The following is a 140,592-nucleotide window of genomic DNA, read 5'->3' as shown; positions in this document are numbered from 1 at the left end:
AGCCTAATTGTACTGCAAGTTCTCTTAACTTGGCACTTAAGTAAGATCAGCATCGGGGCTCAGCATTTCTTGGAAGGAAGAGCAATAGAGACAAACATGGAATTTTCCTTTATGATTTCTGACATATTGAATAGTTGTACAGTTGGCATTAGACATTTAAAAGCTCCACATCTAACACCAGGGCAGACACATGCTTGATAAACCACTGTTGGTGGAACTGCTCATATTTCTGAAATGCCACCTCAGTCACATTAAGAAAAAAAAAATGAAATATTAATTAAAAGCTTTCTTGATTTTGAGGAGAAACAGATTGTGTTTAACCCACAAGATGAGAAGCTGCATGTGCAAAGGCAGGATGATAAGAGAGCAAGGTGCTCTAGGTGTCCAGACTACATGTATTTTCATTTGAAATACCACAAAGAAATGTGTGTGTTATGATAAATATCCCAAAATTTAATTTGCTTCTCTTTCACCTTCAATGTTGTATTCACAGGCTTAAATTTGTCTTGAGCCTGTGTATCTGATCTGTTTAAATAAGCAATTATATATTAAAACATAATTTTGGAAATACAATGAATACTTGGTATGGATAAACACTCATGCTTGCTATTGACTACTGAGAAAAATGAATGGAAACTACCCCAGGAGATGGCATAGTAATGCAGCTGAGCAGCTCAGCTCCCAAAAACCTCCTTGCTTAAGTCTATGAATGACAGGGATGTACTAAAATCACTTTTTACTATATAAAAGATCAGTGTACAAGAAAAAAGGTGCCTGGTGGAGTTAATGCTTTAACAAGAATACTACCAAAGAGTGTTGTTTACCATTATTTAACTTAAGCAGCATAACAGGGCAAACAATCTGACTGGAAATCTTTACACATCTCGCTTGCGATGTTCAGCAAGCGCATTAACAGGGTGGTGTGGTCATTTTACAGAGTGGTACAAACTTTTGCTACCAACACATCCCCTCTGGGAGGCTTTCAAATTGAACTATTTTTGTCATTGCCATCTTTACTAAATATGGGTAGCATTTTATAGATGAAAGGAAGCTAGTCTCAAAGTGTTTGATACTTCACAGTTAAAGGAAATATATGAAGTGTGGTGAAAAGCACTGGAATTAACTAACAGATCATTGCAGTAAAAAAAATCATTGATGGCAGTATAGAAATAATTTGAAACTCTAATGCATTTTTAAAATACTAAGAAAAAATCCTTGAGCAGTTACTTTGAATGGAGTTTTCACTGAAAAGAGCCTGGGTCACCAAGTGACACAGACAATAAATATATATTGTTAAATAAATATATATTGTTTGACATTCTGTCTGTATTTTGTAACTCTCCATAAGTAGAATCACTGCAACTTCTGAATGAGTTTTTGGGAGGCAGAGGTAGTAGAGTGTGACAGGACAGGCCAGAGATGTTTAGGACAGGAGACAGGCAGCAGTGGAGGAGTTAGAGCTTATATGTAGGTAGGAAAGGAAGGCTGGAAAGGGAAATCTGTGGGAATTTCTGAGGGGCAGAGACAAAAGTGGGAGTTTTTAGTATTCACTCTTCACAGTCCACATTTTTATGTAACATCTTCATCCATCTCAAGAGACAGAGACAGGTACCCAGCTCACCTCATTTGGGTTTAAAGGAACGTTCCTTCCTGGCCCCTGTGAATTTTTGTGTTGCACTTGTTCCCTTCTTCACATTTTCCCCTACAAACCTGGTTAAATTTTTTTAGTGCAGCCCATTGATTTTCATTTCTGCTCATGTTTTGAGCTGGCAGTCAGAAATACTCTCTTTTTTTCTCCTGTCATTTTGTTACAGTTTAATTAGAAAACTATTTTTGATAATCAGTTTCTGTTTGAAGAAATAGCACAGTTCCAGTTTTGATTTCTTTGCCTCCTTGCTCTTAGGCTACCCTGACTAAGTAATTGTGGCATACACAGTCCACCATGTTTGCAAATGCAAACTGTACAAATGCAAACTACACCTCTGAATGTGGGAGGGTTTTTTTTAGAATATAGTATAAGATTGTACTCCCTTATGCAAGTATCTACAAAAGCACTAAAAATCATTGCTTACATGGGAAATAGATGTATGCTTCTCCCAGGCTCTGAGAAAAGGTGTGAATCAAGCTGAATGAGGTGGAATCTGCACTGAGAGAAAAAGGAATAGCATGTGTGGGAGCCTTCAACGTTTTTGCCATCCTCTTCAAGAATGCAGGGTCATTAGCTACCAAGTCATCTGGGCTGTCCTTACAGCACTTGATGGAAACAACACATTTCTCAGAGTGATTGACATGAACTGTGTCCTCTGTTACCAATACAAGACATTCTTTTAACATTTGTTCTGCTTTTTCTGCCCATGCTTACACAACAATACTCATTCTCTTTTGAGTTTCATTCATACCAATTTTTCTATTTCAAGTCTCTGTTGCTGGGATCTGCACACACTCCTCTTCTCCAATGTGGAAATTGAAATTCCATTTGTTTGAATGAGGGAAGTGTCCTTGAAAAGAAAAGAAAAAGTGGAGTGTTCATTTAAAAAGAAAATATATTTACTTCCATTATAATGCTGGGTTTGCCACTCGTCTCTGGAGCAGAGTAGAGAGCAGGTGTTGGTTTTAATTGCACTACAGATTTGCAAATAAAACCCAAATTGTTTCTACATCACCAGTATCATCTCTAATGTCTTTACCAGACACTGTTTTCTTCTGCACTGCTTGATGACTGTGCCTTGAGTGAAACTCGGTGATTAATGTGCCTGACTAGACAGACAACTGAGTGGAAATGGTAAATAATGACTTGTTTTTATACATGTAAGAAACAGTTCCTACTCAAGCTGGAAATCCTTGCTTTTGGAAGGGCATTCTTCCACTTGCTTCCTGCTAACCTAAGGTCACGTAAGGAGTGACTGTTTTTAGTGCTGTTGACTGCAGTGATGTAAAGGTCTCTGGCCCAGACACTGCAGTGAACAAGACTTTCCACTCAGGAATATGGTTAAGCTGAAGGCCGCAACTTTTATGAACTACATTGCCTAATAAAACAGAAAAGAACCACTGGCCAGCTGTTCCCCACAAACTACCCAGTAAAACAGGGCCAGTGAGGTTCACCAAGCACAGGACTGTGGAGGCCAAGCTAAATGTTTAAGAGAAAGCTGACCACATCCTCCCTCTGGCAATAGTGACCATGGCATGTGGTCCCACTGGAACTATCTCCTCCTACATTGACTCTGCTGGGGAGGGGAGAGAAATGTCAGCAGTAGCTTTTTAATTTGTGTAAGGCACTACCTTTTTCCCTGTATTGTGGAAAGGTAAATAACTCACTGACACCTGGCTAGTATTTAAGACATGAGCAGTAATTCTAGCCATAGTTAACATGAAAAACCCACATTGGAAACCTGCTCTCCAGTTGTGTGAATGGACAAACAAGTTCTCTTGTCTTTCCACTAGCTGAATTTACTAATAAAGCCACACCACATTTTCATTGTGGTAAACACTTTTTCTCACTTAAGTACTCTGTGTAACTCAGAGTATGAAGTCCAGCAACAGCCAGGCTAATAACAACAGTTACAGAAAGAGAAGGTCTTTTTTGACCTACAGAAAGAGAACTAATTTATAAATTAAGTACTTCTACTGAGACAGTCATGCAAATCTGGATTTTCCCACATGAACACAGAGGATCACTGGGAACTCCTGTTTCTTGACCCCAAACCACAATGCTTGTTGCAAAAATGGAGAAAGCTGTCTTCCTCACAGTCTTGACCTGTTACCAGTCCAAAAAAAAAAGCTTTTCTTCTTTTCTTTTTATAACACCATGGAAAAATCTAGAATTATTTTCTAGCCTGTAGTGCAGCTTTGGAAGGACCCACCTGAATCACTGGTGTTGAATTGGAAGGCCATTTTCCCTCACTACTCTTTTTGGAAGTTTGTTCTGAGGCCTGGTGGTTTCATTCCATATTATGGGTTTACCCTTCCAGCTCTGCTGATGGTGGAGTGTGCAAGCAGCTGCATGGGGCTTGGTTGCCAGCTGGGGTAAGCCACGATATCCCAGCTGACAGAGAAGCTTCCACCCAATCTCTTGGTCCCTCTCCCTCAGCAGGAGCAGGGTGAGAATCAGAAGGACAAAAGCAAGAGATGAAGGTTGAGATAATTACAGTTTAATAAGTGAAACAAAGCTACGCACACAAGCAAAATTTTTTTAAAGGTAATTAATTCTCTACTTCCCATCAGCAGGCAGATGTATAGATGCTTCCTGGAGAGCAGAGCCTCAGCATGCCTATTTGGGAAGACAAGTGCAATAATCTCAAATGTCCCCTTTCCTCCCCCTTTCCCCCAGCTTTTTTTACTGTGCACAATAATTGCATTTGCTTTTTTCACACAGAAATCACATTTCCAATAGATCTAGTAGCCATCTCATTCTTCTCTTAGACTATTAGCTATTAAATCTCATCTTCTCCTGAATATTAAATTACTAGTTTCCAGGTGTTTGACTTTGCAGTCTATATGGCTGAATCTTATCCCACATCAATGGTTTTGGGCCACAGTTATCCAGTTCTCTTGGCCCAGTATCTTGAGCCTCTGCTGTAGCCTCCCAAAATCCTCTTAACCAGTTAATCAACCTGATCCTGCTTTTTGTAGGCAGCTCTTTAAGAAATGCATTATACAATGTTGCACCTGAAACTTATTGCTCAGGTGGCCCATCCCCTGCAACCTGATACTTATTTCAGTAACATCCATCATAATTTTCTCTTTATCTAATTCTCCCATCTTCACCTTATCTAGTGATTTCCATTTTTCTGCCTTAATGTGTAGCTACTCCCACACAGAGAAATGAACCCAAAACTTAAAATACCTTTCTGTCACCCCTGCCTTTTTCCCAGGCTCATCTTCACTCCCTGATTCTCCAGCTCCTGCCCTCGAGGGGTGCAGGAGGATAAGGAGTAGGGGCTGTGGTCAGTTCATCACACATAGCCTCTCCCTCTCCTTCTTCTGCAGGGGCACACTCTTTCCCTGCTTCCCCATGGGTTTCCCAAGGGTCACAGCCTCTTTCAGGGATCTGCCTGTTCCAGCATGGGGGCCTGCAGGGGCTGGTGGTGGATCTCTGCTCCACCATGGAGCTCAACAGAGCCCCTGCCTCTCCGAGGTCTGCACTACAGGCTGCAGGGGGATAAATAATCTCTGCTCCCATGCCTGAAGCACCTCCTTCACCTTTTTCTCCACTGACCTTGGTGTCTGCACGTTTGTTCTTCTCACATATTCTCACTTCTCTGTTCAGATGCACTTATGCAGGTTTCCCCCCCTCTCCTTAACTCCTAGAGGTGCTGCCACTGTTGCTGTTGGCATGACCTTGGCTGGTGACAGGTCCAGCTTGGAGCCAGCTGGTATTGGCTCATGTTGGACATGATGGAAACTTCTGGCAGCTTTTCACAGAAGCCACCCCCATCCCCTGCTATCAAAACGAGGACACACAAACCCAATACATTATCATGTCTAAATTGCCCATGTCTAAAAAATCTTTCAGCAAATCAACTGTCACGTTAATATGACAGGTAAAGTAAACCTGTGTTGCAATGTATCCTGTTTTTCACTTGCCTACAGGTCCTTATTAACATTCTTTTTCATTCTGAACTACATGTCAAAAGAAATCCCTTGGAAATACATCAATTAAATCTTTTATATAATCTATCAGTCTGTGAAGACTGTGTGAACAATACAGAAGACAAACTCGATTTTCTGAAAAAATTATTAATTGCAAATCATATTTAATAACATTTGACATAAATATGATAGTGAATATATCCCTTGAAGCACTTTTATGATCATCTTTCACAGCAATAATTATTAACTATTGATCTTCATCCAAGGAATTGCACATACACGAGTTGAATGAATCTTGACATTGGAAACCCTCTGCAATCCCCTTTCTTCCAAGTCTAGACAATCTGCTCGAAGTCATATATGTTACTAGCCTCAAAGGGAAGAAAAGAGCTCCAGATTTCCAACTTTGAGCTCTCCAAATATACATTTATCTGCAACATTAAACTGCAGATGTCATAGTCATGACAGTGCAGCTCTGTGTTCACTGCAGTACATGCCAACCATGCTTTCAGAGTGCTCAAAGCTAATTAATTCCCCAGACTCCTAGACTTTATTATCCTCGTTGCTGTAGAGCCTTTACTCCTCTGCTCCTTCACTGTGCAACCTCATCTATAAGTACTTGGCAGCTGGAAGGTACTGATGTCCAGTATAGTTGTCTGTCATTTTGTGTAAAATTGTCTCATTGTTCTTTGATTGTCCCCCATGACTGTGGAAACTTTTTTTTTCTTTTTCCCTAGATTGCAATTTGCAGTTTTTAGGGAACAAATATGATCTATTGGCTATACCTGTGTACATCACCTAGAGAACTGAGATCCTCATGTCTGACTACAGATTTTAGCTGCTGTGAATATTCAAGCAATGCAGTCATGTGTATAGCTCAGTCTGGAGTTATTGGATGCACACTTTCCTGTGAAACTTTCATGGGAGAGGTAAGTTTGCACTGACTGCAGACACCCAAGACTGATTTTCTTGAGCAAACAACTATTTCAGTCCAAAATTAATTTGAAGTATCTATGGAGTGTCATTTAGTATCCTCCAACTCAGCTGTGTCCTGTTGTTATAGTCTATATAAGATACAGTACTCCAGAGGATGGGCATTTCCTCCACAGACCCACCAGCCAGCCATCAGCTGTGCCATCTCATTGCCACATCAGCAAATGAAGGCAAAGCACTAACTTATCCAGAAAATGGTCACCATCTGAATAGCTTAATGTAATATCTCAATCAGCTTTGAAATGTATTCTATGCCCAATAGGTGTGTGTGTCACTACCCACCATGACAGAGAGCTCTGACTGTGTTCAGGAGCCAACAGCTGCAGCAGTTCAGGATGTCACATCCACAATTTCTTCATGGTTTGCTACCACCACTGACAGCAATTAAGGTGCACCCACACCTCACCCACACCACAGCCTCACCTGAGCAACCTAAGCCATGATATGAGCAATCAGGCTGGGCACAAGTCCCTCCAGCTGCTGCAGCTGCTGTAACACCCAGCAAACTGGAGAGCTGACATCCTGGCTGGGAGCTGGCCTCCCATAGGTCTAATGAACATGCTTTCTTAGACATTATTTGTGTAATTTAGCACAATAAAGTTCACAGCTCAATGTCAATGCGTCTCAGCTGGAATGACAACTCATATTTCTGATAGTTTTTCTGTTCATCTTTCTTATTGCACATGAAATCAGAACTGTCCCCCGGTTTTCCATAAGGGACTATGACCAGCAGAATTACGTCTCTTGGATAACTGGTTTTCAAACCCCTACTTTGTATCAATTTTCTTCTGATGTGGTATCAAAAGTTGTGACTCACTCAAAGTGTTTTTCCTCAACGCTAGCTTATGTGCTTCCAAACTAATTTCTTCCCAGGAAATTCTACATCTTGAGGGCAATTTTATTATTGCTGCCAAAACTGTAGGTGTTTCTGATGGAGATGAAGTGCTTTATGGCATGATTATCTCAGATCTAAGTCAAGCCAAACCATAGAGGTGTATTAGCAACGTGGTAAATATAGAAAATACTAAGGAAGAGAGAGTTAGGAGAAGCATCCCAGCAAAAGCTGGAAGAAAACTGTGACAGAATTTGCATATCTAGTACTCTACTCAAGTAGACCAAGAAGAAATGGTGCAATTAAGGTTTTGAGAACATGCAATAATTACTAAAGAAAATTAGGTATTATTTTCTATTTCCAGAGAATTCCACCATCTACACTTTTAGCATCTTATAATGCATCAGTTGTTTTTATCTTACTTTACTTTGGTAAAATTCTCACCAGTTAATAACACACTCAAATTCATATTCAATTTGACAATATATTCAATTAATTGAGAGCTTACTCAGCTTATTGCATAGACTTAACAGAATACTATAAAAATATCTAGACTACTATGAGAATTGAGATTCTGACTTAAAATGAGATGTGGTGTGTCTTTAATCCTTCTCATCATTTGACACAATTTGAAACATTTGGAGTGATTTTCTATTCTTACTTATAAGTAGAATGCCTGTTTTTTAAAAGGAAATATGATATTTGAGTTGCTAGTGTTCCTTTTAAATGGACAAATGTACACCCACAGACACAGACAGTATGTATCTGTGACTGCTGGAGCACATCAAGTGAAGTTGCTGGATTTTAGATTCCTGCTGGCAAACACAAACATGTTGGATGCTGTGCAATTCTGTCACTTCACTTTGGTTCTTCAATGGCAGTTGTAATCTTCTGAAAAAAAATTGGTCTCATAAATTTCTGAGCTCTTTGGCTGAGTTCCTGCAATCCTTTGCCTATGCAAAACTGCCTTCTACTCAAGCTTTGTTATCCAGTAAAATATTACGAAAGTTCTCCACTGATCTCACTCTGTCATGCAAGAACTTTTCCAAGACATTGCCTGCTAGATTTCAGCTTTAACTGGTAGGCGTTATTATGTTTTCATTTTCCTCAATCAGGCAATGTCTGTCTCAAGAGCAAAACAAGGATCCTTAAGCCAGACTCTTGCACTGCACATGCAAAGAAATTTTTTTGAGATCAAAGGGGAAAGTCTGGCTGGTCTGAAGGGTGATATGACTGCTAATCCTGTTTCATTTTCTGCCTAGTGAGAATGAAGAGCAGAAAACTTTATATTGTATACACTGTAAACATAACAGAGGGCATGAGCCTGTCAGCCTATCATTGACACGAGACATGCAGACCTGGATACTGACAAGGATATTTTGTGAGCAAAGGCAATAATGAGGTTTTGAAAAGCACACATTTAAGAGTAATGGATGCTTTAGAGCTGTGCTCCTACAAGTTGTGATTTAAAAGGCTGGAGGCTTCAATTTCAACCACTAAAATTCAAAATGACAGAAACTTACAAAATTTTATTGCTCTGCATTTAATAAAATTTACATTTACAAGCTGTCAATTTGAAATGCTGAATAGCTCATAGTTTAGAACACTGAAAACCAGTTTGAATTACTCTTGCAGTCCATTGCTGCCTACTCACAGTCTTTCTCAGATATCCAGAATAATCCATTCATCACACACTTTTCCTATCTGTCTTAATTCATCTTTGGCCCCAAAAATATATTGGCTTTGAAGGAAGGTCAGGGAAAGAAATGCATCTTGCTGCCATTAAAAAACCAAAAAAAAAAAAAAAAAAGCCACCACCAAACCAAAACACATAAGCATAATGACTGAAAAGCTCCCTTTCTGCTTGCCTAATGTGCTAATATAAGAGCATTAAGGCCAATGTGCCATCTACAGCTTGGTTGCTCTGGCTGTCTGGATTTTTTTGTTAATTTACAGACTCAATTATGTAGACTCTTAAATTCACAGCATTAGTGGGTGGGAAGGTAGATGGTTAATGAAAAAAAACAGAGTAGGAAACTTCTGTTTTATATGTATCTTGGGTAACATTTTTAGAAGAACAAGGATCAAAGATTGTAATTTAAAGAAACTCTCAAGACAGGAATAAATGTACATGACTTTAAGGCACCCCTAAAAATTATGGGATGGCTAATATCCCCATGCTTCTGTGGTCTGTTTTAAAACAAAAATATTAAGCCAAATGTTTGGCTCTATATAATAAAAACAGATTATCTAATGGTTTCCAGTGGGAAATATGAGAAAGAGCATTCATAAAGACTCTGTAATAGTTATGAATTATAAAGACTTCCTCATTTTCAGTATGAACTGAGACCCCAATAGAAACTGTTAGATATTTATTCACATGCCCTCAAAGGGACTGTGCATGGACATTTTTAATTAACATTATTTGCAACACCCTACTCAAGTTGTTCATTATGAATTTGACATGTTTTGAAGTCCTGACCAGAAAGTTTTCATCACTTACTCTAATCACACCATTCTTACATGATTTTAATACTTTTAAAGAGTTACAGTGATTTGCAATCTATACTTATGTTAATGAAGAAAGAAAACAATGTTTAAGTAATCAAGATCATAACATTAAAAAAGGAAGTCAGGAAACATAAAATAAACTTTGGCATGCCATTAGGCCTTCTCTGTAAGAAAAAAACAAGTAAAAAATAAAGGTACAATTTGACAGCACTTTTGTGTTTCCAGAGACACCCATTTTGTTGCCATTTCACTCTTCTCTTTTCAGCTGCCCAAAATGTTTTGACATTTATTACTGGGTATACTAACTTCTCCTCCATCTGTCCTCACTGGCCTGATGTCTCTGCCTATCAGTTCAAATTATTAAGATGGGGTAAAATGTCTTTGTCTTGCCTCATTTGAATGATTTTCCTTAGCTTTTCTCTTTCATGCAGTTTTAGCTACTGAAGCCAAAGGTGCATGGTGATTCTGCACAGATTTGTCTTAGGTTACAGCACTGGTAGTGAAGGCAGAAAATATGCAGTAAAATATTGACATGACCTTCAGGTTTGTGTCTGTGCAGGACAAATAAATTGTACTACTTTCTTCCTAGAGAATGGTAAACATAACTAGAAGAAAAGTGGCACTGGAGAGAGCTGAGAGTACCTGAGAGCTGTATCATGACAGAGACAGAGATACGTGCTCATCTTCTTGAAGGTCTCACAGGCTCAAATATGTTTAAACTTTGCTCTTTAGCTAGGAGCTAAAATGTTGAAATATAGCCTTTTAAATAAAACGGGCACTTGGCATATCCCTTTGAGAGCATGTGTTTAACTCTCTCGGCTACACCTTTTATGTTCGTAGCTACACGTTTTCGTTGAAATTGGTTTCGTAAATAACAGCTGGAGCTGTAGAACACAAGATGGCAGTGTCAGACGCCACGTACAGCAGGGGACTGTGGGACGGTCCAGAGGGATCTCCTGAGAGAGGAGACAAGCAAGAAGTGCTGAGATCTTCGTCCTTTCTTTAATACCGCTGTGGAACAATTGCTAGGAAGCTGGGAGACATTTCCGTTCTAACAATACCTAGAAAATACTCTGCAGAAGGAATGAAGGTAAAGTATGCTCTGCAGAATAGGTTTTGCTCCACACGATTCACTGAGATCTCCAGGTCTAAGGTGGTGTGTTAAGACATTTACAGTAGTATGTATCTTACAAAGTTATCACAGAAAAGGGACCTCCTGTCTCTGAAACATTCCTTTTCTTTCCTTATCCTAGCAGAGAATGAACATATGAGTTCTTCTTTTCCCTCTCTTCCTTCCCCCCCATCCCCAAATTTATATATCACTGGTCTTTACATCGATACATATAGTAAGAGGATAATCTTTGTCAAAAACATATAGGAAAATTTATTTACTAGTTCTTGAATGCCATGGTGTTTTTCCTGATTTTAGGAAGCTCCCTATAATCGATGAGGGTGTGCATGTGAAGGTCAGGGTGGAGAGGGTGTGAATGTGATCTAAACCGTGGCAAAAGCGCCACACCGAACCTGCCCGAAATGGAGCCAGCTGAGTCCAGACGCCTGCCAGAAAATTTAGGGGGAAATAATTTTAAAGACCCTTTAATCAAACCTGTATGTCCAAAGCGAGGAAAGGTCATTAGTAATTACTGTTCTTCTGAATTCGAGGGATTCTTACTGGGGTGTCCTTCATGACTTCCTTGGCACTACCGAGCACCTGAGCCCCAGTCCCTCTCCCACGGAGGAACGTGGGTCTATTCCTTTGCGTGCTGGAGGTGGGACCCTCAGTCCCGGAACTCCGGGATCCCCCGGCGATGTGTTTGGAAGGGCCGTTTCAGCCCAGCCTGCTTTGCCCAGGCGAGCAGCCCCGCTCCCGGCACTCAGGCGGTTCCTGCTGATGTGCAGTTGCTCTTTTTTTTTTAGTATATACTGGGCTGGTGTTTTGGTTTGTTTTTTTTTTTTTTTTCCCTATCATCTTTTCCTCAAATTCGAGAGCTGAGAAAGTATTTTGTTTAATTCTTGGGGAAAGTGCAATAACACCTCAGACATCCTTGGAAATTTAACTAGAAACAAACTAGTTTAACTAGAAATCCTTATCAAAATACCTTCTCGGGAGCCGAGAAACCTCAGACAGACAATCCCTCTAGTCTTTATTTTAAAGTGTATGGACGGCTAAATCCTTGCACTTGCTCGCTTAAACAGGCTGTGAGACCCCATTTCCTCAGCTGTCCAAAACGGGGGTCGGTGTGTTCGCCCTTTGCGGGGACGTTTTGCTGCCGTGGAAGGTGCAGCAGGGCCGGGGCGGTGCGGTGCCAGGCCGGATTCAGCACTTTCCCGGCGATGACAGTTCCCGCTGGCCGCACCGAGCCGGCCTCGGCGGCCGCGGCCCTGCGGTGCCCCCCGTCCGCATGCCCGCCTCGCCCGCCGGGCCTCTCGCCCCAGCGGAGAAACGAGTTCATGAGTGGGTTTTGTAGAAGCACTCGCGGGGAACAGCCTGGGGACTCATCTCACCGCGGGAGCTGCGAAGGGCCGGCTAATGCCCCGACATGCTCCGATGTGTGATCTTCACCACGGTAATCGCCAGCCCCACTGGAAACACGCGTGGCTGCGTGGTCCTGTCTGTGTTTTTGTGTCACTCTGACTATCATCGGGCTGCGTCGGGGAGCACTGCAATGCGGGGCAGAGCAGCACAACATCAGGACCTGACTTTGCTCCCTCTCTGCCCGTCCTTGCAGCTGTGACCGGGGTATCCGCAGTCAGTTATTCCTGACAAAGGAAATGTTTCATGTGACTCTTCAAACGTTAATGCAGCAGAAATACCCAGGGTTTAAAAAGCAGACGATGCCTGCCGCTCTGTAGAAACGTGGAGTTTCTGCCTTGAAGCACTTGGGCAGGAATGTTGTGCCATCGACGTTGAGGTCGATGCGCATTGCGCTTCCGTCGTGCGGGGATTAAAGTCAAACGACGGTGGCTTCATTCGTTTATGAACGATAAAAAAACCAAAACCAAACACAACTAAACAAACAAACAAAAAACAAATAAAACCAAACAACCCCGAAGAAATCACGCAGGGTGAATCCTCACACTTTCTTTTCGCCAAACGAGACCCAGTACTGGCGTGAATCTGTCCGCAGAGCGTGTGGGTGCCCCGACGGCCGGGCCGGGCCACGGGGCTGGGGCTGGGACGGAGGCGCGGAGCTGCCGATTCTGCTTCCATTGGCTGCACCGGCTCCCACAGAGACACCTCAGATCGTGTGCACCTAACTCTAGGGGAACTGCGGAGGTAAATACCCCAGGAAACGTGATGGAAGCCCTGCAAAGGCACCGCGTGCCCTGTTTGCAGCCGAGCCTCCCCGTCACTCTTTGCTGTCTCTCCCACAGAGGACAGTTCAAGGCCGTGGGCCGTGGAGGGCCGAAGCACAAATACGTGCGGGTTTCCCTGGCCGCGATGGGGATAAGAGCGGCGGGAAGGGAAGAGCCCGCGGGGACGGCTCTGGCTCGCGGATCGAGCCGCTTTCCGTCTGGGATTCCTCTGAGATGTGTAAGGGCCTCGGGGAGAGGAGAGGAGAGGAGAGGAGAGGAGAGGAGAGGAGAGGAGAGGAGAGGAGAGGAGAGGAGAGGAGAGGAGAGGAGAGGAGAGGAGAGGAGAGGAGAGGAGAGGAGAGGAGAGGAGAGGAGAGGAGAGGAGAGGAGAGGAGAGGAGAGGAGAGGAGAGGAGAGGAGAGGAGAGGAGAGGAGAGGAGAGGAGAGGAGAGGAGAGGAGAGGAGAGGAGAGGAGAGGAGAGGAGAGGAGAGGAGAGGAGAGGAGAGGAGAGGAGAGGAGAGGAGAGGAGAGGAGAGGAGAGGAGAGGAGAGGAGAGGAGAGGAGAGGAGAGGAGAGGAGAGGAGAGGAGAGGAGAGGAGAGGAGAGGAGAGGAGAGGAGAGGAGAGGAGAGGAGAGGAGAGGAGAGGAGAGGAGAGGAGAGGAGAGGAGAGGAGAGGAGAGGAGAGGAGAGGAGAGGAGAGGAGAGGAGAGGAGAGGAGAGGAGAGGAGAGGAGAGGAGAGGAGAGGAGAGGAGAGGAGAGGAGAGGAGAGGAGAGGAGAGGAGAGGAGAGGAGAGGAGAGGAGGCCCGGCTGCTCCGCGTGGGACTGGCTACGGGCCCTGCCGGCCGCCTCACGCACACCCACGGCCGCGGGGCCGCAGTCCGGGGCTGGCCATGGCGAGCAGCCGGGCTCTGGCGGCCTGGGAAAGGGCCGGGGGTGCCGGGGGGTGGGTGGCATCCCAGGTGCCCCGCTCGGAGGAGAGGGGCTCGCTGCAAATGTCATCAGGACCTCGCCGCCGAGCCCGGCGCATTTCAGCCACATATGGTGGGTGGATTTAGGTGTCAAAAGCCGGCGAATTAGAAATGGTAATTGTCCGTCATTATGGGTGAAACGCGATCTATCACAACAACTGGAACATGTCTGGGCGCTAGCAAAAATAATTTGAATGATTAGCGATCATTATGGATGTCAAGCCGCGTCCATTAAGTTGTATGAAGAAATTATCCTTGACGTGCGAAATCAAACTACAAATACACAGGCCTGGCATTGAGAAGACCCTCCCTGCCGGGCCGCGGGAGGCCGGGAGCAGCCCCGCGGGGCGCTGGCAGGGCCCGGGAGAGGCGCTGGGACCGCTGCGCTGCCGGGGCCGGGCCGCCGGGAGCTCCCGCCCCGCTGTCTGCCACGGCCGGGGACGAGAGCCCTGCCGTGAGCTTGCATGGCCCTGCCCATGGCCAGGGGACAGGGGACAGGCGCTCAGTCAGCCGGAGAAGGTTTTGCAGGGAGTGGGAGGCAAGAAGCAGAGAGCCGGGCGGGATGCGGCAGCGATGGGAGGTTGTGCCGAGCAGCCAGCAGACACCTCCCGGAGGTGCAGGAGAGAAAAGATGGGGAGAGCCTCTGGGATATGTCTTCTGCCAGACACACGCTGCATCCCGCGTAGCTGCTCCTGTCCTTGGTATGCGAGGATGTCCGGGGACCCCTGCCCCGGTCCCGCGGGTGCAGCGACCCCGGCCCCTCCGCGCTCTCCAGCCCTCGGCCGCCGCCCCCCGCTCAGCCCCGCCGTGCCTGCCTGGCCGAGGGCTTTGCCACCCCTCTGAAAACAACATTCTTCCCGAGGCGACACCGGTTTACGAGTAGTTTCCATATTGCAAATCTTGCATTTATTATTTTCCAAGATAAAAATGTCGGGGTTTTCCTTTTAAAGTTCCCCCTATAAAAGGGGCTTGCGATAGATTTTTTTTTTCTTGCAGTTTCTTTTCTGTTCCTTTTTAGTGAAATAATTTGTTCGCAAAAACGAAGTGGTTATTTCAATATCTTTTGGAGGCATTTTGGGTAAAACTATGTTATTGTGTTCCCATGAGCCATGACCTGACAAGGACACCTAAACACAACTTCCCAGTGACCGCGAATCCGCGCAGCAAAAAGCAAAAGATCTTCTCGAAGACCGGGGAAACCCGTCTGCTTCTTGAAGACATTTTTTTTTACCCAGGAAGTTAGTAAAATTTCAGACAAATTAAAGGAACCTTCGCAGTTGCTTGACAAAAGAGTGGGGTTTATAAACCAGCAAATGAGCACGTGTTCTTTTCTTCTTCTGGGAAAATGTATTACGTCCATAGAAGTTCCCCCTTTGTCACAATTTTTCATTCTTAACTGGATAAAGATAACCTCAAATCGTCTATTATTATTATTAATAATAATGATAATAATATTAATAACCCAAGTAAAGACTATTTGGCTTATGTGGTCATTTTGAAGTACTGTACCACCGTGCAGAACAGAGTGGCAATGCCGCCGCCTCGGTAAATCCGCGCACGACACGAAGGGAAACGTCCCCGTGGCTTTTCGGCGGTACCTTCAGGGCTCCCCCCGCCGCCACCCCCCTGCCGCCGCCCAAGGCAAGTCCCAAACACGACCTGTCCCTTGCTTTCGCTCCCTGAACAGAGGAGCCCGGCACAAACCCCGCCACCGAGTTCTGGCTCTGCCGACAGCCGGCAGGACCACAGTCCCTCCCTCCCCTTCCAGCCTACCCAGCTTTATTCGTACAGTTTGCAAATCTGTATTATTCCCGCACAAGCCAAAAATAATATTAGTCCTCTCCACGCGCATTTCATCCCTAATTATCACTCGAGTCCTTTGCGACACAAAGCGTTTCTCTGGCCAGTTTAAGCGCGGCGCAGATCCGTGTGCAAAGTGATTTACCCCGAGCCGGGAGACCAGCAGCGGGGGTTTCGCTGTCGGACGGCTCTAGCGGGGAGCGGATCGCCGCTGCTGCGCGGGGTCCTCAGAGCGCCGGAGCCGACAGGCAGGGTCGGGCTCTGAAGCAGCGGGCAGAGGTGCTTTTCAGAGCCGTCACAGCCTGCAGGATTTGCTTTCCCCACAGATCAATTTAGGGAACATCGCCGAACCCGCGCCCCCGCCCCGAGCAGCGGCTCCTGTCCCGTGAGCGCTCCCCCAGCGCCGGCCCCGGCCTGGCCGCCCCTCTGCCCGGCCGCCGGCGCCCCTCGCAAGCTGATACCCTCCAGACCCGGAGAGCTGAAAATCAGACCCGTCTTTTCCTTTTCACTCGTTGTATGGTTTTCTGCCCTTCTTGTTCGGTGTGGAAGCACTGTTTTACTTGTCAATCGGCCGTGCACAAAAAGGTTGCGTGTGGCCTTCCTAGCTCCCATGATTCTTTTCTTTTTTCCTTCCATTTTTTTTAATAAAGAAAGAAATGTTAAAAAACCGATGAGCATTTAAACTTTATTATTATTATTATTATTATTACTACTACTACTATCTGTGTCGCTACTCTGGCGGGAAGGACACTGTTCACCATATCTGGTGGCTATTTGCACCCCTCTGTAGACCTCAGGTAGTCCTTGCGGGTCGCCTTCTGATCCCCTTTCTGTCTCTCCCAGCGCCGAGCCACTGCTGCGGGAGAGATTTCCCTGGCTAGTTTCTGTTTCAGCGGAGGATGGGTTGCTGGCTGCCATCCGTGTCCTTCGGGAGCCCAAGCCGTGGCCTCTTTACTACCGAGTCAGACTTTAGGCAAGAAGCCATAGGCGCACCTGAGAACCACAAAATGGCTTAACCTGCAGCTCTGCAGCCACCACTCCCCACTCTAATTTTTTTCGAGGATCACGCTGACTATCGCCAGCATCACTTGGGATGCCAAACGCCTCTGTCGGCTCCTCAATGGGGCACCAGTCTGGGGAAACACCGGAGAAAGAGCCGGGGATGGTTCTTCGGTCACCCCAAGGGCCTCGGACCGAGGAGCCAAACCCCTCATCCTCTGCCAGGGTTTTCCTCTGTGGGCCGTAGGACCTGCCTAGGAGGGAGCCAGGGAGGTGTCTGCGGCTGAGGGTGGAGGAGGGCAGCCCTCGTCCCTGGCCTGCCCCAGTCACCGCCACAGCTCCTCCCGGGCCGGCCCGGCCGTGAACTCGCCCTCTCTCTCGGCTCCGTCCCTCCCTTAAAAAAAACAACGAACAAAACCCCAAACAAAACAAAAATCCCACACCACAAATATTAAACGTGTTCTAGGAAAATGGGAAGCCCCACCTGCGGGTAAGAGTCCGCCCTGTCCCATTGTCCCTCGGCAAGGAGCGGGCCAGCCCCGGTGCGGGGCAGCGCGGCTGCCCGGGCGCGGAGCGGAGCGGGTCCCTCAGGCGGCAGCCCCAGCGGGGCCGGGAGCCCCCGGGCAGAGCCTGCCGGCCCACCGGAGCCTCTGCTGGCCCCCGGAGGAGGGTGTGCCGCCTGTCCCGGAGCGGTGCGGTGTCCTGGCACTGACCGCCGCGACACTCGCTTGGGAAACGCGTCATTTGCTCCCTGGTTCACCTTGCTCCCCGGTTAATCACGCTGTTTCCCGCAGCAGCGGACAACGCGAAGGAAAAGTCACTTTCTTGAGGCTTTCAGAAAGTTGGGAGAGGTAATATCCTTAATTATGTGGCCGGGATAAAAAGACCTGCCCTTTATTTTTCCCATCACCTCGGGAATAGCCAGGCTGCTCGATGGAGACACTAGTGGCAGCGCCCTGGATCTCCAGAGTCCGCGGGATGTGGCTTTCCAGCACCCCTGTCTTTGTCTTCGGAGCCTTTCCAGAGGGGCGGCTGCCCCGGTGGTTTGGTGCTGCAGACCCGGGGGAGCCGCTGGAAAGGCGGCCGGGATTCCCCGCGGCCCGGCCCGGGGCCGCCTCGGGGCTCGTCGCCGTCCCACTGACAGGAGCAGCGGAGCGGAAAAAAGCCTGCCAAGGCCTGCCGGGGAGAGGCCCTTAACCTCGGGCCACCTTTGGCCCCTGCTCCCGGGAGCCCCTGGGAGGCTGGGCAGGTGCTGCACTGCCGGGGGGGCTGCCTGTGCCCCGGGATCTTCTGCTGCTTCTCCTCCTCCCGGGAAAGTGTCGCTGATTTCTACCTGAATGTGTGTGTGTGTGTGTGTGTGCAGAGAGGGGGGCAAATCAACGTGGTTTCCTGTTTTATTACCCTGCGAGCGAGCGGGAGGTAGCTAAATATAGGCAGCCTCCCGGCTGCAGAGCTGGACTCTGCGCCTGTGCGACTGTTTAATACACAAACACAAGCGCCAATGGAGACATATGCAAAGATATACACAATTTACATTACATTTCAACAATCGAATTTCTTGGAGCTGCGGTATTTCCCCCCTCTCCCCCTTGTCTTTGCAAGAATTTTTTTTTTTAAGACTACAGCTTGCCCACGGTCTGATGGAAAATGATTCCCACGGCCCCTGTACGGTTCGGGGTTTGTGAGAGAGACCGAAATTGGGACACATCGTTAGGGAGATTATTTTACGTAGCAGCCGTGTATGTGCTGATGAGCTGAATGTGTGTCTGAGGGTGTGTGAAGAGAGCATGTTAGAGCCCAGGTTCTGCTGATAATTTAAGAGCCGAAAATACGGAGTAATTCCTTTGGCCTCATTACAGTTACATGCGTGTTACTGGAGATTTTGCCATTAAGAAAATATAAAGGACGCAGAGAGTTTGCTTTATATTTCAAAAATCAAAATTATTAAGAAAAAACAGGAGTAGAAATGCCACAAATTCCAGAAAAATTCCATTAAATTATCGATTAAATTTTCCCAGTATCACATACTGACGTTTCTCAACTATTGGATTTTGACAACATCAAAAAAGGACACTGTTGATGCATAAATGTTCCGTATTAAACACCAATACTAAAATTCCGGGCAACTTTATTCGGATCAGCTTTTCCAGCAACTTCTATCTCGAGTAAAATGCATGTTAGTTTTACCTGGTTCATAGGAAATTAGTTTGACACTTTCTTCTGAGTCTGTTACCCAGTGTTACAACCCAAGGAATCTCTAATAACAGTCACTTCCCTTTTATATCAGGAGATTCCCTGGAGCACTACATTTGTTAGTAAGCACAAATCAAAATAATACAACACAATGACCAAAGGGGGAAAAAAAATAGGCTTAGAGATAGTCCGCTCCCTCGATCAGAGGGCTCAATAGAACCTTGCTGGAAGCCACCCCCGCCGGGGACAAAACCTCCGCTGGTCTGAGCTGTACCTTTCAGTTTGCATCATTGTGCTATATTTCACACGAAATTATCCAAAGCAAGTCAAAACTAATCAACTTCCCTTTATCTGCAGCACTAAAACCTAAAGATGCATCAACTCAGACACGTCAGGTAACATCCTCTGCTGTGTAAAACCTACCTCCCCGCAAAGGCTGTGATGAGGAGGCTCTGCAGTCCCCAGACCTCTGCTTTTCTGTTTAGCAGAACCAGACATCCCACACTGTCTGCAGTGGGACAAATAGAGGAGGGATCAAGCTTGGCTGTACCATCGAACCTGAGATGGGAGTCAGCAGCTCGGTGCCTTGTACGGGGCTGCAGGCAGAGAAACGTCCCCAGGGGCCAGGAAAAAGCAAACCGCGGGGCAGCAGTGGCACCTTTTTACCTCCCTAAGTGCACGGGGGTCCAGATTCTGCTGTCCAAAAGTTTCGTTTTTTACAGGAAGGAAAGTGTTGGGAATGTCGGAGGGAAACAGTTACAAAAAAAAAAAAAAAAAAAAAAAAAGAAAGAAGAAGAAAGAGACGGGAGCTTCGGATCGGGCCAAATAAATGTCAGTCCTCCGTATCTGCCAAGGGACTGCTGCATCTGGAGCACTCCTTTCGGCAGCAGGACCGCCGACACGCCCGGCAGAGCAAAACCAAACCCAAAGCATTTCCTCCGGTGTCACGACGGCTGTCGGCTTTGTGAACAGAGAGCTCGTCCCCAGCCCGTGCTGGGGAGTACTGCTGGAGGTGCCAGCGCGGGGACATCTCACCTGCGGGGTGCCCGAGCCCGGGCAAAGCGAAATGACAGCAAGGGAGGGCCGGAGCGAGGGGCTGGCAGGGAAACAGCCCGGCTGCATCTTGGGGCGGCTTGCAGGCACAGCGGCCGATGGAGCAGCAGGGGCTTCCTGCGAGCCACTCCGTGCCCAGGAGCCGCAGCGAAAGCCCGTGCGAACCAGCGGGAAAGGAAAGAAGCCGGCGGTGATGAAGAATCAGCGGCGCCCAGGCAATGCGGCCGCCTGTGAGCCTGGTCCGGGCTGGGCTCCTGCGGCGCTGAGAAACAGCTGCAGCCATCACCGGGTCCGGTGCCTCGGAGCGCCACTGCCCGGCCCCGGCCCCCGGGGGAAGCTGCCCACCCCAGGTGAGCCTGCCCTCCCCTTCGGCCAGCGCTGGCCTCGGGGAGACGCCCAAGGACAGCAGCCGACGGCGGGGAAGAGCCGCCGGCACCGCGCCGAGGGCCCGGGCTCTCGAAGGAGGCTTGGAGGAGATTCAGTCCAAGGCGGGAGGCTGCCCCAAGTGGCTATCGCGGCAGTGTCGGGATACAGACGGCCTGGGCAGTTTCGCCGAAGCCCCCTCTTGCAGCCCAATCCTGAGCCTGCGCCCCCGGTGTCTCTGCCAGGCTCCGGCAGGGAGAAAACAACCCACCGAGCCACGCACTCGCCCCAGGATCCGCCAGGGTTTCACCGCGGTAGAGGGGCCGCAGCCTGCACGGTGAGGCTGCCACCGACAGGGAAAAGCAGCTCGAGTGGCCCCTCCGGCTGCACCGCGTCCTCACCGCTACCAGCACCCGTAAATTCAGCCACTGATCCCAGCTCTCCGGCAGATGGGGGATCGCTCCATCTGGGACAGGCGTTACCAAAGAAGTGATTAAGGCGCCCGGCCAGAGCTCCTGAGTCCCCTCTGCCTCCCGTAGAGGGAACGGGCATCAGTGCTGACCGGTGCAGCCGGGAAAGGTGGCCCAGATCTCCGCCAGGCCCTACAGTCCTCACCGTGCGAGTGGGAAAAGGAGGGATGTGGTCAGAGCTACGGCCTGAGGTCTGCTGCGGGGGAAAAAAATCACTGGGGAAATCCGTGTCTGCTCTCAGGAACGACAGAAGAAGCAGAAATAAGTGTTAAACTAAAGTTTATAAATTAAAAAAAAAAAAACCCAAACAAACAACAAAACAAGTACAGCGGGTAGCTTACAAACATTCACAATTCATTTGAAGTAAATAATCTAGTTGAGTGCACAGTGCCATTAAAAGGGAAATGGAGGGGGAAAAAAAAGAAGGGGAAAAAAAGCAACGAGTTACTTTGGAAGAAAGAGACTGTAATTACATTGCTGAGAAGATCAGAAACCCCCACCCCTGGAGGAGAGCTCTGCTGAAGAATTGTAAAAGGCACTGATGGTATTAAAGTTTCTTGTTACATCGATTTCTTAAAAAGCCTGACTAGAAATATTCACATTGAATATAAAAATAACAACAACTTTAATACATCTGGAAAGTGCGAAAAAACTGTAACTCCTCCCTCCCCGAACACGGAAAGATCTTAGGAAATAAAGGAAAACAAGAAGTCAGAGTTTCAATGTAAGTCTCACCCTTTTGTGACATATTTATCCTTTGCCAGGGATCATGGAGTACAGGAATAACATGGGCAACAAGAGCAGGGGGACCTGAAAGAGGCTTCCATACATTCAGCACCATACAAGGCACACTCAGTTTGCAACAAGTTGGAAGACCAAGGACTCAGACGACAAAAATAATCTTCCTTACAATCCACTGAGGGAGTCCTTGATCTCCTCTTTTGAGCTGCATTTGGTTTTGCGGGTTGTACTTTTTTTTTCCTCTCCTTTGTTTTCTCTCTCTTTTTCTCCACACAAGATCGAGTCTCTACCCATCCGAAGCAAAACAAAACAAACAAAAAGTCTACACCAAATACACTGACAACATGGATACCATGAACAAGTTGTGCCGAATCGCAAGAGTCCTCGGCTGGCGGGATGGGGACAGGGTGAGGGTCAGGGTGGGGGTGGCCAAGAAGTCCTATGTTGAAAGAGGAGAGGGTGAGGAACCATCCAAAAATATTAATAATAAAAATAACAATAAAATAATAATAAATACTGTCCGAGGCACTGAGAGCTGCAGCTGGGGCTCTGGACTTGAGAAGCTGAACGGACGGATTGATGGATGGGGGGGTGGCAGAGGGAAGATGTGTTTCCTGGCTGCCAGTGTATATGCTGGGGGTGTCGGGGCCGGGGGGCTGTGTATGTGTGCCTCTCACTGGGTGCCGGCAGCTGCGGCGCAGGTGGACAGAGCCCACCCGGGAAGGCAGTAGTAGGGGTAGTAGTAGGATGGCTGGAGAGAGAGCAGCGAGGGCGGCCGCAGCACCTCGCCAGGGTGGTACTGTCTCTGGTCGTCGCGCACCAGCACCTTGACGGCCACCTTCTTGGCGGCGGGGGCGGCGGCCAGGAGGTCGGCGGCCATCTGCCGCCGCTTGGTCTTGTAGCGCCGGTTCTGAAACCAGATCTTCACCTGCGTCTCGGTGAGCTTCAGCGAGGCGGCCAGGTCGGCCCGCTCGGGCCCCGACAAGTAGCGCTGGTGATTGAAGCGCCGCTCCAGCTCGAAGACCTGCGCGTGGGAAAAGGCTGCGCGGGAGCGCTTCTTCCGCGGCTTCGGAGCCGCCGCCGCCTCCTCCTCCCCCGGCAGCAGATTCCCGCACTTGCCCGCTCCGTCCTCTTCCTCCGGAGGGCTGCGATCTGCGGGCAGGGCGAGAGCACGGCGGTCAGGGCAGGCAGGCACCGGGACAGCGGCATCCGCGCACAGGCGGCCAGGCGCGCTCCCTGCGGCCGGTCCGCAGCGACGGGGCGAGCGGAGAGCCCGCCGAGCCGGTGCCCGCCCCGTCGCCGGGACAGCCGCCGGCAGCGGCCGGGCTTCTCGCTCTCGTTTAAGCGCCGGGCGCCCTGGCGAGCTGCGGGCTCCGCCGGGCCAAAGGCCCTCCCCGATCCGCCCTCCCTCGCCCCGCGGGACGCCTTTCGGGTTTTCTCTCCCCCCCGGCACAACCGAGCCTGTCGCACAACTCCGGGGAGCCCGCGAGAGTCGCGGTCATCTCCCGTTCCCAGCCCTCCGGGACCCTCCCGCCCTCCTCGCGCGGGTGCGGAGGAGCCGCCACCGGGGCCGCCCCTACCTGAGACGGCGGCCGACATCTCGCTGTCGCTGAGGCCGGTGGTGTCCCGCTCCGCCGCCTCCGGGGGCTGCGCCTCCTCCTCCGCCGGCCGCCCCCCGCCCGTGGCTTCTGCGGGGCGGGCGCTGCCACCGGCGCCCTCCTCCTCGGAGCGCCGCTCGCCCTCGGGGTCCTCGCTGAGCGCGGAGTCCGAGTCCCAGCCCGCCGGCGTCCGCGGGGCCGGGGCGCGGGCGGCGGGCGCAGGCAGCGGCGGGTCCTCGGCGGCGCCGCACAGCCGCCAGCCGCCGGCCGCCCCCGGGAGCGGCGGCCGCCCCGCCGCGTGGCGGGCGCGCTCCTCCTTCTTGTTGAGGATGGCTTGGATGGAAAAAGGCGTCAGGGCGTTGCCGCCGCGGACGGACATGGCCCGGCGACGGGCAAGCCCCGCGGACGAGCAGCGGACCGTGCCGCGCCTTCAGCTGGGCGACCGCATCGCCGGCCGCCGCCGCGCCGGTGCCGGGCCCTGTTCTGCCGCCGGGAGGGCGGGCGCCAGCGGGAGCAGCCTCTCTGCGCCACTGCCGGCCCGCCCGCCCATAGGGCCGGGGCCACCGGGGCCACCGCGCTGCGCCGGGCGCCGCCGCGGGTCCCTGGCGGCACGGGCGCTGCCTCCGCCCCGCTCTGTCCCGCCCCCGCCCGCCCTCCGCTTTTTCTGCCGGCGGCGCTGCCATCCCTCACGGCCGCCCGACAGCGCCGGCCCCGCGCCTTCCCATTGGGCAGCCCCCGCGCGCCCCGCCCGCCCATTGGCTCCCGCCGCGGGCCGATGCGGCTCCGCGGGGCGCGCGCCGGGGCGCGCCGTCCCTTTAACCCCTTGCGGCCCGCGGGGCGCCCCCGCCTCCCCCGGCCGAGGAGACCCTCGAAGGGACAGTCCCTCTCCGTGGCAGAAAGCGGCGGCTTCCACCTGGAGAGCGCGGGATCGTAGTGCAGAGATGTTTTCCCCCTCGCCGCGGCTCAACAGAGCGCCGTAGCCTGGCGCCGGGGAAAGATTCGGTCCCGACGGGAGAAGTGGCGGGGACGGGACCAACGCCGTGATTTTTTTTTTTTTTTTTTGCGTTCCGCTGGGGAAAGGCGTCGGAACTCGCCTGTTCCGAGTCTGCCTGGGGCCGACACGCCGTGCCGGTGCGGGGCTGTACGAGCGGCGGGATGAGCGCCCAAGCCCCCGGCCGCCCGCGCTGTCGGGGTGAACGCAAATCAGCCTCGGCCGGTTTTGAAAAATGCGCTTTTCACTATTGCGTTTGTTTAAAAACATGGTCGGGTTTATGTTAAGTACGGTCTTCTGTCCATGGGGCTTATAAAGCCCGTATTAGGAAAGCAATTTCTTGCAGATTAAACTCTTTTCCCTAAACGATGCTTTCCCTAAAAGAAAACGGCCCTACACAGGAAGACTTTGGAAACTATTACACGCACGTGAATTGTATATCTGCGACTCGTTGCCAAAACAACAATCTGCCCCCAAGCACCATGCTTTTCTCTTTTTCAAATATTATTTGCTTTCTCGGAGCTAATAAAAATACCGGCAAGGATATCAAGCAGGTACACGAGAAATGAAACGCCTGCGCTTCACGAACATGGGTGTTTGGTGCTGGGTGAACGCGGCAACATGAGATAAAGCATAGAAAAAAGATACCCGCAAACCCGCTTTGCTCCATGAACTAAATTCTCAGGGTGTCACCGGGCTTCTCCACAGGCGTGTGGCCACGCCAACACCTCCCTGCTTGATCTCACCGAGATGAACGTCGGTTTGCAGTAGACTACGAAGCGACAATAATTGATTTTCAACGACTCTGGCACGAATTAAATGTTTTCAATCATAATTTTTACATCAAAAATAAATCACTAAAATAAATAATCCTACTTTCGTACACAGCGCAAAGCTGGAGAGCACCTCTGCATGACTAAGCGGGAACTGTCTCTATCATTCTGAACAAACTCAGACCTTTTTAATAACCCTGCTTGGACTCACCTTTTACCTAATTTTTCCCAGGAAAGCCATCGCTTTGCCACCAAAGACTTCGGTATCACGAGACACTAAAGAAATATCTAAAGGGGAATATTTTTTAAGAGCTGGAGGTAAACGAGAAGCATCTAGGGAAGCTGCGAGAAATCTACTTACGAGAATATACGTAGGGGGACACGTAGGGCGCTAGGAAGGGTGTCCTGCACGAGTGTTTTAAAGGCTCCTTAACAGCCAAGAGATGAAGTTTGGGATGTCAGAAGAGATGAGCGGCCTCAGACGCGGGGACAGAGGAAGGGCTGGAGGTGCGGGTCGTGGGAGATGTGGTTTGGGTTGACGGCCAGAAGGGGGTTCGGGGCACGGCGGAGACGGGGAGCTCCGGCCAGGGTGTCTCTTTTGTCGGGCTCTGCTCAGGTGCGGCAGAGCGCCCGGAGAGAGGCAAAGCGGGTGGCTGCTGGGGGCCGGCGAGCGGCGGGGAGGAGAGCGAGCCTCTCCCGGTGCAGCCTCTCGCCGTGCTCCGGCACACGGAGCTCCAGCCCAGGAAGACCCTGATTTACAGAGTTTCGTGCCCAAGCTGCTAAAATACCTGCATATGGTTTACAGTGGCTGCAATTCTTTGCTAATTTGCTCAGCTCTTCCTTCCCCCCCACCTTCTTTTCTCTTTTTCTTTCTTAATTTTTTTTCCTCCTCCGCCTACTCTGCACCCTCTTTCTGTTCGGCAAACCTCTGTTTGGGGGAGGAAATGCCTGGGGAAGAGGCCGGGAGGAGAGCGGGGTAAGGCGCAGAGGAGCAGCGGAGGGAGGCCGGGCAGGGCCGGCGTGCCGGGGCCGGGGGCCAGCTGGGTGGTCCCGGCCCGCCCGGCCCCCAGCCCCGCCGGAGAGACGGGCAGCGGGAGGGAGGGAGAGAGGGAGGGATGGACGGATGGATGGATGGAGGGATGGGGGAGAGCGGAGGCCCGGCTGTGCCCCGCGCTGGCCGCCCTGGCGTGGGGCTGGCCCCGCTCCCGCCGCTCTCCGCCGGGGCAGCACCGGAGGGCTCGGGCTGCCCGTTCACGGCGTGCGGGGGCACAGGGCCCCCTCCGACGGAGAAACCGGGAGCAAACTCTCCTGGCTGGGAAAGGCTCGGAGTGAACATGACGGACGCAGTGGAGAGGCAGGGGATGTCTGAGGGGGGCACGATTCCCACCTTGCCTCCACCCTTGACAGAGCTCCGCACCTCCTATTCCCGCCGTCTGGGAGCGGCCACAATCCTTAATACACACACCGTGATATACCATAACCCATAACACACTGATCCGCCGTTTCTCAGTCTTGTATTACATTTAAACGGGGAAAGACCAAATCCGCCGTGCTCACAGCTGCCTCTCCCCGCTCCCACCGGAGATCCCCGGCTGGCTGTCCCGGGCCCGGCTGGCTGTCCCGGGGCCCGGCTGGCTGTCCCGGGGCCCGGCTCGCTGTCCCGGGGCCCGGCTGGCTGTCCCGGGGCCCGGCTGGCTGTCCCGGGGCCCGGCTCGATGTCCCGGGCCCGGCTCGCTGTCCTGGGACCCAGCTCGCTGTCCCGGGGCCCGGCTGGCTGTCCCGGGCCCGGCTCGCTGTCCCGGGTCCCGGCTCGGTGTCCCGGGTCCCGGCTCGCTCCGCTGTTCCTCCGCTGTCCCGGGGCCGTGTCGGTGCCGCCGGTGGCCGGGCTGCCCCACCTAGAGGCGGCCAGGCCGCACTGCCCGGCCCGGGCTGCCCTCGGGGCCGCGCTCGGCGGGGACAGCGGGGCTGGGCCGAACACCCGGGTGCCAAGGCACGGCCCCGCTGCCCGGTGTGCAGTGACAAACCACCACGGGAGCGGGACAGCGGAGGGGAGCCTGCCTGGCTGCCGTGTGAGGCGGCTTTTCCCAGCCACCTGAGCCGTTCTGAGCCAGGTGAGAGGCAGCGCTCTCACAGAAACACTGCATATGACATGTGGGGTGATGAAATGGGGAAAGATATGTTCTGCTTATAAAAGCCTTTTTAGCACATGTGAAAACACAAGGAAAGGTGGCTGCAAAACCTTAAAAAAGCCTTTGTAAAGAGCACAGATTTCTCCATAATATATAACGTTGTATAAAAAGACCCAGATGATCCCTGGCTGGGAGTACAGTGCACTGGGAAAAGGAAACGTTAGAGCTTTTCCTTCAGGGTAGGATTTGCCCAGTATGGGAAAATAATTAGTGGTGTAATCTCCATGTGCCAGTTTTGGGGCAGAGCCAAGCTAGCACAGCACCACTTCTGCCTTCCAAGCTCTTCTCAGCTCTGAGGCCGGCCAAGGAGCTTCATGGCCAGGGGCTACCACACACTGCAGCCCTCTTGTAGCACCTCCCAGAGCCTGCATGGTGGTATGGTGGTAGCTATTACTTTTGCCATACCTTATTAGAGGTTATTTTTTTCTGGACACAAGCTGTCTCCCAAACTAGTTTTCCTCCCAATATACTCAGGGCAATGCAAATCCTTGCTGAGTCTCCTGCTGGGTCTTTCAGGGACTTAGATGGAAGATGGCAGTGGTGCAAACAGTGCTTCCTTCTGTAAGGAATTTGAATCCCTTGTTGGTAATGGGGAAGATTTCTTTCATGGCTTTTACCTCAGCTGTGCTGCTCTCTGACTGTGCAACAAAGACACGCAAACATATCCTGGACAATTTGCTGGTTTTGCAGGAAAATCTTATGTCATCTGCTTTTGAACAGGCTTTGACTCTATTTCTTGAATCATAACAATTTATTTCCAACAAATGTAAATGTAACTACACAGTAGGTGACAGCTGTACATCTCTAAACCACTCTCCTGTCAAGGTTTCTCCATGTATTTCATGAGGGATCTCATATAAGTGACTGCTGCAACACTCAGTCTTCAAATTGCTTTGTGCAGTTGACATCAGGATCCTGTGTTGTTGCTGAGATGTCAACTGTAGGATGCTCCAGACTTGAGTGAGAGAAGGATTTACCTTCCACAATTAAGAAAAAAATGTGAATGATTTTTATAATTCATCTGAATTTGTGCAAATATAATGCTGACAATGAGAACTTTATTCTCACTAATGTGACAACCTTTTAACAAATTAGCTCAGTAGGTTTTAATAGCTGCTTTACAATCCCTTTCATTCCTTATATGGGGAAAAGCCCATGTCCTTTAGGGCTGGGAGGCTCAAACAAAAACACTTCTACAAGAGTTTACAACAAAGCTGAAAAGAATGCTTGAATTTTGCTGGTTGCATATATACAGGGACACAATTTCTCCCAGTTTTATTGCTCAGAGATGCTCTTTCTGGGAAAACCAACCCAAATCTCCCTCTTGTTGCTTCACCTTTACACTAACAAGTGAAGCCTTGGCATGCAGAGTACCAAGCATGAAAATAAACCCACCAACATTTCATTTCACTGGGTGGCAGTTTCTCCTGAATTATTCCTCCTTGCAAGACCTTGAAAAGGAAAACACATGCAGGCTGTCTAACCACATCATGCTCTCAGGAAGGAGTGCAGCTGCATGGTTGTGTCTGATGCTTAGAGCCAGGAGACAACAAGTTCTGTACACACTGAGAGCCCTGTCCCACAACAGCCTCCAGGCACCACCAGCTTTTGAAATATTTTTGAATTCTCTTTGACTGTCTCCTTATTTCTATGCTAGGTTTCCTCCTAAAGACATAAATGGCTATATATTCCTTATTTTCTGATGTACTTACCTGTAGGATAGCAATACAACCTGGATAAGATTAGCTTGCTTTACTAACAAAAACCAAATCAGCATATGCAAATGGCCAGGTTCTTCTCACTATCATTAAATAAAGCTTTTGCAGACCCTGTATTTAGCTTTTAATCTGTTTTACTTGCAGTCCCTGATAGAAAAATTGAAGTAGAAATGTCATGTATGAGTCAGTCTTCCATACAGTATATTTACTTGCTCTGAATTTTCCCCTATTATTTAGTAGAACATTTTAATGACTATCTACCATATTACAGTATATGCATTTGCTGTGTGCAAGTCTTTAGGCTTTTAAGAACACTCTTAGCACAGATTAATCATTTGATGTTTATTTGGTACAACATCATATGAAGTCCAGGTTTCCTTTACCACTGCTCTTCCACCTATATAGAAATAATAACCTTTCCTACTTTTTGTTTGAAGTAGTTGAGCTCACTTTTCACATATGATGGACTAATTTGGTAACTAAATCAATGGCTGCATTGGGGTATTTAACATTTAAATATTTTTATTGCTTTTGATGCTTAGGCAAATCAAATGAGCCTCTCAGGATACTGGCACTGTTTACATTTCTGAAGTGATTTGCCTCTTTGTCTAGGAGTCACCTCTTTATTGATAGCAATTCAGTAGAAATTTTATATTAATGTTTCTATCTCTTTATTATTCATATGAGGAATAGACACCCACCAATGGTAAAATCTGGGAGCATTTGGGACTTATAAATTTTCACAGATCACTGGTTGCTCAAGATTTTCAGATTTTGAGATCAAGGACTTGCTTGTTTCACATCCTTCTCCCACTGAATAGGAAGCCTGAACTGTGGAGATGGGATGTGGCATTTCTGTGTGTTTTGGGCACTCTCCTGGATGCAGTGCTGGCTGTTGGGATGCTGCTTTGAGGAGCAGACCTGACTCAGGAGCTCGTCTACTGACTCAAGTGTCTCAAACATGGTTTGCTGTGGAGATGAGAGTTGTGGAATATCCATCCTATTTTGGACCCAGGCCTGTGTGATTGCCTTCCTGTGTTGGAAGGGCAGTCAGAGGTGCCAGAGCAGCAGGAGCTGCACCCAGTGTTGGGTCTGGTGCCAGGAGTGCCCAGCAGAGAAGGAAGCTGGGCAGTTTAGACCAAGATTCTCACTCCATGTGAGGGAGGCACCCCAGCCTCCTTGGGAGCACTGTGACCCCTCCGGGAGGGAATTCCCCAGCTCTGCCTCCAGCTCTGCCTGCTGTGTGATGGGGCTCCCTGCCTGCAGCTGCCTTGCAAGCTCACAGTGCTGGCCTTGCCCAGTGACCTGGGGTGGAGCAGCCAAGCCAAGCAGTTTGAGCATGGAGAGCTGGGATCCAGGGTTGAGTTTATGGAGTTAGGGCAATTAGCAGGTTCACTGTGTGAGTTGTTTCCACTGGCAATGGGTTTGTATGTACAGTGACTGTACATTTCATCTGAACACAGTTTTACATTAAATCACTAATTCTTTTGGCTTGCTCAGTGAGAATCCAAATACTTACATGAACTTCACAACTAAATTAGCGACTTTCTTTTGTTCAGTACACCTGCAGATTTAATTGGCTGCCTGAAAATTGCAAACCAAAAAATCAAACATGACACAAGTTGTCTCCAGGCAATACAGGTATTGTTCTAATTTTCTAAGTATTTCTTAAAGGAAAGAGACTTTGGGCATGTCAGTTGTGGATGACTACAAATAAGCACCCTGTCTTCTCCTTTGTACCCTACCCATTACATGACCAAGTGTAAATGAGAAAGTTGGAAAAGCATCCAGTACTAAAGTGTTCCTATGACTTAGTGGAAAACTTTTGTGATGGGAGATGGACAGAAATGTAGGTGGACAAAACATCAGTTATGGATTCCTTGGAAAACCAAGAAAATCCTTTTATTTCTCCAGGTTTTTCACAACTAAAGAATGCAGAAATATGCCTGCAAGTGAAATGGAGTAGATGAGTGCTGTCTGGAAGGAATGTTTCCAAGATGGCAAACTGTGATATCCTGCACTATGGATGAGGTTATTTTTGGCAGGACAAATGAGAGCTTTCTGCTCTCCCTGCTTTGGGAGGAGGGTAGTCTGTGGTGTGACCTTCTGGTACTTTATAGTATCATCTGTATTTTACGAGGGCTGATTAACAACCCCATGCTTTTATCCATGTTCTCTTAGGTTTCCAACCCTGCACAGGACCAAAGTAAACTGCTGCCTGTAGGAAGCATTAAAACACAAGCTTTGGTAAAAATGTTGCTATCAACTCTCCTTTCATATCTCTGGAGGACTTCAGATGTGTCTATATTTCTTTCACACACTGTACACTTTGTGCAACACCTCTCGAAGACTGTTCTGCACCAGATATGCTCCCTCATCAGGAAACACAACTCAATAAAATGAGTTGTTATGCTTTATAGCTCCAAAAAAAAGGTGTCTGCAGTATAGTCTTCTGCAAAATAAGCAACAAAGCTGTTGTAGTCCCAGATTTTTGTGCTGCTGTGATGACTTGGTCTGGCTGTCTGAGCTTTCCAAACACAGATGGTATGTATGTCTCTGGATCAGTCATGGATAACCATACCTCTGACTTTACCCATAGTCATCATGCAGGGAACAAAAATCTCCCATGGGCAAAGGACCTTTATGTACAATAATATTTCTTTCACAGGGTTTAATTTATCTATTTTAGTGTGTCTTTGACATCTAACTGTAACAAACCTCTGCAAGAATAAGACCTGAATGCTGACCCTGAATCCCTCTGAGCTGTTGGCAGGCTCTGGAAGAGTAGCAGTGTGCTGGAGGGAAGAGTGGACATCCTGCAGTCTGTGGAGGATATGGGAGAACTTCCACCTTCCAACCCCAAATGCCTCACTCCTTGGCCTGCATGCATCCAGGTGCACCCTACAGCTCCTGGGGCTGCTTTCCTCATGGTGACTTCAGAAGCAGGCCCGGGCAGCTCTGGTACCTGCTTTGGTATAAGGTAACAGCTGCTTTTACAGAGGATATAGTAAATGTCAGAACACCTGGATAATGAGATAGTGAGATCCTTTCAGTGAGGAGGAGGCAAGCCCAGCAGCTGTGGAGCTGAAAAGACAAATCAGTGTCATGGCAGGGATCTGTGAATTGTTTTGTTCCAATAGCCCCAGCCCTTTGGACATGGTATGTGATAGTGGTGCTTGTGATCATTACAGTGCCACACTCTTACATTCAATAAACTGCTTTTCAGAAAGTGTTGATTCTGAGACTCGTGATAAGGCCAACTTACAAATATTGAATGTTCAGGCTACAGGCTGTAGCTTGCTTAGATACATATCCCTTGTCATGTGCCCCAGCATCTGGGCCCCAGCTGGCAGAAAAATCCCCTGTGCATTTTCTCCAAGAGCCAGAGACTGTTCAATAATTTCCTTGAAGAACAGGTTTTATTTTCCCAACTTCTGGGTCAGCTGTTTTTTGATGTTGAGTCTGTCCCAGTTCTTGTTTTCTGCATCCTGGAAGCTAAAAGATGATTCCAGTCACATCAGAGTTAACTGAAAGAAATGAGGAATAAGGATGGCTAAGGAAAAGGGGATTATGATTGCTTACTTGATATTTACACAACTTCCCTCATCATATTGACTCACAGAAGCTAGTACAAATAAGGTAAAGGCCCCCCAGGTAAGGGCTAACCTGGGTCAATGTCAGTACCTCTATGTACTTTTTCACCCACTAAAGTTCTTGGTCATGCCAAGAAGACTGAGACGAGGGAAGAATGGAGCTGAAGAAAGGATTTTTTAGGAAATAAGAGGAGGACAAGGGCAAAGGGAGAGGTTACATTATATGTGATTCAAGGGTGTGCAAGAAACTGATGAGGACAAGGGAAAGGGAAAGGAAAAGAACAAGCAGAAAGCTAAGGAGAATGAGGTCTGAGGGGGATCCTGTGGGAGAATTCAAGGGCTGGGATGGGAACAAATGGACATTTCAGTGAAAGACAGGTCAAATGAGAAATGAGGATGGTGGGAATTAGTCTGGAAAAGTGCTAGGAAGAGTGGGCTAGGAAATGAGAGAAATGAGAAGGACCTAAATGAGGAAAGAGAACGGAATGGAATGGATGGCTTCTATTAAACCACCAAATCTAACTCATTACACTTGAGAAAAAAAAATGTTAAATGAACTGTTCCTGAAGAAGTTTGATGTGCCTATAAAGATAGACCCACATTACATGGAATTTAATATTGCATCTGGAAACAAAACACTTGGTGGGTTCGGGCTTGCGCGTGGTGTGCTGCACAGCCTCTCATGGATGCAGAGTTGAAGAACGCTGTTTCTCCTCAAAGGGGTGAATCCTGCTGAGCAGCAGCCCAGGAGGAGCTGGTGGGTGGGTGGCTCAGGATACACAGGAGTGGTGGCCCAGGAGCACAGCACCCCAGCCCTGCCTTGCTCCTCTCTCGAGCCCTTGTGGGCCCTGTCTAAGCCGCCCCGGGCTCTGGGTTCCAGCGGCAGCAGCGGGATCCAGCCTGTGCCTGCCTGTGCGCCCTGCCCGCCGCTTACCTGGCAGGCACCCGTTGCCATCTAGTGGCTATTGTAGGACTCTCCGTGCCTGGAAAACAGTTTTTTTTTTTCCTACCGAATTACAACCCAGCAACTGCTTTTCTAGAGAAGATTTGCACAATGTGTCCCCACGAGCTCCTGAGTGACTTGTTCAGAAGCACAGGAGTGATGCTTGAAGTGGAGAATGAGCGTCCCTTTCTGAGCACCCAGAGTCTGGCCTTGCTTTGCAACAAGACAGGTTAGTCCCCTGCCTTCTAGGTGGGTGTTTTACAGAAGGAGGAGGCTGGGAAAATCTCAAAAGCAGCTGAACGAGACCTCAGCCCTGCTGGGCTGGCTCCCTTACTGACAAATGGGAGCTCAGCAGCACCAGGATCTTCACCTCTCACTTTTGATGATTCTGGCCAGATTTTTGGAATAGGCTGGAAGCTTTTTGTCAGTATATTTTAGTATTTTCACCCAGCTAGATCCCAACTGGACCAAGACAAAATACTCTAGCTGCTGGGCCAGCAAAGAGCAAATATTTGTCCAATGGGTACGTTGAACTGGCTCTAGACCATTCCTCTCCCCTGGTCCCTGAGAATTGAAGACATGGTGCAGAGGGACAGTTTAAGACTGATGCCCTTGAGTGAAAACTAAAGTAATTGGATTCCTTTTCCTTTCAGAGCTGCCAGTCACTTTCCATTGTTTTTCCCCTGAAGAAAAGAGATGATAAAAGCTGAGAAAATTTGAGAAAGGTGGGAAAAGAGGGAGAGGAGTGAAGGAATGAGATCTGTGAATCATGCCCTCTATTCACTGGTGTCTTTGAACAATCTGGCTATCTCAAGAGATCAAGTGGAAAAGTCTTAAGGAAAGAATTAGGAGAACTTGGAAAAGTGGAGTGCCTCCCTTGCCCATTATACTACTTCCTTAAAAGGGAGACCACTATGAAGGAATGGAAGAATTTTCCTTCTCTGTCTCATAGAGTGCCTCAATACAGAGCATCCCCACATCCTTTACTGTGGTAGCATCTACTTGGCTTTGTGTTCACTTGTGGTGGATTATTCAGTTTTGGGTTATTGCCACTGTGGTGTATAATCATCATAGCAAATAATAACCAATTGTACTTTAAGTACTTATCACTTACACACTGAGCCTATTGCTGTTTTCAGAAGAATAACTTCCCCAATTCTAGAAATACAACAAAACTCTGTGAACATTCATCATGAGGTGATAATGGTAACTGGACACTATTTTGTTCATGCAGGAAAAATGAAGCTCACAACATGTCTGTGGCAGTAAAGCTTTGTGCATGTGTTACACAGCACAGCTGCCTTTCTTCTTTCTTGGATGCACTTGAAGAGGATCCTTGAGTCTGCTAGCCCCAGGCTGAGACAAACCAAGGTATTCCTGCAAAGTATGACTGCAGGGCAAAATCTGAAGCTGTTGTATGAAATCGCCCCCACCATAGATGCTTTATAATGAAAAAAACTCCCAACCTTTTATTTATTTATTTTTTTAATGCAAAACTCTGTACTATTTATATGTTTATTTCAAAACAGAAGAAACATTTGCTTTATGATTCTGCCTAAATTGAGAAATTGAGGGCTTCATGCTATTCTGCTTTTTTTTATTTCCTCAGTGGAAAAGTGGGAAGGAAAATATATCAGCCACTGAAAGCTGAGAACAAATACAGCTTTAATTTTTGAAAACAGAAAAGATCAAGTAAAATGCAGTTCTTAAGGGATAGAATCTCACTGTATAGAGATATGGTCATACAGGGAATAAAAGGCAAAAGGCAAAAATTGCAACAGAGAATTTCCGGCTAGAAAAATGTTCTTTACATCTAAAATTCTTTAATCATGAGCAAGGGTTGGGTGACATGGGGGTGGGGTGTGTTTTGCCATCACTGGGTGTCTGTGGGATCTGGTCAGACATCACACACTTGGGACAACCTGGAGCAAGCTGCCCAGTGGACCAGCCAGGCTTTTCCTCCCCCCTGAGAGTGGCTGTCCTGTGGCTGACTTCCAGAGGTGTTGGTGCCAAACCTTCATAAAGAATTGGACCAACTTCTCAGAGCCTCCAGCCCCTCTCTGGTGGTCTGGTTCCACCCAGCACTGCTGGCAGCAGGGTGTGGAAAGGGCACCCCCTCCAGGGCCTCCCTGGGCTCTGTGGCCCTTCTTGCTCATATCTGGTGGCTCCTCTTCTCCACTTTCATGCCAGTTGCTGTCCCCAGACCCTCTTCTGATCCAGAAAAGGAGGTGGCATCTTGCTGGGAATGGATGACTACCATTTTGCTTTGATTAGGGCTTCCCCCAGATGATATTTCCTGTCATTGAGGGCCACATAGAGTTCTAAGTTCAAAATTAGTTGAAAGAAGTTTTATCATAAGTTTTATTTTTCTTTTTAAAGTGGCCTTATATTGCCTATTTACTTAGCATGAAAAATCCTGAACAAATAGAGTTAAATAAGCACTATATTACTGAGCAATCCTTAGCTCTTGTTTATATAAAAGGAGCAGAGTGAACCTATCATTGTCTGAAAGAAAAGTCACATTCCAAATCTCTGCTTGCTTTGGGCACCAAAGCGGGAATGACTATTTAATTTTAACATTTTCAAGTTTATATACTGGAACTGATGCTGGAGTATCATGAATGTGATCACAGAGCATTTTTCTTTCATGTATTCCTCTTTATTCATTCATTTTAATGTATGTTGACTCATATAAATCATCGCACAGCATGTGTGACATGTTACAATGAAATCTAGAAAAGAAAAAGACATCATTGGAGGGCTGAGTTCTCCAGCTGACAGTAGGACTGATAGCTTTGATACTGCTCTGTTATTCATTCTCAGTTACATCCTCAGTACACATACAGAGGTACAGCCAGTGCCTGTGCTGTCCAGCTGTGTGATCAGCAAAGGAGCTGTGTTTAAAAACCTGGCTCAATTTTGGTCTATTTGTGTGGTTTGCGACGGTCCAAATTATTCTGAAATATTTTATAGAGCTTTTTCTACTTTAGCTTTATTCTCACCAGCTAGTTAAGCTGGATAAGAGCTGCACTTTGTGTATGGCTCAGCTGGAGCCACATGAAAGCATTGTCCTTCCACAAGGAAAGGCCCCAAATGGAGCTCACCAGGACTGCAGCAGGTACCCGATCTCCAGACTGAACTCACAGAAAGATTTATGTTTCTCCAGTGGAAAGCATAGATATTTTCAGTGTATTTGGTGACACCAGGGACCAGGGCTCTGCAACAGCTTTCCTACATTTCAGGGGACCTGAGCTTGCTGATATGTGATATTGATGGTGAGGGTAGATACACACACCTTTCAATTGTCAGTATAATTTGTTGTCAACCCTAAACAAATACACGAAATAAAAAATATCATCCTTGGTGATGCATAATCTGTCCTTCTTTCGAGAAGCCTCTTTGTTTTGTCACTAGAAAGGATGAAGCCCACAAATTACCTCACTGTTCACTTATACACCAGTTATTGATAGAGAGGTACCATAAATGACATAAATGGGAGAGCTAATGGTGCACCTGGATGATGAACGTAAGGGCTCTCAGATCCATGGTACAATGGGAAGGTGATTTCACAGCCCCTCTCTGCCTCATGGACATCTTTGTGCAGGCAGCAGGATTTGCCCAGTTTCTTCAGCAGCTGGTTTAATAAAACAATCACATTAAAAATTTATCTGCAGTTTTGTTTCATAGAGGTGATTTCAAGCTCCCTGATCCAGTGGTCTGTGACTGTACAACTCAACATTGGCATGGAGAAAGGCACTGGCAAAGGGGCAGAAAAGGAAAGGTGAAAAGTATCTTGCAGTCACAGCCTGACCATGCAACCCCACCCCTCTGACAGACAGTGCCAAAAATCTATTCATGCCCTACTACGTTACGGCCATTTCAAATCATATTTTCATTCCCCGGTTGTTTGGCAAGAGTGTTATGTTCCTAGCTTTAAATACAGCTATCCAGGGACTCCCAGCAAGACATTTATTTTTATTATGTTTTTCTTTTGGACTTTATTCACAAAGCCAGCAAGGATAACTAAAAAGCTGAGATTTGAAAGAGGAGGTGGGTTTAAATGAGAAATACCCTTTCAAGGAATTTTGGTGAAACATCTTGAAACAGAGATTAGAATGGAGATAGAATTTCCTTGGTGTTTAAACTTTCATGTTTTAGTAGAGAAAAACCCACCTTGTTTGAAACAGGCCCCAGATTTTTGAGGAGCTGATGGAAGTAATGAAGTGTGACATACATAGCTGGGACAAGGAATATTCTGGAAGAGCAAACTCAGTATCTTTAAGAAGTTGCCAAGACCTGCAGAAGGCTGACATGGGCAATTTCCTCCAAACTGAAGCTACAAGCAAATGAAATAGATGGAAGGTGCTTGAAATTGAAGGTATGAGTCTTCTGAGCTCTATACAAAATGAATGAGCAGGCAATTATGAGGATACCGGAGTTATCAAGAGTTTGGAGTAGGTGTATGCTGTATGAATGTGCAGTCACCTTTGTCAGGATGGTCCCATTAAAACTTAAAACAAAATTTTACTGGGAAGAGAATGAAAATGCACCAGTTATTTTCACTTTTTACAATATGAACAGGTACAGCTTCAAGGAAATCAAATGCTGCTTTGAAAGGATCTGTAAAGGCACTCAGTGCATCTCAGATTCAGAGTAGCAACTCTCTTCAGACCAGTGATGCTCAGCGTTGCAGAGGTGCCACCACCTCTTCCAAAAGCAAGGCAGTACCAAAAGTCTGTGGTGGAAAATGATCTTTTCCTAATGCAGAACATGATACAGGAATCAGGCCACTTTTAGGTGTAGACACCCAAGCTGGTGTTGGATTTGCTTCACAGTGGACATCTGCTGATTGTCACTACAACCAGGAGCACCTGCTGCTCTTGGTTGCCAAATGTTATGGGACATTTTTTTACTGAGCTTCTGGAGAGATTAAAGCAGCTCAGAACCTTATGCAGCCTCTGAGGGATTGGGGCCAGAGATTGTTCTGTATAGGATAGTCTTGGAACATTGGTTGGGAGAGAAGAGTAGATGTGCATTTGGGATGGATGTCACAGATTAACCCGGCCTCCCTCAAGAGAGAAGTAGATGTGTTACTAGAGAAGCTGTTGGAATAGAAAACTGAGGCACTCAGAGATCTGCCAACATCAGCAAAACCTTGCCCCAGCTGCTGAGTGCACCTACTGACTTTGGATCAGGCTCTAGAGGGAAATTTCACCAGTTGCAAGACTTAAAAGCTTTGCCAGACCCCACCTAAAAATGAAAACTGCAAACTTGTAACTGGTGACCCTCTAGCTTGTTTTAAAATCCACCAAAAAAAAAAAATCATTAGTGTGATTTAAAATCTATATAGTACATAAAACCATAGTATTTCAAGTTAAAGAGAGTTAAGAGGTATAAATAGCCTTTAAGTAGAATGCATCAGAAATATGAAGAGATCCTGAGAACAAGCTAACAGTCAGCTGGTAACACAGGCAGCTGAGGTATGGCAAGCAAGATTAAGGTCCTTTTCTGTAAAACTCTGGGAGGAGTTGAACTCAGTCTTCCACCAGCACATCTCTGCACACTCAGTATTTTAATATTCAGAGAAATGAAGTTGTCCCAAGAGAAGGAACTGGAAGAACAAACAGCCACTAAAACATAAAAACCAGCCAAGTGGTTTAGAAATTGACTGGGATTGAAGCCTAGCCATGTTATTGCACCAAAAAGCCCATAGCAAATCTCACCACAAAACACTTTCAGGACATTCTGTTTCATCACAGCACAGGACAGTATTTTTCTCCTGACCTCTCTAAATTTGCATGGGCTAGGAAAATGTCACTGCTTTATATATATGTCAAGATTCAAGCTGGAGTACAAACCTCACTTCTGAAGAAGATGGGTGTGCATGACTGTTGCAAAAGATAGTCTTCCTCCCTTCCTCCCTCTCCCACTTTGCAACTGTCTTTGATAGGCAGTATGATTTGTTCCAAGATGAAAACCAGGTGAGAATTGCAGGAAGAACTGTCACATAATGAGATAAAATTCTAAAGTACCTCCAGAGGTGCTTGTATTGTAATTGTGGATTCTGCAAAGCCAGAGTGTAAACACTTCTAGCTCTTCCTGCTGATGTATAAACCCTTTAGACCTGCTTGTCTTACACTGGCAATACTTAGATACTGTGTCAGCAATAAATCCAGTCATAATCATCCACATAACCAGTGTCAGACTTACTGTGCCCGACTCCTCTCTCTACTACTCGGCCTTAACGTAACTCCTGCTGCAAACAGCCAAGGAAAACAGATTCTTCTTCCCCTCCCTGTCGTGCTCAGAAGGGCTCTGGGAGACAGAAGGTACAAAAGAACTGGAAGTTGTGAACATTTGATCATAGAACCACAAAGGCTGGAAAAGATCTCCAAGATCATGGAGCCCAACCCTTGATCAAATGCCACTATATGAACTCAGCCACACCACAGTGCCATGTCCAGTCACTCCTGATCAGTTCCAGGGACAGTGACTCCAACACCTCTCTGGACAGCCTGTTCCAAGGCTTAACTGCCCTTTCAGTGAAGAAACCTTTCCTTATGACCAACCTGAACCTCTCCAGTTTTGCTTAACTACAGCAGACCCGTACTGTTCCTGTAAAGTGCAATAGGAATTTAGATGACACTTTGAAATTACTAAGCAAAAAAAAAATTGGGAAAAAATTCCCAAGAGGGATTGACAGTGATGTGGCCTAGCATAAATGTCTATTTAGTTGACAAGAAAGGTGGCAGCAAGTGAAATTTGCATAAGCTGAAAGTCTGTGGAATTGGCAGTTTTTCCCCTCTCTTTATGTAAAAGTGGCTGTCCTGCAGAAAGGTAATTCCTTTAATGCTTTCATATTACAGAATAACTTAATCAATGATCAAAGATACATTCCATACACAAGATGTTCCCAGATGTTATTCCTAAACGTTATCCATCACTAGGGGAAAGGACAGTAGGCCACCTTTTAGGAGCTTAGCTTCGAGAGACTGACACTGATCTTCAGAGCTGTTTATCTACTGAGATATCAGACAACAGCCAGTCAAAAGGATCTATCAGAGCTTTGTCAATCATTATAATCCTTCAGAAGAGCTCTGTCTGTGAAAGAGGCAAATATGAACTGTCCTGGAGCAGGACAGGTACTACCAGCAGAGAGAATAAATGATAATCAGGTCCAGTGCAGTGGCAAGGCTTCCTTAGGACCCCCCTGAGCAATGTCACTACTGAATCCAGGTGTAAGGAAACAAATGGAAAGGTGCAGGCAAGGACTCCAAATCCCACCAAAAGTCTGGAAAGCACCCATGGAAAAACAAGCAGTTTAGCCTCACAGAACAAAGGCTGAGACTAAATATACAACCTTGGTCTATGCATACTGCAGGGGGCAAAGGAAAAAAAATGGAAAAAAAGAAAGATTCAACTTATCCTACAACTCTGCATAAACATCAGTGTTAGTAACATACAGGAAAGGAATGTATCAATCAGTATGCTAGCAAGGCATGTATTAATATGGCAGCAGAGTTAAGGTAGAAAGCAAAAGTAATTAATTTTCAGAGCTAAGGTATTTTCTTCTTTCAGACTAATTTACTTAAAAAAGTATTATGTGAGCACTTTTATAGTGTCCCAAGGTAGGCAAACAGACTTTCCCTACTGTGTATGTATCTAACATGTAAGCACCTGTGAACATTTTTTAAAGACACTAACCAGGTAAAGTTTATAGACATGACTCCAACCAGACACATGTGTAAAGACAAGTTCCCCAGTAAAACAATTAAAGGAAAATAAAATATGGCAACTCAGGTTTTTGGCAAACATTTTATATTTTTATACAAAAATCTCAGTAAGAAACCTAGCAGAATATCTGACCGAAACATCTGCCTTACAACAAGTTCAAAAAAAAAAAAAAACCTCACAAAAAAAAAGAGAAATAAAGAAAAAAAAAGTAAAGTTCCAACCCCCAAAATATTTTTTAATTATAAACCAGAATATCAACAAAACACTTAAAATAATCTCAGATTGTTTGGCAATTCATCACATCATAACAAGAGACACATTTGATCATAAGAAAAGTTTAACTTTATATACAACTTCACTTGAACATTTGCTCTTACCAGAGTTAATATACATTAAAAAAAGATTCTGGCAATAATACCAGCTTCTATTTTTAATACCTGTGTATAAAATGTAACATAAAATGCTGAAGCTCTATAGTTAGGAGAAGTGACATTTGATTTCAATGGGTCCCTCTTTGTTGAAAAAGATAAATACTGAAAGAACACGTGTTTAGTTGCAAAATAAAACTTTCATTTTAGGGTGGTATTGGTTGACTGTGAATAAATCTAACCTAGTACTATTTATTTCTTGAAGTTGGTAGTAAATTTCCAAGTGAAAATATAATCTAGTAAGATTACATTTTAAATGCTGTACTTTGCCACAAATGTGAACAGAAAGGAGCCAAGTCCCTTTCACTATGCTTAACTACTTTAATGCATGCGAGAAAAATATTTTACCAACTGTCTGAGCATATTTTAGAGAACTTCAGATTTTAGACAGCCCTGGGGGAGCAGAGGGGAAGTTTCCTACTGACATCTGCATAGAATGTAAAATATATAATTAAAAAACCCTAAGATATATACTAAAGTTTACAGACCAATGCTTTCCGTATAATAAATAAAATGTCCATCATTGATCAGATTCATACACAGAGTAAAATACAACCTATTTTTACAAGTTTATGTACAAAATATTAGTAGGCACATGGGTGCCTTATGGGCTGGAAGCATCTGCATTAGCATGTCACATTGGGAAACTCCAACTTTCCAAGTCAGTGATAAAATATATAACTACTTTGTTTTTCATTCAGATACAAAGTAAACTTATTTTTCATCTGAAATAAATGTACATAATATTCTGTATAAACAATAGTTTATAAAGCTGTTTAAAATGTAACTTAAAAGTACTGCATTGTTTAACTTAGACCTCTGAAACAAGCACGTGCAAATCCCTTTGCTTTAAAAAAAATAGAAGCACAGATGTTTGCTTTCCTTTTGACTCTTCCAAGAACAGTACTGGCTGGTAAAGATTATCGCTTTGCTTTCTTTAGTGGTGTCTCCTCTGCCTTCTGCTGGCCTTTCCTCCGTACCACTGTTGGGCTGTCCTCCCTTTTACGCTTGGCAGACTGCATCTTTAACCTGAAAAACACAATCATTATTTCCACAATGAAGAGTGCTTAGGCATAATTCTATTCAGAGCTGAACTAAACTGTCCATCTCTGATATATTATTATATAAAAGCTTACTGCTAAAACCCACTTCTTAATAAGATATGGAGTACTAATTCTTTATGTTAAAGTGCTCCACATGTACAATTTGGGGCTAGGATTCTACTTCTTCCTTCTCTTTCTCTGGAAAGATTTGCGGATTTATAACAGGACATAATGGACTTGATTGCCCTGTCCCCTGTCTCACAAAGAATAGCAGCAGCAGTGTCTCAAGCCCAGCATACAAAAGAGGAAGTAAAGGGCAGACTTCACATACCCTGTGCATTCACACCCATCTATATGCTCACCATATTCCAGCTGTAACTAACTGTAAATGGGCTTAAACTCTTGGCCATTCATAACCACACAAAATAATGGAGCTGAGGTGTACTGTGACAGTCATCAGTGCACAGTGCACAAGTTCTCCAGGTTCAGCCTGAAGACACTGACACATTTCAGAAAGGATGACAGCTACACTTGTTTGGCATACAACACATTTTACAGGTAAACTACAAGATGCAGAGCAACTGTGCATCACATTTGTTACTTATTCCCCTGGGATTCTGCACTATGATCTCAGCTTTACAAATTAAAAAGTGTAACAGGAAAGGAGGGAAATATATTCAAAACTTGGTATAAAGGCTCTCAGTTTCTCCTCTTTTTATCAGCTGATCTTAGATCTTTGAAGCATTAGAATCACATCATCATATTTAGCTTTAACCTGAACCACCGATGCTCTTACCCCCCATCCAGGAAAGAATCACAGCTGAAGTTAAAATACTACATAAACAGCATTTTCAGATTCTCCCCAGAGGTTTCCAAGGATATAAGAAAAAAAATCTAGTCTTCCAAATGTCAAATAAAGGAAGAAAAAGAAAAAATGTAAACAGAAGAAAATCCTTTAAAAGCTTTTATAATTCACATGAGAACAGAACAAAACTAGTCTGCTGCTCAGATTTTGAAGCAGTATGTTACATATAAGGAAAGGATCACTGTACTGGCTTCCAGAACAAATCCTCAAAGTGAATTCAACTTTAATACTTACTGTGTCAATGGAGGAGATTTATTAATTTTTGTATCACTTGGATATCTTTTTTTAGCTGCTAGTTTCTGTCGTTTTCTAGGAGAAACTGAACTTGGACTGCTGCCTTTAGAAGTTGCACGTGTGGTTGGCTTGCTGGCCTTTTTTCTGTAACACATAAGAATGATGAATTTATATATAACAAAATACTTTTACCAAGTTAATTTCTTCTTGCATTCCAAGTGCAGATAATCATGACTGCACAGTATTTGCAACAAGTAAATCAAAGTTGCCAAAAGAAACAGTGAGAAGACCATATTTGCCTGCTTCAAGACACACTGCGAAGCCAAGCTCGGTATTTTTGTATCAAATGTAGAATCAAAGATTGCTTTACTGACAATATTTGGTATTTACAAAGAAAACCAAAACCAAACCAATCCATTCCAAATCTTGCAATAATTTTTGTACATAAGTGTCTATCTTTAAAAGAACATACTATAGACTGAATTCACTCATGTAAGCCTTGGTATCCACGAGTTCAGAAACCTGAAAAACTGGTTATTGGTGATTAATTTCATGGCTTAGAAAACAGGTGACTTAAGTCAGAGAAATCCAGCAATGCTGAATATGAAGAAGCATCCTCTTCCACAGACTTATTCCCAGATGCTATTTATAAATTGCATACTGTACAGAGCACCTTAAGGAAGAAATACTTTGGTGCAATCAGAGTCAGAAAGGTAGCACCGGAAGTCTGAGACACAACCCCAAATTTATAAAAAATGTTGATGTTTCCACAAGCAAGCAGAATAAACCCACAAATACCTAAACCTTTATTACAATTTTAGTGTTAACAATTATGTGAGACTAAAGAAGTCCCTGTGGCTTTACCAAAACTGTTGTTTACTAAGTGGTAGTGGTAAACCTTCACAGTTTTTATGTAAATGAAGACTCACGTAACTACTTACAGATTCAGCTCTGAAATTATCAGTTCCAGAGCACTGTGGCAACTGTGCTTCAAGTACTGCCCATAGGCTAACACATGATATATACAATAAAACATAATATCCTTAAGAGGGAAGTAGATACAGTCAATTGAAAGTAATTCCACCACCAACATAAAAAAAATGCCTGGACTCCAATTCTCTTCTAAAAGACAGCAACACACATCAAAACTTCCCAAAGCTGCTATGCTTCATTGTTTCCACAATAAGATCAAGAGGATGAGCTCTGCTAGAATTCAGTATGCCTGCAAAAAGGCAGACCGGTGTTAAGGCAGATGAAGAACAGCTTCCTGAAAACAGAACTCTTGCTACCCACACTTGTCTTGCACAGCAAGATTGCTTTCCAAGCTTGAAGATCACCATACTAGAAATAAAGTCCTCCAGTACTGCAGATTCATGTATTTAACTTGGAATGTACTTAAAGAAATAGACAGGGATTAATTATATTTTCACCTTGTTCCAACACCAAATACCAAAAGGTGAATTGTACAGTCAGCTCTGATGTCCCATTTTACCCATCAGAATCAAGTGTCCTTAGACTTAAATTCTGAGATATCACTAGGAAGAGTGGCAATAGGATCAATTCTTACCTTGTTACATATTCAAGTATGCCTTTTGAGACCCCAACAATTTCCCTTAACCTTACCTTTTGTCTCTTCATTCCTTGAAGAGTGGTACTAGAATTATAATGAAAAATATTTGGGAAGCTCTTATCAATTTAAAATAAACAAAGAGAAAGGCAAAAAGAGGAAGTCACAACTCTTCCCTGCAACAAACCCCACAACTACCAAAAACGAGGTAAAAAAAAGCTTGTTGTTGGAGTGTCCACACAGTTACCTTTGAGCCTCTAATCTTGTGGCTGATCTAGTTGTGGCCCCAGAATGTGTGTCATCATCTTCCTCACCATCCTCTTCCTCACCTTCCTCTTGCTCTTTTAGCTCATCTTCAGAAGACGTCAATTTCCGACGTTTCTTCTCTGGCTCCAGTGTTTCTGTCCATTTAAAATTTAACACATATGCTATAATTTTCCAAAAGGCCTCCAAAAGGATATGAACACTTAATTTAGAAAAGGTATTCTAGTCACAAGTCCCATTTTCAGTAAGTAATTTTCCATTTCCTTCATATTTCAACATTTTTAATTCACACTTGTTTGACTTAATCTTGCTAACACATTCACCACAGTTTACTTACACAGCTCATAGCCAGAATTCATAGAAAATTCATGAGGCTTTATAGAAGCATCTGGGATGTAGCAATTCTGACATGAGATTACAGCAATTTACACATATTTACATAATATTTACACTAGCTGTAACTCAATGATTTTTCCTCAAGAAAGGAAAATTGAATAAAGCTTATCTTGTTGCTATTAGTAAACAGAAAGGCACAGCAGTATTTTCTTATCCTGTTAGGAGCAGCACAGCCTCTCATGCTTTTTTACCCGTTTCCTCTGATTGAACCAGAGAGCGCCTGGGCTTTCTTCCCCTTTTACGCACAACCAGTTCTGCTTTCTCAGCTTCATCTTCCTGAAAAGACAAAATGGAACCATGCAAGTCAAGAACTATTTACTTTACACAGAAGACAGACATTTCTCATCATATACTGCTTGTAAATTTACAAATCACACTTACATTTGTTGTTTCTTTCTTATTAGATATGTCTGTACCTAAAAAGAAAGGAAAGAACAAAACTTGATCCTGAACTTCAAATCTTTTACCAATCAATTTAAAGGGGAGTTCTTTCATACTCTCTCAACTTTGTATAAACATCACAGTTGCCCTAAAAACATTTCAAGTCTCTTTCTAATTTAGAAAATAGCTTTCTTGTACTTTTTTACATACAGAGATTGGGACAATGATTAAATTGTTAAATACTAAGGCTTAATATGACTGACCATATTTATTGCTTTGTTGCATATGCTGTTTTGTTTTAATGGAAAAGCAGAAGATACTTTCCCCTTTAACTACTGTCAACCAATCACAGAATCACAGAAAAATTTGGCTTAGAAGGAGCCTCTAGAGGTCACCTTGTCCAATCTCCTGTTCAAAGCATGGCTAAATTAATTAATCTAATCTTGCACAAGATCTTGTTCAGTCCAATTTTCAAAGTCTCCAAGAACATGGTTCCTTCAGGTGATTTGTTCTAGTGCTTAACTGTGCTCATACCAAGATGACTAAGATGAAGCTCAAAAAGACACTATTTAAAATTTTTCTAGTATGCAAATTACATGACTTCCTCTGTTGAAATACTTCTTACTTCCAACTCAGTAATTTTTACAGGCTAGCCTATACATGTTAAAACAGATTTTTAACTCTACATCCCATGTCTCAACTTGGCTTCTCTCCATGGTTACTACTTTTACCCTAACTCTGTGATGAGAGTGATTATTTTACAAAGCTTTTGAACTCTGTCAAATGGAATTATCTCCAACACTGCAAGGATAAAAATCCTTAGCAATAAAAAAGAGAAACCTAAATAAAAGCAAGCTTTTATATATTTTACCCCCTGCCATAAAAACTGCTGTCTAATTTCTAAAAGCTAAATAACAGAGGACACAAACTCTAAACCCCTCACCAATTAGACTGAGAAAACAAACAAAAGAATGACAATGCCAAGGATCTAAAATAGATCTCAAAGAGCAGAAACATATTCTAAAACTCACAAGCTTTTTGGCACTCCTTTGTAAGGTTATGGGGAAAAACTTTTATACAAATGCAAATGAAGTAAACAGAAATATAGTTAAGTGTTTAAAAAATAAGTGAAATAAAGCATTGGACTGTCCACTGTATTAAGCTTTACACACAACATAAGCACATACATAATACAATCAGCATGTATTAGTTCTATTGTGTTCAAAAGAGATACTTCATAATTCTGGTTCACTTTGGCAAATCTGTAGCAAAGGAGTTTTTGGCTGAAAAATAATCCCATGTAGGTCCATGATATGCCTTTAACAGATAACCCTCTGTAAGATACCAAAATGTAGCATTTTGCCTGAAGATAAGTAAAAAAATATTAAGACACAGTATCTAAAATCATACTAATTGTAGAGCAGCAACTGTTGATTAGTGCTAAGTAATTAGTTTCAAGTTCAGTGTTAGTGTTATGGGAGGATGATACTTTCAGAAAACATGTGTCTTAATTGCATGTGCTGTAGTGACCAAAAATAAAACTCTGCATCCCACTCCACATGTGCTTCTGTCCCTACTGCAAATCCTTATGCAGAACACCCAGAAAATACCAGAGTAAGTGAACTGCACAGAGGGATTCAACTTGGCTTCCTTTTCACCACCAGGGGTTCTCAACCCCTTTATGCCCATGAATGCTAATACAGGATGAAAAATTTAACAGCACATTCCCCTTTATATACTCCTCTGAACATTGCTGTGATACCAACAGCCTGTTACCAGGAAAACAGAAATGTTACATAACACACAAACTTTAAGTACACAGTCAGGTGTCTGCTTTTGAATAAAAAGCAAAGCAGAATGCACTTTTATTTCATTTTCACATTCTTGTCTGTTCTCTTGGCAGTTCACAGAAGTCAAGTACCACACAATGAGCTAACCCTCCAGAGACAATTCTGAAGCATATGGATTAAAGCTGACATTTTAACAAATGTGGAGAAAAAAGGAAACAGCCCATATGTTCAGTGCAGCCAGATTAGTCTATCTGTAGAAACCTAAGCTTTTGGGAACTCCAGAAGACTTGTTTTGAAGGTTTGGTTTCTCAGATTTTCTGCATGTTTGCTTGCATTTGTTTGCAAACCATTTTAATCTACTTTTCAGTTCACCTGCTTCTTAAAATGGCTTTTTAAAGTTTTTTTATGAATGGCCTTTATTGCTGGCAAGGGGGGCTATTTACAGACACGAACGAGACGGCGCTGCTGCAGAAAGCACCTCGAGCTGTTTTATTTTTCAGCATCAGTCTCATTACATGATTATGACAATGGGAAGATGCCAGCAGCTCACATTCCAGGTAGCAAACTAAAAAACTTAATGTTACAAGTTACTTTATAAGCTTTTTGACCAATCATACAAAGCAAAAGCATATTGACAGTAGTTCTATCCAATCACCATAAGCACACGTACCTTTGGTTAAAACAATGCTTGCTTATTTCGAACACAAGACCTACTTGTAAGCCTTAAAACACAACACACAGAGCTCCATTATTAAGCTTTAACCTTCCTAATATCTTGCTAGATAAACTTTCTGTAGCTTAGAGAGCTATTCAGACAAGCGTTAATACACAGGCCATAATTAAAAAAACACATTTAAACAACCAGTGCAGTTCAGACTCTATACACAAGAAAAATTAGAAAAGGGAAATAGAAAGGAATTTCACTTAATTGTATTTTAGTTTGAAGCACTTAAAATACATTTTTGAGTTAAGCTAAACAACCGTGTTCCAAAGATCTTACAGCAGTTGTAAAAGAGAAAGAAATATCCCCTCAAGATACCCCTAAGATCTTAGATACACATCCACAGATACAACAATTAACTGAATAAAATGTGAAATGTAATGTAGTAAGTGTGATGGGTAGTCACTGTATGAAAGAAAACATGCAGAAATGGAAAGCAATCACTAAGAGCCAGTCTGATGGGGCACCTACCTTCCTCTGAAGCTCTGCCATGTACTTAGCCTATTCAATCATTTGGTATATTCTGCAATGCATTATTCAGCACTGAGCAGTGCTGCTGCATCTTTGAACTAAGTTCTTATCAAGCTGCTCTTTTTTGGAACTAAAAACTTGGTAGCAGTTAGGGCCAAGTCTTCTCTTCATCTCTTTCTTCAGATGCTTTCATTCATGAATAACACTGACTGCCAGAGATGGTGTCAGGATGAAGAAGGACCCATGTGAGTTTTGTGAAAACCCTCTTCCATTTCTTCCATCTTTTGTTTTATATGTTGAGGCAGGTATAATTTGCTTACCTGTTTGAGGTGTTTTCCCTCTACTTGCAGAGGTAGGAGACTGCAGCTGAAATTAAAAAAGTGGGTTTTTTAATTTATAAAAAATCAGGAAAATTCAGCATTGCATTACATTATCACAGAAACTTGCTAACATTCAATGTAGAATGGATCTGTAAATCTAGAAAACATGAACATTAATGAGCACACAAAGTTTGTACTGTAGTTTAAGAGTAGGATGCATTTTTCCATTTTGATAAATAACAAACAAATCAGCCCATAAACAAATCACAGCACTTTCACTAGCCTGACACTAAAGTCATTGCAATAGAAGACACAAAAGATAAAAGCAGTTTCAGTCAAACACATTTTCAAGTATTTAATTATCAACAAAGAAGTTAATACAGTCACTTTAGAACTACAAGTCACCAGAAATTGTTTATTTACTCAGTATGCAGAAAAATCTATATATAATTACACAATGTCCCTATGACTGTCCAAAAACTTCAGTGCTTTCACCACTGAATGACCACACCAGGATGCCTATGGTTCCTCTAAAGTAGCAATGTGTTCCCACAGCAGCCCTGGGGAAACTGTCATGTCCCTCTGTCTCAGGTGGAGGGCAGGTATCACTCCTCCCTGAGCCAGCCTGCAGCTCACACCAACCCCTCACTCATCACTAGGAAGTACAAGACCTTTATACACTTGAACCAGAACAAGATGATTTTGTTCCAGCACTGAGGGTGCCAAGGTACACCTATTTCTGAGGGTGATTTAAAAATTAATTTTAACCCTTAATGGGACAAAAAAAACCACCCCCCCAAAAAAAAACCCAAACAAAAACCAAGCCACAACACCAAAACAGAAAAACCAAATACCAAAATCCACACCAGTTCAAATTACATTTCATTAAATTAACATTTAAAAAAAAATCAATCAGGAAAGACTAGGAATTCTCAAACAGAATTCCAGCCAACCTGTAAGAAGGGACAGGACTCAAAGGGCTGCCTGAAATATGAGGACAGAACAAGCAGAGACAATAACTCCTTTTGTCCATAAAGTAGGTAAATTCCCAAGATTTCCAACAGCCATGCCAGCTGGTGCCTCACCAGGCAAGCAGGAAGAAAACCTGTGTTTCAAGACAACTTCATTTTTAAAATCCACCCTTTTCTATGCAATAATGTTGATTCTGAAATAAGAGGCATTCCCTAGACAGAAGCCTTTAACCAGAATAAATCCAACTGACTGCACTCCACAAACATGCCTGACCCATCACTGCCCTGTGCTGTAATCCAACTGGATTGCAGAAACAATACCAACAGACCACCTTCCTAGCTGTGAATGTCCTTCACAGGGCTTAGGAAACAAAACTACCACTGAGCTTTAGAAAACAGACATGTTTCATGAGCCCCTAGGTTACTCACCAGTATGTCTCTATCTCTCACATGAGGTGTAATACAACTGCTTTACATAATATTTTATTTTACAGCTATGGAAAGATTCTATGTGCTATTGTTATGATATATTCAGTAGAGGAGAAAACCCCTCATTTTTGAAATAAAGTCACCCTTGCTCTTCAGGCCAAAATTACTCCCAGCATGAACTAGAAGTCACATATGCATACCACCAAAACTTCACCCTGCACACAGGTACATATTGCTAGCTAGAATAACACTTGTATTGAGTGAACTAAGTGTGAAGCTGGTAGGTCATTTGCTACATTCTGAAATAACACTATATTTTGCTTAAAAAGTTCATCTACATTAAGAGACACTATTAATAAAGTTTTGTTTGCTTAGACTGAACTCAGGTATCAAGATTTCCATAAGATGTTTCTGAAATGCTGTTAACTGTTAAGCAGATAAATGGCTCTTGAAATACTGTGTTTAAATGCACCCAAACAAAATAAAGGCACTTACATTCCCAGTGCTCATATCAGCTTTTGACTCCCCACCTGAGGGAAGAAATATGAGTTCAGAACTTGAATGTCACTATTATCCTTGTTTTCCCACACAGGTATTATAAGCTACTTACCACCAGGCTGTACTGCTTCAAGAGGGTATTTACGAGGCCGTCCCCTTTTGCGTTTCACTACTACAGGCTGATTTTCCTATTAAAAATAAAGGACAGAAATATTTTACTGTAACTGACTTTTGGCATTTGAGCAATACAATACAAAGACTGCTAACTGAATTCATAATGTGACAGTGGCAGAAGTCGTACTTTTCAGTTAAAAAATAGATGAGGGAAAGTTTAATAGCAAGAGACACTGCCTGTTATGAAATCAACTAATATAAGTGAAAAGAAACAAGACAACTCCCAGTTATACAAAATTCTGAGTGTTTGACTCAGGCACAAAGCATATCTGAGAATGCAGTGCCTTCTGCTACCCTAGCCCCAAAATGTCTATCACTTGGTCTCACAAATGCTGCTGGCTTACCCCACACAAGAACCCCAGACTTTAATACCCCATGAGCCCCTTTTCCCAGTGCCATATAGCACAGGCTACATCCTGTATGTTGAGCAAGTGCTTCAAACAATTAATATTCTAATTACCCCAATACACAGATTACTGATATTCTTTATACAAACCTTCAGCAAAGAAGGGCACCTCCTTTTAAGCTTTGAAAGAGAACTTTTAAGTAACAAAGTCAGATGCTCAGATTGCAAAATCCCCAATAAGACTTTCTCTTATACACAAGGAAAGCTTAAATGCCTCATTCAGCATTTACTGAAGTTTAGCAGTATCTCCCCCAGAATGGTTCTTAAGAGATTCAAGCCTTGAGTGAACAGATATAAAAACATATTCTTTAAATTTCCTTCTTCCAAATTTGAGGCAAAAAACCCACAAATGATGAAATCCAACACCTTTCTGAGATCAGTGTCTATTTCTAGAGGCCAGCATCAATTTTAATCTCAAGGGATCAGACATTTGTTTGTAACCCATACTGTAGAGTATCTCAAGTATGTGCCTAGGAGATAACAAAGACTTTAAAAACTGTTGATAGATAGTATTTTTTAAAGGCAAGTTTTATTTGTTAATGACTAAACTGTCCACATCAATTACCAAGTTTTCAGAAAATATGATTTCTATACAATACAACTCTATATAATTGCTTTCTAAACATTTTGTAAGCACTATTAAGCCTAGGAAGGGAGTCAGTCCTACTTCCATATTAAGACATAGATGTTTTATGGTCTGTAAGGTAGTACTTTGTGACAGAGCTACATAAGTCCTTGGTACTTTTTGAAGACAATTTTAATATGACTGTCAACAAAATACAAAGTAGTTATGTACCACAAAGACAGTACTGTGAACCTGCACTAATCTCAGTGAGTTAACATGAATAAGACCACTCACCTCTGGAGAATTTTCATTTGATTCTGGACTGTGGTTTTTCTTTTCAGATATTTCCTGTTCAAAGTTAAGTTCATCTTCACACATAAGAAAAGAAAAAAAAAAAAGAAAGAAATTGTATACCTTTGTTTTATTAGGCAAAAGAACTAATAAAAGCCACAACCTCCACACTGAAAACGTTATTTCATTCTTTAGCCCAAAATTCCCTAAAAACACCCATCAGAAATCAACACTGTTTGCCTTGTAGCAACAGTGTATTGATCTGCCAAAATGCTTCCCACTAATGCCAGATGAGTTAGGGAGGTCTTCTATTTTAAGGTAAGAGCAAAAGCTCACACTTGTGACATACTATAAAATGGTAGGACAAATACAAGCCCCTATTCCATTTTCTCACATGTTCCATGAAACAGGAAGCTGAGGATACAAGCACCTTACAGAACAGATTCAGACTCGTCAACTTGCTCGCATGAGAAACAAAACTATTAACAGGCCAAACTAACATCAGGGAATATTCTCAGACTGTTCCCACAAAACCAGACTGAAGTAACAAAGCCACATACCACCTTTTATTATTTTTTTTAGTGCAATTAAGTCAATTACAATAGTGCAACTTGCACTCTTTTCTGGTCATTTACTCTGCAGAAACAAACAAAACTGATCTGTTGGTTGTGTCATGGATTTTTAGTAGGACAGCCCTTTCTTGTAGTCAGAGGTAGATGTTCTTATCACATAATGCTGATTGTTCTATTTTCCTCACCTACCTGCTTATTTCCCATCAGCTTTCCCAGCCAAGATACATACTAAAGCAGTAATGGAGCCAGTGGGTGGTAACAGCAAAAGCATCAAAACTTTTCTCATTGTTAAAGAAACTAAGATTAATGTATTATTTACTAGCAGTAATAGAGCAGAAATCAACCAGAGAATATATGCAAGTATATTTGCTGGGATCAAGTTCCCACTTTCTCTCAAAAATCATTCAAATGAAAAGAAATGAGCATTCAATATGGGTTCAGAAAATCTGCCATAATGGGCAGTTTAATTACCTTTTTCTTCCACAGTACTTCTAGGAGGTGTTTGTGTTACATCAATTTCTTTGGACACTTCTGCTGCATCACCTGAAATAACTTCCTACATTATTTTGAAACAAGAGAGGAAAGATGCTTTACTACATATTAAAAATTGTGGTCAGTTACACTAAAAACAACACCCCATCCCGATACATGAGCAGTTATTTTACTCATCGAGGTTTTGTACTGGCTCTTAAAAACTTTCATGTTGAGAAGCTTCATCACAAATCAGTGGGTGAGGTAGTCCCAAATATACTGCATATACTCCTAAAAAGAACATCTATCTTGTCCTAATTCCTGTTTTGATTTAGCAGAACTCAGGTAAAGTGCAATATACCCTCTTGAAGAGCTCAGATCAGTACACCCATGCAGACATTGAACTGACTGGAGAGCTGGCATCCAACAATGCTCCATGAGATCCCAAGTTCCCAACTGTTGTGCAACCCAGTCCTCTCAGACTTCCACACCTCAGAGTCCACACAGACACTTGCCTTTTTTGTTTTTTAATTGTCTCCCCCACTGAAAAGTATCATCTGATTGTCAGTTCTTTTGTATTCAAGACAATGTAAAAGTAGTTTAATTATGGAAACACCTCCTAAAATAAACTGCTGAAGAAATTATGATTAAGATTTTCATCTTATTTACAATTGCAGAACATAAGAGTTCTTGAAAATACCTTGATGTTACCAGGTTTCATTTTGGAACACTGACTTTGTTCATCATCTTTTAGCACATCCTGAGCAATCTGCTGGTTGCCTGCAAAAGCAAGTGACAATTGAAGTGTTAAAAAAGTGTTGCCTGCATTTGTCATATTTTCGTGTCACTTTTATACCAGCTCACTATTACTGAGATTGAAAAGTCTGAAAAGCAGCCTCTTACTACCAAAAATATGAACAGAAAGTTATTCCAACCACTCTTTGAAATGGGAAGACAATAACAGAAGAGAATTACATGTTTCTTGTGTGTCACAGGTGTGGTTTGTTTTGTTTGCTTGTTTGTTTTTAAAGATAAGCTCAAAATTGAAATTTGGTAAGTAACACATCAAGAAATAGAGCACCAAGCTCAGCTTCAACTCACCCAGAGGCAGGGAAAGCCGTTAATGCTATGTGAGACACTAATGAATACATGACTTCTAATCACTCACTTCATCAGATCACAATTCTTAGAGGAATAAAAGGTCTTATGAAAAAATGCTATTATTAATGGTACTAACTTTTTTCTAAATTGTTCTGATGCTGAAAAGACATAAGAAGTTGAATCCAGAGCTTGAAGAGGTATTACATTGTCAGTCTTGTAATTACTGTATAAACAAAATGCCCAACTTATTTTGATGCTAACTGCATCTAAATGAAATTTAGAAATGATTATGCCATTCAATGGACTATATTCCTTCTCAGTTTTTGCTTCCAGACAAAGAAAAGGCTACACTAAAATTTATTTCTTTCCACCTAAGAAAAGGAAGCATCCATCCCCACAAAGTTTACATTTTCCTAATGATCAGCTTCCTTATCTTTTATTTTAGAAGGATAAAATTAGTAATTATTTTATAGACTGAACAAAAAAATGTTTCTTCACCCATGATTGAGAAAATGACTATAATGCTTTTCTGTGCAGTAATTAAATTTGTTGCAATATTTTTATCAAATATCTTAACTGAAATATTAGAAATTATTTTGGGAGTATAAATTGCTTTGAAGTTTGGAATTTCCCCATCTCTATTATTTTCTCAAAAATACCATTTTATGGTCTAGACACAGTAGAACATGGTTTTGCCACAGAAAAGCTTTGCACAAATTCCTGTACTTCTGTATCAACTCACATTTTTTTTCATCCATTGTTTCTGGAGATTTACATTGATTTCCTCTAGATCTATGTTCTTCAGTTATCTGAGTAGCTGAGTTTTCCACCTACACACAAAACACAAAGAAGAATAAACTTAATGGAAAAAAAAAAGTTATCAACACAGAAGGGAGAAACTTTTCCCTACTGGCTTCTTCCATGCACAACGTACATTAAAATGGAAAGCAGCTGTTACAAAGGAATTTATTCCTAGAACTCAAGTAACAATTCCTACTACGAATGGCACGATCAAAAAACTTCAAACCTGCCGTATTTTCAAAATTTTTGACTGATACTTTTATTGAAAAAAGTCTCTACCAAAATCAGAATTAAGCACCCTAGTACATGTGTTAAAAGTACTCCATCACAGTAAATCACAAAGAATATTTCTGGGTTTAAAGAACATTCTTCCTATCACAGAAACAACAGAATCATCTCATTAGCACCAGAAATGTGGCCAACCAGCATTTCAATATAGTAATAAATATATTTACTACCCGAGTTAATTAACCACAAACACAATTTCAGCCTGCTATCTCTATTAAATGCCTTATTTTTGCTCCAAAAGATACACTTTACATTTGCAAGTTTACATTTGCAAGGCAAGAGTTATGCCTCTTATAAAATCTTGCAAAAGACAGCAGACTGCATTAAAATAGGTTTCTAATTGTGATCAAAACCTCCAAGAATAATCCCTATTTTTTTTCTCTAGTCTCATGGAGATCAGTCAAGCTTCTCTTTTCTGCCAGTTAACAGTCTTGAAACAGTCACAGACTATAGAATAACAATGCAAGATTTATTTACTGGCAGATTTGAAAGAATAATTAGATCTCAACCTACACAGCTGCAGAGTCTCAATAAACATAGGCTCTGCATATACAAAAATAATATTTTCCTTTAGAGAATATTTAATGTAAATAGAAGTAAATTCAAGTAAGAGAAAAGCAGCACAGACTTATAGAATAAATTTAAAAAACAAGTACTTACATGAGAAGTTTCTCTTTCCAAAGGAATATTCCTCTGCAGCGCATCTATTAAAAATAATTTTAACACAATTAGAAAAGCTAAGCAAATGCAAAGTATCACAGTATCCTCTACTTCACCTCCCTGAAAGGATTCCAGAGAACCTGAAACTACATAAAACTTACTTTCTATGTCAGAAGTAAAAGACATCAAATCTTCTCTTTAACAATATGCCCACAAAATAAAAGAAGAATATTAATTCCTCAGCACAGGATAACTGAGAATCACCTTATGGTTGAAATACAGGCAATGAAGGGGCTGTCACCTTTCAAATTTATGGTGACTTTGAAATTTCAAATACAGTTCTACCATCTGAATCAGAATTTCATCCATCACAATCTTAGATTCTGGATCATGGGATGAAGTAGAACATGATTAAGCTACATTATAATTCCAGAGAAATAAAGTTTGCTTAATTGTACTACTAAAACCTGTAGCTGATAGAATGCACATAAGGAAATTGTCCAGTTGCTAAACTCCACTATACTCAGATTAAGTACAGCCTCAGCCTTCCATATCACAAAAACAGGGAAAATAACTATCAGAGTTGATGAGTGGTCTGGAGTTTTCAAAAAATTTCTTAACTTTCAATACACAGAGAATTACAAAGAAGCTGCTTTATCAAATGTTCTTAAAATCTGATTAATAAAAGCACCAAATTAATACCTTGATTAAAAAAAGCTGCTGAAACATTCCAAGCAACTTTCCCTTAAAAACATAAACCTAAAATCAAACAAAACCACATTTTTTATATAGAATTTTATGTATTTTGTAGCTTGTTTCTTACATCTCCATGTTTTACCAACAATTCCTCCACAGCTATACTGCTGAGCTGCACATCTTTCAATTTTTAAAGCAGTGTCAAATTAAGAGCTAGTTCCTACCTACTCAAACAGCAATGATTTGTTTACATTCCAAAGAATCTTGGACTACTAAACTACTGTGTCTGCTGTTCATACTCATGACAGGACACACATTTGTCTTTTAAACAACTTCCTTTTACGTATGTTGAGCTGTATGTATATATGCATGCATATATACATATAAGAGAGATTATTGTGGGGGAGAAAAAACCTCTCTACTAATATCTACAAAGCATTAGTCTTCAGTATGTCACATCCAACATGATTTACACAACAAATGGACTTTTGTTAAACATTTTACAAGAAACAGGATTATCTCAGCTAGTTCAATCTGCACATTTAAAATTTTAAGTACTGTCTGTCTGGGTGACTGAGTGATGGGAAGTGGCAGAGTTCTAAAGGCACTTCAAAGAAACCTCACAGTACAGAAAAACCTGTTCAAATTTTAGATCTGCCATTCTGAAGTCTACATTCTTCTAACCAATTCTCAGGGTTTACATTTGCTTTCTTGTGAGCAGAGCATGTCTCTTATCACTCAGCTGCATATACACCACCCTATAACCAGGTATATGCATCTGGCCTACCCTGAAAATAAAAAAAGAATTCCAAAGTTTTATACCAATGCTCATATCTCACCTTACTGCTGTTTTTGTTTTCTATGTCTAAAAATTTAGCAGTGAGCTTAACAGTGTGTCCCTTCATAGCATGTAGGCCTTCAGCTGCAACTTTCTGTTAGAGGAAATGCATCTTTAACCTCCCTAGACAATATAAGCAGCAGTAACACTGGCACCTCTTGGGATTCATTTTAGTTCTGCTTGCTAGTCCAATAACTGAGGATTAGCTCTCATCTGGTAGTGCTGTAAACATCTTTGTAACACATCTGGTGCACAAAATCCATCAAGATGGGCACAAAGCAGGCGTTTGTTTCTGCTTTAACAGGAAAGCCAAACAACTGCAATGCATAATCTGGGTTTGGGAAGCATGGATTCTTTTTCAGTTTTGGTCCTACTGAAGATTAGTTTAAGTACATGGAAAAGGAATCACTGAGCACAGATCCAAATTGACTAATTGAGGTTTATAACTAGATGATTACCTACTTATAACTGCTCTTCAAATTTGAATGAATGGCCACAATTATTTTAATCTTTTGGAGATTAAGAAGAAAAGAACAAACAGCAATTTTCTGTAAACTCTTTATGACTTATACTGTAGTACCTACTATTTTCATATTCTCACAAGGCCTGTCCCAGCACCCTAAAACCAGGATGTTCTAAACCTATAAGGAAGAAAGTCATTCCTTGGGGAAGTTTCTCTATCTTTCCTGGACAAATGTTTTTCTTTTGTGATTTTAAGTAGAATATTAGCAGTCGACTGTTTTTTAAATCTCAAATTTTAAAATCCTTTCCTGTTTTCAGCATATCATGTTGGAAGAAAAGTCTGACCCTCCTTTCCCACAAACCAAATTCAAGGCCCCCTGAACTCCTAAATACAGTTAAAAATTTCTGAAGGCTTTCTTCAACTCCTTTATACACCATATATAACAAATCTGCAACCCTCCCATCATAAGGAATAGTCCCTTCAGCATGAAACTAAGTTGCTATCAAGCACAAAAATCACCTTTTTGCAATTCTTTAGACTGAAGATCCACACATCCTTCTTCACTTCTCGCACTTTCAGGCTGTTGTGATTAAGCACAAAATCAAAAGAAACAAATATTGCAGATATTCAGAACAAGTACGTCTCACTCCACTCCTGCGTGTCATGATGAACATTGTCTTATCATGAATTATAAGAGTCTTCTTCAAAAGCTTTCTAAGACATCAGTACATATATTAAGAAGGAACAGTCAGAGCTAAGTTCAACAGTACAGTATTTAGATTTGACCTTAGAGTCAACATTAGTATCAGAGATTAGCTTAAAATAGCAGATTTCAGGAATTCAAGGTGCAACACCTACTCTGAGCTCCAAATAAAAGCAATAGCCTAGAAATGTTCATCTGTACATGGAAAAAAAGGATCTGCTATGTATAACAAGGTACAATGATCTCCCTTCAACTTGTGTTTCGGACAGATTTTTTTGTTTGTTTAAAAAAAAAAAAAAAAAAAGAAGTTGCAGATCAGCTCAAAGTTACCACAGCATAAATAATGCTATATGGAGTTAAGTGTATTAAGTCTGATCTGAACATTGCAAACTCAGCTACAGTTCTACATTATGGCTATACTGACTCCATATCATGTTATGCTGGTAAACAGTGCAGCTGTTTGCAGGTGCAATCATCAATAATTCCCACCAGACTGCAGTTGACTTCTACTCTCCTGAAGTCCACCCTTTCATAGATGATTGAATCTCTGATCCACGTTCTCTCTCAAAAACTTATTCTCAGAGCTTTGCAGGATACACGAATGCACTCCTGCATCTGAATGAAGAATTAAACCACGTGGAATCCTGCCTACTAGGGAACACAGCCCAGACACACAGAGCCAGCTTTGGTCTTACACAAGCTATAGGTGACCATGAGCCCAAACACCCTGGATTATGCAGGGCGCCCCACCCTTCTGTGAGAGCAGATAAGGGGCTGTGGTTATCAGAACACAGCAGCAGCAAGTGCTGTTCACACACACACAAACACACAGATGTGTGACTCTGAAGACTGGCCAGGAAGTGCTACAACACAATGAACAGCAGTGTAAGTTTGTTTACTGGTTCAAAGGAATAAACCAACATTTGCCAGCTCTAAGAGCTGGGGTGTGGGTGACTATTTTGCAGGCACTATCAAGCAACATGCACACAGTATGACCAATTTTCAAAAAAACAAGCTTCAATGTCTTAATCATAGAAGGAGTATGGCTGCAGGAGGGAATTATTCTTAACACAGAATAACATGGACAGCCCACAATTTAAAAGCCAGCTGCTTAGAAAACTACAGCTGAATAATCTGAAAAATTACTCTTTCAAAGTTCTTTAGTTTAAATTTTTAAATCTCCGTTTTTGCTGCCCAAAAATCAAAAGGTACAGGAAGAAACCCTATGAAGATGTATGAATAAGCAAGAAACAGTAAAAATTTTCAAAATAACAAATACCTTGTCAGTTCTCAAGGTACTTTCTAGTTCTTCTGTTGGCTTTGGTAAGGCTGCATTATTGCCTAATGAAATAGAAATATGTTAAAGTGATCAGAACACATTATGCATTTATCTCATGCTACAGTAGAATGATATTTCTGAGTACTACCTCAGGAATATAGCACATAAATTTAAACCCTTCCTGTGGACAACAGAAACAATAGCCAGTCTGTTTACAGCAAACCAGCTCAATAAAACCCAAAGCTGGCATCTGCAAGAACACAAGTACTGCTATGTTCTCCTTAAATACAAAAGGCTTGGAAAATATGGGGTATCAGGATTTACCACAGCTTACTTATGAATTCTGACTTTGGCCTTTTTTTCTTTCTTATTTATGAATTCTAACCTTGGTTTTTACTTCTTGCTTTTCCTTCAAAAAGAAACCATCAACAGATTTTTTAGATCACCTCTGTATTAATAAATGCAGAGCTAAGAGTTAATACTAATGACATATTTTGTTTTAAGTGACAATTAGGTCTAAATCTATCAGCTCTAGAACCATAACCACTGAAAATGTTCAATTTCTACAGAGACTGAAAACTCAGTAGTTCCTGTTAGCATCAACACAGTTTCAGAAAATCATAAACCCACTTCCTATTTCATTCCCCAGGGGAACAACTGTATGCTTGTAACATCTTAAAAACAGGCCATGGCAACAGCATAGTCACATGAGTTTTACAACATTTTTGGAAACCTATTTCAGAACCCTGTTTAGACAGCTTTTCCTAAACAAAAAGAAATAGTTACAGCATGGTAATTCATCAATGATGCATGCAAATGATTACATGATGGTTGCAATCCACAGAATAAGTACTATTACCATTTATAAAAGCTACATCAATGGACAACAAGGATTGAGGCAAGCACTGAGATAGGAATACTTTACTGTGTAATATTTTACACTTTCATGGCTCATTTGCCTCTTGTATAAACAGCAAATAACATTTTTCAAGCTTACTAAACCAGCATCTTTCCTAGAAAAATTCCTAAAATTCCAAAATCTGCAAAGACGGCTTTCTCAACCCAAATATCAACAAAACTGGAGAATAAAGCCAGCCTTTAATAAACTGGACCTAAATCCACATTATATATTTTTTTTAATTATAGCAAAGACAGACAAGAGAAGGAAAAGATTTAAAAAATAGTACTTGACCAGCATAATTCCACTCCCTGTGGCATAAATAGATTTTTCTACAGTTTAATTTCTCCAAAATTTATAATGAAGTCACAACCTTCACTTCATTACAGCATCTACACAATTCATTAATGTTCAAAAAAACTGGTGCTTCAGCTACTTCAGAGTATGCAAGGTCAAAAATAGTAGGATGTTCATTACAATGTATTTTAGGAACCAGCAACCAGGCAGATTCACTTCAAATGCTAGTGTAGAAAAATAGATCTGGATATAGAGTATGATATCCTTCATGCCATATACTATCATTTTCTATTTAAAATAGACATCTATTGCTCAGTTAAAACACTTATTTAGGATAACTGGTCTCTTCCTTTGTAACACAAAGCAGAACCATTTCAAGTGTATTCATAAGACAATAGTAAGTGTAATATATGAATCTGAACATGACCACTAAGTAGCAACCCAAAAAATCTGCAGTTATGATTAAGGATGGCAAATCTCAACCTTCAAAATAATTATGAAGTTACCTTTCTAAAATGATGAACATATGTCAAAATGACATGCATCTTCTTTCCTAAAAATCTTTTTGAATTTCATAACACATTATTAACAAAACCCATGCGTATCTCCACAATAATTACCCCTTGCAAGTAACTTTATATATTGGCTGACAACTTTAAGTCAAGGTATTTTAGTGATTTCTTGCACTCTAATATTTGTTCTCCAACACAGCTGAGGTAATTGTGCTCAGTTAAGTCTCGTTTGCCCAAAATCACATGCTTATTTATTTGTCACCAATTCTTAAGTGTATTAACAGCCATTTTGCAACTAACAAAGAAGTGAGGTATATTTGAACAGTACAAGTTATTCCTAACTATAATGGTAAAATGCATCCATTTATGACAACTTATGAACTGAAGAACTTAAAAAAAAAAAAGAAATCCTCACCTGAATTAAAGGTTGCATTACTTTTCTGAAAAGTAACTTCAGTGCCAGTATCACCTGTTTTGACCAAGCTGGTTTTGTCATCACTGTCATGTAGCTTTTCTACATGCAACGAAGTGAGGTCCCTTTTCTTCCCTACTTCTGCTTCTATTGTTACTTCACCATGGTTGGTGTTCACAGTCACTTCATTTGCAGAAACTAAGGAAAGAGCCTCTGTCTTAGGCAGGGAAGTCCTTACTTCAGGTGAGTCACTTTCTAGAAGTACATTTGAATTTAATTGATAGTTTACATTCTTTACAGCTTCACTCTCTCTTGCTGCTTCTGAAATCGTACTGGAGAGTTCCGATGTGACGTCCTCGTGCAAAACATCTTCTGCTTGCTCATCATCCCCACCTGCCTCTGGGGAAGGGCTCTCAGCAGTCTCTGTACTAATCTCCACGCAAAGGGCCTCATCTACACTCATGAGGTTCACTGCATTTTCATCTGCTTCTGTGACTTCACTGTCTACTGTGGCCTGAGATGCTGCTGATTCTGTCCTCACCCCACTCTCAGGTGTCTCGTTCTCTCTCCCAATAACAAGCAAAGAATTCTCTTTTTTTTCTGGGCCTGTAGTTGAAAGGATGCATTCAATCTGGTTAGCAGTATCAAAAATTTCTTCACTTTTGTCTTTCACTTCTGTGCTCTCAGCAGGAAGTTGACTTTCTTCTATGACTGTGAAGGTGAAGAGACTATCACATTCTTCCATTGTGCTCAGAGTGATCACTGCCCCCTCCTCCTTATCTTCTACATTTGAAGCAGTGTGTTGATCTTCACTGTCAGTTGCAACTCTTAGCACAGGAGCTCCACATTCTCCCACAATAATCACAGAACCTTTGTTCTTCCCATCTGCATTGAAAGCAGTTAGTCCAAACTGTTCATCTACAGTTGCAGTGGTCTCCACCACCCTACATTCCTCTGATGCATTTGGAGAGAGAATGGCACCTTCATTTCCTGCTACGATGAGCTGACTTTCAGCTTGTGGTGCTGCACTGATCAAGACTATCTCACATTCTTCTGTCATGCTTGTGGTGATCATAGCAGCTTCGTATCTTCCTTCTGTTTCTGAAGCAGTGAGTTTGTTTTCATCTTGCACAGCTACACTAGACATAGGAGCTTCAAAACATTCTGCTGAACTTGTAGAGATCATTAATGTTTCATTCTTTGACTCCGTGTCTGAGATATGTTGAATCACCTCTTCTGTGACTTCACTTGACATTAGGATTACTTGTTCTTCCACAACACTTGTGGAGATCATGGCACACTCATCCTTTTCTTCCTTCCCACTAGCAGTTGGGTGACTTCCATCATCACCGTTATCATCTCCTCCTCTGCTGGATTCACTAGGCATGGGAACCTCATACACCTCCATATCTACGGAAACCATGGTATTCTCATTCATTTCTTCTGTTTTCACTGAGGGGAGCTGACCATCGTATTCAATAGCTGCACTTGACATAGGAGCCTCAAATTCCTCCACAATACTGGTGGAAATCATAGCACACTCATCTTTCTCCTGCTTACTGCTGGAAGTATTCACACACTCTTTAAACTCTGTAGCTGTGCTGGGCATAGGCACTGTGTCTTCAGAGTCTATTAAGATCATAGAGTTTTCCCCACTTTCATTTACTCTTGCAACAGCAAGTGGACCCTCTTCAGCATCTGTGGCTGAATGTAAAGGAGCATCTTCCACTGTGCTGGTAGAGATGACATCACCTTTTACCTTTACTTCTCTGTCAGCAGGAGTAAGAGAAGCCTCATCCTTTGGAACTGCACTACTTATAGAGGCATCAAGTCCTCTGCTGTCAAAGAAAGTCATGGCATTCTCACGTTTATCTTCAGCACCAAACTGTGTCTTATCTTGCATGGCCATAGCACTAGTCATGGGACCCTCACATTCCCCAGCATCTGAGGGAAGCAAGGTACCTTCATGCTTTCCTGTCTGTGCAGCTAAGGCACCCTCATCTGCAGCACTTGCACTGGTCACACTGCTTTCAACAATGCCTTTATCACTTCTGCAGTCTGTGCCACAATTAGCTTCTTTCTCTGCATTTGTCATGCTGTCGACAGTAAGCTTATTTGTATCTGTGCCAGCCACTCCTGACTCAGCTTCCATTTGTTCAGCAACTATGCAGATAATGGAACTTTCACCTTCTTCTGCACTGATACAAATTAGTGCACTTTCACTTTCCACTCCTGTACAAGTAGAAGCGTGCTCATTTTCTTCATTTCCTCTTCCTGTACTGCTCACGATGTCCTCACCTTCTTCATCCTCTTCTTTTGAGCCTGTACTAGTCACAAAACCTTCATCATCACACAGACCTACACTGACTGTAGTGATACTGGCTTCTTCCTTTGCCCTTGTACTGTCCATTAAACTTTCACATTTTTCAGTTTCTAAACAAACTACAAATCCCTCATTGCTGTCTTCTATCCCTGTGCAGACTGCTGAAATTTCAGCGTCATCTTCTGGGGTTATGCCTGTGCTGGTCACTGCACTTTCACCATTTACAATATCCTCAGATTTGTCACCGCTAGTTCCAGCTGTGGCACTGTTGTCTGTGACCACTGCAACACATGCACCAGTTACAGTGCCTTCTCCTTGGGTATCCGTACCAGTCACAGAACAGACAATGAAGTTATGACCTCTTTCTTCTGCACCTGTGCAAGTCACAGTACTTTCATGTTCTTTTACTTGGCCAGCTGTAACATTGCCTCTAAATTCACCTGAATTATCACCACTGGTTGATCCTTCACCTGTTTCTGTCCCTGCACTAGTTACAGCTCCATCGCTCTCCATTTCACCTAAGCAGGACACAGAGCTTTCCAATTTGCCTGTATCTACACAAGTTGAGGTCTTTGGCTTTTCTTCAGAGCCTGCACTAGTCACAGCATCATCTTTTTCTTCTGTCCCAGCACTATTTACACTGTCTTCAATTTCTACTCCACTTGGGTTCACTAAATCCTTACCACCTTCTTCTGCATCAACCATGGTACAGTCACCATTTGCTTCTCCTTCTGTACTTGTTAGGAAGCTTTCACTTTCTGCTAATCCTTCAGTGACAACACTGCCACCACCTTCTTCAGCTGCTGCAACAGTACAGTCACCAATATCTGCTCCTGTGACAGAACTGCAGCCCTCACTACGTTTTACCCACATGCCTGTTGTGAAACCTTCATCAGCTTCTATGCTTGTGCAGATTACTGTCACCTCACTTTCTTCTGAGCAAGTGGTTGTAGCATCACTGTCCTTTCCAGAATGTGATGTACCCTCAGCTCCTTCTCCTCCTGTACTAGTTGCCATTGCAGTGCTCTCAGTGATCTTTTCTGTGCTAGTTCCTATTGCACTGGCAGGAGTTTTTTGTAGGCTGCTATACAACAAACTAAGTTTACTACTTCCTGCACTGGTACCTACAGCATTGCTTTCATTTTTGTCCATGCCAACCACATTAGTCCCTTCTTGCCCATTGGCTATAACAGAGCCTTTGAAACTTTCCTCAGGAACTCCTTCAGGCACTAAAACAGAGGAAGACTGGATCATATTATCAGTGTTATGCACCTTATTCTTTTCCACACTATCCATTATTGTGCTTCTTTCTCCTTTTGTGGAAGGATCTATATTCAAGCACTCTCTTCCTTTTCTTCTTGTAAGTTCTTTTGTTGTTACATCTCCATGATCTTCAGTTTTGCCAGACATCAAGTTTCCCTCTTTTCTTTTTAACTTCCTTTTTTGAGAGCCATCTGACTTTGCTGCTTCATTGTAATCTTCTTGCCTACGCACCCCAGCTGTACTGTCTTCCATTGCCTGTCCATCAGGCCGGGACACCTCATTCACTTTTTCCGTACTGTTTGCCATGATGGTGTTATCACCATCTTTCATGACAGAGCTCGGCACTGCACGATCTTGCTCCATGTATACAACCTGTGCTGTATCATTCTTCATAAGGAAAGCATCTTCCAATAAGGAAGTCCCATCTGAATTGTGGCATTCTTTAGACAAGGTACCTAAAGAATCTGTAGAATCTGACATATCCATATCCATGGACTTTGCATCAGCAGCATCTTCTCTTGAAGAATTAATTGCTAAAGGAACATCATCTGAATTAGAATTTATCACAGTTTTTAAATTCTTTGGTCTTCTGCTGTCTTTTGAAGCCTGATCCTTACTGGATGCATTCTTTAAGGTTCTACCACTTGATTCATACACAATACTTGTCTTATAAGCCCCTTGTTTACTGGGACCTTGAGCCATGGAAGCTTTTTTGGACAAAGAGTCTAAGGCACCAACTTGTTTATTAGAAGTATCTTGTTCAACAGTTTTTCCAGCTGCAGGCAGAAACTGTGATTCACAAGCTGCAGGATCTGCCAAGCTGTGTTTTAACTCCTTATTTGAAATAGAACGAGATCCTTTCTGTTTTACTGCACACTTGGCATCTGTGGCTTGGAGAGAGTTTTGAATGTTTTTCCCATCAATGTTAGATGCTTCGTGTGCTTTTGCTTTTTTCAAATCAAGTTCAATCAGCTCTTCTTCATGACCAGCATGTGAGTCATCATTATTCATAGTTGCCTTTTGAAGGGCTGGAACCTGGCTGCTTTCAGTTGTGCTAGCTGATTGTTTTTCCTCCTTAAGTAAATCTTGGTTTGATATACTGCCTTTCCTATTTTCACAGGAGACTTTCTTGCTTTGTTTTTTATCCACTGCCATTGTGACATTAGATAATCTTTCATGCCCACTATCCATTTCTTTAGTATCTTTATCTTCTAATTTGATGCTCTCTTCCTTCTTCTTTATTTCCTTGTGGCTGTGCTTTAAGTTTCTGCTTTTATGACCTTCAGCAGAGAACCTTCTTTCTAGTTTGGAATTACTTAAGTCTTTATCACCTCTGTATTTCTCTTTTACAGCTCCTTTTTCTCCAGAATGTACCTTAACTCTGTGACTAAAGTCTTTTTGTGATCCCTGAGTTGACTGTGGGCCACTTGCAAGCTGAAACTCAGCACCACTCTCCTCCAAACCTTTTTCTTCATTCCTGGATTTGTGCTGTTTATCCGAATCATTGTCTTCCATGCTCTTATCTTTGTCTAGCTTCTGTCCAGTGTCTTGTTTTGTTAATTCCTGTAATTCTGTTTCAGATGCTTTGAACTGTTTACTATGACTCTTGGACTTGGACTTTAACAAAATCTTGTCTTCTGCAAGGCTCTTAGATCTTCGTCTATCTTTATGAACACCATCTTCAAGTTTTACATTACTATCAGAGTTAGTTGATTCTATTTCATGTTTATCTTCTGAGTAGCTTTCACTCCTCCTGTGTGATGCTGAACCAGGTTGTTTTGAGGCACTTAGGGAATCCTTCTGTGGCTTAGAATCACTCAAGGACCTTTTGGTCTTGCATTCTGCTCTTGGTTTGTCTGTTAAGAGATGTCTGTCTTTTCTGTTTTCCTTCCGCAGCAATTCTTCAGCTTTTAAGGTTGATTCAGAAGGGTTTTTTCCATCTTTCCCTGTTACTGACACTTTCCGTTCACTTCGGTGTTTGCTTTTTCTTTCACATTTGTCATCTGAGGAAACCTTTATTTGTTGATTATGTTTCTGGCCACCATCCTCTCCTTTCAAACTTCGCTCAAATGAATGAAGTTCACCATCTTCACCTGACTTGTGAATACCATCTCCTTTATATTTGTGCCTTAAAGGGAGTTTATCTTCTAAAGCAGTTCTTTCCTTTTCATTTTTATCTCTGTAAGACTTGGCTTCTTTTTTGGCAGAATTTCTCATATGTTGAATTTCTGTGTCAGTATCTTTTTTGGGGTGTTTTTCATTCTTAGATATGGATTTCTGCTTCTGTGGTTCTTCAGTATTGACTTCTGCTTTATCCAATTGTTTTTTTGGATCCCTTGTTTCACTGTCCTGCTGAGCTCCTTCAGCCTGAAGAGAAGAGGAAGTTTTTCTTTTGTGTTCTTTTTCTGCTTTAGAATCACTTTTGCTTTCCTCAGCTGAATGCCCCCATTCCGAAAGTCTTCTAAGTTGTTTACAGATTTCATTTTTTCCATGATTGTGCTTCAATTCTTTGGAAGAATTTTTTTCACAGGTCTACAAAAGAGATTTTTTTAATATATATAAGTACACATTACACAGTTCCTTCACCTACATGCCTGAACAGAAACGGCAAGCACAAATTCTTGAAAAAAACCTTAATACACTAGGGAATACACTTAACATTATAATAAAAATTCATTTTAGCCAGGAAATGAAAACTGCCATTTTCCTTTCAGATATCTGCTATAGTGGAAAAATTGAAAGCAGAAGAAGTTATCCTTAAGCTGTCTGAACTTTATTATTTTTTCTTCATAAGGTAATTTTAGAAAAATGACTTTAAAAGGTTTTTGAATAGACAACCACAGTTTCAAGTACTTGGTAAAGCTACCTTAAATAGCTATTATGCTGTCTGGTAAAACAAAACTGTAACTAAAAATCTGAAATTAAACAACATACTAAAACTTAAAAATGATACATCTAGACTTCTACTTGAAGTCCTACTCCCACCTTTTTTAGTTTAAACAATTTTATTCATAAAAATTCTCACCATGAAAATTTTCTTTCCTTTTGTGGTGGAGCACAGTCAGTCTTCCTTTAACTTTCCAGTGAGAAGTTAAAACAAGCTCAAGTCTTTCTTATATAAAAGATACTGCTCTTTTTAAAAACCCAGCCTGCTTCACAGATTAGGGCTCAAACTGCATCTCAGATTCTACTACAACATGCATCAGCACTGAATACACAGACCACATTTCAGTGGCTCTTGCAAGTCAGAAAACATTACTACAGTGATGTCAGATCACTAATACAACGGAAGGAACAGGCAGGGAAAAACTTATAAGCGAGAACGAATGCAATTATATGCAGTTTGGTGTGGACATATGAAAGAGTACCATCAGAATTAAAAGGAAGATTGTAACATTTATACTTAAGAGACACCTACCTCATTTGTCTTTTGCATCTCTTTAGAATCATCTTCAGTTGGCTCATTTTTCTTTCTGCAACTATCTTCAGCATGCCTGAAACAGGTATTTGGACAATTTAACAAGAACAATTGGTACCAGCCTAACACTGCTTTGCAAACTTTCTGCTTTCAAAACTGAATGCAAGAGAGAAATGCCCACTAAAAATACAGAAATAGAGCATGATCACCAAACTTCTGACTAACCAATGCACCCAGGCTTTTTCCTCTTGTAAAATTATATATATCAGCTTCAAAAACACCCTGAATACCAGTGCTTTTAAGCAGTATTAGGATGACATTACAACTGTTGCTGTCCCTGTAAAATGGGTAAAAGTTCTCCTTGCCCCATATCTACTTATATGTAGACAGTTATGTACAGTTATATACAGTTATCTATCATGTAGATATGTACATGAAACATCTACCTAAAGAAGAAGCCAACTTGACTTGCCTATTAGATACACAAACATGTAAAAGTTCTCCAGTCTCATGCCTTTATTATCTTTATTACTTTATTATTATTCTGTGAAAAACCACAAAGATTGCTACTGCAGTCTGAGCTGCAACATATTTAATCAGCTGTAATTTTTCTGCCAGAATTTCATGTTTATTAGTAACAATATGATGCAAATATTTTAAGAAGAAAACTGTTTAAATGGATAAGGCCAAGTACAAAGTTGAAAAGAACCTTTCCAATCTGCAAAAATGAATATTCAAAACATTAAGTCCTTTTGAGCAAATGCATAAATACCTTGAATCTCTTTTTCTTTTTCTGCTCAAGGCCACTTTTTTTTCCAAAAATTTCTGTTCTTTAAGCACATCCTTAATGCTGGTACCAGTTGTTTTTGACTCCAGACTTTTTGATGAAGGTTCTTCGAATTGCAAGCCACTTTTTCCTAAAATAATACACAAATAGTGAAATAGATACACATCATTATATTAGAGTTTCAGCTATGAAGATGACAGAAAGCAGTACAGAGAGTACTAAGGCATAGCAGAGAATTGCAGTTAGGCGTTAATTAAGCTTAAGTAGTGCAATGGATATATGAAAAAGTGAAGAAGAAATTCTGTATTAATTCTTTGCATTATAATTATTTCTGTTACATCACTGTTGAGATGTTGGGTTATTAAGGGAAGGAGATGACTACAGCACTATATGACCATTATTCAAAGCTGAATGTTTTATTCTATGGAGGGTAAGTGAGAGCAGGGTGGTGTGGGCTACACAAAGCTTTTCTACTCATACCTTTAGCATTCTGATTTCCAGTTTTTAGGGATTTTGTCTTTTCTGCAGCCTTCTGTTTACGTTTTTCTTCAAGTCTCTCTCTGTTAATTCGTCTTCTGAGGAGTCTCTCTTCTTTTTCTTTGGCCTAGAGATACAAAACCAAGGAAAACAATTTATCATTAGGTCAAAAAGCATTCTTTGACTACAAATATAAGTATAAACCTCATAGAAAACAGAACATTGTAGCTTACAGAAAACTAAAACAAATACACCTTCGAAATCATATAAAAGTTAATGGAATCCTCTAATATTTTTGTGAAGTTAAATTAGCTGAGTTCCAGAATCTCCTTGTTGCTCAACACTGCAGACTGAAGCTATGCAACCTTCTCAAAGAACATATGTTTTATCTGTATGTACGTACAATATATACATTTTAATTGTAAGTATAAATATATGTATCTGGCCAACAGAGAAAATCTAAAACAACTGCTGCTCCCTCTTCTGTCTGCTGGCTCTTCTGCCACAGAACAGAGTGCACATGCTTAAATCTGTTTCCATTCTCAGCGACTGCAGACTTGCTACAAACTACTGATTTCATGGTCAGCAAGGACTACATTTGTAAAGAGCTGGGGTAATGAAGCAGCCTGCAGTACTCTACACAAGCCTGATCTACCAAAAAGCCCTGCTGAAGGCAGGCTGCAGGTAGATATGGGCTACTTTTTTCATTCAAATCGTCACAGTATTTTGGGGGCAGGAAGGAGATAGAAAACTCTGTCATCGCTTTCACTGCCAGAAGCCATCAAACTATAACCAGCAAAGTGCTGTGCTGGAAAGCAGATCATGCTATATTGATGGAAACCTGAAGAAAGGGCAGCTGTAGTATAAGGGTAAAAAAAAAAAAATCCCTGAAGGGAGAAGAAAGTGAAGACTCCCCCTCACACAAACCACCACCAAACCAGCAGTGGAATTTCCGCTCCTAAAAGTTTTGGGGCAGGAGCGTGAGCAGAAGCACGCCCGCACTCACAATGGACTGCCGGCGCTGCTCCACGGTTCGCTCATCATCAGAGTCACTGAAGTACTTGGAGTACAGGAACGGCTTGCGCACGTACGCGTGGCGCACAGGCTTGGCTCTCCCGTCGCTCAGCTCCTGCGGCTTCGTCTTACTCTGACTGCTTTTCTCCTCTTCATCTAAACACAGGTTGGTCAGTGTAGAGATATATTGATAAATTAGGCCAGTGCTTTCAATGTAAATTTTAAGAAGGCAAAGCTACTCAAAACCTATCAACATTATTTACTCTAACACCATAAACAGGTAAATTAAATCCTTTGAGTATCAAACTATCACTAGATTATGAAAAAATCAAAAGTGCATTGATGTGTTTGTGTACATCATTCAGCCAAAAAATTGCACAACACAAGCCCAGTAATAAACCACAACACAACAACTTACCCCTCTTGCCTCTAATCCCACTGCCCCTTTACATATAATATTTAGTAGCTAGCTATGCATGAGAAGTCAATATAATTTCTGCTATGTATTAAATTCTAGTTCTCCCCACACCAAAAATATCAGTACAGTATTTCAGCACAAAAAACTGCTTGGCTTACTGAAATACATACACAAAACACATTGTTGGTTCCACACATCTAAGTATTAATCAAGTAAAAATAAATAAATCTATTCCAGTTTTATCATTATTAGATATAGTGCAATACTGTACAAATTATTTGTATTCATCAAACGTACTTAAGGCTTGCCTTCATTTCATAAATATTTAGTCATAACTGAGCACAATCTGTCATGTTTCAAAGTAAAACCAAAGCCATAGAATACACAAGTGACTCAGTGCTTCTAAATTATATTTTTAGAATATAATTTAGAAGCAGAAAAGGTAAGCTGTGAGCATACTAGAGAGAACTCATTCAGGTACTAAGGCATTCTGCATTATAAAGTGGAAAGTTTTATTAATTACAGAAAACAGAGTCTGAAGTCTGTACTACACAGGGAGAACACAAAAAGGCAACACAGTCAGTGAAACAACTTGGTGTTTCTGAACTTTTAAAGCTAGATCCATTCTTGTTCTTTTTACTGTGGCCAAACTCCTGAATCCTAATGCTCTAAACCCAATCTGATCTACAAAGTCAGCTACAACCACTACCATGGGATCACAAAGCACTCCAGTGTTATTCCAAGTTCATGGCAGATGGGAGGGGAAGACAGCCACAGAACAGTGACATTCACCATTAAGTGCTTTTGTCACCAATGTAATACTGTAGCATAAAAAGATTTACAATGTTTAGAATATACTATATGAATAAAAACATTCTAAAAGTAAACCTACTACTCATCTTTTGCAACTGCACAAATATTATCCAGTTCACATTCAAAGCCTCTCTCAGAGGTAGGTACAATATTGCAAATCCTCAAATTTACAACATGGTAACAACAACAAGAGCATTACATACTCCTTATTGCCAGTTAACAATGTAATTATTTTACCACCTGATGTGATCTCCCCCTCTTCAGTACTGTCAGAAATTACAGGCTCCTCTTCACTCTCCTCTTCAAACGAAGAAAGATCACTGGTGTGGACAGAGCTGACCGTGATGTCACTGAGTACATCCATATCTGAATCTATTAACATGTTTTCTTGCAAAGCAAAAAGTAAAAACAAAGAGCTGTAAGGCAGCACACTGAGTCTGTTAAACTTTTCCTACCAAAACATCAATTTTGTCACTGAAAACAAAACTATGTTAAAATTAGAAATAAGAAAACAAAATTATAACACTGTAATGAAATAACCAGGCTAACTCTGGTTTATTCAAAACAAAAATCACTCTGAAGGAGAACGATAAACTTTAAATGAGGACTGAAAATGCTGAGGACTTGTCAGATTAAAATGACCAATCACACACCGGAGAAATCAAAGGTCATCTGACTCCTAATTCAGCTACCTCAGTTAAGAGAGATAGATCAAATCCAATTGTCATAAGCAGACCACTTTGCCAGAACTAGCAGAAAACTTACATTCCAAACATACTGATTCAACTCCTGAATTAACTTAAAAACCTCACTCCTTATCCATATTTTGAGGAATATCATTGCCCACACCATACCTTCTTTAGCACTTTCAGTTGTTTTATGTTTATTGCTATTTTTTTCTGGAACAAAGTGTTTCACTGGCTCCGACTCTTTTGCTTGCTTTTCTTCTTTTGACTTTGTAGTATCATCGCTTTTCTTTGAATGATCAGATTTCTTGTCAAGCTTTTCCTTCTTTTCTTTTCTTCTTTCACTTTTTTCACTGCTCTCTGATTTCTTGTCAGATTTATCCAATAATTTACTCTTCACATCTTCACTTTCCTGTGGGATATCTTTACTTGTAAACGTATTAGCATCCTTAGCTGAATTTTTTGTTTCTTCACTTTGGCAGAGAAGCTCATTTAAATCTTCACACTTTGCAAGTGTTTCAGCCCCTTCTCCAGAAAGGTCACAAATTGCTTTCTCTTTGTCTGGCAAGTCCTCTGCATTTCTCTCTTTATCAGTGCTACCATCCACACTCTGCTGAGATGAGAGTTTTTTTGCAATTCTGTCATTGTTCTTGGGATTGGAGGTCTCTGTTGAAGCCCTGGCAGCACTTGCTTCTTGATTAAGAGAAGTTATTGTTTCCAAAATGGACATTGCATCACTAGCTACGTTAGCACTTGGAGTTGTAGCAGAGACACCTTGAATAGTAAGAAAGAACAGAGTTTTACTTCACCCTAGTTTCCATAATTCTGTTCTGATAGAAGGTTAAACATGTGAAAAGAAACAGAATACATATACCTACAAAATACCTACACCACAATATACCTACACCACATATACCTAACAAAAATATTTGACTAATTTTGCCTTGAGAGATTTTGGCTAACAAAAAAAAAAAAAAAAAAAAAAAAAAAAGAACCGAACAAAAATCTCCAAGACATTGCATTCCTGCAGCAAGCACCGTACAATTACTAGAGATCCATTTTGCTCTGTGGCACACCACTGTTCCTGAGCTCTGCCTAGAGAAAATGAGGATTGGCAATGGGAGTGACACCTGAGCACAGCCCTTGTTCAACTTCACCAGCATCCTAAGCAGGATGACAACTGTGGCTAAAATACTATGTATATCATATATATTCTATGTATATATATGTATATACACTGCAAGAGAAAGTCAGTAGCTCACACCTCTAATATCTCCATAAATTTCATGGAAAATTGACTCAGCATATTGACTATACAAAACAGGACTATCAGAAATACCTTATCACTTTTCTATCATTTTAGAACCAGCTCTGAAGATGGACAACTAAGCATTAACTAGACTAGCACTGAGAACTGCAGCTGGCTTGTTAACCCATTTTAAAGGAATTGGGCCTCAGAGGAAAAAGACTTGGATTTAAATAAAGGTTACAAATAGACAGATGGCTGTGCAGCCTCTTAGAACAGGAAAGAATAGACAATTACCTGCAGGAGTGTTTAGAAGTTGATTCAGGTAATTTAGGACCATAGCCATCCAAATTTTATGACACACAGCAACTGCAAAGGTAACTGTCTCTTAAAGAATTCTTTCATCTCTACTGACAGACAAAAAGTTGCATCATTCTTCTCTTACAGTCTATGTCTTATCTGATCCTCTAATACTGAGACCAACTTTTCTCCCCACAATAAACTGATCCCTCATAATCTCAAGCAGAAGTGAAAGAGTGACATGGTCATAACAGCATGACATCTCTTGTGCTTTCTACCTTTACACATAGAGTAAGAGACAAGTGTTCTGGCATGCTGCCTGGAGCTCAGCTTGCTAATACTGATTCTAGCAATGTTATGGTAGCAGAAAACCTAGTCAATGATTCTGCTCTCCTAAACCCCATTCTTTTGTTAATAGACTGCTCAGAGAAATAGCAGAATACCTTGTACTGTAACAGAAGCATCTGCTTTCTCCTCACTTGGAGACGTACTGGGGCCTGCCTCCTCTTTGTGATTCAATGTGGCTAAAAATTCATGGACAGCTTTTTCCACCTGAGGTCTGAATGTGTGGTTGATCTTTGGGTCCACAACCTGAGAAATAATTCTGTCAATTCCCGATTCCAACATACCAGACCTGGAACAAAGTTACATAAGTTAGTATGAAAAATTAGTTTTTAAGAACATATTAATGAAATATTATCATTTAGATGTGCTCCAATGAGGCACTAATATTTTCTGAGCCTTTCCACAGCTATGCATTTAGCCTGTGCCTTACCTGTAAGAAAAAATGTGCTAGAGAAACAAAACAATCCAAGCACACAGAATTCATACAACAACCAGCCTGTTGTTACATCATTAGTGGTTACACTTACAAGTGTTATCTAACTGCAAAAAACATATTTTGGAAGAAAATTTAGAAGAAACCTTGTATTACCAATTACCATAGCAAAAAAGAGATGAATTATAGCCGGCATGAGGCATAAATAACTACAAAACCACTGGTCACTACCCTAAGTTACTTTCTGCCTAGTATTAGGCAGCACGTTCTGCAGCTTTATAGAACACATCTACCTTCAGTAAAATAACACAGAAAAGAAAACCCACAGCTATAAAGCTTATCTCTTTAGACCCCTGTAGTCCTCTATGGAACGTACGCTACCTCTTGTTGTCATTGCTTCTTTAACAAGAATGGTTGCTCCCCTCCCTACAAACCAAACAGCCCTCAGTACAAGTTACCAATGGTACCACCACAGCACAAGTCATTAAGTTTGTTCCCAAATCCGTGGTTTAACCCAATTTAATGGCCAAACTCATGGTACTTTGACAAAATTTCCTGATGTTTCTTGTGAGTCTTAAAATTTGAGAAGAAAGACTGGAGGAACCTTCATGAAATAACGTCATACAGGTTAAAGTGTCTGACATAATTTTAACATAACACCAGTTCTTAAACCTCTTCTCTGTCTAGCCAGATTTAAACCCATTTTTCTATTTTGTGACTTTAGCTTTATACTTTGCAGAGTTTAGTCCGTGGAATGTTTCTCCTTAGATCTAAAAATGATAATTGCAATTTTATTAACACCTCCCCTAAAAGCAAAAGTAATGTTGCCTTTAGCTAGGGGGTTACAACTCAAATCAAAATCGAGGTTTCCTCCCCTGCATAAACTTGGACATCTGCAGTCTCATTCTAACTAATACTGATGGCGAGTTACTACCTCCAGCAGTATTACATTTTAAACACTGAGAGCGGAAAACAACCCAACTTCCTCAGAAGTGTCTGAAGAAAGCAACCCACTTTACATTGACCCAGACCCTTTGTCACCTATCACAGCACACGGGCATGTTCAGAGAAATCCCAGAGCTGTCACTTACTTGAGAACCTGCTGTCTAATGTTATTTCTCAGCTGGTTCTTGTTGAGATGAGGACTCCAGGTATGAGTTGCCAAGTGGTTGGAAACAAAGTTGTCAACGCGCTGTCTCAAATTCTGGTAGGCAGGCTGGAAAGCAACAGCAGAGATGTTGGACTGGGAGGATCATGAGAGTGGCTGGTTATCCTCCGGGAGGCCAGGCTGGTACAGCGGGAGCCCCGTCGGACCCCCCGGTTCTGTGCAGGCGTAGCCGCTGCCCTGTGGCGGTGGCAGCGCGTTAAACGCTGCCCGCCGGATCCTGCGCGAACCGGGTGTGTGTGACCGTGCGTGCACGGCCGGCCAGCCGCGCTCCCCGCCAAACACGGGGCTCCGGCTCTCCCCCGGCCGCGAGCGGAGCCGGAGCCCCACGCGGGCCCAGCGGCCGCTCCGCCCCGCCGAGCGCGCTGTCCCGGGCCGGGCCCGTCCCCGACCTGCCAGAGCCCGAAGCGCTGGGACCCCCCCGAGCCTCCGGTCCCGCCCGCCCGCACCTTGGTGTCCACGTCGGCCAAGCAGTCGCGGCGGAACTGGTCGAAGAGCCCCTGGCTCTTGAGGTGGTTAACGATCATGGAGACCAGCTCGGGCTCGGCCGCGCCGCCCCCCGGCAGCGGCGGCGGCTGCTGAGGGGGCGGCGGCGGGGGCGGCGGGGGCTGGGGGTTGGTGGCCATGGGGGCGGCGGGGCGGCGGCTGCTGCCGGCGGTGCCGGCCGGGCCCCGGGACGGGGCTGCTCAGCGAGCAGCGGCGGCGCTGACCCCGGAAGCGGAAGGGGACGGCGGGAGGAAGCGGCGCGGGGGGAGGCGGAGGCGCCGCCGCCGAGAGCGGCGCCATCGGCGCGGGACGAGCACTGGCGGGGCCGCGCGCAGCCGCCGCGGGCCCTGCACAGGGGCGGAGGGGGCGGAGCCGCTCGCGGCCCCCGGGCCGGTGCGACCCCGATCCGCCGGGCTGAGGGGGGAGAGGAGCGGCCGCGGCGCCGCTCGGCCTCCTCCCGCCGCGCCCACGGCCTCCCGCGTGGCGCGGCCGCCGCCGGGCGCTGCGGGCACCGCGGGCGCGCCCCTCTCCCCGGCCGCCCCGCGCCGCTGCCGCACTCCCGGCGGCGAGCCGCGGCCCCGCCCTGCGGCCCGCCCCTTCCTGCGCCCGCCGCCATCACGGTGCGGGCGGCGCCGCGCGCTTCCTCCCTCAGGGGCGGGGCGGGGCCGGCGCGGGGCGGGGCGGGGCCTCGCGGGGTCACCGGCGGCGGATCGGGATCATCGGGACCGGGATCATCCCCGCTCGGGACGCCGGGGAGCTGTTCCTGGCAGATAACGGGCACTGCCTCCTCTCCCGCCCCGTCCGGCCTCAGGGGCCGCTGTCGCCGTGTCCCTGGAGAAGGCGGCTGGAAGATGATACTTTAAATTTTTGAATTTAAGCTTGTCACCTTTACACATCAGGGTATTCTCACGTGCTCTTGTAAAAGAAATGTTTTCCACCCATTTCTTGTGTCCTGGTTACCTTCTTAGCCATTGTTTTTCATGTTTCAGTGTTACGGTCACAACTGTCCAATGTGCTGAGGCAAGGAATAGTAGATAGGATGTTAGATATATATTCCAATATATTTCTAATGTTAGATATTAGAAAACATGTTTCTCACTGTTTGGGTGGTCAGGCATTGCAGTGGGGTTCCCAGCAAGGTGGTGGAGCCACGGTCCCTGGAAGTGTTTGAGGCATCTGGACCTGGTGCTGTGTGATTCAATTTAACATTTAGCCCTTGCTTTATGTCTCTACGAACTAAAGTTACTTTTGCATTCTCTTTTAGGACAGTCTAACTTTTAAATATTTTTGATATATATTTAATACAGGAAGTCTCAGGAAGTTTCCTAATGTCTTCCAAATGAAGTAGACAGCAGATGTAGTTCCAGATGCAGTTGCTAAACTTCAAGCAATATTTAAATTGCTGAGGAATTAGTAAGATATGAGACAAACAGAAATGAGGTGTATATGGTATTGTGGGAATAAATTGTTACATGGCTGCAGGCTGGACAAGTATATGAAAGTACAAGTCACAAAATTCAGGGAAGGTGCTTGTGGCTCAGAATCCCTTCTCTGTAGGGGACTGGGAAGGTATTTTTTTCTTTCTGGCTCTACACTTGCTTTTTGTCCCTGAATATGAGAACTTCTCCAGGGCTGGGCAGACCCATTTCAGCCATTGCTGTCACGTCAGCAAGCCATGCAACTTGATTTCAGATTAACATATTTTTGATTTCAGATTAACAGCAAGCCATGCAACTTGTGATTTCAGATTAACATATTTTTGTCTCATGTTTTGTCTCATTTTTGTCTAACTGGGGGCACAAATGGCATGATTTTCACCTGAAGCAGAAATAGGAATAAAATACTATGATGAATTTGGAAACACTGTTACTTGTAGTAGCATGAATAAAAATAAAGCACTGGCAATAGCTCACTCTTTCTTTTTTAGACAATGTTGCAGAAATGTTATTCTGTGGATGCCTACCACAAGCATCAGATTCAGAGTGGCCAACGTGCCCAGCTGATTCTGAGTGTTCATAGACTTAAACTCTCTTGAGGTCAGTTCATACTATAATTGATAAAAGTAGTAACTTAGCTTGACAGGTTAGTTGATGTTTTCTGGTTTCTGTTTTTCAGTGAAACACTTTGTGTAGTTTCTTCCTCAAAAACTTTGTTCATTCTGTTTATGCTGATAATGAATCTAAGTTTATAAAGTATCTGAAATCCAGGTGACAGCTGAATTAAGAAACTAAAAAAAGAAGGTAAAAGTCCTTCACTTTGCATGGGAGTCAAGGATTAATCTGAACAAATTTGGTAGTGGTAGGAGATGCCCTTCCTCTGTGATGAACTCTGTTGCAAAATTCTGTGCTCTGCAAAGATAAAGTACTGCTGTCAGTACTGAGCATACAAAGGTGATGTTCCTCTTTAACCACTGTCATCTTTTACAGACAAGGGTACACAGAAAGGGGAGCTCTTTAGTAACATTTTGAGTTCTGTAGTAAAAATCATGACTTTTCAACAGGAATAACTGAAATGCCTGAGGAGATTCTTGGATAGTAAAAGCTCTAAAGCTGCCCAACAGGAACAAGAGATCTGTCATGGATGAATTGCTCACTTCTTCTTCTACATATGTGATAACATGTCTGTGCCTGGCACCATCTGTGTTACCATCCATCCCTGAGGTTTATTATCTTTTAGTGTGTAGCTTATTGGTATGTTCATTATGGCATGATAAACCCCAGAACTGTGGATGCTGAATTGATTTGTTGTATGAATGTGTAATGCCTGATGCATATTTCATTTTTGTTTCTCCCTGTGCATAAACAGTATACTGGTATAATTGTCTCTAGTTAGAGAAAACCTCAGATTTTCTGGTGCTTACTGTTATGGAATTTTTCTTAAAAAAATGGCAAAATTATGCCTTGGAGCAGCACTAGTAATCACAATCTAGTGCACTGTGTTTTGGAGCAGCAGAGAAATGGTGCCAGCATTGCTGAGGTTTTATGCTTCATCAATAACAGCATATGTGGCCTCAGCTGAGCTGCAGCATGAAACGCTGTAGTTGCAAGACCGAAATGCAGCCAAGGCACGGACTGTACCTTCAGCTGTGATGTGACTGCAGTGACGTCCATATCCTTACATGGGAATAGCTGCAGTAGATAAAATGTTATTGCACTGCCATAAATGGAGGATATGATTCTGTCATCCTTTTTTTTTGGTATGTAAATAAGAGCATTTAGATAAACTGTTGTTTAATGGTGCATGCTTGAAGTACTCTTTTTGGCTTTGTAACCATGTTTCTCTCCAGGTGTCAGTCATGTTTTTATTTGTTCAAACCGGTACATATTTTTCTTGTTTGACTGGCAAGTAGATCCTGTGTAAAATGTGAAGCTTGTGGCATAAGTGAAGCTTGTGGCTTTAGTGAATTATCTGTAGAACAGCTAATGTATTTTGCTTCAATAGGAAGCTGCCTGTCCTAAGTGTTTTCCACAGGCAAGCCTTTGGCAAGTGCAGAAATGAAAACAGTGACTAGACAACACATGTTAAAGAGATGAAAGGAAATCTTTTATTTGGAATAGGCTGTCATGACCTTGCACTGACACTTCTAAGACTTTTTGGTCACTTCTAAAGAGGTTCCTTGAGCAAAACTAAAACTACCATGAGACCCTGGTTCTCCAAGTAGGGAGAGCAGGGTAATTGTTGTCAGTGATGCTTAAGCTCAGCAGAGATGGACATTTGGTGGCTTCTCAAATTGGCAAGTTAAATAGATAGACTGAAGAGCTTTGTAAAAATACTAAAGTTTCATGTTCATTACCTAATATAACCGGTGGTGTTTGCTGGGAAGATTGTCTGGTTATAATTTGAGAAAAAGTTGAGAAGTCTTCTAACTCACATTTCATCAACCTGCATTTTTTAATACTTTTTATTGATATCCAGAGACATTAACTAATTTTATTTTATGCAGCTTAACATGGTAGAAGCATTTAAAGTTACAGATCTGTGTATAACTTTATCTGAAAAGTTAGGATTATTTTTTCCTATTTCAGAACTTCAGTGTGACACCAAACTCTCACATAATGCTTTTTAAAGTACATTATTTTGAAGGTACAGCTATGCCTCTTCTCAATTTTTCTTATTTTATGTCTCTGTCAATGCCAAGAAATTGAGTTTCTGGACGCCCAGGTTTTGTGAGATGAATAGAGCCTGTTTAGAGGGTGACATTTGAGAGCAAAAAAATATTACTGTCACAAATTACTTTAATACACAGTGCTACATGATTTTTTGTGGGTGTTTTTGTTGTTGTTGTTGTTGTTGTAACCAAGAAAGGAATCTTCAGGGGCAGATGGAACCTTGACCTGCCTGTGAGAGGAAAGCCCATCTGTGTGGCCGTGGCTGTGACTGGTGATACGAGGTTGTGTTGTTCACTTTCATGGCAATGAGAGAAGGGACAGGCACATTACAGCTTTCTTACCTCTTCACAAGCAAACAATGACTAATGGATGTAATATTGTTTGGATTGTTATTGGCATCTAGGGAGTCAGACATCTAATTCCTGCTAATGTGATTGATGATCTCAGCGTATCTTTTTTTTTCTTTTTTTTTCCCTTGCCTTTTCATTTCCTTTTTTGAAATGTAGGTTCCTGCATGCTGGAGAAATACCACTTTATTTCTCCATTCTGGAGAAAAATGTTAGAAGGAGTTACTGTTCTCCTTTTAATAGAGTTTTTACTTCGGTGTTTGTTTTTGACTGGAAAATACATGTTTTTGCTATTTGTGTACAGGGGGACAGAGAAAATTTAATGGAAGCTTGTTCTCCAGAGAGCACAAGAGATTATACATTCTTTCTACACTCTTTCACTTTTGCCTAAATGTAATTTTAATGGTAAGGTAAAATGGTACAGCTTAAACATGAAAGCAGAGTGAGTGGATACACAAAAGCATGACACATTTTATATCAGCATTCTTTGCTGACTACAGCAAGGTGAAATCAAGGTGGAGGCATTGCTTAAATGGAATGCATGAAGCTTAAAGTAGAGCTGATGGACTGAATTTTGCTTTAATTTATACCTGGTGTAGTTCCATTGAAGTCAGCAGGGAGATGGATCAAAGCGGGACTTTGCTACTAAATAATAGGGTGCTCAAAATTGCTCATGCCATCATTTCTGCAACCTTGGTTGTAATCCTCAAGCAAAAATGAGAGTTATTGTATCTAGTGCAAAAATAGTACTTTCTGTGGAAAAATTTTAAAGTGTTATTTAGGAAAATAGCAAAAATAAAAAATAATAATTTGGGCTTTTGTCTTGTTCTCTTCTGTTGGGGGTGCCGAAGGTCTGGAGGAATAGGAGTGGTGAGTCACATTTTAACAGCATTCTTTTAGGAGAGGTGGGGTGGAGGCAGGGAAGGAGGCGGGTCATTTTGTTGCTGTTGACTGCCTCCATGCTTGGTTCCTGGTACTGCTGAGCACGAAGAGAACGCTGTCTGAGGTCTCTGGAAAGGTGGGTGTGTGGAAGGGGCCAATGTGAAGGTGCTGTAGGAAAACACCACCCTGCTGGCTCTGGCTGCAAATTGAGGCAGTGGCTCAGGTGCAGTCAGGGTGCACCCACTGCCAGTCTGCTGCAGATCCCACTGGATAGCCCAGCACAGGCCGGGCATCCTTGCTTGTCTCTCTGTCATGGGGGCAGAGAGAAAGGAGTGTGTTGCCCACCTGAGGCTGACACCAGTGTAAATCCAGGTGGAGTGTCTGAATGGGACTTGAGATTTACTGCCTTCCCAGAGGAGTGCCCCCCAGCTATTGCACTTCAAGGACAACCCTTGGGACTTGTTCTGAAGAATGTGGAAAACATGAGGAAAAAAAATCTTCAGTGAAACAGCAGAAATAATAATGCTTGCTCAAAATCTTTCCTCCTCACCTATTGATTTGCACAAAGATGATATGAATTTAATGTCTTTAAGATTTGTGCTTTTTTGCCAGGTTTCATTAAAATTGGCCAACCGTTTCAAAAGTTATGGGGCAGGGGTTGGAGAAAGACTGACAAATAGTGAAATAATTGTTTCCTGGGGAAAAAAAAATAATTGAAGCCTGGATCGACTGTGATATATTGTGTGTGGAGATAACCAGCTCTGAATCTATTCAGAGACCAGCTGCTTTCTGAATAGGAACTGATATAGGAGTCAGACAAGGGGAAACAATCCCAGACTCACGCTGGGGAGTGTGAGAAATGCAATGTTTCCTATTTAATTTGTTTAACCAGAGGAGAATGGAAAGTCAAGAAAAAGTATTAACAGTATTACCAATGCTAAGCCCCAACATTCACACATCCCAATTTTGATTGTACAGTAGGAAGAGAGCATTTTTAAAATTTATTCTCCTGAATGTCTTGGGATTTTAGCTTTTATTTGCTCTTAGCAAGGTTTTAAACCTTCCTGAAATGGAGAAGTGTCGTGTTTGCTTCAGCAATGGGATTAGTAAAAATACATTTTTGCTCAGTAAAAAGGAGCTAGTGAGGCTGTAAAGGAAGAAGACAACTTTGCAAGAGCCTTTTTTTCCTGTTTTATGGGTATGCTGGCTGGAAGGGAGATGGGTGGCTGAAACAGCTCTGCTGTCACAGAGCTGCTGGATCCAGCTGGCTTGGCTGTAGCCCCTTCTGTGAGGAGAGGCAGGAGTGCTCTGTGTGCAGCTTTTTCTGTGCCTTGGATATCACAAACAGGTCCTTTATAGATTTTGTCCTGTCATCTTTATTGCTGTGTGTTAGTGATCATCACCTGACTGGCTTTGTTAATGTCATAGAGCTTGTTTAGTAAAAGGAATTCTTAAGAGAGCAGCATTGCACTTCAGTAGATTTATTTGAGTTAGAAATGTAGGTGCTTTGGTAGAGGGAGGGGAATGCTTCTGCATGCTGCAGGGGGACAAGATGGTTTTTGGCTTGCTGAAAACATGTGTGCCAGGTTCAGAGGCTGGTAGCTGAGGTGTCTAACCTGAGAAACAAGGACAACTCCCCCTGGACCTCAGACTGCTCTGCTGCCCTCAGGTGATACACACAGTGGGATGTTTTGCAGTGTTTATCGCTGATAACAAAATATTCTAGTCCTGCCAGGGCAGCTGGCATCAAAGGAAATGATCTAAAGTGGTGACAGTTTTCTCATTCTGGGTGTTGAGAATAGATGACAATTTGTTTCTTTGACTCTCCATAAGTCTGAATTCCTTTCCCAGGACTGTTTGATTTCTCTTGTGAGAAAACAGTCTGAAATTTTTCAGAGTTTTGATTGTATTTACTTCTGTCCATTAATGAAAAAAGCACTAGCTTCCAACTCTTCCTCCACAGAGACAGAATGAGCAATTGCCCACACTAGACATGAATACTTTAGTCTTCCTTTCTTGATTTCTAAAGTAAAAAGGAGCAAGAACATGAAGTTGTGTAGCCATTGAGAAAGCTAAAGAGGAAAGGAGCTTCTTAGGACTGCTGCCTCCAAATCAGTCTGTTAGATTGTTCCAAAATTTGCCTATTCATATGAATAGAACAACTCTCTATATCCTGGTTTTGTGCCTCTCCTGTTATGAGCTTGGAAGGTATTTTTTTCAGCTTTGTTTACTGATTGTTAATATCAGTTTTATTTAAGAACTAATACAAAGATCTCCCTGGCAAAATTTGGATTTTATTTTATATTTTATTTTATTTTATTTTATTTTATTTTATAATGTCTTTCTGTACATTCTTGTTTTAGCCAAAATTGTGATTTACCTCTTGTTGAAGTGTCTGAAGAGACAAGATTATAAAAATATGATCACTCCCCATAAACTAAAATCCTATGCACCATAACAGAACTTTACAAGACTGCAATAAAGTATCTTGAAAGAGGAAGGGAGTCAGGAGAAAGATACATGAACTTTCAGAACTCAATAAAAGCTGGTAACAGTGAAAGTTTGTGAAATCTACCATTCCTGAAAAACATCTGTAGCGCTAGATTATGCCTTGACTTTTCCTGACACGATTTCATTAGTTGTGGTGGTATAGTATTGCATGTAAATCAGAGTGGGATTTTACCTTCATGTAGCAGAGGAGGGAAGGACAGATTTGCCATATGCCAAATTTCTCACTTTGCCTGAGGGAAGGATTAAAACAATTTATTAGACAAGTAATCCAAAACTCTTGGACAGGTGAAAGTATTTCTAGATTCTCCTGGGATTGTATATTATAGATTACCCCTCTGCTATTAAACCAGGCAGAGTGAATAGGGAAGGAAGGGCATCCAATATCTGTTTCCTCTGTAAAGCTCATCTCAAGATTCTCATCCTGTCACAAAATAGCAAAGATAGCCTGCTGTCTAAGAATTTCATTTAACCAACATTCCTTCCTTCCTTCCTTCCTTCCTTCCTTCCTTCCTTCCTTCCTTCCTTCCTTCCTTCCTTCCTTCCTTCCTTCCTTCCTTCCTTCCTTCCTTCCTTCCTTCCTTCCTTCCTTCCTTCCTTCCTTCCTTCCTTCCTTCCTTCCTTCCTTCCTTCCTTCCTTCCTTCCTTCCTTCCTTCCTTCCTTCCTTCCTTCCTTCCTTCCTTCCTTCCTCCCTTCCTCCCTTCCTCCCTTCCTCCCTTCCTCCCTTCCTCCCTTCCTCCCTTCCTCCCTTCCTCCCTTCCTTCCTCCCTCCCTCCACCCTATATTTTTAAATTCCTGTTTAACTGCAGCTAGAACTTGCTTCTCACAATTACATTCTATTGAGATACTGCTCTGTGTGTACTTGCAATGCTATTTAAGATGTCTATTTGCACTAGCATATGAGCAAGCTAGGAAAAGGTAAATAGTGTATTAAATGAACAGGGATTTTGCTAATTTAAAAATATTAATTTTATGCATTTTGGGGTCCTTTTGCTCCTGGGCAGACAAAGGAAACCTAAGTTATGGATACCAAAATTATTCCATTATTCATCTAGGCTTATTCTATTCTTCATATGAGCTCCCCAAAGACACATTTGTATAAACAGCAGCATCCTAATTAAAATTGCTAGGGAGTCATGATCTATTTAAAGTCTCAAAGCACAATTTTACTTTTAGCCTTCATATTGTAAGAGTGTAAAAGAGCAAAGTTTCTCTTGGAGGTTTAAACATAATGAGGTGAAAATTTTCTTTAAGTATTTGCTATTTGGCTGCATGCTGCTCTTATCTCCACTAACATGCACCTGATTTCCTTTTCTATCTTGCCTTTGTTCATTTGTAAATCTCCAGCGGTCTTTCATGTTTTTTAAAGGACTGCAAAACTCATTAAAACTTTCCAATTGTTTATTTCCTTGTGCTTTCTCATTTAACCCTCTTTTCACAGCTCCTGCAGTTTGACTTAAAGTAACAAACTTTAGACAGTTCAGGCATACTACTGTCTCCACAAAAGTATTTGCAGGTCTATTTATTGCCAATATTTATTTCTTCTGCTGATGTACAGGCTTAGTTCTGTTGATGGTTTTTTTTTTTTTTCAATCTAGTGTCTTTATTTCCCAAACAAGGACCATATAATTCCATTTCCTCCAATCAATAACAATAGTCTCCACATTTTTTTGAAGGATGACAGTTCTCTTAGTTTTTTCTCCTTGTGTCTTCTCCAAGATGCTTTGTCAAAGTCTTCCATTGAGGACACCTGTGTAACTCAATAGCTACATATATTTGAACCTTGTCTTCAGTGAAAGAAGTTCTCCAACATTTATACAAAGGGGCACATTCCCTCCAATATCCAGAAACTTAAATTTGTTGTTGAGGAAAATGTTCCCATGTTCTCTGTAAGAAGAGATAGGCAGTAATCCAATGAGATCCTCCCAACTTTCCTCAGCCCTAAATTCACCTTTACAACAAATCACTTTGTGTGTTGGTGTGTGACTTACACATTTTGGCAAGAGTCTGAAGCAGGCAGAATTCTTATGCCCTCATCAACAACACATATAATAGCCAGTTTGGGATTTGTGTGCCACTTGCTGCAAAATGGCAACTCTGAGACAAACGTCGACAGCTTCTTTAGTGGGTGATAATCTGCTGGCTAGGAAGGAGGGCAGGAGGGTGCAAGAGAGTAGTTGACTGAATGGCCAATACATACCTGTACGAAATAATGTACTTACAAAGTAAGTAACTTGCTTAGAAGTCATGAATACAAGTTAGCAGTGAGACACCAGCAGGTTCAGTATATGTGCTTGTGCCTGCAGCACAGAAAAGCTCTTTTCACTTTGAGCATTATTGCAGCAAAATTTTTTTCACAATAATAAATTATTTTCTGGCAATTTGGGAGCTCCTGGTTTTGCTTAACATACAGTTTTGAATAAAATAGACTAGACTAGAATAGAATACTGCAGTTGGAAGGGACCAACAAAAAACCTCTTCTCCAATTGTCTTACCAGTTCAGGGCTGAACAAAAGTTTTCAAACATGTTGTTTAGGGCACTGTCCAAAGGCTGTTTAAACCCTGACAGGCTTTTGGCACTGACCACCACTCTGGGAAGCCTGTTCCAGTGTTTGGTCACCCTCCTGGTAAAGAAATACTGGCTAATGTCCAGTCTGAACCTCCCTTGGCCCAGCTTTGAGCCATTCCCACATGTCCTGTCACTGGATACCAGGGAGAAGAGACTGGCATCTCCCCCTCCATCTCCCCTCCTCAGGAAGCTGCAGAGAGCAATGAGGTGACCCTTCAGCCTCCTTTTCTCCAAACTAGACAAGCCCTGAGTCCTCAGCCACTCCTCTCAGGACATTCCTTCCAGCCCTGTCACCAGCTTTGTTACCCTCCTCTGGATGCATTCAGAGACCTGAACATCCTTCTTGAATTGTGGGGCCCAGCACAGCACAGAGCACTCAGGTGAGGCCACCCAGGGCTGAGCACAGCAGGGCAGTGAGCTGTGTTACCCAGCAGGACAGTGCCCTGTGTTACCCAGCAGGACAGTGACCAGTTTTACCCAGGAGGACAGTGACCAGTTTTACCCAGCAGGACAGTGACCAGTTTTACCCAGCAGGACAGTGACCTGTTTTGCCTGGCTGGACAGTGACTTGTTTTGCCTGGCTGGCTGCGCTGTGTTTGATGCACCCCAGGGTGGGGTTTGCCCCAGGGCCACTGCTGGCTCACACTGAGATGCTGTTGGCCAGCAGCACCCCCAGACCCCTCCTGCAGGGCAGCTCTCCAGCTGCTCCAGAGCTGGGGAGGAAAGGAAGGGACTCCTTAGGACAGCTGGAGTTCACCATGGTTCCTGAACTGGGGTTTAATGCAGAGCTTGGATGCTGGTGACATGGTGCTAGTCCACACAAGATCTTTTGGGGCAATATGAAAGTAATCTCTCTCCAGTGCTTTAACTTTGTGTGGTTTGGCTCTGTTCTCAGAGCCAAATGAGGCCAGGTCCAGTGTCCAGTGGCCTCTTGCAGCTGCCCCTGAGCACATCAGGCTGTGTTTTCAGGTTGGAAAAATGTGACATTTTGCTTTCAATTCAACCCTGAATGAAAAAATCCAAAATCGGGATGGGGGAGAAAGGGAAAATAAAAAAGAAAACAGAATACCAAAATTTATGTTTTAGGGTTTATATTTTACAAATTTCTAGTAGTGTGTACAATGGATGTCTTGGAATAGACTGTTTTGTTTTAACAAGAAAACAAAGCAAGTATTTCCTTGAGTATTTATTCTCTCTTGACAGGATGGAAAGGAATTAGCATATCATAATGCCTGGTTCCCCTGTTAAAGTGTGAGGCACTGCTCTGATGTAGCTTGATTTCCTCCCGATTTATCCATCTGTGATTATCTTTGGTATTTGAGAGCTCTGGTTTGAAGCTTGCCTCTGTGGTTGAAGCATTTATAAGGTCCCCGTACATAATTTCGCCCGAGCCTGGATGTCTCTGCGAGTCCCGGCGCTGCCCTGGGTTCGGCCAGGAGGTGGCAATCTCTACTTTCGGTGAGAACTTTGGAAAGTTGTGCCCCCCCAGCCCCAGCTCTGTTCAAAGAGCTGCCTCTGCTCTGACTGGCGGCGGGGCCAGATCTCATTCCAAATCTCTCTTAACATTTGAACGCTTACTTAGTCATCGAAGTATTTCTAAAAGCAGAACTTAGAAAGCCTGTTACTTTATAAGTCATAGTTGTTCCTTTCCCATTCCCAGCTCTCAGTTACAGACAGAAACTCCTACAATTCAAAACTCAGCCATATAAATCGAGTTGTGCGTATCATGTCTTTTACTGTGAACCACAGACATTAATTAATATGCCACTCCTCAGACCTCATAAACTTCATGGTCAAACATCCAGACTTAATGTTACTTATTAATATTTTAAATTAATCCTGTAAACAGGTAATGGAACGAGAAAAAAAGAAGCAGGTATTTTCCATGCCTGTTGTTAAGTGTTTCCCTCACTTATTAGGTCCAAGCAATGTAATGTCCTTTCCTTGAGGAACAATTGGCCAGTAACTGTACCCAAGGTCAGCAAGTCCTTGAGCTCTCTGCTGTGTAAGTGCAGTGTTGCAAAGCAGCTCTGAGGTTCTTTCAGTACTGATATTCCCTCTCCCTGCCCCATTCTGAGAACTCTTTTGCATACCAGCAGTCATAGTTTCATATGAAAATTATTGAATACTGATTTTTTCTTTTTTTGCTTTAACTTTGTGGAATATTTGAATTTCTCTTTGAAATTGGGAGAGACATATGTGTAAGTCTTTTCACAAAAGGTATTTTGATCTTAGCCTTTCTGCCTGAAATACATAAGCTAAAATACTGTGATTGCTTGTCTATTGGCAGTATCAAGAAAAAATAGGTTTTTCATTGTTTAACTGCCATTTGCTCTGGACTATTAATATCTAGAATTTGCTATTTAAATACAGTCTGTATTCTGGCAGCTCGAGGAAATTTGATGAGGATTATTAGGAAATTGTGTTACAGTTAAGTTAAATAATTATGCTTAAGGCATGCAGTCTACCTGAACAAATGAACCTGTACAGATTCATTCTGTCTGGTGGTCAAAAGCAGAGTATATAACATTATTTTTGTTCAGTTAAAGACTGAGGTGAGAGCTTTATGCAGTTTGTAGTTACAGCAGCAGATAAGGAAAAAAAGTGCAGTTCATGACATTTTTTAGTGTAACTTCTGAAAGAGAGTCGCTTTTTTTAAGAGCCTCACCTGCTTTGTTTATGACCTGTCTCATTGCTCCACCTACAGTTGTGCTGCTGGTGATGAGTAATGAGCATCTGCTGGCAGCCTGGGAAGCACTGCTGGCTTTCACCACAGGCAGGCAGCTGCAGGTTTCATGCAGGAGCAGGGTCACCCATATTTAGGGAGAAATAAGAATATCCTGTTAGCCCTTGGTAGCCTGCAAATGCACTGGGTGTTGTGCTGTCCTTGAGTTCTCATAGCTGTGCTGGGAGCTGCCTTGCAATTTCAGTATTGTTCCTTGGGTAGTTGCTTCAGGGTCTTGGATGCCATGGTGACAACTCCTGTCAAGACAGGTAAGTAGGAAGGGTTGCTGACTTAAAACCAGTGGGATATTCAGCCCTGGCATAACTGCTGTTCTGAGGCACCACTTGAACAACATGTATTTTAAATACACATTTTGGCTAGAGTGGTTCTACAGTCTCTGTCCTCGGAGGTTTTCAAGACCCAAGTAGCTAAATCCCTGGTCTGATTTCAGCTGACCCAGCTTTGATCAGGAGGTTGGTCTGAAGCCTGCTGGAGGTCCCTTCCAGCCTGAGTTGTTGTGCTCATGCACATGGACCTGTGCAATGCCTCAAGCCTTGAACCTGGCCAAGCCCTGCGGTGCTCTGAGTCCTGGCCCTAAGACATCTGCAATGCCAGTCATTTCCAAGTTGTGCTTCAGACAACACTTAACCTTCAGTTGTTCTGGGAGCTGTTATCCCATATTACTGTAGGGAAAACCATGAAATAGGTGACCCTGGCTGAAGCCCCAGGGAGACCTCCATGAGGGCTGAGATTGGGATTTGGTAATGCAGCTGGAGAAGGAACCATTTTTCCACTCCAAATTAATTTCTTGTTTTGTACTAGGCTGAAATCTGGACATTTCAAAGACAAGATAGAGAAAGAATTTTTTTTTCTTTTATTCGGATCCAAGAATAACCAATAACTGAGAGGTGTACTGGTAGGACATATAATAGACAAGGTTACCATTTCTGGGCCAATGAGAAACACCATGGATTTTTTACCTGTAGATATTCTGGGTTTGCCTAGTCTTTTTCTAGTCATTACCAGAAGCTTTTGTAGTTTCTACAAACTTACTCGGCTGTCTCCATCCTCCCCCCTTAAAAAATTATCTATCTATCTATCTATCTATCTATCTATCTATCTATCTATCTATCTATCCCTGTTACATTTTTCCCTTGCTGTTAATCTGGCTTTTTATTAGAACACACCTTTTGTTCAATTCCATAACCTTATCCAGCTGGGAAACACCAACTCCTAATTGTGAGCTGAAAGCATTAGACAACATAGTTTCATTTGCAAATGGCATTGTTTGAACTGAGTGGCCAATGCAGGTGGAAATTACAGTTCACTTGAACTAGAAACTATGGATATCAGTGAATGAAATCCAGACTCCACAGAGTCTAGCAGAATCTGCATTCAGTTGAGTTAACAATCCTTAAACTCAAGTCTTGTTCTATTTGTAGTTCCTTACAGACATTTAGTGCTGTAATCATTTCCTCTGAGAGTAAAAGACAAAACATCCCTCTTCTTATTGGAGCAATTTGCCTGTAATGCAAAGCAGAACTATTCCAAAACAACTGTCTTTGACTTTTATGTTTTATTTTTTTCTTCTTAATTTTGTATTTGCCTTTTAAATGTCATCCTCTGTACAAGAAATTGTCTTCCAAAAATTTAATAATCATCATTCTCATCATCATCATCCTTTCATCATCTTTTTTCCCAGCAATTTTTTCAGACACATATTCTGTCTAAGCAGTAGATTGGATTAAAAATCTAAGTCACAGCAGTGTTTCACTTTTGAGACAGTGTCAAGCTCCACAAAGACGTTTCAGAGTGTTGTGAGCTCCAACTAAACACACAGTAAATGGCCACAGGTTTTTCTCTGGTGTTGGGACCTAATAAAGGCAAGTGAGGTATAATAAAAGAGGCTCACAAATAATAGATTGTGCTGCACTTCTCTCATGTCACCCCTCGATAAAAGCAAAGTTTTGGTATGGTCTTGAAGTGAGAGCTGCTGGAGTAGAGGCTACCTGAAGGAACTGAAAGGCATAGACTGTGACAAAAGTCATCAGTACTGGAGAAAAAAGTACCAGAGAGATAATAAAATATTGTTCATAGGGCCATTCCTGTTTCTTCCCTTCCTCAATGAAACATAGGGAACCATGCTGGTTGGCTGGTGCTGGGCTAGAAAGATCTAGGCATGCTACTTGAATGGATCATGAATCCAGTTTTCTAATATGACAAATCTGTAAAAACCCCCACATTTTTGTATTAAAGATGCTTCCAGGTAAGACAGGGAATGCTGCAAAAGAATTAAATCCTGAAAAGGAGTATGATTGTTCTGTGTAGTACATGGTCATAATAGTTCTGTGACTGGTTCAAAACACTGCTGTAGCTTCCCTTTAGGAGTAATGCCATTGAGAACTCAAGCCCCATGTTTTTGCAGAAAACTTAATGGAGCCTGTGAAAAGGAGACAGATTTGCTCCATGACTTACTAAATATTCTTTTTTTAGAGCATATTCAGTAAACTTTGCAAGATGAGCCTTGCAGAGTTTCATGAAAATTTCTGTCCCACTGGAGAAGAGCAGCTTGGATAAGCATGAGGTTCATTAACTTTTGGGTGACCTTTTCACAGTAGATACATGGCTGTTGCAGAAGCAGGTAATGAAATGCTGATAATTTTGCAGAAAACATTCCATAAATGTGGCTAGAGGCAGCAATATGAAATCTGAAGAAATAGGCTTCCTGCTTCTAAATTGGAGTTAAAAATGAAGCTGAATTCAAAGACAAATCAAATTGTGCAAGATTATTAATATGATTTAAAGAGAACCAGTGTTGTTGGAGGTTTTGTTTTGTTCTTAGCATGGAGACATGGTATTTTCATTAAATGGATGAATAATAAACGGATTAACCTGTCAGGGAGGAAAATGGCATACTATGCTCAAATTCTGCAGCTATTTTGGGGAAGTTGACAAATGTGTGAGTGGAGATTAGGCTGCTTTTCTTTTAACTCTTTCTTTTTCCTCCAGAAAATGCATGTAGCTGCAAGTAGAAAAGATGAGGCAGGTGCCTGCAGAAGGATAGGTTAACTGTGGATATATATATTTTTCTTTTAGTGGGAGCATTTGCTTTTAAATAGGAGATTGTGTATTGAGTAACCAGGGATTCTAGGACCACAGGAACAGAGCATTCTGTGCTATGGCACATCTGATTGTGTCCTCCTTGGGAAAGTGTGCTCAGGTCTGATCTTTTGGGGCTTACCTAAGAGATTATCAGTGCACCAAAAGGATTAGTTTTGTCAAAAACTTAAAAATCCAAAGGAATGTCTCTTAGTTTATGTGATCAGAAAATGAGCACAAATGAACCAGAAATCATTAAAATACACCAAATCTGCTGCAAACTGTATTTTTTAAATTAGAGGGATTATTACAAGTTGAGGAAGTGAGACCTTCAGCCCACTTTTTGTTTGTGGTGGGACTGGGAGAGGGCTGAGAAATTCCAGTCTGACTCATGAACATTTTTGTACACAGCTTCTCAGGAGTTCAAGCAAAGAAATAGCTTTGTCATCTTCTGGTCCTACAACAAGAAGTTTTGAAGAGCTATCCTCCACCAGCAAAATTCCATTAAAGGCATCATAAGTACATGTAAAGAGTTAGTGGGTTTCAAGTTTTAGAATTCAGAGGCCTGCTGTAACATTTGGTGAAGAGATTCACAGGTCCTTGGGGAATAGATCTTTCTCTCTAAATTCCACAGAATTATCATAATGAAAGCTTAGTACTTCCACTGCTGTAAAATGAAATACCTACAGCCTGGCTATAATAAAATTGTAGTAATCAAAATATTGATATTTCTGCTTTTTAAAGTTAGTCTATTATATATAGCTGATATCACAGTTCTAAAATATAGACAATGATCAGATGTGGGACTGAGCCCACCCTGACCTCTGTAGAGAATTGGGTTGAATCTCTGTGGATCAGCCTCCTCAGCAGATGTTTTCAAGCATGAAAACAATGCTTTTAAGATGGGAAGGAGAGGAAAGGGGATTATGGAAATCCCAGTGAGCTATCCTAGCTTTCACATTAGTTATTTGCTTTACTTTTCTAGAGTGTTTCTGAGGAGAAAATGGCTCAGAAGCATTGCAGGTGTCATCTTTTGTGACCAGAGCATTATCCGTAACTTCAATTAATTTAAGAATGAGTTATATAGTGATAATTGGCCTTTTATAACATTTTATCTGACTTGCTACTCTTCCAGGAACATTTTGGGTTGAATTGGCTGCAAAGAGTTAGTAGACTTACAGGGGGGAGCTTGAAGCTTCCACTACCTCCTTCACAAGCATTTTTCTTCTTATATTGAAGACTCATAAATTTTATAACCTCCTAATTCAGAGTTCTAAACTGCCATGTCCGAATACTGGAAACAAACTGAACTACATCCAGTGCCTATGCAAATGTGCTCAGCCACAATTTATGTTATTAGAATTTTCTTTGTGACGTACACAAGGGCAAGTCTATGTAGATGAATTCAACAAGGCTGAGCCTCTCTGCCCTCACAGGTGAGCCATGCAGCAGTGTTAGTAGCTTGTCCATTGGTTGCAGTGCTTTAAGCTTGGTCAGGATGCTCTGAAGATCAGAGATATTTCATGTTCACACAATTCACAGCTTTGTGAGGGAATTCTGGGGACTGGAAGGTAAACAGGGGCCAAGCCTTTACTTTGGGCTGTGTTTGTACTGTGTGTTGAACCTCGGCTTGGGCTCCGGACATTGGTCTAGCACCAATATTGAGGCACTGGTACTACATCCTCAGCTGGGAAGGTACCCATAAAACATATGATGCAGATGTAGCTTTTAATATGGTAGAAAACTAGCTCTATACTGATTGTTGGTGCATATTTGTAGATCTGAAATTTTTTGTTTGCATTTTGTTTCTTTTTCTTTCTTTACGACAAAAAAATTATAGCCAAGGAGAGTATTTAATGAAACTGAGCTGAATTCTGACTATTGAGTTATTTGCCAGATTAGATCTCAGGGCAAGGATTTTGTCTCTAGTGCAACAATAGGTACATGTTTAACTTTTTCTTATTGCCTTGGTTGTTTTATAAAATAATTCCTAGTTACTACCAGAATGAAATTCTTTAGGAATACTCATTGTTAAACATCATCCTTAAATTTAGGAGAAAGACGCATAGGAGATGTTAATATGATGAGTACTATAAGCATATTTTATAAATGCCTTGTGATGACATCAAATGTCATTTGTGCATGGTGGCAGATACTTCTTTATTTTTAGGATATACCTGGATTTGATTACAGAACCCTTAATATGCCAGAGCAGGAAAATGGAATTGAACTGGAAGTATAGATGAGTAAATAGAGAATAGAAACTCATCTAATACTGTGATGTCCTAATGGACAGTAGGTGACTAAAGCAGTAGGTGACTGTAAAAAATACAAATCCTGTTTAGAAAAGGATTGTGGACCTCTGCCATGTGTAAAGGGGTATATGTGTGTCTTACAGTATTTGATTTAGCAAAGAATGGAGCAAATTTTCTTTTTGCCATCCATTACTCATTTTAGGAACTGAGAGAATAAAGTTCATTTTCCTTTTGGAAGTTGCTTCTTTGCAGCTGAAAATCCACCCTATGGCTCCCTCTTTGTTTCTGTTGCCCTCTGATTCTTATGCTCCAGATTGCAGTCTAGTTGCCTGGCTGAAACTGGAATTAGTCTTCTAGCCACAAATAATGTCAGAGAGAATGAGGTTTCACAGTGTAGTAAACTTACACAGGGAGTGCCAGATGGCTTTTACAGTCCAGTTTGGCCCATGAGCGTTTGCTCGTGTGAGTGCATGTGTGCATTTAAAAAAAACAAAACCAAAATCTAGTAGCTGCTGGTAACTGGACCATCTGGTAGCTGTTCCATCCAGTATAATGTAATTTACTTTTTTGCTTTTCAGGCAGGTCTGTTTTTAAATGGCTTATTTTAATCACCAGAAAGCACATATGTGCCAGTCAGTCGTCTAGTAGTTCCCAGCACTCTTCCCTCTATGCAGCCTCCTTCTGTCAGCTGAGGTTTTCCCCAAGATGCCACTCACACTGATATCAACTTTGTCTTTTCCCCTAGGCATCTTCCAGCTTTGCATATGCAGTGCATTTTTTTTTCCAGCAGAAAGCAGTTTCTGTCTCTATCATTTCCTCTTTGTAAGGACAAAGTCTATTCTTCCTAAATACTCCTATCTCGCTCAGTCTTACCATTGTTCACTCTCACTCTCTCTTAGGATGAGGTCTGATCTCACCTGACCCCAATGAATGCTTAAAAAATTTAAACTATGAAACCCAAGTCTCTTATAGCCTTTCCCCTGTGTAGCTGAACTGGTTGCAAAGCTGTGCAAGTCCCCAAAGCAGGTGCAAGGAAAATCATGCTTAACAGCCTTTATCAGTGGGGAGAAACATTTCAGTAAGAGGATCAGGAGGGAGGCGTAAATGGCCATTGGCTAGATAGCCTGTTCTGGGTCACCCTGGAGCAAGCACCTTCAGAAGGTGCTATTATTTAACTATTTATGCCCTTATTTAATGGATTGAATGGGATCCAGGCTGAGGAAAACAGCTGCTAAACTCAGTGTGCTTTCCTGCTTGAACTGTTTTCTCTAGCTTCTTCCCATGTCCTGTGTGCATTTAGTGTCCATGAGATAGTGTTATTACACACTTTGTTCTGTTAGAAAAAGCTTTCAAAATGGGGATTCTGCTATTAATAATTATGTTAGTTTCTCCCAAATATATGTAGGGAAAAGGACTGAAATTAGCTACCTGCTGTATGTGTGCAGATGCTTTAGCCCTTTCTCATCTTTTAAAAGCACGACAGATTTCAGATTCTGCTTACTGTTTAAAAATCCACGGCTGTAGGAAATTTTGTTAATGTGGTAATCTGTGCTATCTTTTCCTTTCTGTCCCACTGTAATTTGTATTAGTGAAGTGCAGTGAGGGGCTTTTAAAGAGGGCTGTACCTTTGGTGCACCCTCGCCCTGCAGCATCCCCGCAGTCTCGGTGCTGGGCTGTGTGATGCAGAGGTTGGAATGCGCAGTGTTGCTCCTAAGATTTAACAACTCTGCATTACAGCTCACCCACAGGCTTGTGTGAACTACATCTGCCACCCCAGTATATCTTCCTTAAACTAAACGTGATTTCTAACTGTGAGTGGGGTGGATGGTGAGTTGAAGTAGAAAAACAAGAATATAGAATCCTTCATTTTTAGGCAATCTCTGTAGGACAGCAGGTAATAATAATCTGAATTCGCTACTCTGCCAATGTTTTCTCTGTTGTAATTGATGTAGTTTCATTTTAATATATGAAATAAATTCTTTAGCTTAGTTGAGTGGTGAAACTATGCCATTTTGACATTTGTTCACATGAAATGTGTTTCATAATATGCATTTTTAGTTTGTGTTTCCTCTGAAAAGCTAGCATAACTGTGTATTCTGGCATTGCAAGCAAAAGTAAACTACATGGTTGCAGTTCCACGTTTTATTTAAAACTGTATAATATTATATCTTTTCGTGTGACGACAAAGTTCTTGTTGAATGAATTCATGATTAGATAATCATGACTTGAAAAACATATCCTAAGATAGAGGTGTATGAAGTCAGTGTTATAAAGAGGATTCTTAGCAACAATCCTCACTGTCATTAAAGAACCATGGCATTACTATGAAATAGGAATGCTTTCTTTTCTTACTTCTCACAGCATTGTCCAAGACAGTCAGCTGTGATCAAGAAATTGGATTGGCAAGGTATTTTATCTATCACATTGTACTGCTGTTGAGGCTGAAAATTATAGCTGATTGATTTACAGACAGGATTCATAGATATTTTCATTTGTGAAAAATAGTATATCAGTAACTCCAAGAAAAATACACATGGAGTGGTGCATTTACTGGGATCTGGAAAAAATCTATGGACACAGGTCCATTGCTTTGTACAGGTGTGAGCTCTTGTCTAGCAACTGCATAAGTGCCTCCCTTTCATCAGAAATTTGTTCCAGTGTTAGAAGAGAATTCTGGTGGTGTGAGAAGCCACCAGTTTAAAAATGTGCTTCTACTGGTAATGTGGTATTCATGAGCAAATTACCAATGGTGTGTGGCCTTAATATATTGTCAATAATAAGACATAAAATCAAATTTTCAACATCCACTTTAATGGAGAGAACTGAAAGGGAAAAAATGAAGTTTTGACTGCTTCTTTTTGCAAAATATGCAGAAAAAAAGGAGTCCACTACAGATCTTAAATACAGTCTCAGAAAAACTTTCAGCTCTCAAATGAAATAAAAGGTCTTAAAGTAATAATCACAGCTATATTTGTTCATCAAATATAAAAATTTTCCAGAACCTGAAGAAGAAAACAGTATTTGGCAGATATATCTGTGTTTCCTTGCTGCTGTTTTTGTTCATTGCATACAGGAACCCCAGAATAAAAGAAGCTCTGTGTAGCAGGATGTTATCTCTGATAAATATATAGGAAGTGTGGAGAGGGTTGGCACTCTGACCATTCCAGCACATTGCAGAAAACAACATGAACCCACACAACACAATATCTTTTCTCTTCCTCAAATCAACCTGCAGAAGTCCAAATAAAATTCAAGGCTTTGGACCTCATGTTTCTGACCTCTGATGGCTGGGGTTCAGTTTTCACACAGTTAACAAAAGAATTGTGATAAAGACAAGGTTTCTATGTTGCCAGTGGAACAGAACTTCCTACAGATAAAGGTGATGCTGTCTGTGTTGAGAACAGAGGTTTCTTGGCAGCCTGTCTAAGATTAGACCAAGCACCCACAGCAGATGAGGATAATCCCAAACCTACTGTCTTCTTCCTCAAGTGCAAGTCTTTGTACCTGTCTAAGGCATGGTCAGATGTACAGATGATGTATAAACTCCTACCAAAACCAAACACTGAACACATACACATGTATGTGTATGTGGTATTTCAGGGGGTGTGTGACTACTGTCTGTCATGTCACCCAGGACCTCAGCTAGAACAGCTGGAAAAACACTGGCTCAGCCCAGCTGTAAATAAGACTGGAGGGACATAACAAAGAACACTGTCAGTAATAAAGAGCATAAGAAAAATTGCTAAGGGTAGGAGACTGTAAAGAATTGGCTGTACTTAAAAAAAGAAAATAAGAGAGTGATGCAGTCTAGAAAAAAATACAGAGCAAACAAGGCAGAAAACTCGGCTCCATTTCTCAGTTTCTTTTCCCACAACAGAGCAAACAGTACTTTTGAAGAATACTTATTGAGTATAATAAGGACAGGTCCAACAGAATGCTCAGAAATACCAGTATGACTGGGGTATAAAAAGAAGTAAGTGTGGGTAGATTAATAAAGACTGAACAGTGTGAGACATGAGTGGATGTGACACCTGAAACTGCCTCTTTCTGTAATAACACTCACTAGGTAAATTTTGTTTTATTTTGCATAGCGGAATGTTGCTGGTGGCAGTATACCTGCTTTCTCCTGTAGGCATAGCAGATTCCTTTTCTTTCTTCTCAAACCTCCTACCTCTCAGACACTTCATGCAGAATCCTGTTTTCCCACTGAGCTCCCATGTTTGCTCCAGGTGTTCAGACTTGGCTTTCCTCCCTCAAGACTGCACACCCATGCCTCTCTGCTCTTATGTTTCTTTCAGCCTGTCTCCCACTCTGCAACCCCAGTGCTTCTGCTTTCCCTCACCCATGCTGTACAATACCCCTTTCCCTCCATCCCCAAGCTGGGATCTCCCTGCTTTCCCTGAGCCTCCTCCTTGGGGTGTGAACCCCTGCAGGTAGTGCAGAAACCCAGGGCACTGCTTGTGTCTGCAGATATGTGGGCAAAACAATAAACTGCTGAAGAAGGAGGTAGAAAGCTGCACATATTACCTGGTCTCCAGAGCTGCCCCCATGCTGGCTCTTGGCACCACCATGGGATAGTGATGATTTTAAATTATTTTGTATTTCCAGAGGAGTTTCTGTCATAACACAGATGACTAACCTGTTGTTAGCCATCTCATAGAAGAGCTTTCACATTCAGATGATAAAAATACTGGAACAATTTATGACATTTCTGTAATGAGGTATCATTCTCTTTCATGTCCTAAGGCAGTGTGAAAGAGGCAGACTATCAGTTATCTTCTGAGAAAATCCTACAGATAGTAGTTCAGGAATTTGTGTAACCATTTTACATAGTCTTCTGAGATTTTTTCTGCTGAATCCCTCTATGCAGCTTCATGAGGACCATGCATTGCCTAGTTTTCTCCTTTCTGTTAGTTTTTAATCAACAGAAAGAAATTTTAAAAAAAGGCTAGCCCAAAAGAAATGTAAAAGGAATATTCCTTTATCCCTTTTTATGTAAACAATACCACACTTGAAATTTCTTAGTTAGAATTATGCAAGAAAAGGTTGATCTACTCCAGCAGACACATCCCTATTTCATCCTTTCTGTGTATGGTTAGAACAAGAGGAGCTGAAATCAAGCATTTCTTCCAGTGAATTACGAAGAATGTCGGTTCTGAGCCAGCAGGCTATAAAAATGAGCAAAATGATATAAGAACCTATTAGAGGTAGCAAGAGATAATGATGATAATGTCCATAATGTACTGTTTCTGCCACTTCATTCTGCATTAGAGACTATTGTTGAGAATGATCTGCCTCACCAGGTTCCTGTCTGTCCTGCTCCTTGCCTGGCTGCAGAGACTTGCCCAGCTCAGTGTTCTGCTCACTGGCCAGACACAGTAAATCAGAACCACTCCACTGAGCCCACAGCAGCATGTGCTGCAGCTAGATGGTACAAAACTATATTTTTTCATGCAGCATCTGCCAGACAAAAGTTCCAAGAGATGAACTGATACTGGGACCAGTCCAGGTACCAGCCTACAGCACTGTTTCCTGGTTGCATCCCCACAAGAGAAAATGTTATCTTAAAACTGCAATGGCAGCAGATAAACCTATTTTGTTTATTTTCTTAAGCCCTAGAACCAATTGTATTCCTATCTGATTGTTTCGAAGTCAGTATTTTCTAAGGGGCTGACTTCCATAGCAGCTGGGCTTCTCTATTTCTCCTGGGCAAGGATGTGTGTGTATGTGCCATGTAGCATGCACACATGGTTATTGCTAATAAGAGAGATTTTACACCTGTGTGTAGAGCACAGTAACACTGTGATCCAAGTATGTGTGCAGAATGTTCAGCAAAGACACTGGGTATAAGCCACAAAGCCAAAAAGTGTTGAGCTCCCTGTGCAGACGTGCAGACACTGTAAAGTCAATCCATGCAGCAATTTGCATTCATCCAGGATTTCCACTTAGCTACAACTACCTAGGAACCTGAATTTCCTAGGAACTTACGATTATTATTTTCCTTTTTTTATTTCTTTTTATTTTTTTCCCCAAGGCAAGTGGCACTTCTATTAGTTAATGGTTAGGCATCTCTGTACAGCTCCCCAAGGTATCACCAGCCCCTCCAAATAATCAAGAAAAGGGCAGAAATAAGGGAGAAAGTCTCCCACTGCTGCCCAATTTTCCTCAAAAGGAAAACATTGGTAGTAACTGAAAAACTCATTCTGTTGACTAACCTGGTATGAAATTCCTATAGGTTCTGTTAGGTAAAAGTCTGCTAGGAAAGTGTTTTGGTTGACACTAACATGGAGGTTATCTGAGATCAAGAACTCACTGTGCCTATGAAATTGGCTGGATTACAGAGTTCCACAAATACTTCAGCTCTCTAAGATGCCGTGAAAGTCCTAACTTGTTTTACTAAGGTAAATTTGAATTACAGAAGACAGTTCCAGGAGAAGTTTTTTTAATTTGCTTGCAATAGACTGTTTTTCAGCCTATATTTTATGTTTCTTTTATGTCAGACATCCATTAGTTTTACCTTGCATGCTAATAAAGCAATGCAAGTTATTGAATACCTGTTTTGCAGCAATATAGCTATTCCAGTAGCATTTTCTTTAGCAAGAATTTCTAAGTGAAAATAATGCTTTTTGATGGTGCATGTCTCTTCTCTCATCTACTCTGTGTTAAGCAGGTAGCTCCATGCCTAAGCTCATAAATCCTGCAGAAACTTGAGGCCATTCAAAGGGACCTCTGACAACCAGAGAATAAGTGCACTTGGTTAGTAGCCTAGTTTTCCTCTAGTCCACCTATATGCTCAGTAAAAATATGATTTGCAAAATACTATTCCTTTTCTGCAGGCTCCCCAAAGCATCAGGGTATCCCAGTGTTGAAGACTTAATCATGGCAAACCAAGTGCTGCTGAGAGGTATCTCAACACTGCAATATTAAATGCTACCATGTTATATACCATGGTCAGTAGTTGAAGGCAGCTTGTGCTTATTTCTAGTTTGAGCATAATTTAATCTCATTGTTCTGAAAAGTAACCTCAGTTAAGACCTTATCTTTAGAAGAGAGTAAAGCAGAATGGGAAAAGAGCTTCTTTTAATTGCTGACCTGGACAATTCTAGTCGAAGAGAAAAGAGAAAAGTTTGACCAAACATGACCAAATTTTTTAAATGTATTTCTCTCATTTAAGTGAAATTTCAATGAATATTTATTTTTGACACAGTTATTTCAAATCCAGCCCCATACGTGTACAAAATCTACTGTAATATATTAAATTAAAGAAAAAATGTAATTAGCATTAACATGTATTTGACATTGGTATCCAGTCTGAAAGATAGTGAGAAAGAACTTGTTCATGTTTCATTCTGGTGTTATTTGTTTCATAAGGGCCATTAAAACTATCATTAAGGTATGTATCATTAAATTCTGGATTTATGCCTCCTAATTGTCTGGCTAAAAGGGTCCTCACCTAAGCTATGAATACAGGCTGTGTTTATATTACAATATGTAGTACTGTAATACACCCCATGTTGCCCATCCTCAGATGTTTACTCCAGCTACAATCCATCTACATCTGAGGGTAAACCCAGAATTCTTCCTGCCCCCTGCATGTCCTGGCTGTTCCTGCAGGGAAACCTCAGCCCGGTGTTCAGGAAGGGAGAGCCCCAGGATTTCTCTGGGCTGATGGCAAAGTGACCTGGACTGCCTGACACCATGGATTGCACTGTGCTGCTGAACAGACATATCCCAAATCCCTAGGAGAGACTCCTCCAGACAGTGAACTGTCTGACCTAAGGTGTGTGTCCAAGAAACATGGAATAAGTTGTTCCTTGCAAGTGTCTCTCCTTGTGTTAGCAACATCTCCTTGAATAGGCATTGAATTTTCAGGCAGTAGAAATTAGAGAAGGTGAAGCCCATCCTGACTGACTGTGTTTGTTCAGTGGCCCACTGAAAGCATGAAAGAAACAAGAGTGAAATATGTGACTCTGCTAAGGTTTTATTTTCATTGCCAGTGACTCACCTCTGGGTATCCAGGCAGGGGCTGGATGGTCCTGCTCTGAGAAATGGGCTGTGTAAGCATCAGGGATTTGAGTGCATTTCTCTTGACAGCCCCTGTGAATGACCCAAAGGGTGTGCCCTGCTGTGTTTGGGGTACATATTTCCAGGATATGTGCCTCTTGTGGGGCTGAACCATGGAGACAAAGGGACCTTGCTGTGCCATTCCTGCTGGGAATTAGGCTTGAGCTCAGTGCTGAGCTCTTCATTTCTGAGCACAGCTTTTCACCTAGAAGCAAAATAGAGCATGCCCTGGGGACTTTGCTATTTGTTTGCAGCTGAAATGCCTCAGGACCAGATAAAAGCTTTGAAAATCTGTATTTTGGATGTGTTCTCAGGGGCTGAAGCCCTCAGGTGCTTTCTGGAAAGCTCCTGCAAGTGCAGCTATTCTCAGTCTCTTGTGTTTCTGCTCCATCCCTGCGTAGTACCTGGCATTATTATCTTCTCCCAGATCAGACCTGCAGAAACTTGTTGGAGTCCTTATAATAACCTCTTTATATCTTTTTGTCACCTGAAAATGAGTACTGACACTGCCTTTCACTGCTTGCAATCTGAAGCAATAAATCAAGTGCACTGTCACACACACAAATCCTCTTGGTTTTGTCACTGTCTGGCTTTTAATTCAACTCAGACTGGATATTATTTCTGGTTTTAGACCAAGTACAGCAATTAGATGCTTGCCACACTGCTAATAATTTAAGACTTAAAAGTATCAATCACTGTTACTGCAGATAAATGTTACCCAGTATGACCAATGCATGAATGACAACCTTTTAGGGTGGAGAGAAGCTACAAGATAGAAAATAGTATGTTTTATCACAGGAGAGGCCAGCTACTAAAGGATGTGCTGCCACACATCAGTGTCTAAAACTACTGTTGGTTACAGAGGATGATCTGATAAAACATGGATATTAAAAATGCCCTCAGTTGCTGTCCTGCTGGGTAAAGGCATTTCAAAAATCTAATCACTGTACTTGCGATGTGACAGGACTTCTGGTACTCTGCTTCACTGTGCTGTTCTGCTAGTGCTTGGGAAAGGTGGTGTCATGGTTTGACGCTGGCACAATGCCAGTGCCCCATGGGAATACCCTCTCCCTGGTTTCTGCTGTGAGATGTGACCAGGAATAAGCAAAGCAGGCTCCCACTTAGGAAAAAAAAATTAACTAAACTACAAGGGAAAGGAAAAAAAAAAAAAAAAACACACAAGGAAAATGAAAACTTCACAAATACATCTCCTCCTCCTCCCCACCAAATTCCCAATACAATACATCTCCCAAATCATCGACTCTCGGTCCGGCACCACCCTTCAGAACCCTCAATCCTCAGTTCATCAAGAGGAGAAGGAGTCCTTCTTGTGCCAATGGTGACCTCTTCCTTTCATGTCCAGTGCTGTCACCACTGAACACGGACCAGAGCTGCTTCTAGGGTCGACTTTTAAGGATGCTTCATCCCACTCCAAAAAGGCACAGTCTCAACTTTGGGACATCTGTCCCCCCCATATTTTTCACCCCCTGGGGCCGAGGGGTACCCACACCGAACCCTCTTGGTCCTGAGGCATTGCCTCCCCCTAGAATGCAGTCCCTGTATCACAAAGTGGCTCTGTCCATGGCTACACAAAGAGAGTCCAGCATAAGCTACTCCATCATCTCTTCCACCTGAGTTCTTCTCTATTTCTCTCGTGGCCCATTTCCTCTTATCTCATCTCTATCTCTCTTCTCATTCAGCTCCAGGAGGATTAGCATTTGTAAGGTTTCCATCATCCAAGAAAAGGGTTAAAAATCTGAGGCTCTGTCTGTCCAGAACTCCCACGGCTGCCCTGCCAGGCACCTTCTTGCTGCCCCCCTTCTCCTTCTCGGCTGGCCAAGCACAGGCACAGGCTCTCTCTCTGTCTCTCCTGGGTGGGGGTGGCTGCCCGATGCCTATCAGTGCTCCTCCACCCTTCCATCCTGCAGGGGCCTTCCCCTCCCTCCTGTCCAGGGCCCGGCCTACCTCACCCGGCCCCATGGCTGCCCCTGGGCCTACCTCACCCGGCCCCATGGCTGCCCCTGGGCCTACCTCACCCGGCCCCATGGCTGCCCCTGGGCCTACCTCACCCGGCCCCATGGCTGCCCCTGGGCCTACCTCACCTGGCCCCATGGCTGCCCCTGCCCCGCCCAGCCCGCAGCCGGGCAGGGCAGCTCTGAACCTTTCCCTTACCGGAACCCAAGAGAGCCTCCCAAGAAACAGCCCTGCTTTAACCCCATGCTCTCAGAAATAGATCCAATGTCCCAATGGCCACATTAAGTGCCAATATTAAAATCTGAGCATCCATTAGCCTAACCACAGCATCCCAGAAAACATATTTCCCGTGAAATGAAACCATCACAGGTGGCAAGAAAAAGCCATGGTGTCTTCAGCTATTCTGGACTAAATCCTGCAGCAGTGAGGGCTGGTGCTGCTTCCCCCAGTGTGGCACTGAGCAGCTGCAGTGTTCGCAACATGTAATACCCTACTGAAGGGAGGCAATAGCTGAAGAAGAATGCAACATATGTATGTGTGTTTTCTTTGTTCAGTTGAGTCACAGCCTGGATGTGGCAGTGTTTCTGGTAAGGGATGGAGACTTCTTTCATGCATCCCTTTCTATCAAACATCTGTGGAACAAGATTAATACATTTAGCTGCTCTTCAGTTTTTCTTTTTCTTTTTTTTAAGAAACGAATCCTTTCAATATGACTTCTGATAGAATCACATTGCCTAATTTCCCATATTTTAAGTGACCTTTTCCTCTGCTTCTTTCTAAATGAAATTACTGCAAATTCATTATTCATAGAATCAAGGCACAAAGACCCAGTTGTAGAAAGTCAGGAGGTTACTTTCTTTGAAAATCTTTTGAAATCCTCAGACTTAGCTCATATATAACAATATTTCATGATAGTGTCAGCAACTTTGTTCTAGCAGAGTCCAGTGTGAGCTAACTTAGGAAGACTGAGAAGCTATTATGGGTGTGTATTTGTGGCTAACTTTCCTTTGTCATGGTTAGTTCTTGATTAAAGTTTCTGGAAGCTGCACAGACTAGATAATCAACAAATATGCAAATCCTTGGCCATAAAAAATGCTAGCTTGCTGGTGTGTCCACAGGTTTTGCAGTGACCCCCTTTTTCTGGCGAACATAATTCTAGAGCTCAATTACTTTGTATCTGTGAAGAAAATCCAAATAGTGATTTCAAATGATGAATTATTATAGCTTTCATCTAGATATAAAGGTGTTAATATTCTTTAGGTTTATTGGTATTTTCAGAGAGTAATATTCTTCAGGTTCAAACAAATATATTCAAAGCTGCTTGTTTCATACAGCACACTGTATTGGAAAAGGAAATATCACTGGTTTCAGGATTTAGCTGAGAAGTTTCGTTCACATGAACAGCCACAGTCTTTGCATGAAGAATATGAAGTTTGCTTTCTGAAATGAAGCTTGCTTTCTTTTAATTTGTGTTCATCTCTTAGGAAATACTGGGCATGTGACTCAGACTAGTGTGATGTTTCCAGTCTTCTAATAAGATAACATATGTCCATGCAGATATGTCTGAAGTTTGTGTGAAGCTTTTCTTGGAGAGTTTTGATGCAAGAGTGCAAGAAATTCCTCTAGATTTATGTCCAGCACTGCAAGAAAATGGTCTTTATTCACTTTTGCACTCACAAAGTTAGGACTGTCTCATATTTGATTGGGTGTTTTTTCACTTTCCAAGAAGAAAAAAAGCTATCTTAGATTATCCACAATGTGTGTGAGAGATCTAACCCTGAACTGGGTGAAGAAGTGGCACCATTGCATGGACACTTCAGAATCCACTACAGTGAATTTTCTGTCTAGCAGGTCTGAATCAAGTTTGGGGATGTTTGACAATAAATAAAACCAGTTGATCTTAAATTCAGTACCAGCTTGATATTTTTCACTTAGTTCTGTTACATTGTGGTGATTTGGCCCTGGCTGGATGCTGGATGGCCACCAAAGCCACTCTATCCCTGCCCTCCTCAAGTGGACAGGGTAGAGAAAATATAGTGAAAGGTTTAGAAGTTGAGATAAGGGCAGGGAGAGATCATTCAGCAATTACCATCACTTCCATGGGGTGCAGCTGCCTCACCAGGGCTGCACCAGGGCTGTACGGGAACCCCTGCTCTGGCACCTGGAGCACCTCCTGCCGCTCCCATTGCACTGACCGTGGTGTCTGCTGTTCCTCTCACATGTTCTCACTCCTCTCTTCTCTGGCTGCCATTACTTGCACAGAATAACTTAATTTTCTTCTTAAAAGTGTTATCCCAGAGGTTCTATCCCCATCTCTGACTGGCTGGGCCTTGGCCAGTGGTGGGTCCATCTTAGAGCCAGCTCGCATCGACTCTGCTGGACATGGGGAAATCTTATAGCAGCTCCACAAGGATGGCCCCCCCTTCCATTACCAGAAACTTGCCCCACAAACCCAATGCATACATACATATAAGTGAAGGTAACAGGATATTTGCAATTTGTAACAAAACCACACAATTAATTTTTTTATTTGTTGCTCAACATGGTGGTACTGTGATAACTGTCACTCTTCTTATTTGTAACATAAACAAAACCAGTAATATTATAATACAAAAATAATTAAAACTGGTTTTGTGTGCCAAAGAAGTGACTGCTCATTTTTAATAAGCCATCTGTTTCATTTAGAAATTGGCTGTTTATAAATTTCCTTTAGTCAGCAAAATATTGTCTTCTTCCAGTAATATTGAGAAAACCCCACAGGATCCAACTAATAAACTGTATTCTCTTTTCACTGTGAAAAGAGAAAGAAACAACATAGATTTTAAAAGAAGATACAGTGTGAGGCACAATATTTGTGGCCAGATGAAGGCATTGGGAATTGGAGGGAGGTGGGTGTGGGAAGGGCAGTACCTGTCTAGCCTCATGGACAAAGCTCACCAGCGCCATGCTGGTGGGAAGCATGGTTGGGAAAAAAGGAGGAGGGAATTGAACTGGTTACAGTGATGGTTTGTATCTCCCAAGGTACTTCAGAGGGAGTTCCAGAGCACCAAGAGCTCACAGAATGAGGTAAAAATCAATGCTACACTCAGTACTGAAATTGCTGCGAAATTTTCTTGTTCTCATGCCATTTTGGAGGGCAGGGGAGACACAGCAGAAGATTGTATTACAGTGATTTTCCATGAGAGTTTTACCGGACAAAGGACACTGATGGTGTGTTTGGGAGGCTCCTGGTTAATGAAGTTTGCAGCACAAATAAGAGAGTATATACAAGAGAGGAATATGATGTAAAGGGCAGGACCACAAGGGCTGGGAAGCAAAGAAGGGCTCCAAATATGTCCAGTTCTTATCAAAGGGAAGTTGAGAGATGGGCTTGAAGGAAGGGTGCTTAAGGTATAACAAAGGTGCCACAGGGTTTTTCACCAAGGCTCATGCTGAGGATTTTCCAGTCTAGCTGAGAAAGGCATAGCAAGATGGCTGCTAACTGAAGTTAAATAAAATGAATTCTGAATGAAGATGTGGTTTTTTAGAAGAGAGAAAATGAATAATTTATTAGGGAATGTGGTAAATTTGGCATGCCTTCATGTGTTTATGGCAAAAGCAAAGTACATCTTTTAGGAGAATATTTAATCAAGCACTCAAAAGAAGTTATACAACTTGTTTGTGCAATGGGTTTTGCTGTGTGGTTGTGATTATTTTTCTTTGGTTTTGGAGCCAATGAATATATGAAGTTCCCTATTTATTTTCTTTCACAGAAAGAGAATAAAAACCCCTGCATTGTCCCAGCATATTCATTGCTACTGCTGTTCTGCATTAAGAAATGCCTATAACAAAATCTCATTATTTAGAGTGTCTGACAGTTGCCTGCAGTGGTCAGACTTTATTCACTTTCAGTACGGATTTGCCTGAAAATATTTAGTTTGGGACTGGTTGGGGGTGGCAATTGTTTGCTCTTGAAAGTTAATATCATTCTTTATGGTTGTTCTGTGCATGCTTTCTGCATGCTCAGGGTCTGCCATTTTGGGGGCACAGGGGGTGCCCTCGTACCTCAAGCCCTGTGCTGTGCATTTCCTCCTGTGAGAGCCCCGGGATGCACCTGAGGTCTGCTTCTCCTACTGTTTGTAGCACAAAGGGTGCTGGTATGGCCAGTCCATGCCCTGCTCTCACAGGGGACCCCTGACCTGCAGGGCATGGCCACTCAGCTACTCCCTTGCTGGGCTTCTGAGGTCTGGGTCTTCTGGCCACAATCAAGTGACAAGATATTCATAACATTTTAAAAGGTGCAGTGGTCGCATAACAGGACATGTAATTCCAGTCCTCCTATAAAACTACCCAAGATGCAGCAAAACTTATGGAAAGTAGATTAATCTGTTAACTTTTATAGGTTTTGGAAGTAATTTCAATAAAATCCACTTGGTTTCTTTATTATACTAGAATTTTCCCTAAAGAAATTGGTATTTTATTATGATGTTTGTCTTGGACTTTCAAGAATTGCAGTTTTAATGTACCCAATTACTTTTGTTATTAAAAAAGTCAGAAAGCAAACTGATTAAGATGTTAGAGTTTTTTGACTGTACTTTCCAAACAATTCCACTTGGTTAGCATAAATATTTGGATCCAAATTTTTCTGGCAGCCAACAGACTTGTAATTGGGTTAAAAATAAGAAGGGAATTAATTTTTTAAAAAAAGAACTAAATCATTTACTCATGCCTCTGTACATTTTGTGCCATAATATAGTCTGATTTAAAGTTTTCTTTTTTTTTTTTCCAAGAGGTTTTGATAAAACTCGTATGGTAGGTGACACCTTGTTCTGCAGTGGGAAAAGTGGCAATCAAGATAAAAATTCCCTTACTGCAATACTTCTTGAAGTCAGGCAGTACCAAAAGTAGGATTTTGAATTTTATCTTAATTTAGAGGTATGCTGTAACAGATACATTAATTTAAATACTTTCCACAATGCAGTTGATTTCTTTCTTGCATGTGTGTCTTAATAAATCATGCCTGCCAATGTAGTCCATTAAATGAGATGCATAATGTGGCCAATTTATGGTTCTCCTAGGAACTGGGTGGAATTTTGGCCCTATGGAAGTCAGTGGGAATTGTGCCACTGGCTGCAGCAGGTCCAGTCTTTTCCCAGCACATTCATTCATTCATTTTTGAATGTGCGTGTCTAGTGTGCTGATTTCCAGCCTTAATGTTTGGTTTTGCACTTACATTGGAAAAGAACATTTTAAATCCTATCAGGAAAAAAGCCAATGCATGTTCTTAAACCTTTGGTATTATTTCCTTTGGAAGAACTAGACAGAGAATAATATGTATTTTTTCTTTATCTGATGGCAATATGCTGTACTGAAATGAAAAACATTTCAACCTGAATTCAATTTTATGTTTTCATACGTATGTGTTTGTGAGTGTGTGTATCCTACTGACGTTATTTCCTATTGACTTAAGATACAGTTAAATATGGGTGACAGGCATGATAGGACTTTCTTTGAAAACCTTTGCCAATTAGGAATTGAAGGCTGGTAAGAAAATCTCTCCCTTCTTCAGTTCCTTTTTGATATCTGGAAATTCACAGCAGATGGCCCCGGTTCTCTCATTTGCACCATTCTGGCTTCACTGATTTAGGTCGTAGTAAATCCTGATTATCCAGCTATGAAAGTGGGATCAGGACCAGCATTTTGGCAACTGGCTCTGACTATAAAAAGAACTCAGTACAAAGGAACAGTTTGTGGCTCTAATAAAACCTGTGGGATTTTTGCTGTTTACTTCACTGGAATCTGGATGTCACCAAAATGTGGTGTTCTAAGTCACCTCTGTTAATATTCTGGTAATGAATGATGGATGAGATATCCCAGGGAAACAAAAAATGAAAAAAGATATCACTTGCCAGTTATAGGGCAACCTGATGTAATTAGTGTTTGCAACCTTTGCAAAAGTGGGTTTTGTTTGTGTGATTTTTCACTTCTGTGAGGAGGGAGCAGTGAAATCTATGCCCAACGTACCATAGGCAAAGACCTGATCTGACAAAATAGAACAGCAGATTTAATTTTCATTTTGTCTGAGAGATATTTAGCATCTCTGCTAAGCTGTAATATGGCACTGTGCTGAAATCTGTAAATGCATAACTTTCCTGAACTGCAAATTTAGTTATACTGAATTTGCTGGGTTTCCATAAAATTGCTGTAGAAACTTCGCGGGCAACAGAATTCTACATAAATGCAATTTGCAGGTTTGTCACTTTTTCAGCTATATTTTCCATCCTTCTCATCTTTGTGTTATGGAGAAATACTGACTTTGTGGAATCACTGCAGAAAGTTATAAATGATGTATGAAATGAGAAATCCCTGCTCAGAGCACAGAACTTAATCTATGCTATTTGCTGTGAAAGTCAGCTCAGCTGCAAGCAGAAAAGCCCACCAAAGCCAGAAGCTACAGACTAAGAAAACTAAAGCACACTCTAAGTATTTTCTTTTTTTTTTGGTTTGTGCCAGGGATAAGCCAGGGCATGGTACTGCAAGCTGCAGAAAGTCGTGGGGAGGGCAGGCATTCACAGCTTGGGTGTGCTGAGGTGTCCTGTGCAGGCTGTGGGTTGAGCACTCTGCCCTTAGCTGGGAGAGGAACTTCTCTGCCTGTGCTGAAATGGGAAGAAGGGATACAGGGATTGCTGCAGGAGAGGGAGTGAGCTTAACCCCCCAACACTGCATAGTCACCAATGAAACAATACTATAAAATGCCCCACTGTTTTTTTAGGATTTTTCAAGTTGAAGTGTCATTGTGTGTGTAGAGGTTACAGCACTTGTGTGGGATCAGCATGACACAGTTTATGTCACCTTGTTGGATGGACAGAATCCACAGCTACTGCTGTCATCCTGCAGGATCCAGACCACTAGAGAATTAGGTGCTGCAAGAGCAAAAAGCAATCCTGAAAGCATGCAGTGATTTCCCTCTCCTCACCCATAGATTTTTTCAGGCTCCTGCTTAAAATCTACAATTCTGTGCTAGAGTTAGGGAGGCTACAGTCAGTTGGTGGTGTCTTTCTGTAAAGAAGGTATTTTTTGCAGTTGTTGTCTAAAACTCTGTTTCCTGTGAAAGCTGCTTTGTCAGAAAGATACATTAGCCCTGCCTATGAATAGGAACAATCAGCCATTTTGTGGTAGAAGCAGCTTGCAAATAACTTTAGTGGTCCCTAAGAAATAAACACTTCTGCCAAACACTTGTAGTGGGGAATGCAATACACAGGTAACAGCAAGCCTTGGCTTATCACACTGTTTATTTCCCTTGTTCTCTCTATTGTGAACTTCTTATCCATTGTGGATACCAGCTGAGAAGGATGCTAAGGGAAGCTTCAAATTCTGAAATCCCAGAGTCAAACCTGGGCAGGAGGAGAGAGCAGCAGGTCACAGGCTGAAGTGGTTGGATTCTAAGCTTGGCTTTGGTAAGAAACTCTTTTGGGAAGCTGTCTCTGCTGCTGTCCCCAGTAGCTTACTGCAGGGCTCTCTGTGGCTGCAGACTCCTTCAGTAGCTGCTGTGCATCCCAGAGCAGCCTCAAGTTCTGAAGGATGAAGTGTTTAAATGTGCACAGAGGGTCAACTTGGAAAGACCAGGATTTATTTACAGGACAGTTAGCCTGCAGTCTAGCACACAGAGCTACTGCTTATATCCTAGGTAAAATAGATGACTTGGCACTTGGCAAGTGCTACAGATACTGCTAAAAAGGTGTTTCTTGGCTCATCCATCTCTTGCAAGGTGCAGAGGAGCTGTGGCAGCTATATAAAGAGTTTGGGGAAAAATAGAGACACATGAGTAATGGAGTAGTAAAACTCAGTTCAGCTCCTTGGCACTTGCAAACTCAAGCCAAGCCCTGCAGCCTTAACTTGGGGAAAAAATTATCTGGAGAAATCAAAGGGAGTTTTAACTTAGAAAGCTACTCTACTGCTTGCTTGTTCTAGGGGTAGGTGTTCAGCTGCAAAGTTCCCTTTCTTTTGCTATACAGACTGTGACTAGGGGCAAGTCTCTCCTCTTAGTATCACAAGTGATGCAAAATTAATCAGAAGCCAAATTCTGACAGCTAGAAAAATCTGCCATATTATTAAGAAGAGCTTCTAAACTGCTGAAGAAAACTATAATCAACTGCTAAAGCACATCTTGGGGAACTAAAGGGGCTTATAAATAATCATTAGAATAAACTGCTCCCTGCCGTGAGGCACATCTCTTATTATGTCTGCTATGTCCCTTTCGGCTCTCTCACTGCATCATCAAGCATGGATTAAGGTCAAATAAATTTAGGATGACTGAACACAACAGTCTTGACTAAGTTTCTAAAAATGTGAAGGACACAATCTTGTGAGTGAACAAGTGCAATGTATTCAATTGCACTAAAATACTCAGATTACAACTGGTTCATAGACCTTTTCACAAGAAAAAATTATTGGCAATATCACTGCGCCAATAAATTCACATATATTTAGAATAATGCATATAATTATGTCAATATAATGAGGAATAATTATGGTGGAAATCAACATGCCCCCTCATATTTTTAAAGTACTTTACTGTTTACATATTTTTCATGTTTGAAATGGTATCAGTTGTATCAGAAGATACTCCAAATTTGAGCAAGCAAGCGTTATGTTACATAATATTATTCTCATGTTTATTGACACTTAAAAGAAGTTGGACTCCTAAACCAGCTTTTTATTATGTGTGTGTTTCCAGTATGATGTGGTTTGTGCCTCCCTGACAACTATGAAATTTATGCCAATTCTAACTTTTAGTTTAAATAGATCTTCCTGATGCTTATCTTTAGAAATGTTTTCAGAAAGCAGCTACCTCCCAGTCACTGGCTTGCCAAGGCAAGGCTTGTTCACCTCCTCCTCTAAAAGAAACTCTGCTCCCCAGATGGGAGGATGTGGAGCTGTGGAGGATGCCTATGGGAAGTGCCTTCAGCAGCACCAGAGCTGAAGGAGGGAGGGCTATAGGTCCATCTTCTTCTGCACTGAAGGATTGCAAACCTGACAGACTTGTGGAGAGAATGCTGACCAAACATGAGAAACTAAACTTGATCAGAAAACATAAATATAATAGGTGCAAGGAGACCTGGTGGGAGCATCCACAAACCTAGCAGAGAGAAATAAAGCTTTAGAAAGGAAAAAAGAATTGAATGTGAGCAGGGCAAGGTGTCTGCTGCAAGCAGAAGAGAACCTGTTTCACATCTGCAGTAAAGAGTGCAGTTTCCCCAAAGAAGAAGCCTTCAGAGGGCTCCCTGGGCTCCCTTTGCCTGGGCAGAGGGACACTTGCCTGTGGCAGCATGCTCTCCATGCAGAGATGGAGTGGCAGGCTCCCCACTTATTGCTTCCAGCCTGTCTCTATTCTCTGGCACTGTGCTGAATGCATTCTCCATTCTGTGCTGCTTTTCAGCCCCACTGCTGAGCTTTATCTTCCAGGCTTTTGCTGACCTCCTATGTATTTTGTTATCCTCTGGTTTCTCAACTGATGTTATTATTGATGTACCAAGGTTTTTTTGAGAATAGAGTTGGAATATTTTTTATAGCTCTGCACACCAATCTTGCATTTTATAATGGGTACTGCAGTGAGCAGTTGTTGACTGTAGATGCTGTTGTCTGTTCAGCAAGTTACAACAATTTTTTTCTGCAGTTTCTAGCAGCCAGAGGGGTTAAGATGTGTGATTGAAAACTGTCCCAAGCTATAGATTAAGACCAATAATGTTTCCAGTGGTTTTTTTGACTTTTGATTTGTTTTGTTTTAGATTAGCAAAATCTGCTTTATCATTTTGAGGGTCGAAAGGGAACTGATTGCAATAAAAGCAGAACAAGATTTATAGCATATTCTTATAAATAAAGGCACACTGCTCTGCCAAATTATGTAAGATGTGGCATGTCACATTGTTCTGTTCCTCTCATGATCTATGGTGTCATATGGACTTAAAAAATAGGACTATTGTATGGATTTTTGCAGCATAATTGGCATTGACACTTGTATTGATTGAATAAATGAAATAACATGCACAGTTCTGACAATCTTTTCAGGTTTCTAAGATTACAGTCGTGATGATTCTATGTCAGCAAAAAATTCTTTAGGAATTTAAAATGAAGCCACAGCCAGTTCATTAATATACATATGTTTGAAATTGCAGCCCTAACAATTGAGTTCTCTGCACTGAATGCTATAATATATATTGTCATGAGCTATATGCCCTCAGATCATTTCTGTGAATTACAAGAAAATTATGGAAGGGAGAACATTTTATTATTGTGCTTTTCACCCAGAGATACAGCTTTTCACTGATGAAAATTGAAAACACTGAAAATTAAAATGTAAATGCATTTATCAAAAGAAGAGGAAAAAATTGAATCCTGAACTTTAACTGCTTTTGCATTTTACTTCTTCAAAAAGCAATTTTGATATTTACATCTCAAAAGCACAAGTAGTCAGACTCTGTAATATCTATTTGGATTCTTACTAATAAGTGACTGGCTCATGGTTGCTGGGGGTCTGAAGATTTGTTTTAGTAAAACAGCATGGAAAGCTGCGTGGGTGTTTATTTGTGTATGTGCATATTCTGAGAGACAAACAGAATAATTATACATTTATTTAGCGTTTCTCTCCTTTCTGTTTAACACATTCTTTTTGTGTTTTTTACAGGTCAGTGCCACCTTACAAAAGATGTGAGTTACTCGTGTCTTTGTACAGAAGAAAGGAAAGACAGAAAGCAATGAACACTAGAAGCTCTTTACATGAAATTTAGCACTTAATAGACAGGATAAATGCATAATTTAAGGTTTATTTAAGCTGGATTTTTTTCCTTTTAGTTTCAAAAAATATGAGTTGTTTTTTGGTTGGCATCCTGACTTAACTGAGGATATGTTGACAGCCCCTAAGAAGAAGCTCATCCATATGCTGAAGAAGGCTGTGGGCTCAGTTTCCTGCAGAGGAAGAGTGCTGGATGAAGCATGGAAGCAGGCAGGCTGTGCAGCAAACTGAGACATCCTGTGCCTCTGGTGCTGCCATGTAGTGTAAGAAAATAAATGTATTATCTGAATGGAGATTGTGCCTTTTTGTGTGGTTCTTACTGTATGCACAGTCAGAAGAGTTGACTGCCTGTAGTTAAAATCCATCCAAATCCTCTACGAGTGACACAAGTAATGAGCAGGTAAATCCTTTGTGTAGCATTTTCACTGCTTTTGTAATTCCTTTCTCTTTCTTAACTTTGGAAGCATATTTTTTCTGGTGGACATTTTCTGAACTCCTCCATGCGGGGCGACAGTGCTAGATCCCTCAGATTTAAGTGACAAACCCCACAGACTTAGGGACCTGATGCCAAAACTCTCACCATGTGTAAATACAGAGGAGGCACCAGAAGAGAAACTGAGTGCATTCTTCCCTTTTTGCCTTACAGTAGATGTTTTGAATCTTTGGTTCCATCATGTCTGTCTCTTTTAGTGTTTCCCATTGTATTTGGAAGACAATATTTATCTTTCCTTAATATTTTTAATTAACTTTAAAATTCTAAGGTGCTAACTAAGCATAAGAAACACACACAATGTTATACATGGTACAATATCTATCACAGAATAATTGGCACCAAGCAAAAGTTGTTGCCTTTTAGGATCTCAGGTACTGAAACGGTTAAGAATTTTCTGCATTCATATTTCAAAGAAAATAACTTGTCAAGCAAAGAGATTGAAAAATTATATCTATTTATGCAAAATATGTTCATAGCATTTTTTAGAATGAAAGAAAATCTCGTGTCATTATCTTTATTTAAGAAAAATTACTCAAAATTTTTGGTTGAGTTTTGTGGTAGAAAAAAAATTTATTTTTTATTCTATTTAGGTATCTGATACTTCTTTTTACTTTGAAAGGAAAATTACTTCTTTGTTTCAGATGTGTCAGAAAGTGGAATGTCGTGGGCTATCAAAACAGACTACAACAGTCATGATCAGAAACATTTTGCTTTAGCATGAAAACCATTATTTCTATAAAATCATTCATATTCTTAGGATTTAACAGGCATATTTGGTGAATTTATTTACATCTTCCCAATGTTTTATTCATTTATTGTTTCAGTTTTATCTTTGTTATTTCTGTTCCCCTGTCTTTCTTGAATTTATGATTAATGTTTCTTTAAGCAACAAAACAATACATTCCAGATCAAGAGTTATGCAAAGACATAGCTTTTTTTGAGGAATAAAATATCAATAAAAATATCAGTATTCATAGCAAGTTTTCTTTCATAGCAAGAGATGTTGTAGGCAAAAGTTTTGCTTAGACCAAAATAAAAACTATCCAAAGGGTGGAGAAAAATGGAACAAGCAATCAATGTTTGTGGAAAATTCCAGTCACTACCTGGATCTGGATACAATTGGCAAAGAGGACAAAAGAACTAATGGCGTGGATTTAATGGATCAAGTTTCTCTTCTGCAGTTCATCTCTTCATTAATGGCCCATGAAAAGTGAAGACCAAGATATTTGGACCAAAAAGCTGCCAGAGACTAAACCAACCATTACCCCTTGAAAGATTGCATCATTGATGCTTTAAATTAAATCTTTATTGCCATTGTAAAATGTCTGTGAGTTACCCAGAGAAAATAAAATATGTGGTTTTCAGAGAGTGGTCATTATTTTTCAGCTAAATAAGAAATGTCCTTTCCCCTTGGGAGCAGTGTGAAATGGAGCCCTCTGTAGGTCTTCCTCAGTTAGATTCCTGGCCAAAGACTATTCTACCTTTCCATGCACATCTGGTTCTTTGCTCCTTTTGAAAGAGGTGAATCAAGGTGGGTCACATCTGCAGGCCCTATTCTAACAGTAATATAAGAAGAACCATATTTTTTTATGGAAGTAAGTAATTTTCCATAAAAAATGATCTAAGACAAAGATGGGGGTTGTTTGGAAATGGAGACTTGGGAGAAACCTTATTGCTGTCCACCAATACCTGGAAGAATATTGCAGATGGGTGGGGGTTGGTATTTTCTCCAATGTAACAAGCAACAGGACAAGAGGAAATGTCCTTGAGTTGTGTCAGGTTTTGACATTTCTTCACTTAAAGGGTGGTCAAGCACTGAAATGGGCTCCAGGGGCAGTGATGGAGTCACCATCCCTAAAGGTGTTCCAAAAACGTATGTCTGTGGTGTTTGGGGACGTGGGTAAGGGGTGGACCTGGCAGTGGTGGGTTACTCGTTGGACTTGATGATCTCAGAGGTCTTTTCCCACCCCAGCAATTCTGTGATTCTAGGATACTGTGGTTTAGTGGTGAACATGGCAGTAATAGGTTAGTGGTTGGACCTGATGATCTTACAGGCCTTTTCCAGCCTAAACAAATCTGTGATTCTCTGGCTCTGTGGTACAACCTTCTCCTGCATCTGGCATGGGGTACCATGGGCAAAGCACCAGGCTCAGGCTGCTCTGTACCTACCTGTCTTACATCTGAAAGGCAAAGACTTAGAGTCCTAAACACCAGCATGGCCCACAGGGGTTTGGGTCAACAGTTTTTGGTGACAATTCCCTAACAGGACTGTAAGTGGCTCGGTGACCTCAGTGGGAGGGAGGGCCCAGGCAGGTGCCTGTGAAGAGCAGCTGTTCAAGAACCAAATATTTTTTGTGTGAAAGAGAAGGTAATGTTTCAATGAAGATGCAGAGGTTTGGAGCTCCATAGTGTGACTCAGGAGCATTCAGGCCTAGCTTCAAAATATCAGTGTGAAAGGGAAATACCTTAATAATTGCTGGATGCAGTGGCACAGCTTAGCTCCAAAGAGCTACTTTGTGCTGGACAAAATGGCTCTCACAGGCACTCAATCACAAGACTTCCCATTTCTGAATAACAGAAATATTCTCAGCTGAGAAATTTGGTCACTGACAGTATCCTGGCAGCCTGAGAAACAGCCACTTGTCTGTGAATAGTGGGGAATGTAGCATTTGTAGCTCTTCTGTTCAGGCATGAATGGGACTGCTTTCCAGGACACAGTGTAAGGATCTCCTGTAAAAAAAAATAGATGGAGGTGCCAAAAATCACCAAAATTATAGTGCATATACTGGGAACAGTAATTTTGAAATAGTTTCCTTGGCTCTCACTTATATATGGAGGAATCTTAACTCCATGGCTGCCTTGTTGGTTTAGTTGTTTTTTTAAAAATTAATTAATTATTTAATTAATTCATGGTGAAAGTTGGATCACTTGTGAAGACTCTTAGAGACTCTATCTCAGCTTCCTGCTTGGAAAGGTTTAATCCCAAATTTCTCACCTATCCTCTACAGGAGAGGCCCAACAGCTATGATGCTGGGACAGGTGCTGGAGTGGGGTATGAGGGGGCAGAAGGTATCTGTTGTTTCTCTGACTGAAGCTGTTCCACTATGCAGAAAAACCTTCACAAGTAAAAAAAAAAAGATCAATCAGGCATCAAGAGAGATATATTTGTACAGCCACCTGGCAGAAGGAAATCTACATACCATCCCTCCACCAGGCTCTTTCTGCATGACTTTATGTGAAAAAACCACTGGAAAGTGTATAAAAAAATTCTGATCCTGTGATCTTTCTTTTCAATTTTTATTTAATTGGATTGTACATAAGTGCTTTGCATAGGAGGAACCCTTGTCAGAAGTGTGAAGCTTTTCCTGCTGAATGGGAAGATGAAAACATGCTCAATAAGCTGCTGTATGTGTCTCATAAGCTTCAAGTTGATCTTTGATCCCATGAAACAAAGAACTGCTTTTAAAATGTGTCTTAATTGCAAAGTATGAAATCAAAACCAGTTGTTGGTAGCAATAATTTCTGTGCATCCTTGCTATTACCTACAGAGAAAGAAAGTGCAGGCAGCCTGAGAGACTCCCTGGTAGTCTGTGCACAAGTCACAGCACAACCCTTCTAGAAAAAACTCAGATAGAAATTAATAATGTTCTTTTTCCCCATCTCTGTCTTGATCTGGGTCCAGCTGAGGCCTGACTGCTTATACAGCTGAGAAATTCAGGTCTTGGTGCCTTGCTGATTTTGTGCAAAGATTTTATTCAAGCTCTGCTTCATTTCCTAGATTTGAGCCTTCTGTGCTTTACTGACGTGCACTTATGGCCGGACAATTCCCAATACCGAGCAGCAGTATGCAGAGCTTTTTGTGAGGTTAGGAAATGAATCTGCAACTTAAGAAACCATTGTTTATCTCATTATGTGCATCTTCAGATGCACTACCCAGTGCCACTGTTGTGGGTTCTAATTCCCAGCTGATGGAAGCAGATTGCTGTTTGGAGCAAGCAGAAGCCCTGTGGATGGAGCGCAGCCAAGCCTCCCTGCCCTGCCCCTTGCCCACAGGACCCGTGTGGCTGTGGCTCCCAGAGTGGCCTCAGTGAGCACAGCATCCTTCATGCCTGGCTAACAAATTCACTTAAAGGAGCACTCACTCAGAGGCTGGCATTTTTCCCCCCCATTTTGTCAGATGGATGGATGTCATGGCAGCCAAGGACAGATGAAGGTTTGAAATATTACAAGCAGAAGCCTTTCGCTAAGATAATATAAAGCCAATTTTTGCAAGCATATCTCTGAGGAGGAAATAGGCTGGAGATTATAATGAGACTTTTTTCTAGCTGTAAAATTTTGTTAAGATGCAAGCAAAAAAAGAAAACAAACCATCCACTAAACATATCAAACTTAACTTAGTCCTGAAACTCCTGTGTTTCTTAAGACAATACTACTTGAAATTGCCACATCATTCAATTTTAAGTGATTTGCATACCAAATGCAAAAAAAAAAAGATTAACTGGAAACTTCCCCCCTACACCCCTCTGAGACATATGGTGAGACAGCCACAGAAATGATGGATGTAGTGGGTGATTGCTTGCTGAACCAGTGTGTGAGAAACTATGCTAGGAATAATTCATGTCAAGACATGGTCTTAACTAAAAGACATATTAAAAACAACATCTTGACAGGTTTAATATCTTACATGATACACATAATCCGTGACTTCTAAGGCATGCGATTACCTCTAAACATGATATTTCAGTAGAACTTCAATTTTATTAAAAGATTTCAAGAAATGCTTCATCTAATGTTAAATCATCCTTTCACAAAATAAGGGAAACTTTAAGTCATTCTGAATTATGGTATGGCCTCATCTTTATCTAATGCTGCTTCAAATCAGTTGTAATTCCCCAGGGAAAGCAGAGTAACAATGGTATGAAATAGGTGAAAGTGACCCAATAAACAGGACAATGAGGCATTTTGTATAAAAATGCATTTCAAAGTATTAAACAAAGGATTTAATACTTTTTCATGATGAGAACCCACTGATTCCTTTGCTAATACAGCAGATGTATTTCACATGCATTTCTGTCACCTGTATTTTATTAAAGAGTAAATTTTACAATACCTGAAGTGAAAAAACTGAAGCTGGATGTTTAACAATGAGGGAAATCAGATGATGCTAACAAGTAGAACTGGCATTGCTTACTGCTGTGATTAATTTGTGGTTGTTGAGACAGCTACAAGATCAGTAACAGTGGCTTCTAAACTGGCCACTTGGCTGTACCCCACCAGGAACAGAAATCCTGGGTGAAGGGACAGAGGATGGAGCTGGGACTTATGGACTGCTCCTCACCTAGCATGGGATCCTGGGCACTCCAGTTTTCCCATGTCAGTTCTTGTTTGTCTACAAGTTGAGAAAGCTGTCCTTGACTGAAGGAATTTTAAAGTGTTTTTCATAGTCATTGGCCAATGAAATAAGCTAATAATAAGTAAAGCTTATAATAAGTAAAGGCTAAAAAATGTCTTCTATTCCATAGTGGTTTTCATCAAAGGACAGGATTCTCAAGAACTGAAATAAAGAGGGTTGGGATCAGCATGCAGAAGAGACAAGTAATTAATCTGTGTTACATACCAGAGATGTTCAGGTATCTCTGAGGTTAAGTATAAAGAAGATTGTCCTCTTTCACTCTCAGCTCTCTAATTTTGTGCATCTACTTGTTTTGAAATTAAATTGGGTCAAACTTAGCAAAAGCTAGATTAAAAAAAAAATCTTATGCACCCTGTAAACCATGGAGTTTAACAGATGCTGACCAGATGGAAACAGCCATTTTTTTTCAAATGATCTAGTATGGTCGGTTCAAAACTATGCAGTTTTGTGGATTTATAGTGTTGCCCTCTGAAAAAGCTTGCTAGTTCTAAGCAGTGATGTTTTTATCTTTCCATAAATTAGGCAAAGGCTGAGATTTACCTCACAATGAAAGTATAAAGTATATATATTCCTGAAAACTAAGAAAGTCATCACATAAGCCCTGCAGTAATATTCAAAATGCTCGGTCCTCTTGTATTGCTATTGTTTATCAGTATGAAAGTCTTGAAATAATAGAATCTGGATCATAAAATGGCATATAAAAATTATTTCTTATCTTTAATATGCCTTTCTATCTGGCAAGTGAAATCCCAGCTCTCTATGTTTTATATGTGAAAGGGTGATTTTTTTTTCTGCCAATGGCCATCTTGTCAGCAGCTTCTTATTAATTCCTATAATCCTTTTCTTTGATGCCTTCTGACATCTCAGAACTTGAGGAGTGTACATTTCTGTGCACAAGCAGTTAGACATAGCAACAGAAGAGAACACAGTTTTGGTGGCTCTGAAAAGGACAATTTGATGGCCAATAGCCCCAGCTTTTGAAAAGTCTGACTTATCTGTGAATGAACCCTTAAATTTAACTGATTGTGAAAAAATGTGCAAGACTCCCAAAGACTAGTAGCAAGGAATAATGGAAAAGCAACAGGCAACTCAGAGAAATAAATAAATCAATATTTGAAGTTGAATAGTATCAGAATATCTATACATTTCTGAAGAAATTCAGATTTCTTGAGTAGTCCCCAGTTTGCTCACTGTTGTATGACAGAATAGTTAAATATTCGGTATTGCAAACTTTGCTAAAATGACCTCTTTGCACTCATGCAAGAGATGAAAATTATTTTCATCCAATTCTCAGAGGGAATTTGGACATTCAGAAATTAAATTTTAGAATCTGCCTTTGTAAGGAAATATCAATATATTGTAACATTTGGGAGGCTAATTCAGTCAAACTACCTTTTTGATGTTTCTCTTGAAAGGCACAAGAATCCTGGTGTTCTGTGGGAGCCCAGTACTTGAGAAAAAGAGGGAGTTGGAGTTCCTGGTTCTCAGCTGGTAGGTGTGTGTGACATTGCCTTGGCTTCTTTCAAGTCCACGGAATAAATCACTTTACACTGCCAAAGTGTCTGACCCTAATTAACCACAGACCAACCTGGGGAGATAATTAGGCTGTGGGCAGAGAGAAGCACAGAAAAAGGCAAAAGAGCCATGGATAGTAATGAAGAAAATGTTTGTTAGTTGAACCATTGGGAGAGGGAACCTGAATGAGAAATACACTTTGGTTTATGGATGTCAAACAAGGATTAGACAAAAGTTTGCTTCAGCTTTGAATTTCACTTTTAAAATTATTCAGGTTACCACTTCTTCCATATGAAGTGAATTGAGTGGTATCTGGATCAGTAACTTTTCTATTCAAATGTGCAAATTTTATTTTATTTTATTTTATTTTATTTTATTTTATTTTATTTTATTTTATTTTATTTTATTTTATGCTCCTCTTGAACTGTGCAAAATAACACGCAGGATGAGATAATTGGATCCCTCCAGTGAATTTTAATTCTTTTTGAGTTACCTTGCTGAGCACATGAGCAAATGGTAGCACATCTTATAAATCAAAGGCTAATAACCCAAAACAAAAAAGGAGACTCAATCCTCCCAGCTGGAGCAGTGAGGCTGATACCTTTTTGTTTAGGACCTTAATAAGCTGAGAAGGTCCATTCTTTCAGAGGCAGTTCTCAGTGTGTCAGACAGATTCAACACATCAGTGAATTAATAGGTGAGCTGAATCCAAGCTCAAATAAAATGAGAAATAGAAGTTCAGACAGCAACATCTAAGCAGTGAGAAGGTACCTTCCTATTTTTTTCTGTTTCATGTAAGCTTAGAAGACAGGAACAAACAGAAAGAGGTGAAGAAGTAACAAAAAATGGTAGAAGAGTAATGAGTTCCCTGTTTAATGCACTCAGCAATAGCTTGTAGACAGAAGATTTCTGAGTGCAGTGGATGTATTTCTCTAAAATTAGAAAGGAATAAAAGCAACCCATCGGTTTGGTCCCCCAGGATGGGATACAAAGCTGAGGTACATCAATAAAAATTGAATTAGATTTACAACTCTGCCCTATTACCTAATTATAGCATGCTTGGAGATATATGGTAATTTATCAATAAAGAGAGACCTATTGAACATGTTAGTTATAGGTTTCACAGTGAAGACTATTTTCATTAATCAAGCAGCTAGATAGTTACCCTCACCACTTTACTTTTAAAGGAAGGGGAGTTGAGTTTCTCCTGTAGAGCTGCTTCTGTCTCAGTGCCTGGCCAGAATATACATGAGTCAAGAAAAAAACATTCTTTGTTTATATGCAGACCACGTTTGCAACTTGTGTTAGTCTAGAGGCTCCAGTGAGTTTGCAGCAGGCTGGAAGTTGGCTCTGCGTGTTGAATTCTGTTTCACCTATTTGTAATGTGAGCAACACCAATTCTACATATAAAAACCATCTTTTAAGATGTAAATAAACCCACCAGATTCTTGGGGAAGGAGAAGTAAAGGTTGCTCAGGCATCCTTGCTTCTATCCCTTTGTGTGTGCTTTATGATATAGTCTATAATTATGTGACTAAATGTAAAAATGTGCTGCTGTAGAGGAGCACATGACCACATGTTTATATGCATCGAGAGCCAAGAGGATGGTTTTTTGGATCAAACTTATTTGTGACTTTTTCTGAGCACCTAATATTTCCACCAGTTTTCTGCTCAAGTACTATTGTACTCTTTTGGAGACTTTTTTTCTGTGAACTGAGGACAAGAGAGTAGAGTTCAGCCAGATACTCTGTGGCTGTGCATCCTCACCCTTCCATGCAATATGGAGCATGTGCTGCATCTGCTCATGGGCAGGTGCTCCCTGCCCCTGTTTATTTTCCCCAGAAAATCCTGCACAGGCCAGCTTTCCTTGTCTGCAGGCTGTAGGCTGGCCAGTATACACCTGGACATTACCTCTGGTCCCTGTGCCACAATGCTCCTCCAAACCCATCATTTTACTTTGACAGTGGCAATCTCAGAGCTTATGCTCTGTGCCAGGGATAAGAATAAGAGAGGCCTGCCAGCACTGGAAAGTGATAGTGCAGCTGCTGCAAAAAGTGAGTGTAGGGATGATAGTGAAGAGAGTAAATTGTTAGGGACACAAAATTTACAATTGTAATGAGGATTTGTCTGCTGACTGTTTTATCATCCATCAGCTATTTCTGGCCTTAGGCAACACCCATGCTGTTAGCTGTTAACAACTTCAGTCTGCTTCCTTCTACTTTAGTTCATTGCTTTATTTTTGCTTCAGTAAGTTTCAGCACCTAAAAAAAGTGAAGTTAAAAATGGATATGAAAATTTTATTTTTGTGGGTGCTTTAGACATGGAGATTCACCCACAAAAATGTAAAATGTCAACTGCTTATTTATTTTCTTCTTGATGTGTAAGGTTTGGCTGCATTAATGAAGGATTTCCCTCCCTCTTTAGAGTATCACTTTTTTTATTTTAAGCCTGAAAAAGCATTGTATTCACAACTATCATTGGCAAACTTGCTGAGGGTTCGCTCAGTCCCACTGTCCATGTCACCATCAAATATGTTAAACAGTGCCAGTCCCAATACCAGCCCTGAGGAATGCCACTGGTCTCCAAGTTAAAGGAAGTATGTACACATGTTCCTCTTTCAAAGGCTTTTAAAAATACATTTCACCTGAAGAAGTGGGTAGAACAAGCCCAGAATCAGTCCAGCAGCTAGGGCTGAAGTGAAAAACCACTTCATTTTGCTTCTTGCTTTTGTTCTTTTATTGTGCAGTAAGATCCCTTTAAGGTGGGCATCTGAGTAATGTTTTGACTGCAATTTGATACATTTGAATTCTTTTATCATCATCATCTGCTGGAGAAAAATAGTTGGGCAACTGAGTATGAATTTCTCTTGAAGATGGCATTTATTGAGGCAATGGAACTATGAGACACAACTCTATAGTTGCATAGAGAGTTTTATATTCATTAGTTCATGTTCTTTTCCTTCAGCATTTGTAGCTGAAATCATTTTCCCAATGGCTCTAACAGAACATTCTGATTCTCCACTAGCTGTAATGCTATTACTCTTCAATAAGAGAATCCCACATATTTTGCAAGTTCTTAAATCCTTGCCTATGGAAAATTGGGCTGTTATCCATCTGTAACGCTCTTGAATTCTGGAGATGGAAAGTACCTATCAGGTGATGGGACAATGGCACTGGCTGTTGTCTACCATTTTATTTCCACCTGGAGAACTGTAAACACTCATCAAGAATGACCAAAGCAGAATACTAGAGATCCCTAAACATTCACATCTTCCACAGAGCCAACAAGACTAAAAGTAATAAGGATTAAATAAAAACAATTCAAACTGCTTCTCCATTTAGAGTGCTTAGTTCATCCTAGTTTTGAGACCGTAAGAAGTTCAGTTTAAGTCTTGTTTCCATTTTTTTAAACGTGTTAAGCACATTTTTGTCCTAATACACAGTAAACGTAGTTGAAGTAACTACTGCAAAATCTGCACAATCTTGTGCATGTGCATTGCCATCTATCCATAGTCTATATTTTCATCTTTAAGAATGGATGTGCAGATGAAAGGCAGCTACAGCCTTGGCAAAACCACCCCTTGTCTTTGAGAGGATATGAAAGCTCATTTTAAAATATGGGTATTCTTGTTTTAAAACACATATAATTAGTTTTAATTTTGGCCTTAGCATGTAAAATTTATTTGTGAAGTTTTACAGCTTGCTCACCTTTTTATGTCATTTCCAGTCATTTACAAACATTGATCAAAGGAAATCCAGTCCTATATAAACAAAAATGTTGTTAATTTTTGTCTCACTCCAAGAGTTTTTGTATTGCTAATTGCTGGGTTTATGAACCAAAGCTGATTGATTGAGAGCATTGGATATAAGATGCTTCCTGGTGTAACACTTTAACTTTGGAAAGTGCTTTGCCATTCTGCTGTGGAAAGCTAATTGAGAAGGGAGTGTTCCAGTCTTCTCAGCACAGAACAACTCTGGTGTTTTGATTGCTTTTTGCCGCTAATTGCTTTAATTTAATGAAATGTCAAGTATCAGAAAGTTATGGCAGACCAGCCCTCCTGGTCCCGTGAGAACAGCACACCAAGGACACCCAGGGATTCTAGAGCTTTGTGTCCTGTCTCTGGCAAGAGTGACATCACGTATCTGGGGGAAAAATTAACTCTTTACTTACAGGAAATGCTTTGGTATGCTTCCACAACATTTTAGCAGCATCTCACAGCTTTCCACTCTGAAACTTTGTCAGACAGAGCAGGCATCTCTATGTTGAATGGACCTCAACAGATTCTTCTTTAAGTGTATTGAAATGCATTTTTCACTAACTTCTAGAAACTGCAGCATCCTGCAGGATGTCAAATTCCAGATAAAATGGTTTAATTTTAATACTAAAAGACTCATGCCATTTGATTTTCTTTCAGAATTTAATTTCTCTTATCACTTTGGTTTTCATTCTATCTTGGATTAGGATTTTTTTAATTAAAGAGTTTTCTGTAAAAGAGAAATCAAGCACATGTCTGCATGCTCAGCTGTATTTATGGGATTATACTATTTTATTTGAGGGAAAAATAGGTAGTCTTATGATTACAGATAATTTGCTATAATGCTCTTAATTTATAGCAATCATTGGGAATAAAGATGGAATAAAATAACAGGCAGAAAAATCCTGGGCTGTAATCCATATAATGAGCAAATTGAAGAGAATTAATGTCTGAGTTTGCTATAAATTTGCTATTTCCTCATTTTTAAGCATTATCAGTTGTAACCTTGGTTACATTAATGCAAGTTTTTATATGCTAGTAGTTTATATTACTCGGAATTTTATATGGCAGATTTTATAGCTGCCTAATAGCTCAGCCCTATTACAGAAGAATCTCAAAATGGGATAAAGTTTATATTGAGTTTTAATGAACAGCACTAAGAAGTCCAAAGACATCCCATGCTGTTTCAGACTTCTGGGTCTGAAAGTGAAGCTGAATACATCACACAGCAAAGCTCTTTCTTTCAGCTGCTGAGATTTCCTGATTTCTGAAGCGGCAGCCTTCTGTGATCTCATAATTTTCTCTTGAAAGTTAGAAGAGAAATGGAAATACATAAAAAAATTTAAAGTAACAAAATATAAATTAAACAGAAAGTCATTGGAGAACTTGCATTTTTCAGAATGGTTTTATCTGCACTGCAGAGCTGACGTGTGAGTGCATTGGTTATATACACTGAAAATTCCTAACTTGCTTCCAGTGCCAGCTGATAATGGCAAATAAACAGCTGTGGTTCATAATCTTTTTTTTTTTTTTTTTTTTTTTTTGCACAGGGCAGGGACTGAATTTGAATTTCAACACATTCCAGGGAGAAAATGCCCACCAGGATCCTAGAACTACACAGTGCTTGCTGCCATCAAATGGTGTGAGGATCTGTAAAGTGTGATTCAAAAAGACATGAGATTATCTGTGTAATCACTCAAATGTAAAGAAATAGCAGGACCACGTTTTTGGCACTGTTATCTTCTCCCACAAAATATACATATTGTCCTGTCAGCATGACCTGTCTGTTTCTGCAGCTTTTCTTATGACAGAAATGCATATCTGTCACTGCAGCAATCCAGTAGGGAGCAGGCACTGATGGTTTTACACTGATGTCATATTCATCCACCTGCTTTGTCCTGAACATCTGCAATCTAGAAATGACTGACAGCACGAGAAACCTCGGGGAATTGTATCATTACTGAGGCAAGAGTTTGATTTCTGTCCAATTTGTTTGCTCTGTTGATTTTCTGAGCAGCAGACTAGTCTGGATTGTGCAGCAGGGCTAGATTCACCCAAAATGTGGAAGGGAAGAGTGCACTTGGGCACAGACACTCCATCTCTTCACCTGGAACACATCCTCTGTCCATGGATGCTCACAGCTGTTTTCTCAGAATAGCCATTCTCACACACTTTTAAACAATGTTTCCTGAGGCATTAGGGATACAAAATCACCTGTGACCTGTGGCTTGCAGTCCTTGCCTCCCAAAATAACATAATGCTTTCTGGGAAAGAGGAAGTCCCGACTCAAATTTCTATTTTCTAAGCAGGCTTTGATGTCTCATGTGCCAGGAAAATGGCTATCAGCCATTCTCCATGGGTGTCCCTCCTGTTGGAGCTGCTCAGCTAGCTTCTATTCAGGTTAATTCTAAGTTAAATAATAATTGGTCTGACTGAGTCCATACCCCCCTGGTAAGTGTACTCAGCTCAGATCTAGGAAGCTGAGGTCTCAGTCCCTGCTAAATGTTTAATGCTGTGTGCACAAAGAATAGCTCCCACAGGAGGAATCCCCAGCATAGAAGAGGCAAAAATTCAATCATCCAGAAGAGTGGTTTGAACTTGGCTCTTTGACATTGCAGGGATACTCTAATTGGATTATCAGATCCTGTGAGGTGGAACCTCCCTTGCTTTTTTCTCTTTGCAAATGGGGTAGAAACATTTAGCTCCAGCTTTGCAGGTTGGAATCCCAGGCAACAGGAGACACCTTCACAGCCTTCACTATGACTGGGTGAGCTGATGGTCAGCACTGAGGTCAGTTTTAGCTCTATTTTACTCCTGACTCTCCATGTTGTGGACTGCTCTAAAAACATCTGTATCTCCACAGCTGGAGGCCCTGGGCAACAAGTGGGGAAAGCTTGGGGAGCTCTGCCTCAGCCTCTGTTCAGGAAAATCCTGAGAAATCTGTGAAAGGAAATATTGAGCAAAAGAACAAGCAGAGACTTCAGAGTTATCTGACTCTGGAAAACAGTGTCAATCAACAAGGAGGGGAAATTAAAAGAAACTTTCTTACTGTGCTGAGGACAACATGTGGGAAATATCTCCTACCAAACCCTGCACTAAGTAACTTGTGTAGGGGGATAAAATATAAGAAAATAAAGGTAGTATAGAAAGTAATCTTACCCCTAAGGAGTTGCAGCTGGGCTAACTATTAAAGATTAGGAGCAGGCCTGACTTTAAAAGGCCACAGCTGTAGCCAATAAGAAGAGTGTCATAAAAGAGTGGATTGGTTGGTTGAGGGGGGACTGGAGTCAATTGGCTGCTGTGAGAAGAAGGAAGAGTCAGTGCCTAGAGGAGCTGCCTATGAGAAACATCAATGAGGTATGCAACTCTTACAATAAGGAGATAACAATTTGGAGCCTTTGCAATTTAATGACAACACTCATGATCATTTATTTGGCTGTTTTGATTAATTAATATTTAAAATAATTTAAGAGGTATCTTTCCTGAAACATATAAGTCCTTTTACCTTGTCTTTCCCAGTTGTTCTTATTCCATGCACTTTGATTAATTGATTAATATTATTAATTGATTTTATACCACAGGGTGCACTCAAGGCATATAAAAATGGGTTCCTTTGACATGAAACTTAACTGGAAAGTGCTCCCCCAAAACACACCTTGCCCATTCTCATGCTAGGGCTGGACCTATAGGGTCAGCCTAGAATTGTGTAGAGTTAAAATCAAACACTGGGACATGCATTGGGCTGCACTGATCTGTAGATCCACTTCTGGTGTGCTCCTAAAGCCATTTCAGGCTTCATTCCTCCTACAGCCTGCTCACCAAAAAGTTGCTCTGAGCACCATTAATTGGCACTGGGGAGCCTGACCCTTTATGTGGCCATTTCCTGGAAGTGACCATCATTCTTCCAGTCTCCTATGCCAACTGAGGTGAGATGCTTTCCTCCCTTTTCCCTTTCTTTGCCCACAACACACAATAGCAGCCAGTTTTGGAAATGTCTGCTGTGGCAACAAGTTGGTTCACGCTCAGAAGTGCTTCACCTCCCCAAAATTCAGCAGTGCCAGCTGACTTGCTGCCCAGATGCTGCAGTACCTCACTCTGATGGCTGACAACCTCCTGGGTGAACCTGACAATCTTCCTCTTTGTGTTGAGTTTAGATGCTATTCAGTCAGACTTTCATTTCTTATCTGCTCTTTTCTTTTTCATGAAGAAAGGCACAAGATAAGAAGGAGGAATAGATCAGCTTCCTTGATAGCCTTCTTAATTGTACGAACCCAAATCAAATATCTTCCATTTTTTTTGCTTTTATCTAGCACAGGTATTGAATGAATAAAATTAAATCTTGAAGTGCTGAAACAAATGATTAGAATGTTATTTAGTTATCAGGCACTCTTAGGGGTCATGGGATAATTAACACATAATCTGACTGCAAGTAGCATTTAGAGTTATTGTATTGATATTTTTTATTCTTTTCATATTGAAAAAGCCAAAAAGGACCTCCCTACCCCCCTTCTTTGGTGTTGAAGAGTAGCTACAAGTACATAGTGCTTTTGTGAAACCAGGGAATTTTATGATCAATCCTAATGTGATCTGCCATTGCCGTAACTAAGACTGTGAATGCAAGATGACATCTGGGTGGTATTAAAAGAATTTATATTAAATTAGAATGATATGAATATTTAGAATAATGTAATGTAGAATACTTAACCAAACTTCTTTGCAATAGATGCGTGGTTCTGCAGGTGAACCATTTGAATAGGCAATGAAAAGTAGGTCAAAAAATAAGTAAGAATGAAGCCTCTCTTCACCTGATACTGACATATAAAATTGCAAAATAGCAAATATTGCATTATTATAGATCTTCCAAGAGATGAGACTGCATCAGTATTGGAATGATTGCTAACTGTTACATTTGGGCTGAATTCAAGAGGGCACAGTGTTTTAGAACCTGATTATCTCTCCTAACTTGCTCTTTATCTCAGTGGGTAGAATAGAGGTAATAATTAGAGAATTAAGCTTTGCTCACTCAGTCATGAAGTGCACAAATTCACTTGCTGTTTCATATTTATTTTCCAGCTGGAGGAGTTTAATTTATTTTGCTTTCTACTGTGCCCACACCCGACTGACCAAAGCAGCTTCACGAGGGTCCCAATGATCTCTACTATTTAACCCCTGTATCTCTTCCCATTGCTTTGCAAAGCAGCTTTCCTTGGAGGTTTGTGCCACAGATCTTTAGACACAGCTTCAGTGACTGCCATCCCTGTTGATGCACATCCACAGAGTACACTCACATCACTCACATTCCTTCCAGAAGGACAAGAACTGTGAAGAGGAACCTAGTAATGATGGATGGCAGGGTCTGGTCTTCACTCAGCAATATGTAAATTTTAGATGTTTTTGCCACCTCAGTTTCTCACTGTCAGATTCATAGGTCATGGTCTTTGTGCTTGAGAAGTACAAGAGTGTTGTTTCCAATGGGCAGAAATAATAGTATACCACTGAGTGATACTGATGAACAACAATGTGTTCCATTTAAATGACTTTTTCCTCTCTGAATCTAGATGTTTTCTGTGGTCCCTGTTGGCAAAATGTGAGAAGGTCCCTGCTGTCTGTCACAATAGAGTGTTATCTTGTGAAGGGTTCCTTAAATATCTGCAAGGTCACAGAGATTAACTGTTCTCTTGGGAAACTCAGGAAGAGTAGAATGTCAGCATCACCTTTCCCCCAAGTGAAAGGTTGAATGACATTTCCAGTGATATTGATTAGAGCATCTTTGAGCATGGAAAGGAAAATGGTGATTTCAACATCTACAGTGAAACTCAGAGGTAGAAGCAGGAGTCTGTGAGTGTAGACAGCATTTCATTTCAGGAGAAATTCAAGTCTGGGAATCAGGAAATCTCCTTCCTCAGAGTGCTTGGGTCTCATCACAGGTGAGCTGGATTTTTCTCTCTCCATTTGCACAGGTAAAATTGTGGAGGGAGGGGACCATGCACAATGGTACCTCTCTCTCTCAGGTACCTTCTTCCCTTACTTGTAATCTAGGCTGTAGTGCTGGGGAAAACCACTTCATCCAGGATGCTCCTGTGCTGCAAAGTCAGAAAGGACACTCCAAGCCATCTGTGAAAGTCACAACTTTTAAGATGCCTTCCTCTCATGCCAATTCATATTGCAAGACAAGTCACTGGCAGCCCCAGAAAACTGGATCTCAGTAAACACAAGTGAACAGCTATTTTATCAGAGAGCTGACTTCTCTGTGTCTCTACCACAGCCACTTCCACTGACTCAGGAGTATATGTGTCAAAGGAAGGATCATCACCATTTTGACTGTTTAGCATTTAGTTTGTTTCACATTGCATATTTTATACAAACAGTGTCCCGACAATGCTTCTTGCATTAAATAGAGCAGCAGAGTGAAAAATTACCAAAGAATGTAAAGAAGAAAAGAAAATGGGGAATGGCAATTTTCATCTGGGGTAAACTGACAGCTGCACTGAATCCAGTGGAGCTATCCTGAGTTCTGCTGCAGATTCTCCAGACAAGAATTCATCTTAATTTTTTTTCAGAGAAGATCAGAAAAGTGCTGAAATAGGGAGTTACAGACAGACTGTTTTAACTTGCAGAGCTGCAGATGATGTTTTGGCACCAGAAATAGAGGGGGTTTTGCCAACTCACAAGGAAGAAGACAGTGCTAGGAAAGGAGAAATAGAGAAAAAAGGGGGCAGGGAGAAGAGCCTGAAACAAGAGAGAAGAGTCTGAAGCAAGTCTAGAGTGCATTATTTTAACAGTTCTTTGAGTGTGCCCCTATCATATAATTAATACAAATGTATCTATTCCTTTTGAAATACATTTTTACTGCAATTCTGAAGCAGTAAAATTGAAACAAGTAATTTAAAAATACAAAGAAATAATCTTCACATTCTAACTTATTATAACTCAATTTGACTTCATTATTAATAGAGTAATAAAATAATCTTAATTAATGTTCAGATTTTCTATATCTTTGCATAATTGGTAGATGATCTTCTGTGCACTGAGCATTTTTCAGTTTCAAGATTATCTCCAGGTTGAGCTCCTGGGCTCTCACTTGATCTTTTGTTGTCCTTCTTGACCTCAGTCTTCACAATCAAATGGCTATTTAGATTCTTATGATTGCAGCCCAAGAGAGAGAAGGCAGGGGAGGTTTATCTTTAACCTGGCCCTTTTGTAAACCCATATTGTTTCTTTGCTATTACAGAAAGAAATTGGGGTTGTAAAGTCTGCATTGCATTGATCGTCTGCTGGGTTCAGAGGCATAATGGGTTTTATTTGATTTCACTTACACCAATGTAAATTAGAAGGGGCTGCATTAAAGCTATCGAAAGAAGCAGCTGCATTGTACTGGTACAAAGGAAATATTAAGACCCCCTTCCACTTCCACAGCAGCAACTTTTTCCCCATTTCTCTATCCTCATCTCTGTTGAGTTAGAACAGAGCAAGATTGCTGCACAAAAATAGCTTTTCACATCCTTGTATGACTATCCAGCAAAAATTTAGTCTAGCAAACTATCAGGATGATTACTTAAATTTTATGCAGGGATCACTGCAGCAGAGGGATGTGTTCTTGCCAACAGCAAAAGCTTGGGAACAAACAGAGAAGGGAACTGACAGCCTGGCAAGATGCCATTTTTGTCTTCCCTGATTTTCTAGGACTTCACTAGTGAGGCAAGCTGGGCTTTTTTTTAGCAACCTTGATACCCTATTTATGAGATACAAGATGCTGCCCTGAAAATAATTGATTGCAAGGTTTGATTTCCAAGGGTGAGTATGGGCAGGTAGCAGGGGAGAGGTGGCTGAGCTGCCCAAGGGGCACTCACTGCTCAACTCACAGTTTTGGGCAGCAATAGGAGACAGCACCTCTCAGCTCTGTTCTATGGTGGCATTAGAAACAGAAGTGGGTCTCATCCAAGCCTGTGGACCTGTCACCTCACCTCTGAGGAGGCTGGAAATCCAATTTTGGTTCTAATAGCTTAATCTTTGTGTCTACAGGCAGGGCAAACTGTTTGGGGTTAGGGCTACACACAGCAGCTGGTGAAGGAAATGGCAGAAGGGCAGTTGCACAGCATTTGCTTAGACACTAAGGGTCTTCTGTCCTATTGGTCCTGAAATATAAATTATAATGTTACCTCTTTAGCACTAGAAAGTTCTGCATGGAGCCTGTATGGATTTCATTATGGCAGAAACAGGAACTAAGGAAACATGTGAAGGTGGTCTCATGCTAAGGTTTTACACAACTTTCTAGTATTTGTGGTAATGTGGAAATGCAAGGTAAGGTTGGTTTGGATTTTGCTGTTGTTATTGCCTTTTGTAAGGCACTCAGTCATGTCACCTGAGTTTAACCATCAAAACCTGTGTATCTAGTCTAAGCCAGTCACCTCATCAATGAAGAAGGAAAGACATTCACAGGCAGCAATTAATCTAATCTTAAACTGGGACCTGAGATAAGTGATCTCAATATCACTCTAGAGGAATCTATCTGACAAAAAGCAGAGCACAGATAAAGAGTATAGACAAATTAATTTCAGACCCATGAAGTTAGGGGAGACAAATCCATTTGGGGTCATTGATGATCACAGATATTTAACAGATGTGGGAAATAAAGATGGACTTGGATGTTTTTCTGTGAAACAACAACTGGAGATTACAGTTCAATGGGGTGAGCACTAAAGAACCAGTGTGCTGTGGGCACACTGTGAAAAGCCTCCTCAGTGCTTTGGCATGTTGGAATAGTGTGCTGTCCTTGACTGACCTGTATACCATAAGGTATATTATGGTATATTGGTTTCATTGTTTACAGAAAAGACACCTGGCTGCCTTTTTTATGCAGAAGAAAGTGGAAAGAACTCCAAAACAGTGGTGGAAAGAGACACCCTCGTAAACCCTAAAACACAGATGCTGAAGAACTCCTTGCTACCAGGTGTTACAAGGGCTAAAAGTGTTTCAGAGCAAGATTAGACAAATTCCTGGAGATTCAAGCAATCTGTGCACAGAACTGATTGTTCTGGAAGGCCAGTGCCCAGATCTAGCTCACGAAGACCCTGAAACCTCTAATCTGTAAAAAGATAATAGAATTATTTTTCTTTTCAAACTACCTGCCCTGACCACAGCAATCAGGATAATGAAACAGCTGAGCTTTCCCTTTCTGGCTGTAAGACTCTTCCCATGTTCTTATAGCTCCTTATGGCTAGTGGATCACCGAAATGTTCAGACCCTCCCTCTCTCAAAGTCGCAAGTGAAATTGGACATCGATGTGCCCCAGTGCTGTCACACAACACTAGCAGCTCACAGAAGTATGATGCAAAGAAAAATATTTTGATGGTTTATAAAAAAATATGTCCTTTGTACAGCTTTTTGCAGGGAATGCCAGAAAAGGTTCCAGGTTTTCTTTTGTTGGCAAAATATTGCTGTGTTTGTTGCAAAAAAATAGGTAATCTCAATATAGCCTGCTCTGATTTGGAAGTATCTTGGATTTTTAGTGTTAGGTAGTGACAATAAAGAAAATTTAATCACAGAGTTTTTGTATTATACATTCCTACTCTGTGAATTTCTTGCTGTCCAGATAAAGTCACCAGGGTGTCCTAGTATTGTTTTTGCTTGTTGCTTTGTTCATATGGCTCGTTAGAGGTTCTTTTAGCAGTACACATTAGTGTTTGTGTTAAAAAGTAGATTTCCTCTATTTTTAGAAGTAGAATTCCTCTTTTGGTAAATATCAATGCTTGAGATAAAATGCTTTTGTCAGATCTTCATAAACAATGAAACCAATAATGTTTTAATTGGATTATTCCTCAATTTGTCACTACCTGGTATTTCTCTTTTCCCTTAAAGAATCTTAATTTGCGCTTGGAGGAAACCAAATTATTCTAAAGCCCAATCTTTCTCCTCACATAATATCCATTTTCTGTGAATAGCAGTATTTATTGATTCTTCTTTAACTGAGGCTTATTAATTAGAGTGGTACTTGTGAAGTAGCTGCCCTTAAGCAAGATTAGTGTGATCTACAAGTTATTTTTCTACTAGGTTTAATCACAATTAATTATATATAACCATTTCTTATAATTCTCTACACATTCCTAGGCTGATCACATGGTTTCACCCAGCACTCCTTAATTTTCTTGTGTTGGGAAATGACAAACCAGAAAAGATTAAAACCAAGGTATTAATGAGTGATTTTTTTTTTTGAGTTATTTTTCAACTAGATTTTGTTTGCTCACCTAACATGGGGGGTCAGCAAGTGACTGCCTTGCCAGAAAGGAGGCCAATGAAAGCAGCCACAAGAATGACTCTATAACCTTTGAACTTTTGTACCATACCTACCTTCTACCTTTTGTAAAATATAAAGCTGAAGTCTGAAAAATGTTCATAAAGATTTAGACCTTTGAAACACATATGCTTAAATCTGTAAAAGTATTTCAATTCCTCACACTGGATTGCAATAGATATATAATTTTTACTGAGATCAATTATTCTGTAATAGGATTCTGGCCTAATAAAACATGTAGCCATATAATTCTTGCTTACTTTTAGATCACAGAATATCCTGAGTTGGAACAGACCCACAAGGATCACCAAATGCATCTCCCAGAACTGCACAGCACCATCCCCAGGAGTTACACATGCCTGAGAATATTGTCCAAGCACTCCTTGAACTCTGTCAGGCTTGGTGCTGTGACCACTGCCCTGGGGAGCCTGTGCCAGTGCCCAACATCCTCTGGGTGAAGAACCTTTTCCTCATATTCAACCTAAACCTCCCCTGACACAATTTCAGGCCATTCCCTTGAATTCTGTCACTGGTCAGAGAGAAGAGAGCAGTGCCTGCTGTGGACTGGGTTGAGGCCTCCCCTCAGTCTTTGCTCCAGGCTGAACAGACCAAGTGACCTCAGCTGCTCCTGCTCTGGCTTCCCCTCAAGGTTCTTCGCCATCTTCTTATGTTGTGGCATCCAAAGCTGCCCCCAGCACTGGAGGTGAGGCTGCCCCAGCTCAGAGCAGAGCAGGACAATCCCCTCCCTTGCCCAGCTGGCCATGCTGTGCCTGATGCCCCCCAGGACAGGGCTGGCCCTCCTGGCTGCCAGGGCTCTGCTGGCTCATGTTCAACTTTCCATCAACCAGGACCCCCAGGTTCCTTTCTGCAGTGCTGCTCTCCAGCATCTCATTGCTCAGTCTGTCTGTACATCCAGGGTTGCCCTGTTCCAGGTGCAGAATCTGGCACTTTCCTTTGCTATCTGCATTTAAAGGCATTAAAATAGCTTTAGAAGTGTGGCTCCTGTGTGGTGCTAAGAAACTGAATCATGGTATGTGGTGGCCAAATCTTGGAAGAGATGAGCCTGGGCCTGCCTTGCTCCAGCACTGGTCCTGCTCTGACAGATGTCCCCCTCTGTGTGTAAGGAAAATCCCTTTTCATACATGTGTGTATGCAGGAGCAGGGCCTGAATTAGTCTTGTGCCATCTGGGAGAGCTTAACTGGTTCCCTGGAAGGTCCACTACCTCCAAGGGCCTCAGACAAGCACTAAAGGAGATAAAAAATAGAGATTAGGCGTGCTCAGGGGACTGTGGCAATTTAAACTACTGTGAATTTAAACTACGAAGGTTGGATCTTGGGTTTAGAGAATTATAATTATTTAGACAATTATAATTATTATTATAGATGTTTTTTTTTTCATGTAGCTTTGCATCTCTGGGACCAGACTGATGCCCAGGACCATGTGCAGCCATCTTCTCTGTGAAGAGCTTAGGCTGGGTGTCTTCATTGCCT

The 140,592-nt window shown here is 41.8% G+C and overlaps 3 protein-coding genes across 4 annotated transcripts; 1 reads left to right on the top strand and 2 right to left on the bottom strand.

Moving 5' to 3' along the window:
• Positions 1-21,334: 21,334 nt before the first annotated feature.
• NKX3-2 (NK3 homeobox 2) lies at positions 21,335-24,010 on the bottom strand. The gene is made up of 2 exons (XM_054632588.2): positions 23,394-24,010; positions 21,335-22,965 (listed from the first exon to the last, which is right to left on the bottom strand). Exons 1-2 carry the CDS (start codon positions 23,788-23,790, stop codon positions 22,487-22,489), a joined length of 876 nt encoding a protein of 291 aa, XP_054488563.1. The 5' UTR covers positions 23,791-24,010; the 3' UTR covers positions 21,335-22,486.
• Positions 24,011-41,561: 17,551 nt separating this feature from the next.
• On the bottom strand, positions 41,562-78,471 carry BOD1L1 (biorientation of chromosomes in cell division 1 like 1). 2 transcript variants are annotated; one of them, XM_054632584.2, is made up of 25 exons: positions 78,295-78,471; positions 77,772-77,896; positions 76,346-76,536; positions 74,525-75,130; positions 73,911-74,057; positions 72,432-72,595; positions 71,429-71,552; positions 70,934-71,078; positions 70,162-70,237; positions 63,161-69,275; positions 61,039-61,100; positions 59,576-59,636; positions 57,060-57,103; positions 56,053-56,140; positions 54,910-54,989; positions 54,210-54,294; positions 53,170-53,243; positions 51,843-51,918; positions 51,728-51,762; positions 49,833-49,878; positions 46,531-46,565; positions 46,341-46,425; positions 45,737-45,890; positions 43,923-44,066; positions 41,562-42,809 (listed from the first exon to the last, which is right to left on the bottom strand). In XM_054632584.2, exons 1-25 carry the CDS (start codon positions 78,469-78,471, stop codon positions 42,701-42,703), a joined length of 9,048 nt encoding a protein of 3,015 aa, XP_054488559.2. In that variant the 3' UTR covers positions 41,562-42,700. The 2 variants fall into 2 exon arrangements, with proteins under 2 accessions (XP_054488559.2, XP_054488562.2); XM_054632587.2 differs by lacking the exons at positions 41,562-42,809; positions 43,923-44,066; positions 45,737-45,890; positions 46,531-46,565.
• Positions 78,470-118,120, top strand: LOC143693985 (uncharacterized). The gene is made up of 2 exons (XM_077177698.1): positions 78,470-81,527; positions 117,528-118,120. The coding sequence occupies exon 1, from the start codon at positions 78,470-78,472 to the stop codon at positions 79,103-79,105; it is 636 nt and encodes a 211-aa protein (XP_077033813.1). The 3' UTR covers positions 79,106-81,527; positions 117,528-118,120.
• The last annotated feature ends 22,472 nt before the right edge of the window (positions 118,121-140,592 follow it).

Source organism: Agelaius phoeniceus, chromosome 4 (genome assembly GCF_051311805.1).
Source record: "Agelaius phoeniceus isolate bAgePho1 chromosome 4, bAgePho1.hap1, whole genome shotgun sequence".
Classification (NCBI taxonomy): domain Eukaryota; kingdom Metazoa; phylum Chordata; class Aves; order Passeriformes; family Icteridae; genus Agelaius; species Agelaius phoeniceus.
This window is presented reverse-complemented; position numbering and strand designations above follow the sequence as displayed.

What these genes read in the sequence shown, in the direction of transcription:
- NKX3-2 (XM_054632588.2), bottom strand. Translation starts at nt 23,790, where the DNA reads ATGTCCGTCCGCGGCGGCAACGCCCTGACGCCTTTTTCCATCCAAGCC. An exon ending in GATGTCGGCCGCCGTCTCAG is followed by an intron (nt 22,966 to 23,393) that starts GTAGGGGCGGCC and finishes CCCTGCCCGCAG; the next exon opens with ATCGCAGCCCTCCGGAGGAA.
- LOC143693985 (XM_077177698.1), top strand. Translation starts at nt 78,470, where the DNA reads ATGGGGGCGGCGGGGCGGCGGCTGCTGCCGGCGGTGCCGGCCGGGCCC.
- BOD1L1 (XM_054632584.2), bottom strand. Translation starts at nt 78,471, where the DNA reads ATGGCCACCAACCCCCAGCCCCCGCCGCCCCCGCCGCCGCCCCCTCAG. An exon ending in ATTAGACAGCAGGTTCTCAA is followed by an intron (nt 76,537 to 77,771) that starts GTAAGTGACAGC and finishes ACTTTGTTCCAG; the next exon opens with GTCTGGTATGTTGGAATCGG. An exon ending in AAATCTCCTCCATTGACACA is followed by an intron (nt 42,810 to 43,922) that starts GTAAGTATTAAA and finishes TGTGTTTTTCAG; the next exon opens with GTTAAAGATGCAGTCTGCCA.